The sequence below is a fragment of the Ahaetulla prasina genome, chromosome 4 (genome assembly GCF_028640845.1).
Source record: "Ahaetulla prasina isolate Xishuangbanna chromosome 4, ASM2864084v1, whole genome shotgun sequence".
Lineage (NCBI taxonomy): Eukaryota > Metazoa > Chordata > Lepidosauria > Squamata > Colubridae > Ahaetulla > Ahaetulla prasina.
In genome coordinates this window covers 142004445-142148623 of record NC_080542.1, presented here as the reverse complement: position 1 = coordinate 142148623, position 144179 = coordinate 142004445, and positions in this window count along the sequence as shown.

The window sequence follows — 144179 nt, the reverse complement described above, 5'->3', positions numbered from 1 at the left end:
TACCCTATTTTTTGCACTATAAGACATACTTCCCCCCCAAAAAGTGGGTGGAATCAGTAGAGGAGGGGGTTGATGTGGTGGCAGCATTCACTGCCGCCTGTCACTACCACGCCTGTCACCACCGCCACCTGTCACCACTGCTGCTGTTCGCTGCTGCTGGGGAATGCTGATTGGTGGTTGGACTGACCTCCCAGAATACCTCCAATCAGCTGTTCTAGGTGGCAGGTATTGCCACTGCCAATCGCTGCTGATTGCTGCTGCCATTCTCCACCACCGCTGCTGCCACCAATCACCGATGGCGAACAGTGATTGGCAGTGGCAATTGGCGCCAATAAGTGGAGGTGGAAATTCCCCACCATCTAGAACAGCTGATTGGCGGTATCCCAGGAGGCTAATCCAACCACCAATCAGCTGCTTGGCAGTGAAGGCTCCAGTGTTCCCCAGCGGCGGAAGCAGCTCAGCTCAGTTGACCAGTGATAGGCACAATGGAGTGGAGCCCTGCTGAGCACCTGCAATAATGTGGTGAAGCTGACCAGCCTGTTTTCTATTTGCTGCAAGGACACTAGCCAGATGGATGCTGGGAGGCAGAGGCAGATTTTTTATCTTGATCTCCTCCTCTAAATCTAATGTGCATCTTATGATCCGATATGTCTATAGTGTGAAAACTATGGTATATAATCAGTTTGCAGTTGGTTGTGTGCTGTCCCACTGTGCTTAGAAAGCTATAAGGTAAAGGTTCCTCTCGCACATACGTGCTAGTCGTTCCCGACTCTAGGGGGCGGTGCTCATCTCCGTTTCAAAGCCGAAGAGCCAGCGCTGTCCGAAAACATCTCCGTGGTCATGTAGCCGGCATGACTCAATGCCAAAGGCGCACATAACACTGTTACCTTCCCACTAAAGATGGTCCCTATTTTTTCTACTTGCATTTTTACGTGCTTTCAAAACTGCTAGGTTGGCAGAAGCTGGGACAAGTAACGGGAGCTCACCCCATTACATGGCAGCACTAGGGATTCGAACCGCCGAACTGCCGACCTTTCGATCGACAAACTAAACATCCTAGCCCCTGAGCCACCACGTCCCTAGTAGTAAGCTATAGTTTATCCTTTAGTACAGGGGTGTCAAACTTGCGGTGACATTGTTGTCACATGATATATCGCGACTTTCCCCCCCTTTGCTAAACCAGGGGTGGGCGTGGCCAGCCCGTGACACATCTGGGCCACAGGCCACGAGTTTAACACCCCTGCTTTAGTAAAATGCTTCTCAGCTTTGGCAATTTGAAGATATGTGGACTTAAAACTCTCAAATACTGATTAGGGGATTGTGGGAATTGGTGTCCACATATCTGCAAGTTGCCAAGATTAAGAAACTCTGCATTAGTATGTTTTGTGAACTCAGGCAACTGTGGCTTACTGGACACATGGTTAAAAAAGCTGAGACACGGAATGATAAACTCAGCTACCATTGTCTTAACTTACCTCTTTAGAAAAATGCATGAAGTCTGCACAGTGGTGGGATTCAAATAATTTAACAACTGGTTATCTACCCTAATGACCAGCTGGGTGGGCATGACCAGGGTGGGTGTGGCCAGAGGGTGTGACAGGCAGCACTCGGACTCCTGCACCCCCTGGGAGCAAAAACAGGCCGTGTGGGGAACACGCATCTCCCCCACATCTCATTTTGGGTCTAGTAAGCCTCCCTGAAGCCTCCTGGGAGTGAAAACACGCCGGAGGGGGTGCTGCACCACCTGTGCCCTGTTTTGGGCATAGTTGGCCCCCCTGCACTTACCTGGGAGTGAAAATGGGGCATGTGGGGACTCCTGGAAGGGGTGGGTAGGGGAGGGGCCACCCAGCAATTTAACTACTGGTTCACCTGAACCATCCTGAAGCAGCTGAATCCCACCACTGCTGCTGTTCGCTGCTGCTGGGGAATGCTGATTGGTGGTTGGACTGACCTCCCAGAATACCTCCAATCAGCTGTTCTAGGTGGCGGGTATTGCCACTGCCGATCGCTACTGATTGCTGCTGCCATTCTCCACCACCGCTGCTGCCACCAATCACCGGTGGCGAACAGTGATTGGCAGTGGCAATTGGCGCCAATAGGTGGAGGTGGAAATTCCCCACCACCTAGAACAGCTGATTGGCGGTATCCCAGGAGGCTAATCCAACCACCAATCAGCTGCTTGGCAGTGAAGGCTCCAGTGTTCCCCAGCGGCGGAAGCAGCTCAGCTCAGTTGACCAGTGATAGGCACAATGGAGTGGAGCCCTGCCGAGCCACCTGCAATAATGTGGTGAAGCTGACCAGCCTGTTTTCTATTTGCTGCAAGGACGCTAGCCAGATGGATGCTGGGAGGCAGAGGCAGATTTTTTATCTTGATCTCCTCCTCTAAATCTAATGTGCATCTTATGATCCGATATGTCTATAGTGTGAAAACTATGGTATATAATCAGTTTGCAGTTGGTTGTGTGCTGTCCCACTGTGCTTAGAAAGCTATAAGGTAAAGGTTCCTCTCGCACATACATGCTAGTCGTTCCCGACTCTAGGGGGAGGTGCTCATCTCCGTTTCAAAGCCGAAGAGCCAGCGCTGTCCGAAGACATCTCCGTGGTCATGTAGCCGGCATGACTCAACGCCAAAGGCGCACGTAACACTGTTACCTTCCCACCAAAGGTGGTCCCTATTTTTTCTACTTGCATTTTTACGTGCTTTCAAAACTGCTAGGTTGGCAGAAGCTGGGACAAGTAACGGGAGCTCACCCCGTTACATGGCAGCACTAGGGATTCGAACCGCCGAACTGCCGACCTTTCGATCGACAAACTCAACATCCTAGCCCCTGAGCCACCACGTCCCTAGTAGTAAGCTATAGTTTATCCTTTAGTACAGGGGTGTCAAACTTGCGGTGACATTGTTGTCACATGATGTATTGCGACTTTCCCCCCCTTTGCTAAACCAGGGGTGGGCGTGGCCAGCCCGTGACACATCTGGGCCACAGGCCACGAGTTTAACACCCCTGCTTTAGTAAAATGCTTCTCAGCTTTGGCAATTTGAAGATATGTGGACTTAAAACTCTCAAATACTGATTAGGGGATTGTGGGAATTGGTGTCCACATATCTGCAAGTTGCCAAGATTAAGAAACTCTGCATTAGTATGTTTTGTGAACTCAGGCAACTGTGGCTTACTGGACACATGGTTAAAAAAGCTGAGACACGGAATGGTAAACTCAGCTACCATTGTCTTAACTTACCTCTTTAGAAAAATGCATGAAGTCTGCACAGTGGTGGGATTCAAATAATTTAACAACTGATTATCTACCCTAATGACCAGCTGGGTGGGTGTGGCCAGGGTGGGTGTGGTCAGAGGGTGTGACAGGCAGCACTCGGACTCCTGCACCCCCTGGGAGCAAAAACAGGCCGTGTGGGGAACACGCATCTCCCCCACATCTCATTTTGGGTCTAGTAGGCCTCCCTGAAGCCTCCTGGGAGTGAAAACACGCCGGAGGGGGTGCTGCACCACCTGTGCCCTGTTTTGGGCATAGTTGGCCCCCCTGCACTTACCTGGGAGTGAAAACGGGGCATGTGGGGACTCCTGGAAGGGGTGGGGAGGGGAGGGGCCACCCAGCAATTTAACTACTGGTTCACCTGAACCATCCTGAACCAGCTGAATCCCACCACTGAGTCTGCATCTAAGCAGTGTGAGCCAAAACATGAAAGGATCCAATTTTTAATTCGTAGGATGCATGTTAAGCTTGCAAAGCCCCCAATTGGTCTCTGACATCTCCACTTAGAACAGGAAGCATTTAACCTGAGGAACGAGTTCAAATCATGCAGCAAGACAATTCCTGAGTGGCGTAAGGCAGCAATTCAGGGTTAGCAATTTGCTTTGATCAACTGCAGGACAGAGAATTTTCTCTGCTGTGTGGATAGGGTGTTTCTTTTATACTCTATACATGCTTCACAACAATGCTTTGTTGTGTTGATTCACAGGATTGTAGGCAGCAACAAAAGGACAGGGCTGGCAAACAAGGCAACATCACATAGGCAATTGATTTGAAACAGAATATGAAATTGATATTAAAAAAATATTGCCAATAAGCAGTGTAAATAATAAATATAATAAGCATAATATCCAGATTGTTGTTTTTAATGTAAAGTCCAAACAGTAGTCACTATGAAAATAACTGATCACTCTTTTTCACTTGTTCTTGCATTTTTAAAAATTTTCTTCCTACTTTAATGGAACTTAAAGGTAGTCATCACTTACTGCTTGCCTCATTCAGCAATGAATGAGTTTGGTACACATTCTAAGTAGCAAACTCATTTAAGTAACTGTATTAACTTAAAACAATTGATGTTTTAAGTTAGTACAGTGTAGCAATAGCACTTAGACTTATATACTGCTTCATAGTGCTTTACAGTCCTCCCTAAGCAGTTTACAGAGTCAGCCTATTGCCCCCCAAAATTTTTCTTTCTCTTTTTCCCCTTGCAGAGTGGAGAGATTGGAAAAGAAGGGATTACAAGAGAGTTAGCTGGCACCAATGGGGAATATATATTGAAATGCACTTGGGCCATCAGCCGTGAGCACATTTATACAAACAGCCCAGACAATTTTCCATTGTGCACCTGCTTACTCTCTTGTAATCCCTTCCTCTCCAAATGAACCTCCTTCCTCTTCCACCTCCTCTTTTATCATTTCGGATGTCAAGGGAGATACAAAATTCTGGTTCTTAACATAAATGCAAATATTAATTTTCCTCTTGCCAATTACCCCATTGCCAGGTGGTCATTCCATAGGGGAGTGGAAATGGGGAAAAAGGAAGGCCAGTTGCATTCAAGTGATTTCCTTCTTAGGGACTGCTTTGCTTAACAAAGGAGTTGCTGGTCCCAATAATTAAACCTGGTCTTTAAACAAGGACTAGCTGCACAGCCAAAGCACTTCTATTGCTTTCATAAAAATTACCCAAAAGTAGTAAAATCAGGTGCAACTCACTTAACAACCACCTTGCTTAGGAATGGAAATCCTGATTCCAAATGTGGTCATAAGTTACCTGTTAAGTTAAATTAAGTTAAGGGCCGTGAAAATATTTGCAGATCACTCGCATCCTGGACATAAACTGTTTCAACTCCTACCCTCAAAACGACGCTATAGAGCACTGCTCACCAGAACAACTAGACACAAGAACAGTTTTTTCCCGAAGGCCATCATTCTGCTAAACAAATAATTCCATCAACACTGTCAGACTATTTACTGAATCTGCACTACTATTAATCGTTTCATAGTTCCCATCGCCAATCTCTTTCCACTTATGACTGTATGACTATAACTTGTTGCTGGCAATCCTTATGATTTATATTGATATATTGACCATCAATTGTGTTGTAAATGTTGTACCTTGATGAATGTATCTTTTCTTTTATGTACACTGAGAGCATATGCACCAAGACAAATTCCTTGTGTGTCCAATCACACTTGGCCAATAAAAATTCTATTCTATTCTATTAACATGAGAAATCCTTATGATTTATATTGATATTGATTGTTTCCTGATTGCTTATTTGTACCCTATGATTATCATGAAGTGTTGTATCATTAAGTGTTAAATTTGTACCCTATGACCATCATTAAGTGTTGTAAGTGTTGTACCTTGATGAACGTATCTTTTCTTTTATGTACACTGAGAGCATATGCACCAAGACAAATTCCTTGTGTGTCCAATCACACTTGGCCAATAAAATTCTAGATTCTAGATTCTTCTAGATTCTAGATTCTAGATTCTAATTCTAATAAAGGACACTTCCATATCTCCATGGTTTTTATTCCCCAGTCTTGAGAAACCATATTAAAACTGGACTCTAATTGTCTCGTCATCTGCTGATTGAAGAACTGACAAGGAACAATTGTAACTGCTTCATTGATGCTAAAGTTGCCTTCATCCACACTTTAAGAGAGAGAGGGGGGAGGGAGGGAGGGAGGGAAAGAGAGAAAGAGAATGCAAAGAAATGTAAAAATGCTAGTCTTCTATTTTAAAAAAAACAAAGGCCTGATGCAAAGGTTCCTTTCAATGTAGAGGCAGTCTGTTTCTTCCAAGCTCTGCAAAACTGTAGTTCTTTTTGCACTGCAGCTGAATCAGAAATAAATCAATTTAGTTGCCCCAAAGAAACAACTGCATGAGATCACAGGGGCATGGAGCTAATAGGGGAGGTGCACAAAACCCTTGGATGGAAGTGCCCAGAGGCAGATGAAATATTGCACCATTTTGCCTCCCCCTTCAGTTTCCTTTTCATGACTTATGTGCTAGAAAGGACAGTGTTGATGCTCGGCTGCTCTCTTCTGTCAGTTCTAATCAATTGAACTGTGCTTAGTCCTTCCGCAAAACCCATCAGGCTTATAGTTCGTAAAGTTGTAGAGCCAGCCTGGGCTTTTTACGGCCCATGGGCCTTTGACTGTCCCGGCCCAACCCACATATGGTCAATTGGAAATTAGAAATTAAATGTAAATAAGTAAATAGACCATGCACGCAATGCAACCTCCAGCCAGCATAAGCCACCCTTATTTTGAGGGTTACTATTCTTTTTTCAAGGGACGCGGTGGCTCAGGGGCTAAGACAACTGAGCTTATCGATCGAAAGGTCGGCAGTTCGGCGGTTCGAATCCCTCGTGCTGCCGTGTAACGGGGTGAGCTCCCGTTATTAGTCCCAGCTTCTGCCAACCTAGCAGTTTCAAAAGCACGTAAAAATGCAAGTAGAAAAAATAGGGACCACCTTTGGTGGGAAGGGAACAGCGTTCTGTGCGCCTTTGGCGTTGAGTCATGCCGGCCACATGACCATGGAGACGTCTTCGGACAGCGCTGGCTCTTCGGCTTTGAAACGGAGATGAGCACCGCCCCCTAGAGTCGGGAACGACTAGCACGTATGTGCGAGGGGAACCTTTACCTTTACCTTATTCTTTTTTCAATTTGTGTATATGTGTGTGTGTGCGCGTGCGCACTTGCCTACCCACCTTCACAGCTTATTATGACAGACAGACAGATAGACAGACCTAAAAGCCAGGTAGGAAAATTCTGACGTCTCTGAGACAAGATAATCTCTCCAAAAATTTAGTGCGGAAATTAATTCTAGGAGTTAAAGGCCACATATCTTCAGGTTGCTGAGGTTGCAAAAAATCAGTACAAGTAATCCTTGACTTATGACCACAATTCAGCCCAAAATTGTATGTTGCTAAGTGAGAAATTTGCTAAGTGAGTGTTGCTCCATTACGATTTTTCCTGCCACATTTGTTAAGCAAATCACTGCAGTTGTTAAATTAGGAAAAATGGTTGTTAACCAAAACTGGCTTTCCCATTGAATTTTCTTGCCAGAAGGTCACAAAAGTCGATCCGGTTGAGACACTGATGAGACAACCTAAATATGAACCAGTTGTCAGGAGTTCGAATCTAAGTCATGTGACCATGGTGATCTTGCAACAGTCATAAGTGTAAAAAATGGTCATAAGTCACCTTTTTCAGTGCCTTTGTAACTCTGAACTGTCTCTAAATGAGCAGTTGTAAATCGAAGACTACCTGCATAGCTTATTTTTCTTGGTAAGTCTGCCATTGCCGATATGTCACTGTGCATATTTTAAGGCACATGAAGCTGTTCATATGTTTGATAGGACATGGACCAAAAGGAAGGTTCAGTAGGTATGAAAAAGGTTGCTCCTATTTGTGAGATGAGATAATTGGGCTCTTGTGAATAATAGCATTGGAATCTCTGCATTTGCTCTAATTAATGTTATTATCCTGGCCTTCTTAGCTGCAGTAAACTTCTCCTTTGAAAGATTGCAAGCATACTCTATGCCATGACATTCTTGCTTAAAAGTGCAGCCAGTTTATTGGGCTAGAGTAAAAAACCGATCAATGAATTTCGTTATAACTATGGATGTTTGAACGGTTCTGTAATTAAGATTTGATTAATCTCCAAAACTCAGTTTAACTTAGATTAAACCTGCATCGATTGTATTTCTTCACAATTTCAAACTAGGTGCAGCCAACTTCCCAGGTCATTACAGAGCTGGTAATCAGCTGCGAAGGAGGAAATAGATTAAAAGGGAATGCAACTTCACTTTTTAGAATATGCAGCTGCAAATGCAGACCAACTCAGAACAAAGAGAAAAAGCATGAAAACAGATTGCAGCTCTATTTCCGTGAACCTTGCAGTTGAACAAGCAGTACATACGTGGAGTCCTTGACTTACAACCTCTTGGTTTAATGACCTTTGGAAGCTACAATGGATCCTTAAAAAAGGACATGAACCAGTTTCAAAGTTCTGGGTCTGCCCACCCAAACCCCCCTTTTTTATTATTATTTTATTTTAAAAAATTTTTAACATTACAAACAAAAAAAAAGAAAATACATTTTTCCACCCTTGTGCTATACATAAAAAAAAAAGGAAGATTTGGGTCTTCGGATATATCCTCATGATTGCCAAAATCCACGTTCTCGAGGTACAGGTACCGAGGCGTCCAATGTTCCAAGCGCATAGTCCACGAATGGTTTCCAAGTCTTCCAGAAAATATCTTCTTTATACACACCACTTCTAATTTTAATATCACATGTCATTTTATCATTTAAGGCTAATTTCCACATTTCAGAATTCCACTCTTCTATTCTAAAAATCACATCTAATTTCCAATATCTAGCTATTATAATTCTACCTATTATAATCATAATTCTAATCAATTCTTTTTCATATTTTGTTAATTCTATTTCCTTAATTACCAACAATAATATAGTTTCCACTCTCAATATTATTACTTTCCCCATCATTTCAAATATCATTTTCTCCAATTGTTGCCAAAACTTTTTAACCTTATCACATTTATACCACATATGTTCATAAGTCCCCAATTCCATCTCACATCTCCAACATTTTTTACTCCAACATAATTTTTTTATCCATTTGTGACAATCTTACTGGAGTCAAATACCATTTCCAAACAACTTTATAATTATGCTCTTTAATCCTTATAGTCACATGACTGTATTGTGGGTGCTTGGCAATTGACACACATTTACACTGTTTGTGGTGCCCTGTGGTACATGAATGCAATTTATGATGTTTTTGCAGGAAACTGGCATTTACTTCTGGTTTCTGGCAAAAACCGCCTCATATTGAACAATGGGTTCACCTAATAATCGCCATAAAAAGGTTTTAATATTGGGTTTGGTCACACAACTGTCATGACCTACAACTGTAATTGTGAAGCTTAATTATTCAAGGACCACCTGTAATTGCAAACTTTGCCATCCAGTTGGCCTCTAGATGGCAGACAAAAAGTTCAGAAACACCAGCTCTTTGCTACCATCTTGAGGTCATTTGCAGATTTGCAGCCTAGATATAGTTCCCTAGATCAGGGGTGTCACACTGGCGGCCTGCAGACCAGATATGTCACGCGCAGGCCACGCCCCAGCCCAGCTCCACAAATGGGGAAAATGTCACAAAATGTCATGTGACGGCAACGTGGCTTCGCGAGTTTGACATCCATGGCCTAAATAAACTATACTGTACTTCCAAACCTACAAAGTCTGGCAGGCAGAGGTAGATAAATAACCAGCACTTTTATGGTTAATAATTCTTAAAAGCCATGAAGTGAACCTATCAGAATAGAACCACATGACTACTTAAGAACAACAATGTGGCACATGTCTAAGGCTTTACAGTTTCCTAAGGATTCTGGGAGTTGTTGTTTACCACCTCCAGATAGGTCACAGACTCTTTCCCCACGCCTTAAAAAAACTTCTCCCAATCTGGGCATCTTCTGAGGCAGTTTCCCAAAATTTTACTTTCATTATGTCCGTTCAAGTCCTTTCTTTAAAAGGCTGAGCCAGCCAGGAAGTGGAAGTGAGGGATGAAGTCACAAAATATAGGTGCTCCAATACTGGAGGTAATTAATAAGAAATTGGCTAGCCATTTGTCTGAAATGATATAGGGCCATGATGGCACGTGTGCTTAAAGTGGCAAGTGAGCCATGTTGCCTGGCACGTGCGGCGTCACTTGTTCCTCTTCCGGGTTTCTGGTCTGCATGCACATGTGATGATCAGCTAACCTTTGTACGTGCAGCAGTGCTGGAAACTGGAAGAGCTGGTCTTCCGTTTTCCAGCGTGAGCATGCACGCCGGACAGCTGATCGTCGCACACGCATGCGTGCCAGAAACAAAAAGACTAGCTGGCCGGCATGCATATGGAAATTCATTTTCCGGTGCGTGCATGCCCGCTGGGCAGCTCCTCTTCCGAGTTGCGTCCCAGATGAGCATGTGCAGAGCACGCTTGTGCGCGCTAGAAGGTCCCTTTGAGATACCTTCAAACTGTGTTATTCTGTTCTGTTCTGTACTGCTAGTTTAGGGTTCAAGCCAATGATTGGAATTCAGCTGGACAAAGGGCCATTGGTATACAAGTCACAGGATATAACAGAGACCATGTTATTAAGTTAGGGGCTAGCCGTGTGTGTATCTGTGTATCTGTGTGGGTGGACAAAAACCATATTTGAATGTGGATTATAGAGTGGCCAAAAACTGAAGAAGCTTCTTGGATGGGAAGCGAAATATCTTCAAGAAAAAAAACCAGGGAAGTCCAGTTGCTTCTTGAAAAAAGCACCTTTGGGACAACCATGACCTGGATGACTGAGAATCTCCATAGATAGAAAGGCCAAAAATTTGCTGAACTTTAAGCTTGTTCTTCGACACTCACCTGCCGCAATCAAACTGAAACTACCCCTAATTTTTTTAATTATTTCTAAAGCTGTGCACCAATGGAGAATCTCAGTCCACCCTGTCTGCAAACCAAGACATGCATGTTTTTTCTGAATTTCCCAAACATTTCTCAAGAGTGGAACATTCCTGTATGAGGACACTAGCTCTCTAGCTGATCGTCCTCCCAATTTTTTTTAATTTTGCATTTATATCCCGCCCTTCTCCGAAGACTCAGGGTGGCTTACACTATGTTAGCAATAGTCTTCATCCATTTGTATATTTATATACAAAGTCAACTTATTGCCCCCAACAATCTGGGTCCTCATTTTACCTACCTTATAAAGGATGGAAGGCTGAGTCAACCTTGGGCCTGGTGGGACTAGAACCCGCAGACTGGCTTAATTTATTTAAAGATGCATTTAAAAGATTTATAGGCCACTTAACTTGCCAAGATGTGAGTCCGGGCAGCATATAACCATAAAAACTAATCATAATATCCAGTGGTGGGATTCAAATAATTTAACCACCGGTTCTCTGCCCTAATGATTTCTTCCAACAACCAGTTCGCCAAACTGCTCAGAAAGTTAACAACCGGTTCTCCCGAAGTAGTGTGAACTGACTGAATCCCAACACTGATAATATCTCAATAACAACAACAAAAATCATCTGAAAGAACAAAACACTCAGTTGAAGAACAGTTCACCTGGCATCCTGGGTCCAGCCACATTGGGTTTTCTTTGGATTTAATTTGAAAGAGTGAGAAGGCAAAGAAGCAAAAGAGAAAAAGAAGTATGAAAGGAAGGACCTTTACCCATTCCTTGGTCTTCTTGTAACTAAGGGCCTGCATTTGCTAAACACAGGAAGGCTAATTACTGTTTGTGTGTCTCTGTGTTTCCATTGTTTTGTTGTAAATCCAGCCTGTGCGGTTAATTTAGAGTTCAGAGTATGTGTGAACCAAGTAAATAGTTTAATTTAGAACCCGAGTTAATTGTAGTGGATGAATGCAGGACAAGAATGAATGACTCCTTCTGAAATAACCCTTTGAAGACATTATGAAAGAAAGTTTTTCTTTTTATCAGATCAAATGGGACCTGGTAAGGGGAGAAAATGCAGGATAAATTTCCTCCCCAGCACTAATAACTTTCTTCCAATTGAAACAGAGAGAGGAGAAATTCTTAACTAATCTGCACCTAATCCTACATCATAGCAATTTACATGTACCAATTATACTGGCACTAAAACTACCCTGCCTGTAATTAATATTTTCTGTCTCCCAGGATTTAGGTTAAATTATGTAAAAGGTTTGACCTTTTTAAAGACCTTTTCTTCATCTTAAAAGAGCCTCCTAAACACTACAAGTTTTTATCCCTCTTTTGTTTAAGGAATCTTGCTTTTTTTCCCCCCAAAGAGCACAAATATTCCAAAAATGATTTTTCTGGAATTAGCCGATTAGTGCAAGCCACTATATTTTCATGCTTCTCACTCATCCCCAATTCAGACCTGAAGAAGAACTGAGCTACAACGCAATGATGCTTCCATTCTATATTTGCTGCTCTGAACTATTCTACCTATGTCTTTACCAGAATTCCTCACCTATTCAGACATCATAAAACAATCGGGGTGCAAATTAGCCAGAGGTCCTTTCAGAAAAGAGGGAGGTGGTGCTACAGGGGGGCATTGATCCAGTGTCAGACGCTTGGTAGATGTGTGTGTCAGTCTAGACAATCAGCTGTGAAGCTCAGGAGCCCCAAAGCTTTGATTTATCACATTTTTGCACACACACATACCCAAGTCTGAGCCAAATGGTCAGCAAAGCACAGTTGCTATTCCAGAGAACTAACTGCTAAGAATTTGCAAGAGCTCCTGTTCCCTCAACTCTTGAAATGGCCATCCTTTTGAGGATCATATTGCAAACAGTGGTGTTTTGCACCGTTTATAGTCCATGGCTGAGGAAGGGTAAAGGCTTTCAAAAGGACAAAAATACAATGATTTATTTTTATTTTTACAAAACACCTGAGGGCAGGACAAAAAGCAATGGGCGGAAGCTCATGGGAGGAAGATCCAAGCTGGAACTAAGGAGAAACGTTCTGACAGCAAGAACAATTAGTTAATGGAACTAATCATCTATTTTATTTTATTCTCTTATTTTCTCTTATTTTATTTAAATTATTTTATTTTATGACTTTATTATTTTATTTTTTTATTTATATCCCCTCTGTATTATGTTTACAAATAACTCAAGGTGGCAGACATAACATAACATAACATAACATAACATAACATAACATAACATAACATAACATAACATAACATAACATAACATAACATAACATAACAACAGAGTTGGAAGGGACCTTGGAGGCCTTCTAGTCCAACCCCCTGCCCAGGCAAGAAACCCTACTCCATCTCCAACACCTCTTCCTCCTCCTATTTTCCTCATACAACAACCCTGTGAGGTGGGTTGGGCTGAGATAGAGTGACTAGCCAAGGTCACCCAGCCAGCTTTCATGCCTAAGGCGGGACTAGAACTCACAGTTCTAACCTTCTGCTTTAACCACTAGACCAGGGGTCAGCAACATGCGGCTCCGGAGCCGCATGCAGCTCTTTGGGACCTCTGCTGTGGCTCCCTGTCAGGTGATCCCACCACTGACTGGCCCCGCCCCTCACCCTCCCCTCCCAGTCACTCCTCGCCTGGCCTGAGAAGGTAAGAGCGACGGCTGGGGATGGAGAAGTGGCCAGGGCAGAGACAGAGAGATACAGAGAAAGCGGGAGAGAGAGAGAGAGACATAGAGAGAAACAGAGAGAGAGGGAGGGAGGGAAGGAGGCGGGGGGGGAGAGAGAAAGATGTCAAAAGGATTTTGTGGTTCCCGGTGGTGTTTTTTAACAACTGGTTCTCTGCCCTAATGACCTGCTGGGTAGGCGTGGCTGGGGGTGTGTGTCATGTGACTGGTGGAAGTGAGTGACATCGAGTTGGCCACGCCCACCCAGGTTTTGTGGCTCCTGGTGTTTTCTTTTCTGTGGGAAATGGGTCCAAATGGCTCTTTGAGTATTTAAGGTTGCAGACCCCTGGACTAGACCAAAGTGGCTCTCTTCAAGAAAAGATTGGACAGCCATTTGTGTGGGATAGAATAAGGTGTCCTGTCCTAGGTGGGGGTGGGTGGGACTAGATGGCCTCCAAGGTCCTTTCCATCTTTATCAGTCTGTGATTCTATGACAAGAGCTTCATATCTTCTGAGTGGACATCAGTGTACTCAACTATCTCAGTAAAAGACGTTTGCACACCAACCTGGTGGACAAGGAAATGGCTTTAATTTACTAGACCTATTTATCGATTAGCTACATTTCTTTAAAATGCATTAATCTTCATCCTATTATCTCCTGGATCAATTACTTTAATCAATTAAAGTTTAATAAATGTATCTGTTTCCAAAAGGTCTCTTGGAGAGCTTTGTTTATTTTTTAAAAAGCAGCTCCATACTTATCTAATGCTATTGACAGGACTCATCCAACTACTGTAGCATTTTTTTTTAAAAAAAAATCTCAACACTGGTTGATCCTAATAAAGGCGTTGCCCAGAAATTAAATCTGGATTCCCTCCATAAATCAGCATAGTTGTATTTGCTTTTTATTTGCTTTTTAAGTTATACACTTCAGTAAAGAACACAAGGACCCATTTAGTATATTTTTGATATCATTGTTCATACTGGTTTATGCAGAATTGCTCAGAATTTTAAAATTATTTTTAAATGAATTTTATATTTTTAAAATCAAATACATATGTAAGGCATACTTTGAAACTAACGTATGTCTAGATTTCTGGTCCTGCATCTGGAGTGTAAGCTCAGGGCGAGATGTATTTCTGCACACAAACTCACATTATTTTTAAATGAATTTTATTTATGATTGATTAAATTTGCTTGCCACCCATCTTGCCATAGGGCAACTCATATTTTTAAAGTCATAAAAATCTTTCTGAAATTGTATAGGATTTTCTCCTTGAGCAGAAGGGTTGGACTAGAAGACCTCTAAGGTTCCTTCCTGCTCTGTTATTCTGTTATATATATATATTTTAAAAAATAACCTGCTTCTGCAACCTGGAGTTTGGGCTTAGATGTATTTCTATGAAACACACACACACATACACTTTTAAAATGAATTTTATACTTTTAAATTTTTTTAAAAAAAATATACCTAGTTCAGGGCTAGATGTATTTCTATATCTACATACAAACAGACTCCCATTCTTGGGTGGAGAAGGCAGAATTTCGTACAAGAAGAGGTTGTACAAGAAGAGGTTGACTTATGACCACAATGGAGCCCAAAAATTTCTGTTGCTAAGTGAAACATTTGTTAACTGAGCTTTGCTCCAGTTACAACCCTTTTTGCTACAGTTGTTAATTGAATCATTATTAGTTGTTAAGCTAATAACCCGGCTTCTCCATTGACTTTGCTTATCAGAAGTTCCCAAAAGGGGATCACATGACCCCAGGGACAATTTAATTATCATAAATATGAACCAGTTGTTAAGCATCTGAATTTTGATCTTGTGACCCATAGGGATGCTGCAGCGGTCCTAAGTATAAAAAATGATCATAAGTCACTTTTTTCGGTGGTGTGGTTAAGTTTGAAAGGTCACTAAATGAACTGTTGTACGTCGAGGACGACCTGTGTCCTTCTTACAAATACCCACAATATTACAAAGGCCAGAAAAACATCATCCCATCTCTTGATTAGTCCAGTGAAAGCTGGCGTGACTCTACTGTTGGCTGTAGATCCAACCTCTGGGGTGCTTTTGGCTCTGTGGACAGAGATTAGAGCTTTTATCCACCCCAAAATTAATCCTGAGTGAGCAATCGGACATCTCCACCCACCAATAGACCATTCTTCCTCTCTGCTTCGCTGTGATTCACAAGGGAAGCAGATAGGATTATGATGCTATCAGCAACACTGGCTTTCCTGAAAGTGATGTTCTCCAGATGTTTGAAGGGTACCATTCCCAGAAGTCTCTCAGTTGGATGTGCAGTCCCCAGCACCTTGGAGGCCATATAGTCCTTGACTTACGATCATTCATTTAATGACCGTTAGAAGTTACAACCGCACTGAAAAAGTGACTTACGATCATTTTGCAATGCTCTCTACATGGGGCTATCCCTGAAGTGCACTCGGAGGCTTCAGCTAGTCCAGAATGCAGCTGCGCGGGTGAATGAGGGAGCCACACGTTGCTCCCGGGTAACACCGCTCCTGCGCAGTTTGCACTGGCTACCTGTCGTGTCCCACTCCTCCGCTGACGGCCGGGTCAGGGAAATCCGAATCAGGCTTGCCTCTGCAGCTCTGCCCAAAGTCCTTGTAAACTCTCCTGGATGGAGAGATTTCTGATTGGAGTAACTGGACTTTTGAAGTAAATATGTCATTTATTTAGGGATGGAGCTTCCATTAGCCCGTTTTCAAGTACATAGCTCCAGGTTGGGAGACAGCACCTCTACCTTCTCTTTGCAGTCGTTTTTTCCGCTTTTTAACCAAATCCCTTCATATTTAGTATCATGCTTGCATGACATCTGATTTTTATGGTAGCACATGCCGGGTTCCTCAGCTGATTAAACTTGTTTTAATGAAAGCCACTTAGTAGTATTGGAAATCATAAAAACAGATCAACCTATTTACTAACGTTGTTTAAAAAAAGAAGAAATGTTTTATGCCTCAGTGTTTTTCTTATTCATATTTTTTAAAAAAAAAAAAACCCCGAAGAAATGTGAAAATCAGCTCAGATGCCTGGGTTTATTTTATATTCTCTCTAGTGGCAGATTTATCACAGTCCATAAAACAAGCTGCTGCATCTGGTGGTGAAAAGAACTTAAAAGTCAGAGAAAAGGAGGACGCCACGAGGAATTCCATAATTAACTCTCAGCTAACTATTTTCTGCTCATTCCTCTTCTTGTACGCTGCATTTTGATATAATTAAAGCAAAAGTTGTACATTGAGCCTAGCAGCATTGAGGAAATGCGCATACATTCAAAGTTGTTGGAAGTTTTATGGGAAGGACCTTGTGGTTTTTTCTCTATCATCTTCTCACATCCTCTTCTATTTGTGTATGGGAAGTGCTCAGTTTATAACAGTTCATTTAGTAACATGTGACTATTTTCACACTTACTACCATAGTAGCATTCCCCCCTGGTCACATGATCAAATTTAAGATGCTTGGCAGCTAATTCATATTTATGAGAGTTGTAGTGTTGCAGGCAGTGGTGGGCCGCAACCAGTTTAACAACCGGTTCTGTGAGCACCGCGCTTGCGCGCAGCGTTCAATATACATCAATTTGAGGCTCAGCTGCTTACCTTCTAAGGCCGCCCTGGTAAGTAGAACAGCGGAGGCGTGGAAATCAGCTGTACCGCGTGAATCAGCTGAGCCAGAAAGAAGCAAATATAGGGCAGGACAGGGCAGGTGCAGGTGGGCGGGGCCAGCTGATCATCGGAACTATTGGTTCGCCCGAACTGGCCCGAACCGGCAGCAGCACACCACTGGTTCCAGGGTCATGTGATCCCCTTTTGTGACCTTTTGACAAACAAAATCAAGAGGGAAGCCCGATTCACTTAGTAATCATGTTATTAGCTTAAGAACTTCAGTGATTCACTTAACAATTGTGGCAAGAAAGGTCGTAAAATGGGGCAAAATTCATTTAACAACTGTCTCACTTAGCAACATAAATTTTGGGCTAATTGTGGTCACAAGTCGAGGACTACCTGTACTTGTGACCTTTCATTTAAAGACAGTTCAAAGTTATTATAAATTTAGAAAAAGTGCTTTATGGCCTGTATTTACAACCATTGCAACACCCAAATATTCACCAATATTCTGTACCCTATGATTATCATTAAGTGTTATGATTTACCTTATGATTCTTGATGAACCTATCTTTTCTTTTATGTACACTGAGAGCGTATGCACCAAGACAAATTCCTTGTGTGTCCAATCACACTTGGCCAATAAAAAATTCTATTCTATTCTATTCTATTCTATTCTATTCTATTCTATTCTATTCTAACATTTCTGTCTGGGTAGGAAGTTCACGTTCACGTGGGACGTGAACTTCCAAAGGATACAAGCATAAGGTTGAGTGTGTCTTTTCTGCTCTCACTCCATTAGATTGGTTTTTTTGGGGCGGGATTTGTAAAAAGAAAAAGACATTACCTCGTTAGATATTGCTTATCATATTAGGGCCAAGTAGGAAGTCAAATAAATGTATATCTGGGAATGCAGTCCAAATGTATGCATCAGGAAAACAACTTTATTATCCATTTATGACATTTGGCATCCATTCAAATATGCATGTACAGATAGAAAATCAAAGGCCTCCTGGATCATCCAGCTGCTATATTTAAATTAGCCTGAGGACTTTAAAATGCATGGGCATAAGAACAACAATTATCTGTGCTTTTTAAGAAAAATGATTTCCATCAGCAAATAATAGCTATACATTGGCTAGAAACAGGCCTAAGATCAAATCCAGTTCCTTATCTGTGTATAATTTGTAGACAGAATCTTGCCATATTAAAGTTATAATCTTTTAACCTAATAGGGTAATTCCAGAACATTCTCGGGTGGATACCCGAAAATTTTGTTTTCTCTTGGATCCAGTTCAGGACTGTGCAGTCTCTTGGTTAAGGCCCTTCTGGAATGTGCTGCCTCCTTTATTTATTTGATTTTTTTTATCTCTTATAACGTACACGGTAGTCCTCGATTTACAACAGTTCATTTAGTGACTGTTCAAAGTTACAACAGCCCTGAAAAAAAGTGACTTACGGCCATTTTTCACGCTTACAACCTTTGCAGCAGCCCCACGATCAAGTGATCAAAATTCAGATGCTTGGCAATTGGTTCATACTTTTTTTTTTTTTTTTTTTATTGAAAGAGTTTTATAAAAAAACAAAAACATTTTTCCCCCTTTTTTCCCCCTCCCTCCCAAAAAAACAAAAAACAAAACACCCCTCCTCCCCACCCCCGGCTTCCCCGGTCAATCACAAGGTAAAGATATACATAAACCAAACATAGAAAAAAATTTTCCCTTCCAATCCAAACAACCACATCCAAAGCTTTTCGCCCCCCACCCCCCTCCCCATTACATAAAATAACTTTCTAATTATTCAAAGGCAATCTGATATTTCTTAATCTGATATCTGTTTTGTAAATAATCAATCCATTTTTTCCATTCAATTAAATATCTTTCCTGCGTATTGTCTTTTAAAAACGCTGAGATTTTAGCCATCTCAGCCAAATTAATAACTTTCAATATCCATTCTTCTATTGTAGGTATCTCTTCTTTCTTCCAGTATTGTCCAATCAACAGTCTTGCTGCTGTTATTAAGTTCAAAATCAATTTAGTCTCAATCCCTGTACAATCCGTTATAATTCCCAAAAGGAAAAATTGTGGCAGGAACTTTATCTTCTTCTTCAGTACATTTTGAATAATCCACCAAATTCTTATCCAAAAGACCTTAATTTTCTTGCAAGTCCACCAAATATGAAAATATGTAGCATCATCACAATCACATCTCCAACATTTCGCTTGGATATTAGGATACATACATGATAATTTTTTGGGATCTAAGTGCCATCTATAAAACATCTTATAAAAATTTTCCCTTAAATTCTGTGCTTGTGTAAACTTAACAATTAAAAGCAATTGGTTCATACTTATGACTGTTGCTGTGTCCCAAGGTCATGTGATTACCTTTTGCAACCTTCTGACAAGCAAAATCAATGGAGAAGCCAGATTCACTTAACAACCGTGTTACAAACTTATCAATTTGAGTGATTCACTTAACAACTGTGGCAAGAAAGGTACTAAAATGGGGCAAAACTCACTTAACAAATATCTCACTTAACAACAGAAATTTTGGACTCAGTTGTGGTCGTAAGTCGAGGACTCTCTGTAATAAAGTAACTCAAGATGGCAAACATATCTAATATTCCTTCCTTCTTCTATTTTTCCCACAATAACAACCCTATGAGATATGTTGGGCTGAAAGACAATGATTGATCTAAATCAACCAGCTAATTTTCACGTTTAAGGCAGAATTAGAAATCACTATCTCCCGGTATTTGTTCTAAAAATCACCCAAATGACTTTCATGCCTAAAATGGGAGCAGAACCGGTGGCGGGATTCAGCCGGTTCGGGCGAACTGGTAGTTAAATTGCTGGCTGCCCAGCCCAGCCCCTCCCCTTCCTGCCCCTTCCAAGAGTACCCACGTGCCCCATCTTGGCTCCGAGGTAAGTGCAGGGAGTAGGCCCAAAAATGTGGCACAGGAGGGTGCGGCGTGGCTCCCCGTGGCCATTTTTGCTCCCAGGGGGTGCAGAAGGCTGAATGCTGCATGTCACACCCTGGCCACGCTCACCCAGCAAGTCATTAGGGCAGAGAACCAGTTGTTAAATATTTTGAATCCCACCAGTGATCAGAACTCACCGATTTCTGGTGCTTGGCGCAAAGTCACGCAGCTAACGTTTATGCCTAAAGTGGAACTAGAACTCACAGTCTCTGATTCCTAGACCAGCACTTAAACTTGCAATTTCATATGTCGGATTCTAAAAGGAGGCAAGAAAACAAATTTCGTGTTCTTTAGATATTTTGGACAATTCCATCTATTATCTCTTCTTCTTGGCTAAACTTTTTGGATCAGATGCAAAAGCACCAGAAAGCCTCATGTTGCTTAATCTTGCCTGTCAGTAGAATTTTCCGCATATCAGATCTGTGCTCTAGGGATGCCTTTTTTATCTCAAGACAAAACGTCATGAGAAATATCATGGCTTGAAGAAAGAAGCAGGGAGGGAAAAAAGAACTAAAAGGATTAGATGGTAACTCTAACCCTAAACTCTTGTCCAATGATGAGCAAAGTCAACTATTTTGCACACTTGTGCAAATGAACAATGCCAGCTTATCAGTTTGTTGTCACTCTTGTTTTTCTCATCATTGTCAGGGTTCTTACTTGCCCGCCCTAATACTCAGAATAGAGACTGCTAAGCATTTTATCTGTTATCTCAACCAGGTGCTAAATGCGTAGCCTCGTGGCCTCAAAACTTTCCACCAGCTTCTACAATGTGTCACTTGTATTGTGTGGGAAAGTTCCTTTGGAAATTCTTGGATAGGGCTGAGGTTTTAAAAGGGATTTTCCCAGGAGAAAATTAGGTAAAGGTAAAGGTTCCCCTCGCACATACGTGCTAGTCGTTGCCGACTCTAAGGGGTGGTGCTCATCTCCATTTCAAAGCTGAAGAGCCAGTGCTGTCCGAAGACGTCTCTGTAGTCATGTGGCTAGCATGACTCAACGCCAAAGGCGCACAGAATACTGTTCCCTTCCCACCAAAGGTGGTCCCTATTTTTCTACTTGCATTTTTTACATGCTTTCAAACTGCTAGGTTGGCAGAAGCTGGGACAAGTAACGGGAGCTCACCCCGTTATGCGGCACTAGGGATTCGAACTGCTGAACTACCAACTTTTCGATCGACAAGCTCAGTGTCTTACCCACTAAGCCACCACGTTCCTTAGGAGGAAATTAGTTGGACCATAAAGAAAACAAGCCGCAAGATGGAGAATTACAAATAGAGGATTACCTTGATTATGGGACATCTATTATGGAAGAACGTCTGCAGAATGTCTACCTTAATATCTTTTCAGCACCAGGTAAAGCTGTTCCTCTTCCTAAGTATTTCTGTTGTTCTCTACTGGATTGAAGGGTATGCTTTTCAGTGTAAGAATGGATTGCATATATTTCATAGCCAGTTTGGTGTAGTGTAAAGGAGCTGGCCTAGAAACCAGGAGACAATGAGTTCTTGTCCTACCTTAAACATGAAAGCCAGCTGGGTAACTTTGGGCCAATCATAAAGCTGGCCAGGTGACCTTGGGCCAGTCATTCTCCCTCCACCCAATCTACCTCACAGGGCTGTCGTAGGGAAAAAGAGGAAGCAGAAGCAGTACTATGAATATTTGCTACCTTTATAAAATAATAATGGTGGGATAAAAATCAACCAATCAAACAAACAAACAAACAGATAAATAAGTGTCATATCTTTATTATGCAGCTAATTAACTTCAAATGATTCAGAAAAAACTAAAAGAGACAGGACATGTTAGTTCTTGATTGGGACAGTTCTATAAAATCCCATTTCTACAAGTTTGATTAGGACTGGTTTTTTTTTTCATTTGATGTCCAGAAGAAAAGATAGTTCTTTGCATCTCAGGGTCTGGTTCTGTTTTCAAATTCTTTCTTCCATTCCCCCATCTCCAGTCTCGCACAGCCATTGGAAGCATTTAAGAAGTGTTTGAAAATTTCTTAAAGTGAAAGTGTTTATTCCATCAAGGGCACTGACTGCTGGAAGTGCCTACGAGCAGTTGTTGAGAATAGGGTAGGCCTGCTTTGTCGTAAATCATATTATTACAGTAGAGGTAAGTTTAGGCTTTTATTGTGGTATTATTTTCATTGTGGTTGTAAATATCATACTGTACACATTAATTTTAGACCTGCTGTTTATTTCTTTTTTGTTGATTTTTATTGTGGGTTGGTAGGGAGCACATTATAAATAAAATATTGGTTTCTTTACAGCACCTTCTTTAGCTGAGAAGCCATGTGCTTGAAGGCACCAGATATAAGGAGTCTCTTTCGCCCTATTTATTAATTGTACAGATTTGTTTGTTTGTTTATTTATTTGTTTGTTTATATGAAAATAAAGATGTGCCATTAATTTAACCACCACTGCAGTTGGCAGTTGGCTGTGTAAGAATAGAAGTAAAATCTTTCTCTTCCTTTCACGCATTTAAGTTGACAGGTTCCAGGGATTTCCAATTCTCTTCATCTTAAGAAAAAAGATACAAGAACAGCAGAGTTGGAAGAGACCTTGGGTCTTCTAGCCCAACCCCCTGCTCAAGCAGGAGACCCTATACAATTTCAGACAAAAGGTTGTGTTGGATCAGGCAATTGAGGAGGCTCGAGACCAAGCTAGTGACAACAGTTCTTTTATTTAGTGTGGGACTTCAGCAAGGGGCACTGGCAGAAGGTGCCCCTTTTATACACACCTGGCTGAGGTACCAGCCAATGAGATTTGAACGTTTTCCTGCCGAAATTCCCACCGATAGAATTGTACACAACACTCTTCCCCTCCCAGAAGGCACTTTGCCTGGTTTTTGCATTTATTTACATATGTAATCGCGCAAGTAGGCAGGGTGTTCCCTGTGCCTACTTGACTTGCGCAGTGCAGTTTTGGTGGGGAATGTGTCGTGTCCCACTCCTCCGCTGACGGCTGGGTCCGGGAAATCCGAATCAGGCTTGCCTCTGCAGCTCTGCCCAAAGTCCTAGCAAAGTCCTCAGAGCAGGCAGGAGACCAGTAAGTGACTTCAGCAAGATAAGTTTGACTTTTGCCTGACTCAGAGACTGCCAGAAAGTAGCTCCTTTATATAGGCCATGGGGTGTGGCTCCATGACTCAGCACTCATTAAGGCCTGCCCTCCTTCCTCTGTTGCCTCCGCCTCTCCAATCTTCTGATGCGAGGGTCACTCCAATCAGCTGTTCTTGGGAGTAAACCCTCCTCAGGCTCACCTGCTGTGGAGGAGGGGGAGGGGTCTAGCTGCTCCGTTTGCCTGGGCATGGAGTCAGGGCTGGGGCCGGGAGATTCTCCTTCTTCTGCAGTTTGTGTGGGCATGGAGCCAGGACTTGGGCCGGAAGGCATACATTCCTCAGTGTTGGGGAGCAGGTAAGAAGGCCCCGGCTGCTCTGAGGGCGGGCAAGACACAACAGAATGCATGCTGGTCGGAGGCGCTTTCTGTTCCTCCCAGCTCTTCCATTGGGCCCTTTTTTGTGGATTATTTGCTGTTGGTTCTTCGCTCCCTTGTGGATTTCTTGCTGTTTGGTCGTTGCTGGGAATTATTGGCAGTTCTAAGCAGCGCTGGACACCGAAGTCTTCAGAGAAGTCCTCTGGTTCCCTCAGGCTTGAGCTAGCTATTGGAAGGATTGGATTGTAATTAGAGCCTGGCTTTTGTGGTATTTCTACTATTCGTTTGCATAGCTGGTCTATGTGTTTCCTTTCGATCCTGCTGTTGCCCATGTCAACGGTGTAGGATTTTGGTCCGGTTATCCCTGTCACCCTGCGGGACACCCATGTGGAGTCTTCGGTGAAGTTTTTTGCAAATACCAGTGCTCCTATTTGAAATCCCCTTGTGCCTTCCCCTCCCCCCTGGTACTCATCGGGGGAGTAGTTGGGGTTTAATTGATCTAGGGTGCACCGTAGCTTTTGACCCATCAAGAGTTTGGCTGGGCTTAGGCCTGTTGCCGTGCAGGGTGTCCCGTGTTGGGCTGTCAAAAATACAGCAATCTGCTCCTGCCAATCTCCCGGCCCTAGGTGTGCCAATGCTTCCTTTGTGGTTCATACAAATCTCTCTGCCAATCCATTGGTGGCCAGGTGATAGGGGACAGAGAGGGCTTGGCGGATCCCCAATTCGGCTAAGTAGCCTTCGAACTGGGTTTTGGTAAATTGGGGACCATTGTTCGACACTAGGGTGTCGGGAAGCCCCTGGGTGGAAAATAATTTCCGAAGTACCTTAATTACGGCTTCTGCTGTGGTTGACCTCATTAATATGATCTCCAGCCATTTGGAGAATGTGTGTACAATAATTAAGAATGTTTGGCCATGAAAGTTAATGTGGATACGGGACCAAGGGCCTCGGTGCTGGTCCCATTCCCGCACCAGGGTTGTGTCTGGACTTCTGGCACTGAGGGCATTGGGCTACCCAGTATTCTATATCAGTATCCATGTTTGGTCACCATACATAGCTTCTGGCCAAACCCTTCATACGAATGATATCTGGGTGACCCTCATGCAGCATTTCTAAAACCCATACATGCAAACAAGATGGTACAACAACCTGAATGCCCCATAGCAAACACCCCCCTTGTGTGGACAGCTCGTTTTGCCTTGTTTCAAATTGTCTGAACTCTCCTGCCACCCATTCCCTGGGCCAACCCCTCTGTACCCAGCCTAATACGGTTAATAGTAATGTCTCTCCGCGATGTCCTAGCCACCTCCGCTGACGTTAGGGGGCCAGAGTTTAGAGAGCCAATTAGCAGTGCTGGTCTCCCTGGTGTTGGGTCCTCTACCAGCTTTGGGAGTGAGCACCTGCTCAAAGCATCGGCATGGCTCACGTCTTTGCCGGGGCGGTGGACCAGGGTGTAATTGTAAGCTGCCAGGAATAGTGCCCATCTTGTCAACCTCGGTGACATAGCAATGGTGTCTCCGCCAATAGTCCTAGCAGTGGGCGTTGATCAGTGATGAGTTTGAATTTTCTCCCGAATAAGTATTCGTGGAACTTTTTTACGCCGGTGACTGCAGCCAGGGCTTCCCTCTCCAGTTGACTGTAGTTCCGTTCGGCACTGGACAGGGTTTGGGAGAAATAGGTGACTGGCGCTTTGGAGCCATTGGGCAGTCTGTGGCTTAGGATGGCGCCCACTCCGAAGGGGGAGGCATCGCAAACCAGGACTAGGGGGATGGTGTGGTTTTATTGAATCAAGAGGTTATCCTTTGTCAGTAGTTTCCAAAGGGGGAGGCATCGCAAACCAGGACTAGGGGGATGGTGTGGTTTTATTGAATCAAGAGGTTATCCTTTGTCAGTAGTTTCCAAAGGAGGAGGCATCGCAAACCAGGACTAGGGGGATGGTGTGGTTTTATTGAATCAAGAGGTTATCCTTTGTCAGTAGTTTCTTGACTCCTGTGAACACTGAGCTTTCCTCTTTGCCCCAGACCCAGGGGGTTTTCTTCCCCAACAGCCTATGGAGTGGCTCTGCTATGATGCCCTTTTGTTTGAGGAAGATGGCATAAAAGTTCAGCAGTCCCAAGAATGCCTGTAGCTTGATTTTGTCCCATGGGATGGGAGCTACATGGATTTTGTTTACATTTGTTTACATTTATTGCCTTGATCTTAGACTCGGTGGGGTGGATGCATGCTTGGTCAATGCAGTAGCCCAAGAATTCGACGGACAGGACTCCAATCTGGCATTTCCCAAGTTTAAGTTGCAATCCTGTGTTCCTAAAGATGGTCAGGACTTTGCGCAACCTGGTATCTGTTTTCAGCAGATACCAGGACATCATTGAAGTAAGGCACCACCCCGGGGATCCCTTGTAGTAGCCTCTCCATTAGGTTTTGGAACAATCCAGGGGCGACGCTGACCCCGAATTGAAGTCAGGTGCACTTAAAGGCCCCCTGGTGTTTGACGATGCTTTGTGCTTCTGCAGTGGCATCATCCACAGGCAACTATTGGTATGCCTGTGTTAGATCCAGTTTTGCAAAAAATTTTCCGGATCCCAGGGAATGCAGCAGATGCTGCACAATCGGCACTGGATAGGCGCTCTTCTGTAGGGCCTTATTAAGGGTCGTTTTGTAGTCCTCACAGATGTGGATGGATCCATCAGATTTAATGGGGGTCACTATGGGAGTCTCCCATCTGGCGTGGTCAATGGGAACAGGGATCCCTTGCTGGACTACTTTGTCCAGCTCTTTATCTGCTTGAGTGCAAAGGGGACCCATCCGGCTTTAAGTCTTATGGGGGCGATCCCAGGGTCAAGGTTGAAAGTGATAGGGGTCCCCAAGTACTTGCCCAGGGTTCCAGTGAAGATGTCCTGGAATTTGCACAGAAGGTCGTCCTTCATACTTCCACGGCCAGTGCGAATCTCCCTGACTCCGTAGAGACCCATCCCCAGGGCTCGGATCCAGTCCGAGCCCAGGAGGCTCCGGAGGTCTCTGCGGATGATGGTGACCGGTAGCTTCTTTTGGTAGGGTCCATACATGACGCTGACGGTGGCGATGCCTTCCACAGGGACCCTGTTTCCCTGGAAAACATGTACTCAGAGTCATTGGGGCTCCAGCTGATTTTTTCTGATGTGCGGGAGTGACTCTTGGACTGTGTTCCAGGAGAGGATCGTGATGGATGATCCAGTGTCGATCTCCATCTTGATCTGTTGTCCATCGATGCCGACCATCATGAACGTTTTGTCTTCGGGGCTTGTGTTTGCCTGGCCGATCCTGACTTGGTTTGAATTCACGCGCCTGCGCAAAGATGGCTGCTGGCTGGTTGGCTTCCATTCCGCGGGGTCTCTCTGGCAGGAAGGTTGAATCGCCCTGCATATGTGGGCCAAGTGACCATTCTTCTCACACCGGCGGCATGTGGCTTCGCGGAAACGGCAGTTTTTCCGATGATAGTCACCCCCACAACTGGGACATTCTTTTCCACTGTCACGGCTGGACTAATCTGTTCAGAAAACCGCCTCTTCTCCGATCTCCTTGTCCCCATCCTCATTTCTGGTGATCACTTGGTGGATTGGTGTTGCGATGGCTGGGGTGTTGTTCGCCCCTGGAAGCTGCATAGTTTCGGCGGCCTTGCTGGACAGTTCGTGTCCCTTGGCTTCGTCGATCGCTGCTTGCCATGTCAAGTTGCTCTTGGAGTCAGGTATCTTGTACTCCACATATAAATTGTTCGAATAGGGTGTCGTCTAAATGGTCCTGGTACTCGCAATGGGTTGCCGCTTTCCACAGAGCAGCAATGTAAGCACAAATGGGTTCTCGCTCACACTGCAGCCGCTGATGGAGCTCGAAACACTGGGCGAATTTGGATGGGGTTGGCGTGTAGTGAGCCTTGAGTGTCTCCTTCAGGACGTGCCATGGCACACTCTGCACTGGGTTGGATCAGAGAGCGATTCGGCCACGTCGAAAATGGCAGGTCCACAGTGGTGGAGAAAAACGGCTCTTTTCTGATTGTCCGGCAACCCATGGAAGTCGTTTGCTTCGAGGAAACAATCGAATCTTGCCATGAACATTCCCCATTTCTCGGTAGTTAGGTCGAAAGGCGTTAGGGAGTTGGCGGGGTTGGTCATTCTGTCAGTCCGTGCAGTCGCCAGTCTCTCATCGTCGGTTCATTTAGCTTGCTCGTGCCGGCCTCAATCCCATCCTCGTTGCCAATGTTGAATCGGGCAATTGAGGAGGCTCGAGACCAAGCTAGTGACAACAGCTCTTTTATTTAGTGTGGGACTTCAGCAAGGGGCACCGACAGAAGATGCCCCTTTTATACACACCTGGCTGAGGTACCAGCCAATGAGATTTGAATGTTTTCCCGCCATAATTCCCACCAATAGAATTGTACACAATAGGTTGTCCAATCTCTTCTTTAAAATCTCCATATTGGAGCATTCACAACTTCTGCAGGTGAGTTGTTCCACTTATTGATTGTTCTAACTGTCAGGAAATTTCTCCTTAGTTCTAAGTTGCTTCTCTCCTTGATTAGTTTCCACCCATTGCTTCTTGTCCTGCCTTCAGGTGCTTTGGAGAATAGCTTGACTCCCTCTTCCTTATAGCAGCCCCTTAGATTTTGGAACACTGCTATCATGTCACCCAGGTCATTCTTTTCATGAAATTAGACATACCCAATTCCAGCAATCGTTCTTCATATATTTTAGTCTTCAGCCCCCTAAAGCAATAGCAATAGCACTTAGACTTATATACCGCTTCACAGTGCTGAATACCATCTCTGGGTAAACTTTAACTCCTAGAGATCCCCAGCCAGCACGCTTTATATTGTGTGGATTCCCAAAATTCTCCAGCCAGCTTGATGTATAAATAAATCTTTGCACAACACTAGTATTATCTCCTTCCTCCCAAAGCTATGTACAACTTTGAGTTTAGGTCTTACTCTCAACACTATGAATTTCTGATGGTCACTTGCTGTCAGAACAAGGTGGGGCCTTCTTTGCAGTAGCCTCTGGCATTTTCTTTTTATAGGCAATTACAAACTGCTTCAGGATTTCAGCATCGGGAAGTAGTGCAATTATATTTGTAGTCCAAAGATTGTAAAACAGCCTGAAAAGCCATTCGGAGGTAACCAGTCAAGATTCTACCCAGAATAGCAGGCTCCTTTTTCAGTTGGAAAGATAGATATTTAAACAAGAAAATCCACATATTAAAAAGCTGAATATAGTGGAGTTAAGTGCCCTTTTTAATCCAATTTGTTGCTGCTCTCTATACTAATCAATTCAGAATTTTCTAAGAAGCTTCCAAACAGAACAGCTGGTCTCCATATTTCATTCTATTCCAGGGTTTCTCAACCGAACAACTGTCAGATAGGTGAACCTCAACTTCTACCATGCCACAGCCAGCATGGTCAGTACAGGTCAAACCCCTGAGAATTCTGGGATTCAAAGTCCATCCCTTTGGAAGTTGCCACATTTCTGATAGACAGTGTTTAGATATAGTTTACATCCTTGTTTGAAAGGTTGTATCATGTTGGATCAGGATACTGCTCCATAAATCTAAACCAGGACATAGAACAGGGTGATGATTTCAAAACCATATATAAGAACACATTTATCCCATCTGCTAAGAGTTTCAGACTGTTCTGTCAGACCTCTTGGAAATGTCTAGTACGGCACTGATAAAGCAATATAATCTGTTTAATTTATTCAGGTATCTAATTTATTAAATGAGTACCCTTAGGCATAGAATCCAGCTGAGTCACTTTGGACCAGTTCTCTCTTTCAATTTTAGGAGGAAGGCAATAGGAAACAAGAAAACTGCATTTGCCAGAAGTCAGGATTAACTTGAAGGCATCAGATTATCTATCTATCTATCTATCTATCTATCTATCTATCTATCTATCTATCTATCTATCTATCTATCTATCTATCTATCTATCTATCCATCTATCTATCTATCTATCTATCTATCTATCTATCTATCTATCTATCTATCTATCTATCTATCTATCCATCCATCCAACATCTATCTACCTACCTACCTATCCACCCACCTATCATCTATCATCCATCCATCCATCCATCCTTCTATCCATCTACTCACCTACCTATCATCTATCTATCCATCCAGATCTATCTATCTATCTATCTATCTATCTATCTATCTATCTATCTATCTATCTATCTATCTATCTACCCATCTACCATCCATCCAGCATCATCTACCTATCTACCTACCTATCCATCTATCTACCCATCTACCATCATCCATCCATCCATCCATCCATCTACCCATCTACCCACCTACCTATCACCTATCATATATCTATCATCCAGTATCTATCTATCTATCTATCTATCTATCTATCTATCTATCTATCTATCTATCCATTCATCCATCCATCCATCCAGCATCTATCTATCTATCTATCTATCTATCTATCTATCTATCTATCTATCTATCTATCTATCTATCTATCTATCTAATCTGTCCATCCATCCATCTATCCATCTACCCATCTACCTATCATCTATCCATCAGCATGTATCTATTATCTATCAATTCATTCATCTATCTATCTATCTATCTATCTATCTATCTATCTATCCTATCTCTCCCTCCCTCCCTCCCTCCCTCCCTCTCTCCCCCTCTATCATTATCATCAACAACAACAACAACTGAGGGGAGATCAATATTTTCATTGGGTCACCATAAGCCCAATAAGTTTTGAAAGGTTGTAAAAAAAAACCTTCTTGAAAAGGAGGGATATCGATACTAATGTATAAGTAGCATCCAAGTATACATTTAGACATGCAGTCATACAAGCAATCTTCAACTTGCAACTATTCATTCAGAGACTATCCAAAATTACAATGGCACCAAAGAAGTGACTTATGGCTGTCGCAGCATCCTTACAGTCATGTGATCAAAATGCAGGTGGTTGACATTTATTGGTGGGGTATCCTGGGGTCAGGTAGTTGCTATTATGTGACCCAGCTGGCTTCCACCAAGCAAAATCAACAGGAAACCAGATTCACCTAATGACCACATGATTCACTTAACAGCTATAGTGATTGTTTAAAAGCCATGGTAAAAAAATATATATAAAATCAGACATGACTCACTTAACAACCATTACTTGCTTAGTCATGGAAATTTTGGTCACAATTATGGTCGTAAGCCAAGGAGTACCAGTATATACATACACCAGCCTTTCACTACCCAAAACATTGATTCCAAACTTGAACAACCGAACAACCACCTGGACAGATGTAACTTATTTACATCTCCTCCTCAATACTCAATTTTCCTTCTGATTTTCATTTGTTTCCATCAGGGAGGTGGAGAATTGAATTAAAACCTAAATGAAGACAACCAACCAAGAGAGGTGGATGGGAGGAAAATGAGGTACGCCTAAAGATGAAACCCAAACTTGGGAACTGCAAAGGGAGTGATTAGAGCAGCAGGAGGAAGAGACACTGTTGTAATCAGCAGAAGAGGCCCGTCTAGTAAATAACAGAGATGAGAGATGTTCTTTACAAGCCTTTTCAACTGTCTCTTTGCACATGTGTGCAACACACACACACACACACACACACACACAGGTCTCTTCCATGCTAAGCTGAGTTATGCCCTGAAAATCAATAGAATAATAGTTACATTCCACTCATCTTCAAGCTGCCAAGCTGAGAAACACTGGCTTCCAGTGGGCTTTATGTGGACTTCAACTCCCAGAGTTCCCCAGCCAGCATTCTGGGAGTTGACGTCCACACCTTGCTGGCTAGAGAATTCTGGGCCTTGAAGTCCACCTATCTTCAAGTTGCCAAGAATGAAGCTGTGCAAAGGTCCATCTAGTCACGGCTTCCAGGAGATCAAACAAGAGGGATATCTATGATGCTCTTAATACCTGTTGTGTCTTGCCCGCCCTCAGAGCAGCCGGGGCCTTCTTACCTGCTCCCCAACACTGAGGAATGTATGCCTTCCGGCCCAAGTCCTGGCTCCATGCCCCCACAAACTGCAGAAGAAGGAGCATCTCCCTGCCCCAGCCCTGACTCCATGCCCAGGCAAACGGAGCAGCTAGACCCCTCCCCCTCATCCACAGCAGGTGAGCCTGAGGAGGGTTTACTCCCAAGAACAGCTGATTGGAGTGACCCTCGCATCAGAAGATTGGAGAGGCGGAGGCAACAGAGGGAAGGGAGGGGCAGGCCTTAATGAGTGCTGAGTCATGGAGCCACACCCCATGGCCTATATAAAGGAGCTACTTTCTGGCAGTCTCTGAGTCAGGCAAAAGTCAAACTTATCTTGCTGAAGTCACTTACTGGTCTCCTGCCTGCTCTGAGGACTTTGCTAGGACTTTGGGCAGAGCTGCAGAGGCAAGCCTGATTCGGATTTCCCGGACCCAGCCGTCAGCGGAGGAGTGGGACACGACAATACCTCTGTGTTCTCTGACATTTCTCTTAGTGCCAATCAGTTTCCTGACTCACCTAATTTTTAAAAAACATGTCTTAAAGTAAAATAGGGAAAGGTTTTTTATTATTATTATTTTTATTTCTTTTCATCACAACAGTATACACAAACATTGTCATAAATAAAACAACATATCTTGAAGAAAAAAATATATATATAAGTAAAAAAAATATGCATCAACTATATTAATTTGATATAATGAAAGGAACAATAAGACAGAAGACAATAAGACTATTGTGCTCTTATGCTTGCTGCAAAGCAAAGTCTAAAGTAGGAGTCTCCAACCTTGGCAACTTTAAGACTTGCGGACTTCAACTCCCATAATTCCTCAGGAGACCCCTGGTCTAAACCAAGGGTGTCAAACTCAAGGCTTGTTGGCTGGATCCGGCCATGGGATGCATAGATCTGGCCTTCACCTTAGATACAGTGAAGAACTGAATCATGGTGCCTCTGCCAGCAAAATTGGTCTCGGGGGGGAGGGGCATGTATGGCCCTTCCGACCTCCATTTTCGGTCATGACGGCCTCCTGCAACCCTCTGCCAGTAAAACCGGAGTGTGCCCCCCCTCCCCGAGCTCCATTTTCGCTGGCAGAGGGCTGCAGGAGACCCTCATGACACAAGTGATGTTGAGTTGGCCATGCCCACCCTGGCCACAACCCCCCCTCAGCCCCCCAAGGGCAAACACAATCCTGATGTTGCCCTCATTGAAATAGAGTTTGACACCCCTGGCCTAGACTCTAGGATCATCTTTATTTGTGCCTCTCCATTTGAGTTCCAGAGAGGGGCACCTGCAGGGAGAGGGGTTAAAAAAAATCAAGATGGCAACAGCAACTATGCAATAAAAACCCCTACTCTCTTTTAAGGTAATGTTGATCGAAAAGGGGCATGGTTTCAATGCCTTGTTGGATACCAGCGTGATAATAATGATGTAAATATGCTACAAGAGAAGGTGGGGTGGGGGAAGTTATATATCTTGAGAAGCAGAATAAGAACTGGTTAGATTTATAGAAAATGGTTACAGATATAGAAAATATTGCAGGAGAAAAAAAACAAACCACAATGAAGTTTGGCAAAAAGTCAATCCTTGCCGTAGAGAGATAATTCACTTTTCATAATTTTCACTAAATTTTGTTAAGTCTTTTTTGTCTGGTGTCGGTGTGCTGTTCTCAAAAGAGAGGGTGTGAGGCAAATTGCAATTTTAATAATGTGAGCAAAGCTAAACATGCATCACAGTCCTGAACACACGCTTCCTTTGTGAAATGGAAGAAAGGAAGAATCAGATAATAAATGAAAAAGGAGTAACTGAAGTAGGTAAACCCTTTATTTTATTTCTGGATTCCTGCCAATCTGTGTCACCGTTTGTCACCTTAAACGAGAGCTTCAAATATTAATTATAAAACTCTTCTATTTCTGTTGCTGCTAACGAAAAGAACAATGGCTCAAGGTTATTGACACATAAGCCCGATTTTTCACATTTCGGTTATATGTTTTCAACAAATTACGGAACTAATCTGACAATTTCTTTTAGCTGCTAAAATCCCGATGGGATCTGACAGGTTAGTTTGGTGGAAGCCATACTGATTGTAGCAACAGCAACAGCACTTAAGAATTAAATAGTGGTACCATGGTATTCAACTGCCTTGAAACGTATCAAACTTGGGACTCAAGGCATTTTGATGAGAAATTTTGCCCCGGTACTACTTGTTTGCTTGTTACTCAACACACAAGCTAGAACCAGTGGTGGGATTCAGCAAGTTCGCACCACTTTGGGAGAACCGGTTGTTAACTTTCTGAGCAGTTTGGCAAACTGGTTGTTGGAAGAAATCATTAGGGCAGAGAATCAGTTGTTAAATTACTTGAATCACACCCCTGGCTAGAACTTGTCATTATTCGTTGCCTTGAAACTCACTACCCTTTCCTGCCAAAACAAAGGTTGATGTGTTAGTCAAGTGGAAGTCTTGATCTCTGCACATCCTCTTATCTTATCTTCTGTGGTCATTTTGTGTGTTTGTTTTTGAGCTCCCGCCCCCATCAATACAGGCAAAGTGAAGTGTTTATTTTATTTAATCTCAGTGTTTATTATTATTTTTAGGTTTATTTCTCACCTAGACAATCCTATCTTTTTAAATATTTATTTTATTTATTTTTTTATTTTATTTATTTTGTCACAACATCATACAAAAAGATTATATAGTATATAAACATATATATGAGTAAATATTAGGAGGTATAAGCATATATATATAGGAAGAAGAAAAGAAAAACAATAGGACAGGAACGGTAGGCACGTTTGTGCGCTTATGCACGCCCCTTATGGTCCTCTTAGGAATGGGGTGAGGTCAATAGTAGAAAGTTTTTGGTTAAAGCTTTTAGGATTATGGGAAGAGACCACAGAGTCAGGTAAAGTATTCCAAGCACTGATGATTCTGTTACAGAAGTCATATTTTCTGCAATCTAGATTAAAGCGGTTAACATTAAGTTTAAATCTATTGGTTGCTCTAGTATTATTGCAATTAAAGCTGAAGTAGTCTTTAACAGGAAGGACATTACAATAGATGATTCTATGAGTTAAACTTAGGTCTTGTCGAAGGCGACGGAGTTCCAAGTTTTCTAAGCCTAGGATTTCAAGTCTGGTGGCATAAGGTATTTTGTTGTTTTCAGAGGAATGGAGAACTCTTCTTGTAAAATATTTCTGGACACGTTCAATTGTACTGATGTCAGAGATGTGGTGAGGGTTCCAAACAGGCGAGCTGTATTCTAGAATTGATCTAGCAAATGTTTTATATGCTCTGGTTAGTAGTGTAGTGTTTTTAGAAAAGAAGCTACGCAAAATTAGTTTTACAACTCTTAGAGCCTTTTTTGCTATGTAGTTACAGTGGGCTTTGGCACTTAGATCATTTGACATGAAAACTCCAAGGTCTTTAACGGGATGGGGGTCATCTGTAAGGTAATGTCCATCAAGTAATGTCCATCAAGTATCAAATGTATCAAATATTGCCTTAAAACTGTGCATTGTCTTTGATTTACATTATTCTTTATGGGAAAAAATTCATTCGGTATTCATTGCGCCTCCCGGAACCAATTAACGAATACCGAGGTTCCACTGTTTACTGCTTCCTAGTGCAATACAAGTTGCATCCCTTTCTATACAGTACATGTTGTGATGTTAAATATATCTGAAAGGGGTGGAGCTTGAGGTGAGATGATGCAATGCTGTTGTTATCATTTTGACAAGAGGAGGAGGAGCCTCTGAACTCTCAGGCGACACCATACACCTCCGATTTATCCCTACAAGTAGTTCTCGACTTATGGCTGTAATGGAACCTGCCAATTACGGTCATAAGTTGAGACAGTCATAAAATGTATCATCATGCAACCGATCTGATTTTATAATATTTTCCATGGCAGTTAAGTAAACACAGTGGTCAATAAGGGAATAACGCAGTCATTAAGCAAATGCCACTGTCGTTAAACAAACACATTCTTTGCTACGGGGCATTTTTTTCTAAAACTGGAAATCAGTACTAGTTTTTGCCAAAAATGTAGATCACAGTCACATGACCACAGGATGCTGCAAATGGCTCTAAATGCAGAGTGGTTGCCAAGCACCCCAAAATGCGGTCACGTGACCAAAGATGAGGGTCAACCATTGGAACTTTAGAACTTGGTTGTAAGTATATTTTGTAGGTATCTGTTGTACCTTTGAAAGTCTTGTTAAGTGACTATTTGTAAGTCAAGGACTACCTGTATTATATTCAAGAGAGATGCAGTTATTTAAGCACTTCAAATGCCAGAGAAATATGTAAACAAACCGAAACCTTCAATTTCCTCATTCCTCAGCACTTTATAAAACATGTTATTTCAATTATGGGAGAAACATTAAAGAAGAGACAGAGAATTGAAATAATTCTCTCTCTTCTTTAATGTTTCCCTCATGTTTAGATGAAAAAAAATAATAATGGATGTACTTCAGTAATAAATCTTCCGGATTGGAACTTATGTATTCTCCTTTATCAGTATTTAGGTGTGAGTTTTTGCTCCTGACAGTTCACGGATGCTTAAGAACCTGTTGTCACTACTGAAGTGCTTTGGAGAAAATGAAAGTGGGTTTCCTCATGTCATTTGGAGTGGTCTTAAAAAAGGGATTTCCTGCTACAGAATTTGGATTCTTTAGCCAGGTATAAATGGAGTATAGAAAGTCAAGTGCACCAATTAGACCAGGCAAAGAAATCAACAACCCACTACAATTTATCTGCTGTTTCAACTCAAGCAGTCTCTGGCCAGCGCACAGATATTAAAGTTAAAACAATTGCAAATAATAACAGTAATAATGAGATAATAACAAGACCTGGCAACTGCTAACAGCTAGAAAGTTGAAGACAGATAGAGAGGCAGATTCTGGCTGTACAATATCGAGTCTGAAGAACAAATGCATACAAAGTCAGAATTGAGAAGACAGCAACAGATAGATCATTTGGTTAGCTGCTGCAAGAGCATCGCATAGACTGACCACATACAACGGAATGACAGAATAGCAACAATGGTGCATTAGAAGATCTAAAAGAATACTCAAGCAAGAACCACAAAACAACAACAACAAAATAGAAAATGAAGAAGCTAAAGTGCTCCAGGACTTTAGAATCCAAACAGACAAGCATTTGCCACAGAACACCCCACACTTAACAACTGTCAATAAGAGAGAAAAAAAGTATGGATAATGGATATTGTAGTACCTGTAGAATTAAAGAGAGAGAGTGGGGAGTGGGAAATCACAAAAGATCTGTAAATAGAATGATTGTGGCCAAAGAAAGCAACAATAATTTTAATAGTGATCGGAGGTTCGGGGACAATCCTAAAACATCTGGAGTACAACTTGAACACCATCGGCATTGACAAACTCATCCTCCGTCAATTGCAAAAGGCAGCTTTACTGGGAGCTAGCTACATCCTGCAATGAGACCTTTAATGTTATTAAACAAGTCCCTGGGAAAGGCTTTGAAGGGGGATAAAAATATCAAATCCAGTTGTACGACCAACCATAAAAATACTGTACATAAAAAAATCCCAGATCAATTTTAGCACTACTAGTGTATTTCTATCTCTGGGCACTATCCAAAATTGTCCAGGATTTTCTGGATTTCTGGAAAGCCTACGGAAAGTAAAGTATGTTGTTATCCTTAATGGAATGAAGATCCAGAACTTCCAAATCCTGATCCTATCCAAAGCAGAATGAGACAACTTCCTGCAGCCAACTCGCTATGGCCAATTCACTGTGGGACAACTTGCTGAGGGGCAATTCAAAGATTCTATTTAATTATTTCAAATCATTTAAAAATTATTTTAATTTTTGTCATTCACATTCCATTTTCTCACCCCTTTGGTATTCTTTTTTTAATGATTCTGTTCCATCATTTCTTGATATTAATGTAACTCTTGTCCCACAGCGAGTTGGCCTGTGGCGAGATGCAGAGGTGGGTTTCAGCAGGTTCTGACCAGTTCTGGAGAAGCGGCAGCCGAAATTTTGAGTAGTTCGGAGAACCAGTAGTAAAAATTCTGACTGGCCCCGCCCCATCTATTCTCTGCCTCCCGAGTCCCAGCTGATTGGGAGGAAATGGGGATTTTGCAGTATCCACTTCTCCTGGAGTGAGGTGGGAATGGAGATTTTACAGTATCCTTTCCCTGCCACACCCACCAAGCAACACCCACAGAACCGGTAGTAAAAAAAAATTGAAATGCACCACTGGTGAGATGGCTACAATGAGTTGTCCTAGATCTTATCCAAACAGACTCTTTCTCCAAATTTCAAATGAGCAGCCCAGTCCCAGTTAAAATAGGGTTGGTGAGGTAGAAAATAGAGAAAAAATTCACAAAAGGTATACAGGTAATCCTCAACTTAGAACAGTTCATTTAGTGACCATTCAAAGATACAACAGCAATGACAAAATTGAGTTATGACCATTTTTCATACTTACGACCGTTGCAGCATCCCCATGGTCATGTGATCAAAATTAAGAATGCTTGACTCATATTTATGACGGCTGTAGTATCCCAGGGTCATGTGGTCCCCTTTTGTGACCTTTTGACAAGCAAAGTCAATAGGGAATTCAGATTCACTTAATAACCGTGCTACTAACTTATCTGCAGTTATTCACTTAAGAAAGGTAAAATTTCTATCACCCCCAACAGAAAACCATGAGAAAAGCCATCCTTCTCTATAATTCTCTATAACTGTCTGGTTTGGTTCTGCAACCCAACAAGAAAAACACAGACTTCAGAGGATAATTAGAACTGCAGAAAAAAATAATTGCTACCAACCTGCCTTCCGTTGTGGATCTGTATACTGCACAAATCAAGAAGAGGGCTGTGAAAATATTTATAGATCCCTCACATCCTGGACATAAACTGTTTCAACTCCTACCCTCAAAACGACGCTATAGAGCACTGCAACCCAAAACAACTAGACACAAGAACAGTTTTTTCCCGAAGGCCATCACTCTGCTAAACAAATAATTCCCTCAACACTGTCAAACTATTTACTGAATCTGCACTACTATTAATCTTCTCATTGTTCCCATCACCCATCTCTTTCCACTTATGACTGTATGACTGTAACTTTGTTGCTGGTAATCCTTATGATTTATATTGATATATTGACCATCATTTGTGTTGTAAATGTTGTACCTTTGATGAAGGTATTTTTTTTTCTTTTCTTTTATGTACACTGAGAGCATATGCACCAAAACAAATTCCTTGTGTGTCCAATCACACTTGGCTAGTAAATTCTATTTTATTCTATTCTTTTTTTTTATTTGATTTTGTCACAACAGTATATACAATCATCAACATAAACAATAACTCATCGTGAGTGCAAGAAGCTGGTTATGTGTAAAAGTCATCAGAGTCTGAAGAAGTGGTGGTATCCTGGTCAGTCGAGATCTTAAACGACAGTCATTGGGTAAAGTCCTTAGCAATGAAACGAAGAGATCAAAAAAGTGCATGGTGTAGACAGCATAGTCCTAGGTGGAACTAAGATGGTCCATCACCCAGGTTCTCACGAAGATTCCAGAATGGAAAGAAGAGAAGAAACATTAAGTTTAAATCTATTGGTTGCTCTAGTATTATTGCAATTAAAGCTGAAGTAGTCTTTAACAGGAAGGACATTACAATAGATGATTCTATGAGTTAAACTTAGGTCTTGTCAAAGGCGATGGAGTTCCAAGTTTTCTAAGCCTAGGATTTCAAGTCTGGTGGCATAAGGTATTTTGTTGTTTTCAGAGGAATGGAGAACTCTTCTTGTAAAATATTTCTGGACACGTTCAATTGTACTGATGTCAGAGATGTGGTGAGGGTTCCAAACAGGCGAGGGTATTCTAGAATTGGTCTAGCAAATGTTTTGTATGCTCTGGTTAGTAGTGTAGTGTTTTTAGAAAAGAAGCTACGCAAAATTAGTTTTACAACTCTTAGAGCCTTTTTTGCTATGTAGTTACAGTGGGCTTTGGCACTTAGATCATTTGACATGAAAACTCCAAGGTCTTTAACGGGATGGGGGTCATCTGTAAGGTAATGTCCATCAAGTAATGTCCATCAAGTATCAAATATATCAAATATTGCCTTAAAACTGTGCATTGTCTTTGATTTACATTATTCTTTATGGGAACAAATTCATTCGGTATTCATTGCGCCTCCCGGAACCAATTAACGAATACCGAGGTTCCACTGTTTACTGCTTCCTAGTGCAATACAAGTTGCATCCCTTTCTATACAGTACATGTTATGATGTTAAATATATCTGAAAGGGGTGGAGCTTGAGGTGAGATGATGCAATGCTGTTGTCATCATTTTGACAAGAGGAGGAGGAGCCTCTGAACTCTCAGGCGACACCATACACCTCCGATTTATTATGGCTGTAATGGAACCTGCCAATTACGGTCATAAGTTGAGACAGTCATAAAATGTGTCATCATGCGACCGATCTGATTTTATAATATTTTCCGTGGCAGTTAAGTAAACACAGTGGTCAATAAGGGAATAACGCAGTCATTAAGCAAATGCCACTGTCGTTAAACAAACACATTCTTTGCTACGGGGCATTTTTTTCTAAAACTGGAAATCAGCACTAGTTTTTGCCAAAAATGTAGATCACAGTCACATGACCACAGGATGCTGCAAATGGCTCTAAATGCAGAATGGTTGCCAAGCACCCCAAAATGCGGTCACGTGACCAAAGATGAGGGTCAACCATTGGAACTTTAGAACTTGGTTGTAAGTATATTTTGTAGGTATCTGTTGTACCTTTGAAAGTCTTGTTAAGTGACTATTTGTAAGTCAAGGACTACCTGTATTATATTCAAGAGAGATGCAGTTATTTAAGCACTTCAAATGCCAGAGAAATATGTAAACAAACCGAAGCCTTCAATTTCCTCATTCCTCAGCACTTTATAAAACATGTTATTTCAATTATGGGAGAAACATTAAAGAAGAGACAGAGAATTGAAATAATTCTCTCTCTTCTTTAATGTTTCCCTCATGTTTAGATGAAAAAAAATAATAATGGATGTACTTCAGTAATAAATCTTCCGGATTGGAACTTATGTATTCTCCTTTATCAGTATTTAGGTGTGAGTTTTTGCTCCTGACAGTTCACGGATGCTTAAGAACCTGTTGTCACTACTGAAGTGCTTTGGAGAAAATGAAAGTGGGTTTCCTCATGTCATTTGGAGTGGTCTTAAAAAAGGGATTTCCTGCTACAGAATTTGGATTCTTTAGCCAGGTATAAATGGAGTATAGAAAGTCAAGTGCACCAATTAGACCAGGCAAAGAAATCAACAACCCACTACAATTTATCTGCTGTTTCAACTCAAGCAGTCTCTGGCCAGCGCACAGATATTAAAGTTAAAACAATTGCAAATAATAACAGTAATAATGAGATAATAACAAGACCTGGCAACTGCTAACAGCTAGAAAGTTGAAGACAGATAGAGAGGCAGATTCTGGCTGTACAATATCGAGTCTGAAGAACAAATGCATACAAAGTCAGAATTGAGAAGACAGCAACAGATAGATCATTTGGTTAGCTGCTGCAAGAGCATCGCATAGACTGACCACATACAACGGCATGACAGAATAGCAACAATGGTGCATTAGAAGATCTAAAAGAATACTCAAGCAAGAACCACAAAACAACAACAACAAAATAGAAAATGAAGAAGCTAAAGTGCTCCAGAACTTTAGAATCCAAACAGACAAGCATTTGCCACAGAACACCCCACACTTAACAACTGTCAATAAGAGAGAAAAAAAGTATGGATAATGGATATTGTAGTACCTGTAGAATTAAAGAGAGAGAGTGGGGAGTGGGAAATCACAAAAGATCTGTAAATAGAATGATTGTGGCCAAAGAAAGCAACAATAGTTTTAATAGTGATCGGAGGTTCGGGGACAATCCTAAAACATCTGGAGTACAACTTGAACACTATCGGCATTGACAAACTCATCCTCCGTCAATTGCAAAAGGCAGCTTTACTGGGAGCTAGCTACATCCTGCAATGAGACCTTTAATGTTATTAAACAAGTCCCTGGGAAAGGCTTTGAAGGGGGATAAAAATATCAAATCCAGTTGTACGACCAACCATAAAAATACTGTAAATAAAAAAATCCCAGATCAATTTTAGCACTAATAGTGTATTTCTATCTCTGGGCACTATCCAGAATTGTCCAGGATTTTCTGGATTTCTGGAAAGCCTACGGAAAGTAAAGTATGTTGTTATCCTTAATGGAATGAAGATCCAGAACTTCCAAATCCTGATCCTATCCAAAGCAGAATGAGACAACTTCCTGCAGCCAACTCGCTGTGGCCAATTCACTGCGGGACAACTTGCTGAGGGGCAATTCAAAGATTCTATTTAATTATTTCAAATCATTTAAAAATTATTTTAATTTTTGTCATTCACATTCCATTTTCTCACCCCTTTGGTATTCTTTTTTTAATGATTCTGTTCCATCATTTCTTGATATTAATGTAACTCTTGTCCCACAGCGAGTTGGCCTGTGGCGAGATGCAGAGGTGGGTTTCAGCAGGTTCTGACCAGTTCTGGAGAAGCGGCAGCCGAAATTTTGAGTAGTTCGGAGAACCAGTAGTAAAAATTCTGACTGGCCCCGCCCCATCTATTCTCTGCCTCCCGAGTCCCAGCTGATTGGGAGGAAATGGGGATTTTGCAGTATCCACTTCTCCTGGAGTGAGGTGGGAATGGAGATTTTACAGTATCCTTCCCCTGTCACACCCACCAAGCAACACCCACAGAACCGGTAGTAAAAAAAAATTGAAATGCACCACTGGTGAGATGGCTACAATGAGTTGTCCTAGATTTTATCCAAACAGACTCTTTCTCCAAATGTCAAATGAGCAGCCCAGTCCCAGTTAAAATAGGGTTGGTGAGGTAGAAAATAGAGAAAAAATTCACAAAAGGTACAGGTAATCCTCAACTTAGAACAGTTCATTTAGTGACCATTCAAAGATACAACAGCAATGACAAAATTGAGTTATGACCATTTTTCATACTTACGACCGTTGCAGCATCCCCATGGTCATGTGATCAAAATTAAGAATGCTTGACTCATATTTATGACGGCTGTAGTATCCCAGGGTCATGTGGTCCCCTTTTGTGACCTTTTGACAAGCAAAGTCAATAGGGAATTCAGATTCACTTAATAACCGTGCTACTAACTTATCTGCAGTTATTCACTTAAGAAAGGTAAAATTTCTATCACCCCCAACAGAAAACCATGAGAAAAGCCATCCTTCTCTATAATTCTCTATAACTGTCTGGTTCGGTTCTGCAACCCAACAAGAAAAACACAGACTTCAGAGGATAATTAGAACTGCAGAAAAAAATAATTACTACCAACCTGCCTTCCATTGAGGACCTGTATATTGCACAAGTCAAAAAGAGGGCTGTGAAAATATCTACAGACCCCTCGCATCCTGAACATAAACTGTTTCAACTCCTACCCTCAAAACGACGCTATAGAGCACTGCACATCAGAACAACTAGACACAAGAACAGTTTTTTCCCGAAGGCCATCACTCTGCTAAACAAATAATACCCTCAACACTGTCAGACTATTTACTAAATCTGCACTACTATTAATCTTCTCATTGTTCCCATCACCCATCTCTTTCCACTTATGACTGTATGACTGTAACTTTGTTGCTGGCAATCCTTATGATTTATATTGATATATTGACCATCATTTGTGTTGTAAATGTTGTACCTTTGATGAAGGTAGTTTTTTTTCTTTTCTTTTATGTACACTGAGAGCATATGCACCAAAACAAATTCCTTGTGTGTCCAATCACACTTGGCTAGTAAATTCTATTCTATTCTATTCTTTTTTTTTATTTGATTTTGTCACAACAGTATATACAATCATCAACATAAACAATAACTCATCATGAGAGAAAAATTATATATAAGTAAAAGTATGCAACAACTATGTTAATTTGATATAATGAAGGGAACAATAGGACAGGAAAGATAGGCACTTTTGCGATCTTATTCTTCTTAGGAATAGGGTGAGGTCAATAGTAGACAGTTTTTGGTTGAAGATTCTAATGCAAAGATTCATGCAAGATTCATAAAATGCAAAATTCATAAAAAATGATACAATATGCCTCCATTCAAACATTTTTGTTTCAATTTTTTAAAAAAAATCATATTTTCCAAATTGCTTGCAAGCTTCTACGAAAAAGCTAAACTTTTAATGCAGGGAGACCCAGGGCCTGAACATCCCTGTTCAAACCAATATCAAAGGTTCCAAGTTAGAGGGAAAACAAACAAACAAACGAAAAACCATTGGAAGCAAATGGGATGCAATTTTAATGGGACGAGAAGTGAAGCTTTTTTTATGGAGGAGGCTGTCTGGTAAACGTCCAGACATCAATTTAGTACCTGTAAGGATTTTGTAAGGGAAACATCATGTAGCATGAGCAAAACTTACCAAAGGACTATGTAAAACATATTCCAGTGACAATAGAATGTACTTTCGAAAAATCTATATTTCATGGTTTAAAACATTCTGTTTTTGTCTTCCATTAAAAAAAAATGTTCCTTGATCTCTTGCTAATGTCTTTGGGAAAGAGAAAATTTGAAGATGATACTCCTTACAGATTTTTGACTTACAGGCATTTGTTTAGCGACTGTTCAAAGTTATGATGCCACTGAAAAGACAGGTCCTTGCACTTAGGACCATTGCAGCATCTTTCAATCAATCGATCAGAACAGAATTCTATTCCTGAGAATAGAACTGGAAGGGAACTTGTTCTTCTACATCCTGTTCAAACAGGAAACCCTATAAAAATGAGATGTTTGTCCAATCTCTTCTTAGAAACCTCCAGTGATAAAGCACCCACAACTTCTGGAGGCAAGCTGTTCCACTGGTTAATTGTTCTAACTATTAGGAAGTTTCTCCTTAATTTCAGGGTTTTTTTCTCTCCTTGATGACTTTCCATCCATTGGTTCTTGTCTTGCCTCCTGGTGCTTTGGAAAACAAGTTGACCCTCTCTTTCTTGTGGCAGCCGCTCAAATACTGGAATACTGCTATCATGTCATCCTTAATTCTTACTTTCTTTTAGACTAGCCAAACCCAAATCCTGCAACCGTTCTTCATGTTTTTTGTCTCCAGGCCTTTGATCATCTCAGTTGCTCTTCTTTGAACTCTTTCCAGAGTCTCAACATCTTTTTTGTAATCTGGTGATCAATCTGGATGCCGTATTCTAGGTGTGTTCTTACTAAAGATTAACTAATTAATAAGTACTAATTACTAAAGATTTAAGGATCTGTATGGTTTCATGATCAAAAGACTGCCCTATATCAACATGGTGGCTCTGAACCACTCTCCAGTTCTGAGGCTAATACAGGGGTTAATTCCTAGGCCACTTAAACTTGTAATAAACACCTATTAATCTGGATGAAAGGGGTTGCAGAGGAGACCCCCATGAAATAAATTCTGTCTGTTGTATGTTATTACACTTTCAGTGGGATTTTCAGAAAGCACCCCAGGTCTTGGTGCGCAGAACGGTGAAGTAAAAAAAAAGCCATTTTATGAGTTTTAGGAAAATACATTTATCCCTATTCACTCCTAAAAGAGGGGTATCAAGTGGTTTAGGCCAAGGGTCCTCAGTACCTGACCTGTGGTCCACTATCGGGCCTTGAGCCATTTGGAAGTGGGCTGCGGAAGTGGTGGGCAAGTTCACGCAGACATCCCCATTTGTGTGAGCAGTTACACGCCACTGGCGCAAACCATACCAGGGGTGAAATCCAGCAGGTTCTGGAGAACTGGTAGCAGAAATTTTGAGTAGTTCGGAGAACCAGCAAGTACCACCTCTGGCTGGCCCCAGAGTGGGGTGGGAATGGAGATTTTGCAATATCCTTCCCCCAGGAGTGGGGAGGGAATGGGGATTTTGCAGTATTCTTCCTCTGCCACGCCCACCAAGCCACACCCACAGAACCGGTAGTAAAAAAAGAAAGAATCCTACCACTGAACCATCCCCTCACCCACAATCCACAGGGTTGCAAAACTGGAAGAGTTGGAGAACTCTGGTTTAGGATATATTTGTACTCTTATGGATCACCTTTGTCTGGAGGCATCTCCAATTTTCTTTCCGTTCTTTTCTGTTTTTTAACTGTGAGCCAGGAAGAGTGGGGGATTTTTTTTTAGTTGTGTAGTCTCGACATCTAAATATTAATTACAATAACCATTTCGTTTTTATATATTAGGTCCAGCCCAGGGAGAATAAACTCTATAGGGAGTTTTGCTCACTAGCTGGTGCTTTTCTTGATGTCTCTTGAGGGGAGGTTCAGCTCTATAAGTGTGCTTAATTATACTCAGTCCAAGTTTTAAAAGATAAACAGAGATGTCCACAAGGGAAGTTCTTCTGGGCAAATTAATTGGAGAAATCCTGACGTAGTCCAACCTTGCTATTTAAGTGAGTGATTATTAGTAAGAGAATTCACCAGAGAAAGAAATAGCTTGTTGACCTTAGACCAGTCTGCCACTCAAATTTGAGTAATTGAAAGAAGAATAAACTTTTGACTTTGGATTTTGAAGATCAGATCGGACTTTTTGGATTAACCCGAAAAGTACTGTAGTTTTTTTTAAAAACGATAGCTTATAGGTAGTCCTCGACTTAGACCATAACTGAGCTAAAAATTTATGTTGCTAGGTGAGACATTTGTCAAGTGAGTTTTGCCCCATTTTACAACCTTTGTTGTCCCAGTTGTTAAGTGAACCATTGCAGTTGTTAAGTTAGTGACACGATTGTTAAGTGAATCTGGCTTCCCCATTGACTTTGCTTACCGGAAAGCTGCAAAATGACCTGCCATAAATATGAAGCGTCCGAATGGCCAAGCGTCCAAATTTTGATCAAGTTAGCCTGAAGATGCTTGCAACAGTTGTGTGAAAAGCTGTCATAAGTCACTTTTTTCAATGCCCTTTTAAATTTGAATGGTTACTAAACCAACCATTGTAAGTCAAGGGCTACCAGTATTTACATTTGATATCGACTACTGCAATGCTCTCTACATGGGGCTCCCCTTGAAGAGCACCCGGAGACTTCAGCTAGTCCAGAATGCGGCTGCGCGGGTTATTGAGGGAGCGGTTCAGAGCTCCCACGTAACACCTATCCTGCGCAGACTGCACTGGCTACCTGCCGTTTTCTGGGTGCGCTTCAAGGTATTGGTTACCACCTTTAAAGCGCTCCATGGCTTAGGACCGGGCTACTTACGGGACCGCCTACTGCCGGCCTCTATCTCCCAGCGTCTGGTGCGTTCCCACAGAGAGGGACTCCTCAGGGTGCCGTCAGCCAAACAATGTCGACTGGCGGCCCCCAGGGGAAGGGCCTTCTCTGTGGGGGCTCCGACCCTGTGGAACGAACTTCCCCTCGGGCTTCAACAACTATGACCTTAGGACCTTTCGCCGCGAACTTAAAACCTATTTATTTCGTATGGCTGGACTGGCCTGATTTTAAATTTTAAATTTTAATTGTGGGTTTTAAATTGTTGTAATTTGTATGGGGTGTAATGTTATTTTAAATTTCTGGCATACTTGAATCAGTTTTTTAAGGGTTGTTTTAATTATGGTGTATGTTTCTGTTTGTATTTTATTTGCCTGTTCACCTTGAGTCCTTCGGGAGAAGGGCGGTATACAAATTAAAACATTATTATTATTATTATTATTATTATTATTATTATTATTATTATTATTATTATTATTATTATTATTATTATTATCATTATCTTACAATCGCTTAGATGAAATTAAGAGAAGAACATTTAATGAAGACTGGTTTTTAGTCTGTAGAGCAGGGATGTCAAACTGGCAGCTCGTGGGCCGGATGTGTCATGCATGGGCCACGCCCATACCAGCTCCACGAAGGGGTAAAAGGTCGTGAAACTTCACGAGGCACCGCGAGTTTGACACCTGTGATGTAGATTATGAATATTTTAGGATATTTTATAAATGTTGTTTCTTTAAACTTAGAGAGAGGTGGCTGCCTTGGTAATATCTCTGTATTTAAAAAAAATGGAGGTCACTTTTATTATATTTGTTTGTGGGTTTTTTTGTCATTTTAATTTGTTTTGTCATTCTCTTTCCCTTTTAGATTAGTTTGTATTTTGGTTATGATGTCGAAACTTGAATATATTAAAAAACATAGTTGAATAGTTGAGAATTTCTCCCTAAAAAATTTTTTTTTTGCAAGAAATTAAGTGGTGGGATGGGGCTGGAGTCAGCAGAGAAAGCAATTCATAGCTAGTGAATTGTAGAGATTCCCTCCAAAGTTTTTTTTTTTTTTTTTTGGTCTATGAATGGAAAAGACTATGCAGAAAGTACAGTCTAAATCCAAATTTAGTTGGATGAAATTTATTTAATTTCTCACAAAGCCTAGAAGAAATCCGGGACTCCTCCTAATTCAATGTGGCTTCACCTACTCTATCTATCATCTATCTATCTATCTATCTATCTATCTATCTATCTATATCTATCTATCTATCTATCTATCTATCTATTTTATTATACGCTTTTATTAATATGTTTTCAAACATCTTTGCCCCATTTGTTGGGGATGTCATTGTTACTGCAATCACTGAGTAAGGCTTCCCACTTCCCAAAACTTGCCCTTTCTCTTCTTATTAATCCTGTATTTATTAATTTTTCACATGAGACCCAACCTACTGATTTGCAAAATCTGCGGCCATTTGGTATGAGCAAAAAACAATGCAACACACATTTTTTAAAAAAATGGAGGTCACTTTTATTATATTTGTTTGTGGGGTTTTTTGTCATTTTAATTTGTTTTGTCATTCTCTTTCCCTTTTAGATTAGTTTGTATTTTGGTTATGATGTCGAAACTTGAATATATTAAAAAACATAGTTGAATAGTTGAGAATTTCTCCCTAAAAAATTTTTTTTTTGCAAGAAATTAAGTGGTGGGATGGGGCTGGAGTCAGCAGAGAAAGCAATTCATAGCTAGTGAATTGTAGAGATTCCCTCCAAAGTTTTTTTTTTTTTTTTTTTTGGTCTATGAATGGAAAAGACTATGCAGAAAGTACAGTCTAAATCCAAATTTAGTTGGATGAAATTTATTTAATTTCTCACAAAGCCTAGAAGAAATCCGGGACTCCTCCTAATTCAATGTGGCTTCACCTACTCTATCTATCATCTATCTATCTATCTATCTATCTATCTATCTATCTATCTATCTATCTATCTATCTATCTATCTATCTATCTATCTATCTATTTTATTATACGCTTTTATTAATATGTTTTCAAACATCTTTGCCCCATTTGTTGGGGATGTCATTGTTACTGCAATCACCGAGTAAGGCTTCCCACTTCCCAAAACTTGCCCTTTCTCTTCTTATTAATCCTGTATTTATTAATTTTTCACATGAGACCCAACCTACTGATTTGCAAAATCTGCGGCCATTTGGTATGAGCAAAAAACAATGCAACACACATTTTTTTTAAAAAAAAATTAAAACAATGCTTTTCCTTCCTATCCTAACATACCTTCCCTAAAAGAGGTTTTATTATTATTGATATACTCGTCCTCTGTCCTTGCCTGCTGAATTTGGGCATTTAACTTGGAAAAGGCTAAAATGGATAATGAGTTTTTTTCAGTCAATTGTTTCTGAATGTCGATACAAAGCCAGCATCGCCAACTCACAATATCATTATGCAATCAATAGCAATTAGAATCTCATCAAGCCCTGGATTTTAATCATTCACACCAAAATACCCGTTGTTGCATTGTTGTATGTAAATATCTGAAAGAACTGGCTGGTTGACAGAATTAAGGGCTGTTTTGTTCGAAGAAGCGGGAAGGCCCTGTTGCTTACAAAGAACCTGCAAAAAGAATTGTCGACTTACAACAATTCATTTAGTGACCATTTGAAGTTATAACAGCACTGAAAAAAGTGATTTATGACCACTGTTTTCATACCTACCACCATTGCAGCAACCCCATGGCCATGTGATAAAAATTCAGGTACTTGGCAACTGAGACATGTTTGTTTATTTATTTATTTATTTATTTATTTATTTATTTATTTATTTATTTTTTAATTTTGTCACAACTTTATATACAGGAACATATATTGAAAGGAAACAATAGGACAGGAACGGTAGGCACTTTTGTGCACTTATGCACGCCCCTTATAGTCCTCTTAGGAATGGGGTGAGGTCAATGGTAGACAGTTTTTGGTTAAAGCTTTTAGGAGTTGGAGAGGAGACCACTGAGTCAGGTAGTGTATTCCAAGCATTAACAACTCTGTTACTGAAGTCATATTTTCTGCAATCAAGATTGAAGCGGTTGACATTAAGTTTGAATCTGTTGTTTGCTCTTGTATTATTGCTATTGAAGCTGAAAAAGTCTTTAACAGGAAGGACATTGCAATAGATGATTCTGTGTGTTAAACACAGGTCTTGTCCGAATCAATGTTTATGATAGTTGTTGCAGTGTCCCAGGGTCACATGATCATCTTTAGTGATACTCTGACAGCAAAGTTAATTGGGAAGCCAGATTCACTTAACAATCGTGTTGCTAACTTAACAACTGCAGTGATTCACTTAATAACTGTGGCAAGAGAGGTCATAAAATGATACAAAACAAACTTAATACCTGTCTCATTTCGTAACAGACATTTTAGACTCAATTCTAGTCATAAGTCGAGGATTATCTGCATATGTAGCTCAGGGCTGAACTATGGTGTCCTTGGTGGTCCCTAAGCTTGGTTGTTTGCTGATATTACTGAGCGAGAATCTGAAATGTCTGCATGCAAATAACCAAACTCAAAGAGCACCAATGACTCCAAAGATACTTCTCACTCAAAGTATTAATGACCAGGCTTCTAATATTGTGGTTTGGATACTTCATATGGAGACTCAATTCCCATGAGAATCCATAATACTTGGAAAAGTTGGTTGAGAAAGGATTCAGCTTTAATGGATTTGATTACAACAGTAATTAAGGCACCATGCAGAACCCTGAAAGACCAAACCGAAGGCAAATCTTTCTGGAGAGAAGTTATCCAGGTGTCATTAAGAGTTCCCACTGACTTGATGACAATCAATCAATCAATCAATCAATCAATCAATCAGAGATTCAAATTATTATTAATTCAACACAAATGATTATTTTACATCAATTGGATATCTATTTAGTTTTTGAGAGAGAAGTTATTCCTGTATTAATTTTGACCTAGAAGACTTATTGATTTTTGTAGATACACATATTCTTTTGAACAGTCTGCTAATGGTTGGGACATTAATAGGAGGACAATGGAAATGAACACTGTGTACTTCAGAAAAACACTGTTATTATGCATTTAGAAGGATAGCCATTTGCCGTCAATTATACAGTAGCCTACGTTATCGGTCTCCAAGCTGAGATACACATAGTGGAGTATAGAGAGCATATTACAAAATTTTAGTATGCCTATACATTAATTGTCACACTCGATCGAAGTCTCTTCTTTACACATCCGTGGTCGTTCCACCAATTAAGGAGGTTTCAGAGTTCAAAGATCAAAATCACATTTTCTGTGGATCTCCAATGACCAAAAACATCACCAAGAAAATTTCATAGGAATTCTCAAACATGGCAGGAATAAGATAGAAAAACAGGAGCTTCTTCCATTGGAGAACTCTTTCCGAGAGTTTTTTCAGGTCAGGGAATGGGGGAGGGGCACCGAAACACTCTTCTCCATCCTTTCCAACCAAAACATCAGCTCAAAAATGCCCCCAAGAGAATTTGAAAAGGGTTGTCAAAACCCTGAGAACAAGAAGCAGGCCTGTTTTTTTAGGGGACACAAATCTGTAACGCTACAAGTAGTCCTCAGCTTATAACTACAACTGAGCCCAAAATTTCTGCTGCTAAGCAAGGCAGTTATTAAATGAGTTTTGCCTAACGTTACGACATTTCCTGCCACAGTTGTTAAGTGAACCTCTGCACTTGTTAACTTAGTAACACGGTTGTTAAGTGAATCTGGCTTCCTCGTTGACTTTGCTTATCAGAAGGTCACAAAAGTGAGTCACATGACCCTGGGAGGATTCTGCAGCCGTCATAAGTATGAGTCAGTTGCCAAGAGTCTGAATTTTGATCATGTGACCATGGGTGTGTTGCATTAGTGTGAAAACCGATCGTAAGTCACTACTTTCATTGCAGTTTTAACTTCAAAAGATCACTAAACAAACATTTTGTAAATCGGGGACTACTTGTACAAGGCAGATTTCCGCAGTCTGAATCTGAACATTGAAAAAAAAATGGAAAGAAATAGAAATTGCTCTTGCAAATAACAATGATCTCCCAAGCCTTTTAATTCAATCTTTGCTCCCAGTGTTTCAACATATGGCCAGGCTCTTTTATCTGCTAATGGATTCAACAGCGGCACTAAATCTAAGGCCTAAATCTCTCCTGCAAGACATTTGCTGAATTATGGGACTGACACCTGTGTGGCTTAATGCTACCCTCAATTCCACCGGGCAGGAAATGCAAGGCATTTCTGGCGAAGAAGGAAATGCAAAGAGAATCTTCGTGTAACAGGTTAAGAGTGTAACGTCATGTAAGGGAATGCGTTTTTAGTCTGAAAACTTTGAGGGCTCTAGCAAAAGCTTTGTGCAAGAGATAAAGTTTTATTGGCTTTTAATGTTTGTATAAGCCACCCAGAGTGCCTTTGAAGTGAGGTGAGTGACAAGCAAATCTAATAAATTATGTGTGTGTGTGTGTGTGTGTAGGTCTTTGGTTATACAAACACACGCGAAAGTCTCAGAAAACATATATATATCTATATATGTTTATAAACATATATATATATAAAACATACATACATACATATATATATATATATATATATATATATATATATATATATATATATATATATATATATATATATATATAGGTCTTTGGTTGTTCGGGTTTTCTCCCGTGTAAAATTGGAAGTGTCTTGGCGACGTTTCGACGAAGTCTCATTCGTCATCTTCAGGCTTCAGCTTCGTGCTTCTGGGAGCAATGTGTGATCGCAGCTGTTTCTTCCTTTTAACATATATATATTTGTTTTCTGAGGTTTTCACGGGTGTTTGTATATAGGTCTTTGGTTGTTCGGGTTTTCTCCCATTGCTCCCAGAAGCACGAAGCTGAAGCCTGAAGATGAATGAGACTATATATATATATATATATATATGTGTCTTTGGTTATTCGGGTTTTCTCCGCGTAAAATTGGAGGTGTCTTGGCGACATTTCTCCTAGAAGCACGAAGCTGTAAACACCTAGCCTGAAGATGAAGAATGGAATTTCGTCGTAACGTCGCCAAGACACCTCCAATTTTACACGGGAGAAAACCCGAATAACCAAACCATACACACATACACACACACACACACATATATAAACATATATATATGTATATGTATATGTGTGCATATATATGTGTGTGTGTGTGTGTGTGTGTGTGTGTGTGTTTTCGTAGGTTTTCACGGGTAGGTATGTAGGTCTTGGCATATTCGGGTCTTTTCCCGTGTAAGGTCGAGAGTATCTTGGCGACAGATGGTAAGTAGGAACAAGTTGTGTTAATATCTGTTTGGGCATCCACTAGCCTGCATTAACAGCCTCAGCTAGTCCTTGACTTATAACCACAATTGAGCCCAAAATTTCTACTGCTAAGCAAGGCAGTTATTAAATGAGTTTTGCCTAACGTTACGACATTTCCTGCCACAGTTGTTAAGTGAACCTCTGCACTTGTTAACTTAGTAACACGGTTGTTAAGTGAATCTGGCTTCCTCGTTGACTTTGCTTATCAGAAGGTCGCAAAAGTGAGTCACATGACCCTGGGAGGACTGTGCAGCTGTCATAAGTATAACTCAGTTGCCAAGAGTCTGAATTTTGATCATGTGACCATGGGTGTGTTGCATTAGTGTGAAAACCGATCGTAAGTCACTACTTTCATTGCAGTTTTAACTTCAAAAGATCACTAAACAAACAGTTTGTAAATCGGGGATTACTTGTACAAGGCAGATTTCCGCAGTCTGAATCTGAACATTGAAAAAAAAAATGGAAAGAAATAGAAATTGCTCTTGCAAATAACAATGATCTCCCAAGCCTTTTAATTCAATCTTTGCTCCCAGTGTTTCAACATATGGCCAGGCTCTTTTATCTGCTAATGGATTCAACAGCGGCACTAAATCTAAGGCCTAAATCTCTCCTGCAAGACATTTGCTGAATTATGGGACTGACACCTGTGTGGCTTAATGCTACCCTCAATTCCACCGGGCAGGAAATGCAAGGCATTTCTGGCGAAGAAGGAAATGCAAAGAGAATCTTCGTGTAACAGGTTAAGAGTGTAACGTCATGTAAGGGAATGCGTTTTTAGTCTGAAAACTTTGAGGGCTCTAGCAAAAGCTTTGTGCAAGAGATAAAGTTTTATTGGCTTTTAATGTTTGTATAAGCCACCCAGAGTGCCTTTGAAGTGAGGTGAGTGACAAGCAAATCTAATAAATTATGTGTGTGTGTGTGTGTGTGTGTAGGTCTTTGGTTATTCAGGTTTTCTCCCGCGTAATACATACAAACACACGCGAAAGTCTCAGAAAACATATATATATATCTATATATGTTTATAAACATATATGTTTATAAACATATAAACATATATATATGTTTATATATATATAAACATACATATATATATATATATATATATATATATATATATATATATATATATATATATATATAGGTCTTTGGTTATTCGGGTTTTCTCCGTGTAAAATTGGAAGTGTCTTGGCGACGTTTCGACGAAGTCTCATTCGTCATCTTCAGGCTTCAGCCGCAGCTGTTTCTTCCTTTTAACATATATATATTTGTTTTCTGAGGTTTTCACGGGTGTTTGTATATAGGTCTTTGGTTGTTCGGGTTTGCTCCCATTGCTCCCAGAAGCACGAAGCTGAAGCCTGAAGATGACGAATGAGACTTTGCCAAGACACTTCCAATTTACGGAAATATATATATATATATATATATATATATATATATATATATATGTGTCTTTGGTTATTCGGGTTTTCTCCGCGTAAAATTGGAGGTGTCTTGGCGACATTTCTCCTAGAAGCACGAAGCTGTAAACACCTAGCCTGAAGATGAAGAATGGAATTTCGTCGTAACGTCGCCAAGACACTTCCAATTTTACGCGGGAGAAAACCCAAATAACCAAACCATACACACATACACACACACACACATATATATAAACATATATATATGTATATGTATATGTGTGCATATATATATGTGTGTGTGTGTGTGTGTGTGTGTGTGTGTGTGTGTGTGTGTGTGTGTTTTTGTAGGTTTTCACGGGTAGGTATGTAGGTCTTGGCATATTCGGGTCTTTTCCCATGTAAGGTCGAGAGTATCTTGGCGACAGATGGTAAGTAGGAACAAGTTGTGTTAATATCTGTTTGGGCATCCACTAGCCTGCATTAACAGCCTCAGCTAGTCCTTGACTTACAACTGTTCATTTACTGACCAAAGTTACAAAGGCACTGAAAAAAGTGACAAGAGTTTTTCACACTTAACGAGCATTTCTGTGGTCATGGTTTTTTTTTTAATTTACATTTATATCCCGCCCTTCTCCGAAGACTCAGGGCTGCTTACAGTGTGTAAGGCAATAGTCTCATTCTATTTGTATATTTACAAAGTCAACTTATTGCCCCCCCAACAATCTGGGTCCTCATTTTACCTACCTTATAAAGGATGGAAGGTTGAGTCAACCTTGGGCCTGGTGGAGCTTGAACCTGCAGTAATTGCAGGCTACTGTGTTCTAATAACAGGCTCCTTACACCTGAGCCACCACGGCCCCACCACGGCCCACCACGGCCCCTGAAGTTTAATGTGCTTGGCAACTGACTCATATTTATGATGGTTGCACATGTCCCTTGGGATCATATGATCTGCTTCTGCGACCTTCTGACAAACAAAGTCAATGGGGGAAGCCAGATTCACTCCACAACCATGTCACTAACTTAACAACTGCAGTGATTCACTTAACAACCATTGCACGAAAGGTTGTAAAATGGGGTAAAACTCACTTAACAAATGTTTCACTTAGCAGCACAAATGTTGGGCCCATTTGTGGTCATAAGTCATGGAATATTTGCGGGGTCTTGTAGTCAGATGACTGTCATTTAGAACATTTTTGTCTAAAACTAATTTAATGCCAGTTTTTGACAAAAACACGCCATAGCAACTATAGGTTCGCTTAATGACCGTGCCATTTGCTTGACAACTGTGCGTTCACTTGAAGACCATGGTGACTCGTTTAATAGCTATGATTAAAAAAAGCTAAAATCGGTCATGTGATGACCTGCTTTATGACTGTCATGACCAGTGATGGAATTCAAATTTTTTTACTACTGGTTCGGTGAGTGCGTGCTTCAGACTGAAAATGGAGCATTTAGAAGCTCAGCTGCTTACTTTCCACATCAGCAACAGCGTAAGTAGAACAGTGGTGGTGGTGGGATCAGCTGTGCCGCACGATTGAGATGAGCTAGAAAGCAGAAAATAAAGGACAGGATAGGTGCAGGTGCAGGGTGCAGGGTGCAGGTGCAGTGGTGGGATTCAGCCAGTTCGCACCACTTCTGGTGGCTCAGACTGCTAAGACAGTCTGTTATTAACAGCAGCTGCTTGCAATTACTGCAGGTTCAAGTCCCACCAGGCTCAAGGTTGACTCAGCCTTCCATCCTTTATAAGGTAGGTAAAATGAGGACCCAGATTGTTGGGGGCAATAAAAGTTGACTTTGTATATAAATATACAAATAGGATGAAGACTATTGCTAACATAGTGTAAGCCGCCCTGAGTCTTCGGAGAAGGGCGGGATATAAATGCAAAAAAAAAAAAAAAAAAAGAGGACTACCTCTTCTTGTGCATTCACGTCACTAGAAAATGCTCAGTTCCTTTTAAAAGAAGCCCCAGGCCCAGGTTCTCCCCTTCTATAAAATCCCATCTCTTCTCCAATGCTTGACAATCCCATTGCTTCATGTGGACATTTGGCAATTGGCATATATTTATGAAGGTTGCAGTGTCCTGTGGTTATATGATCACCTTTGGTAACATTCTGACAAGAAAATCAATGGGGAAGCCATTTAACAAGTGACAAGTAAGAACTGTATTACTAACTTTACAAAATTATAAAATTCGCTTAACAGCCGTCATTTAGCAACAAATGAGGACCCAGATTGTTGGGGGGGGGCAATAAGTTGACTTTGTAAAAATATACAAATAGAATGAGACTATTGCCTTATACACTGTAAGCCGCCCTGAGTCTTCGGAGAAGGGCGGGGTATAAATGTAAACAAACAAAAAAAAAAGTTGGGCTTCAATTGAGGTCATGACTTACGAGCATAATGGGCAGGCTTCACCAATTATTTCTTCTGTAATCCTTCAAAGTTAACTTAAATCAAGGACTAATCCCAGGTACATGACTGTAGGATGCTGCAGGTAGCCACAAATGTTACCAAGCAGTCACGTGACCATGGGGTGGGGGATGGAAGGGCAGATGTTCAAACTTTGAATTGAGGTTGTCAATTCGGGATCCATCATAACTTTGAACAGTCACTAAGCAACCAGTTGTAAATTGAGGACAAACTTATCGATCTGAAGGAAAGCAGAACGCAAACTTGAAGATCAACAAAGAGAAATATACTTTTCTATTCCTGTATCCTTGTGTTCAAAGTAAATCCTGAGCTCAGCAAAGAATCAGGGAAGCATTTTGTAACATTGGTGGAGATCCTGTTTCTACATCTTGATTTCTGTTGGTAGCTGGTGAGCCAAGAAGTGAAGATTTTTTTTAAAAAAAAAATTGGCTATGAAATTTTCTTCATAATTACTCTCTGTTTTGGTAGCAGCTTAGGGATTTTGTTAAATGGAGCAGTTACTTTAAGAGCCCTGTGTTGGAGGAAAAATCCAGTCCAGTTCCAAGCCGGGAGAATTTTTTTAAAAAAATTAGTGGAAACTGGCTACAAGGAAAGAAGGTCTCTGTTTATTTGGTTTTCAGAAACTTCAGTGACAGCAGTATTTTTTTGGAGTGGCAGATGAAATGGTTGAGTGAGTGGATGGCTCTTTATAGGGTTTGGTGATTGAGATGCTCCAGAGGGTTGTGCAATGTAGCGAGCCTTGCATCTTTTGCTATTCTAATAGTGGTGGGTAAATACCATTATGCCCTAAATGTCCTGTCCTGTTCTGAGAATTTGAGTGGAGGAATGTAGATTTTAGGAGTCTTTGTTTTTCTACTGGTTTTTTAACCCCATCAGCTCAGCCTTTGGTGGGAGTTTGTGGCTGAAGGCGTTTTGTTTATGAATACATTGGCCCAGTCTTTCTGAATGGATACAAAATCTCCATTCTTAAAGACCAGTCTCTTCTGGCAACAAGACTGGGGCTGCTTTCTGCCATTAAGAACATGTTTCTCCATTTCTCCTTTGGGAAAATATAATATTCTGCCTCTTTTAATATCCCCCCCAAATATTTCATTCTTGCGATGGGGGGGGGGGAGCTTCCTAGTTCCTGGTTGTGTCTGATTGTACTGGGAAGACCGATGGAATCTTGTACAGAGAGACTTCGGTACTCAACTGCTTTGGAACTCATCAAATTTGGTACTCAATGGATTTTGATTAGAAAATTTTGTCCCAATATTTGTCTTTTGTTTAGTATGCGTAAGCTAAAGTTGCTGATTGCCTTGTGAACTTGCTACCTTTCCAGCTGAAACAAAAGATTGACATATTAGTCACTCAGTAACTCTTGCCCTGTGCACATCCCCTTGTAGTCTTATTTTAGTTATCTTATTCTGTTGTGTATTTTTGTGCTTTTTTAAAATCAGTACCCGTAAAGCAAAGATTTCATTTTATTTAATCTAAATAAATAATCTAAAAATTAATTTTTAGGTTTATTTCTCACGTAAAGTAATGATACATAACCCTGTCTTTTTATGTATTGCCTTAAAAATGTGCATTGTCTTTGGTTTGGGAATGCATTAAATTTATTGACATTATTCCTTATGGGAAAAAATTGTTAGGTGCTCGTTGTTTTGGGTGCTTACTGAGCAGTGGTGGGATTCAAATAATTTAACAACCGGTTCTCTGCCCTAATGATTTTTTTCCAACAACCAGTTTGCCAAACTGCTCAGAAACTTAACACCCGGTTCTCCCGAAGTGGTGCAAACTGGCTAAATCCCACCACTGTCACTGAGCCCCCTGGAACCAATTCATGATGAGTCCTGAGGTTGCATTGCAAACGGTTGTGAATGAAGATGCTCAACCAGAGAAATGGGGGGGGGGGAGCGGAAATTGCAGTCGTGTGAGTTGGATTGATTATTGTGATTTATTTTGCTGACTGATCAATTCCATTTTTAAATTATCGGGAATTGCTATTAAATTATAACTCTAGGAATATCGTATTTGCAATTTCATAATAATATCAGTAAAGAAATATGGATAAGTTGCTCTGTATTATCAGAAAGGAGTTGAGGGCTGGCTTTTTAAACATTACTTTACTTGATCTTCAGCATGTCTGAAAATTCCTTCCAAATTTCTTTTGGTCAACTGGAAGGAGCAGTTGATTCAGAACAAAGACATTTTTAATTTCTTTTAGGGCTGGTGCCCTGTTTTAAAAGAAAAACATCAGAAACAAACATGCCGACATTCTGCACAAGTAGTCCTCAACTTAGAACCATTCATTTAGTGACTGTTTGAACTTAGACAGCATTGAAAAAATGGCATTAGTAGAGTTAACTTAAGGGATGTGGTGGCTTAGAGACGCTGAGCTTGTCGATTGAAAAGTTGGCAGTTCAGCAGTTTGAATCCCTAGTGCCGCGTAATGGGGTGAGCTCCTGTTCCTTGTCCCAGCTTCTGCCAACCTAGTAGTTTGAAAGCACGTAAAAAATGACAGTAGAAAAATAGGGACCACTTTTGGTGGGAAGGGAACAGCATTCCCTGCGCCTTTGGCGTTTAGTCATGCTGGCCACATGACCACAGAGACCTCTTCGGACAGCGCTGGCTCTTCGGCTTTGAAACGGAGATGAGCACCGCCCCCTAGAGTCGGGAATGACTAGCACACATGTGTGAGGGGAACCTTTACCTTTAGGGTTAACTTGCTCACTGCCAGGAGTTCAATCCTGACCAGCTCAAGGTTGACTCAGCCTTCCATCCTTCCGAGGTGGGTAAAATGAAGACCCAGATTGTTGTGGGCAATAGGCTGACTCTGTAAACCGTTTAGAGAGGGTTCTGAAGGTCTGTGAAGTGGTATACAAGTCTAAGTGCTATTGCTGTGGCTATTGTTTTGCACACTTACAACTAGTGTCGCATCCCCGTGGTCACATGAATAAAATTCTGGCATTTGGCAACTGGTATGTATATTTGACTCTTGTGATCTCATCGTATCATGTGATCCCTTTTTGCGACCTTCTGAAAAGTAAAGTCAACGGGAAAGCCACTTAACAAGTGTGTTACTAACTTAACAACTGCAGTGATTCACTTATGGCCAGAAAGGTCATGAAATGGGGCAAAACTCGCTTAACAACTGTCTTGCTTAGCAACAGAAATGTTGGGCTCAACTGTGGTCGTAAGACAAGGACTAGAAGTCTTCTACTGTATCTGAATTCTCTTGAGAGAACAGACCTTGTGCCAAAGTTTCAGCCATATCTGGCCCACCTCTTACTATCGCAAGCAGCCCATGAGAATTCTCCATCCAGGATGGCAGGAAGGAACATGAATACACATCTATGATGATATGATCACACGTACATCCGAGGGCTGGGTGTCATGACGCCAGTATGGAATTTGCAGTGGTTTTGTGTTAATTTTGCCAGACGAGTGTCATTGTCTTAATGTCATTAGTTGTAATGTCATGGGGGGGAAACTTTGGGAGACAGAGAGAAGAGACTTCCGCTGACTTTCTGGTTTTTCTTTGAGGACGTTTCGCTTCTCATCCAAGAAGCATCTTCAGAAGGATTTCCATTCCCTACCATCCAGTCAGAGTTGAAGAAGCTTCTTGGATGAGAAGCAAAATGTCTTCAAAGAAAGTCCTGGGGGGGGGGGAAAATAGGACCTTTGGGATGAGATGCTGCCTAGGAACGGTCAGAGAAGAATCAAAATAGCCCGCAGCTATATCATGGATGGGGAAATAGCCTCAGAAGAGGCCCACCCATGTCTCTTGGACTGTAAAGGAGACAGCTGGAGAATGGTCCTTTCACACTTTCAAGACTCAAGCAATGCTGTCACTGCCCTCTCACAGAGCTTGGAGGATGTGGAGCAAGGGTCTGAATGGGAGACGCAGGCTTTGCCCGAACACTGACTAAACGGCTTTGGGTGGAAGGAACTTCAAGATCCGGGACTTTGAAGTTTTTAGTTCCATATGGTGTTGTGCTATCCCAGACAGACCAGGTTTGCAATTTGGGGTTTTCCTGGATTTGAGACTCTTGTTCGAAAAGCAAGTGGTACTTCATATGCGAGGAATGTATTTGCAGGAGCTCCATCAGGTGAGAACTTCTGGATAAACGTGGAGACAGCAGCAAATGACCAACAAATTCAGTGGCATTCAGTGACCTCTTCTAATGAAGGGATGGTGAGATTGTCTGGGTATATGTCTGTGTGTTTGTATGTCTGTATCTCTCTCTCTTCCTTCCCTCTCCCTCTCCTCTCTTTCTCCCCCTCTCTCTCCCCTCTCTCTCCCCCTCTCTCTCCCTCCCTCTCTCCCTCTCCCTCTCTTTCTCCTTCTCTCTCTCTCCCTCTCTCTCTCCCTCCCACTCTTCCTCTCTCCCCCCCTCTCCCTCTCCCTCTCTCCCTCTCTCCCTCTCCTCTCTTTCTCCCCCTCTCTCTCCCTCCCTCCCTTTTTCCCTCTCTCCCCCTCTCTCTCCCCTCCCCCTCCCCCTGTTCCCCTCTCTCTCTGTGTGAGAGAAAGAGGGGAGAAAGAGAGACTTATCAACCTTTGCAACACTACCCAGAATCACTCTGTGAGGTAGAGGGGCGGTTTCTGAATATGAAGTATAAATAAAATAAAATAAACATCTGAAGCAGCAACATTGGTGTCTCCCTGTCTTTGACTGGCTGGAGTCCCATAGCGATAAATGCAGATAGAATAAGAGTTTTTAAAGAAAACCTTTGGAGTCAAGAGACAAGCTATTTCTCTAAGCAGAGCAAACCAGAAATGGATCGAGTTGGGTTGTTGTTTTTTAACAGCTGATTGAAATGGATCCATGCGGAATGGAAGGAGAACCCAACCCACAGACAGGGATTTAGCTGTCCACTGTAGGAGCTCATTCAGAATTCCTGAATTGCTGGAAACAGATAGAAAGAATATTATGCCAGCTGGGCAGGGCAGAAACAGCCAGACAGCCAGAGTCAAAGGGAGAGATGGAAACAGCAATATTTGAATAAGATGGACTACTTTCAGACAAAGGTGGTCACGCTAATACAATGTCACAAATGAGCGAGAGAGAATTGTTAAAGTAGTCCATGGTCAATTGGGCAGCGAGACACTTAAAGGACTGGTTATTTTCTCGCTAGTTGCCTTCTGATTGTTGCTTTAAAAAAACTGCGGATAGAGAGGAAGCCAAGAAAGGGCCGCTGAAGTGCATCCTTTGGAACAACACCTGTTACAAACATTGTTCATGATACCTGAAGATCCCTCTCTTAGATAGGGCTACTATTTTGAATCCAGGTGGAATACCTTAGAAAGCACCATTTTTAATTACAGATAGTCCTTGATTTATGATCACAAGTGGGACCAGAATTTCTCTTGCTAAGCGAGAGGCTCCCTTGTTAAGTGTGTCATGCCCAATTTTATGACCTCTTTTTGACATTGTCGTTAAGTGAATCATGCAGTTGTTAAATAAATCTCGCTTCCCCTCCCCCCACTTTGCTTTTGCTTGTGGTAAGCTGGTTGGGAAGGTCACAAGTGGTGATCGCATGACCCTGGGATGGTGCAACTGTCATAAATACAAGCCAGTTGCCAAATTCTGATCATGTGACCCTGGAGGTGGTGCGATAGTATGTAAATGCAAGGACCAGTATAAGTCACTTCTTTTCAGTTCTGTTGTAACTTTTTTTTTTATTTGATTTTGTCACAACAGTATATACAATCATCAACATAAACAATAATTCATCATGAGAGAAAAATTATATATAAGTAAAAGTATGCAATAATTATGTTAATTTGATATAATGAAGGGAACAATAGGACAGGAACAGTAGGCACTTTTGTGCTCTTATGCACGCCCCTTATAGTCCCCTTAGGAATGGGGTGAAGTCAATAGTAGACAGTTTTTGGTTGAAGCTTTGGGGATTTTGGGAAGAGATCACAGAGTCAGGTAGTGAGTTCCAAGCGTTAACAACTCTGTTACAGAAGTCGTATTTTCTGCAATCAAGTCTGAAACGGTTGATGAATGGTTGTAAGATGGAGACTACCTAACCTAAAAATGCAGACTAATCACATCACAGATATTTATAACTTTTGCACAGCAAACTGGGGACTGCCTACCCTTAAAGTGGGAGCTGTGGGTTGTAGTCTGCCTCAAACAGGGAAGCCAGCTGATGAACTTTGGGCCAATCACCAGGGAACAGGGAGTTCTAATCCTGCCTTAGACATGAAAATCGGCTGGCTGACTTTGGACCAATCACTCTCCCACCTCAAAGGTGTTGGAAGAAATATTCATCTGGTTCAGTTCCAAGCAGGGAGAAAGACACTGCAAACATGGAGGCTGATTGGAAAGATGGTTTATCGATGGATAGGACTACATGGGTTTGAAGTCCTGGGCAGTTGCCCACATGGAGTTGAGAGTGAAGGTTATTTATACACCTTCAAAGTAATATATACCTTATACAAAGTAATAATCAAAAGCCAAAATGGGTTTGTCAAAAACAGATCATGCCAGACTAATCTTATTGCATTCTTTGACAAAGTGACAAAATTAGTGGACCAGAGGAATGCTGTCGATATAATTTATTTGGACTTCAGTAAAGCATTTGATAAAGTAGACCATAACCTACTACTAGATAAAGTAGAAAAATGTGGGTTAGATAGCACCACCACCAGATGGATTCGTAACTGGCTGACCAACTGCACTCAACGTGTAGTCCTCAACGGAACTACATCCACATGGAGGGAAGTATGCAGTGGAGTACCCCAAGGCTCTGTTTTAGGCCCAGTACTCTTCAACATCTTCATCAATGACTTGGACGAGGGGATAGATGGGGAACTCATCAAATTTGCAGATGACACCCATTTAGATATGAGCCAGCAGTGTGCAGCAGTTGCCAAAAAAAGCCAAAACAGTTCTGGGCTGCATAAACAGAGGGATAGAATCAAGATCATGTGAAGTGTTAATACCACTTTATAATGCCTTGGTAAGGCCACACTTGGAATATTGCATTCAATTTTGGTCGCCACGATGTAAAAAAGATGTTGAGACTCTAGAAAGAGTGCAGAGAAGAGCAACAAAGATGATGAGGGGACTGGAGGCTAAAACATATGAAGAATGGTTGCAGGAACTGGGTATGTCTAGTTTAATGAAAAGAAGGACTAGGGGAGACATGATAGGAGTCTTCCAATATCTCAGGGTCTGCCACAAAGAAGAGGAAGTCAAACTATTTTCCAAAGCACCTGAGGGTAGAACAAGAAGCAATGGGTGGAAACTAATCAAGGAGAGAAGCAACTTAGAACTAAGTAGAAATTTCCTGACAGTTAGAACAACCAATAAGTGGAACAACTTATTGATTGTTAATTTTTTTATTAAATTATTATTAAGCCTTAAGTCTCTACTCAAAATCCCAAAATCTTCAACCAAAAACTGTCTACTATTGACCCCACCCCATTCCTAAGAGGACTATAAGGGGCGTGCATAAGAGCACAAAAGTGCCTACCGTTCCTGTCCTATTGTTCCCTTCATTATATCAAATTAATATAGCTGATGCATATTTTTTTACATAATATATATATATATTCTTCAAGATATGTTTTTTTATCTATGACAATTGTTTGTGTATACTGTTGTGACAAAAAGAAATAATAATAATAATAATATAAACTTGCCTGCAGAAGTTGTGAATGCACCAACACTGGAAATTTTTAAGAAAATGTTGGATAGCCGTTTGTCTAAAATGGTATAGGGTTTCCTGCCTGGGCAGGAGGTTGGACTAGAAGACCTCCAAGGTCCCTTCCAACTCTGTTATTATGTTATGTCATACCCTCTCTGGGCTTTGAACTTGAGCTTCCTGTTCCTGTGGCAAAAGCATGTATTCTATTGGTTGCTGTCAAACTCCCATGGACCTATGCAGGGGTCATAGCAGATTTTGTCAGTTATCTGACTCAAGCTTGGTTGAAGCTTGGGCTGATGCAATGAAGGGGCTTGTTGTGCAGTTCCTATTGTGGCTGACTGGCTTTTCCCTGAAGGATAATCCCATCATCCTGGAGCTGAAGGTCTTTTGTTTTGTAGATAGGCTGGCCCAGTCTTTCTTAATGGGCACTAAATATCTGCTGGGGGCAAAGAGCAGAAGCTCTGAGTTTCTCTCTCCCTTAAGATTTCTATTTCTCATCTAGGGAAAATATAATATTCTGCCTTTTTAATATTTCTCAAAATATTTCATTCTTCTAGGAGGGGTGACTTCCCTCATTGGGTTGTTGTTATGGGGAAAATAGTAGGAGGAAGGTATGTTTGCCAGTTTGAGTTATTTGTAAAAATAATAAAGGTGGGAAAGAAAGAAAGAAAGAAAGAAAGAAAGAAAGAAAGAAAGAAAGAAAGAAAGAAAGAAAGAAAGAAATAGGGCAGGGCAGGGAAGTGGGTGGCATGAGGTGAAGACGAAAAATAGGTGCCATTGAGTTGAAATATTGTTTAACAGGAAGCAAAACCAGCCTCTGGTTATTCAGACATACTCTTATAAAAATTGCAATTTTGTCCTACTAAACCAGAAAAAGGAGATGTGATGGCAACTTCTGGAGGGTGACTGGAAGACTCCACTCCGTAATTTGTGGGGGCTACAAGCTAAGACCTCTGTTCTAGTGAGCTCTGATCCAGAAATGGAGCCACAGCGTAGAGTTTATATTTCAGTAAGAGTTGCTAATCCTCGTTTCTTGACAAGATTCCTTCATGAAAATGTTGATTATGATAATGATGAGAATGATATTTCCGAGTGTTCAGAGGCCTCCTTAAAGTTCCGTAAATCTTGCAATAACCATTTGTAAGATGATGTGTTATTATTCTGATTACACTACAAAGGAGAGTTTAAGACTGAGAGATAATAGCTAGCCTAAGGCTATATAATGTGTTTGCTGATAATAAGGTCTTTCATCTAGGTGCCCAAGCTAGATGATTTTATGGCGCTGTTCATGCTGCACCCTGTTTCCAGAAGAGGCCACATATTCCTCTAGGACGCTGAGATATTGGGCATATAAGGCATAATTTGTGGTTCCTTCACAATACCTGGTATTTAAAACTATATTTCCCCTATTTCCGAAAATTCCATGATTTTTTTTCCTCCTCCAAGTCATAATTTGCTCTGGTCCTTACATATAACACCTATAGTCCTAGACACCTGATTGAATTCCAGCATTCAGGTGATGTCCATCTATGAATATCTCTGCTTGATCTTTTTTTTTTAATGAAAATATTTTTAGTGAAAATATTTGCAGATCCCTCGCATCCTGGACATAAACTGTTTCAACTCCTACCCTCAAAACGACGCTATAGAGCACTGCACACCAGAACAACTAGACACAAGGACAGTTTTTTCCCCGAAGGTCATCACTCTGCTAAACAAATAATTCCATCAACACCGTCAAACTATTTACTGAATCTGCACTACTATTAATCTTCTCATAGTTCCCATCACCAATCTCTTTCCATTTATGACTGTATGACTATAACTTGTTGCTGGCAATCCTTATGATTTATATTGATATATTGACCATCAATTGAGTTGTAAATGTTGTACCTTGATGAAGGTATCTTTTCTTTTATGTACACTGAGAGCATCTGCACCAAGACAAATTCCTTGTGTGTCCAATCACACTTGGCCAATAAAAAATTCTATTCTATTCTATATTCTATTCTATTCTATTCTATTCTATTCTATTCTATTCTATTCTAATGAAGATTAGGAAGTTGGCCCTAGCTGTCATTTTAATTCCCCCCAAAGTAGCACAGCTTTAGGATAGAATCACAGAGTTGGAAGGGACTTTGGAGGTCTTCAAGTCTGCCCAGGCAGGAAACCCTAAACCATTTCAGACAAGTGGTTGTCCAATCTCTTCTTAAAAATGTCCAATGTTGGAGCAACTACAACTTCTGGAGGGAAGCTGTTCCACCGACTAATCGTTCTCACTGTCAGGAAATTTCTCCTTAGTTCTAAGTTGCTTCTCTCCTTGATTAGTTTCCATCCATTGCTTCTTGTCCTGTTCTCAGATGCTTTGGAAAATAGGTTGACCCCCTTTTCTTTGTGGCAACCCCTCAGATATTGGAACACTTCTGTCATGTCACCCCAGTTCTTCTTTTCATGAAACTAGACATACCCAATTCCAGCAACTGTTCTTTATATGGTTTAGCCTCCAGTCCCCTAATGGTGTAATTCAGCCAGTTTGTACCGGTTCAGGTGAACCAGTAGTGGCCATTGCAGGTGGGTGGCACAATATAACTGGCAACAGCCCCTACAGAAATTCATTATGGAAGGGCTGAGCATATATTTTAACAGTTTGAATTGTTACTGTTTTATTTTTAAGATTGGAGGGTTTTTTTGTTTTTTTTTAAAGGTTCTTGGAATTTTGCCCACCCTTCCTCTACATCAGAAGTCTCCAAACTGGGCAACTTTAAGCCTTGTGGAGTTCCAGCTCCCAGAATTCCCCAGTGAGGAATGCCATGAGGAATGGAGAACTTGGGGAACTTATTATCAGCCATGAGGCTGGCTCAGGAATTCTGGGAGTTGAAGTCCACAAGTCTTAGAGTTGCCACATTTGGAGACCCTGCTCTAGAGAACTCCATAATGAGTGCAGTCGGGCGGGCGGGGGGCGGGGGGAACAGAGGATATGGTGGTCCTTATTTTACCCACTAACTCTGTCCTTACAGAATTGCAATTTCAGTGTTTTGCTGTAAAAATTGCCAGAAAACTGAAAACATAAATATAGCAACATAATATTAAGTATAAGCAATATAGTACCAAAAATGCAGCAGGTAACAATTACAGTATTTTACAAAGATTCCCCTTCCCAGCGATGGCTAATGCTGCTTTTCCAGGTTTATTTATTTATTAAATTTATATGCCACCCATCTTACTATCCAAAGCAACTCTGGGTTGCTTTTGCTATCTCACATGGTCTTTGGTGCATCCTCTTCTTGGACATCATCAGGGCTGGGTTTCACATATTGTTGCCACCTTCTGCGCATGTGGCTGGCCTCGAAAACGTGGCTAAATAGGATGGCAGTACCATATTTTTCGGTGTATAAGACGCACCTTTTTAGCCGCAAAAAGAGGGTGAAAATCTGGGTGCATCTTATACACCGAATGTAGCCCCACCCACCTGCCGCCGCCCCCCACCCTTTTGAGGCTGTCGGCCTCTTTGCATTGCACAGCCGCGCATCCTCATGAAAACGGTCTTGCATCTGCCGCGGCACTTCAAAGGGCCGCACTACAGCTGATCAGCGCTGTAGGCGGCTAGTAGACCGGTGCCTCTATTTTCAAAGAAGGTAGACTGGTGCGCTCCCAAAAAAGGCAATGAGTAGACCAGTGCCTCTATTCTTAAAGAAGGTAGACTGGTGCACTCTAAAAAAAGGCAAGTAGACTGGTATGGCTCTACTAGGCAGAATTCTTTTTTTCTTGTTTTCCTCTCCCAAAATTAAGGTGTGTCTTATACTCAGGTGCGCCTTATACACCAAAAAATATGGTATGCCTGGGCAGGTGGGCATGCTGAAGTCCCTGCTACTGGTTCACCTGAACCAATCTGAACCAGCTGAATATCACCTCTGGACACAATGCACTAATTCTTCTGTCTTAAGGACTAGAAACTTCAATTTTTCAAAAATACACACTAAGATCTTCTAGCTACTGAATTTTATTAGCCAGGAAATGCATTTCTGCATGGGTTTTCTCTTATATAAATATGCATCTCTCTCTCTCCCCCCCCCCTCTCTCTGTTCAATTTTGCTGCATTATTGTCATAAAGTTGAAATTTACAACTGCAGCAGCAGAATTCACCATGATAATGTTGATTGACGGGTCTTCTTGCGTTAAAAGGGGAATTGGTGGACGTACAACAAAACCCACATCCTCAACGCAAGGCAGGCAAACAGCATTTGCTTCAACCGGCACATTAACACAGTAAAAACTCCTTCTATCTTTTGGTGATGGGTGAGAGCAAAGCTTTTACTTATTGGCTCCCTTGTGTGATATAAACCATCATTACAAGATACATTTTCTTTCCATTATACCGTAAGAAAAACCTTCCACCTTCTGACCTAAATATACATTCCCTCCAGGGCATCCTATTTGGTAAAGAACATGGTAGAAATCTAATCTCCTTTTAATCAATAAAACACCAAATGATGTTTCTATTTAATGCAAACTTTGCTCCTTGCCATGTAATGAACCTGTTTCTATTAAGGATACAACCATTAATGGAATAAGTAATGGGTCCCTGCTTAAGTTTCTAATGCCACATGCTTCTAATTTCGCTTCGCAGTTTGGTTGTAAAGCTTAGGCAAAGCACTCTAGCTAAGGAAATGCACAGGGAGCTGCCTTTCGGATCATAAAATATCCATTTCCTGCCTCTGATGAAGATAAAGATGGTGGTGGCGATGATGATGATGACTTTCAGGTCTCTGATAGCAATTCATTCCTGATAAGTGGCTGTTATGATGACATATTACTGGAACGTCGAGAGCCTGCATACAGAAATACCGCTTATACTTAATATTGTTAATGTATTCCACGGTACTTCATGCAGTGCCAGCTGCAGTTCTAACAGAACTTTCAGAAGGGAGCTTGGACTTTCTGCTTTCCTCCTCCAGCCCCAGGACTTGTTCCTTCTGTGCTCTGACCCCTAGGTTGTAAGTCTGAGAAATGGGACTTCTGTCCCCACTGCTGCAACCTGCGAGCTGCTTTGATGTCTAAGAGGGGGGTTGGGGAGGCTAGAATTCAGGGTTTAACCTGGTGCTTTTAACTACTACAAGTTAAAATTGAGTTGTCTATGGAGAGTCTCAATCATCCAGGTCATGGTTGCTTTTTCAAGAGGCAACTGGATTTTCTGAGTTTTTCTTTCTTTCTTTCTTTCTTTAATCATATTTATATACCGCCCTATCTCCCGAAGGACTCAGGGCGGTTTCTTTGAATTCAAAGAAACACCAGAAAGTCCAGGTTGCCCCTTGAAAAAGAACCCCTTGGGTTAAAACTGACTTACGACCACAGTTTTATATTGCTAAGCGAGACAGTTGTTAAGTGAGTTTTATCCGATCTTACCACCATTCTTGCCACAGTTCTTAAGTGAATCACCGGCTGTTGTTACGATGAATCTGATTGCCCCATTGACTTTGCTCATCAGGAGATCGCAGAAGGTGATTACATGATTCCCCAGACATTGTGACCGTCATAAATATGAATTCAGCAACTGAATTTTGGTCATGTGACTACAGGGATGGTGCAACGGTCACAAGGGTGAAAAATGGCCGTAAGTCACTTTTTTGGGGCCATTCTAATTTTGGTCACTAAATGAATGGTTGTAAGTCAAGGACTACCTGTGCATCAAAGTGAGATTTCAAGAGTCATTACATGAATCTGTAATGAAAAAAAAAAGCCAACATAGTTCTGGGCTGCATAAACAGAGGGATAGAATCAAGATCACGTGAAGTGTTAATACCACTTTATAGTGCCTTGGTAAGGCCACACGTGGAATATTTCATTCAGTTTTGGTCGCCGCGATTTAAAAAAGATGCTGAGACTCTAGAAAGAGTGCAGAGAAGAGCAACAAAGATGATTAGGGGACTGGAGGCTAAAACATATGAAGAAGGGTTGCAAGAATTCGGTATGCCTAGTTTAATAAAAAGAAGGACTAGGGGAGACATGATAGCAGTGTTCCAATATCTCAGGGGTTGCCACAAAGAAGAGGGAGTCAAACTAATCTCCAAAGCACCTGAAGGCAGGACAAGAAGCAATGGGTGGAAACTAGTCAAGGAGAGAAGCAACTTAGAACTAAGGAGAAATTTCCTGACAGTTAGAACAATTAACCAGTGGAACAACTTGCCTACAGAAGTTGTGAATGCTCCAACACTAGATATTTTTAAGAAAATGTTGGATAGCCATTTGTCTGAAATGGTGTAGGGTTTCCTGCCTGGGCAGGGGGTTGGACTAGAAGACCTCCAAGGTCCCTTCCAACTCTTTTATTATGTTATGTTATCTCCATAGGTAATAGATGCAATCTACATAGACCTCTGCAAAGCTTTTGACTCAGTAGTACATGATAAACTTCTCCTAAAACTAAAATCCTATGGCATTTCAGGACCCTTTCACAATTGGATATCTGCTTTTCTGTCTAACAGACAACAAGTGGTTAAAATTGGCAATGCTCCATCAAATCCTGTTCCTTTCAAGAGTGGTGTTCCTCAAGGTAGCATTCTTGGACGAACACTCTTTATACTATACATAAACGATCTTTGTGACCATATCTCAAGTAACTGTATTCTCTTTGCTGATGATGTCAAACTATTTAACATCACCAACAATACATCTACCATTCAAAAAGACCTTGATCATCTAACCGCTTGGTCTAAAACTTGGCAACTCCAAATGTCAATCAGCAAATGCTCAGTCTTACATATTGGAAAAAAGAACCTAAACACTAAGTACTTGCTTGATGGACATTACCTTACAGACGACCCCCATCCTGTCAAAGACCTTGGAGTTTTTATATCTAATGATCTAAGTGCCAAAGCCCACTGCAACTACATAGCAAAAAAAGGCTCTAAGAGTTGTAAACCTAATCTTGCGTAGCTTCTTTTCCAAAAACACCACACTACTGACCAGAGCATATAAAACATTTGCTAGGCCAATTCTTGATTACAGTTCACCTGTCTGGAACCCATATCACATTTCTGACATCAATACAATTGAACGTGTCCAGAAATATTTTACAAGAAGAGTTCTCCACTCCTCTGAAAACAACAAAATACCTTATCCCACCAGACTTAAAATCCTAGGTTTAGAAAGCTTGGAACTCCATCGCCTTTGACAGGACCTGGGTTTAACTCATAGAATCATCTATTGTAATGTCCTTCCTGTTAAAGACTACTTCAGCTTCAACTGCAATAATACAAGAGCAACCAATAGATTTAAACTTAATGTCAACCGCTCCAATTTGGATTGCAGAAAATATGACTTCTGTAACAGAGTTATCTGTCCTTGGAACGCATTACCTGATTCTGTAGTCTCTTCTCATAATCCCAAAAGCTTTAACCAAAAACTATCTACTGTTGACCTCACCCCATTCCTAAGAGGACTTTAAGGGGCGTGCATAAGAGCACAAACGTGCCTACCGTTCCTGTCCTATTGTTTCTTTTTCTTATATATATATATGCTTATACTTCCTTGTTTCTCCTCATATATATGTTTATATACTATATAATCTTTTTGTGTGATGCTTGTGTATATTGTTATGACAAAATAAAATAAATAAATAAATAAAATCCTGGTGCCATAAAAACTTCGGCAAAATCTTTTGAAACGTTTAGTCATCTTAAAGAGGGAAGTGAACCAGGGTCCAAGGGGGGGGAAAAAGAGAGAATGCCATGGAATATATCTGAATTTTACTATGCATGTTGATTCTGCCTCTCCCATCTTGCCCAAAGAGAAGAGAAGCAGAAGGGGAGTTTGGATATTGCCAAGAACAGGGGTAGAGAAAAAGATGAAAAATGCCTCTGTGATTTGCAATCTGACAATCTTGTTCCATTTTGAGTCCCTTTTTAAAATGTATAGGTGCTGTTTCAGTGTTAACAAATGGCCCTTTGGGGCGATAAAGCATGCAAATTGGCCTGCCGAGTATTTTAGAGGCAAGAGATTTCCCTGTTCAAATATCATAAATATCTCCATGTAGGAGCTGTGCTAACAATGAGCGGGGCCTCTCTGAGCGTTAACTAATTCTCACAGAAGTGCCTCTTGCAGCAGGAAGATTTTTCATATGTCATCTATCAATTCTTTGTTTTTAAAGATGGAGGCAGTTTGAGACACAGCCTCACCTGACATAAATCAAAAATGGCATTTTCTGCTAGCAAGAGTTTAGGATCTTGTTGCGGCTGTTAAGAGAGTGTGCATTTATGTTGGTGCAAATGCACATAAGAAACTGGACTAGGCCATCTGTTATGAATAGGAGAAAAACTGTGACCAGTAAGGGAAGGTGGGGTTTGGATTTGGGGAGTGTGTCCCTCACAATTGATTGAGAGGACGAAGAGGAGGACTTATGCTCATTTGGAGAGAAAAGGATTACAAGAGAGTAAGCAGGCACATAATGGAGAATAGTCTGGGCTGATTGTTTAATTGTGCTCAGAGCTGATGAATCTAGTACATTTCAATATGTATCCCCCAATATGTATTCCCGATTCTGTGCCAGTTTACTCTCTTGTAATCCCTTCTTCTTCAATCTCTCCACTCTGCAAGGGGGGCGGGGGGAGAAAAAACTCAGGCATAGGATAATATATTAATGGTAATGATTATCACATGACAGTAATACTGTAATGGTTAGGGTTAGGCATTATCAGCCCAATCCATTGCAAGAGGCACGGATTCCCTTTGAAGGGATCCTAGCTTGCAAATGCTCATCTTTGTTGGCTCCTGGCTTAATGTTGGCCTACCTAGAAAGAAAGCAACCCTCCACAAAATACTGTAAGTCAGCCTCCCCCCCCCCACCCCCCGTTAGGTAGTGATTAACTTTTGGGGATATCGAGATCTCTGCTGCAGTTCCTCCTTGTTCAACAGTTGAAAGTCAGGGTGACACCAGCCACCTATAAACATAATGTGGTCGCAGTTTGGCTTCTTATTCTTTTGTTTGTTTGTTTTTTAAGTTCTATTTTCTGACCCATTACTGCATCAGAAATGAAGATCAATTGAATTTGATCCCGGCACAATTGCATTATGCAGCCAAGAGCTCTTTTATTCCAAATTGGATAGGAAAGCTTGCTTCGTACGTAAGTTCTTTTACACCCTCCTCCTCTACATTCGTACTCATGCATTTGCAAAATGCAATGCAGATAGTCCTCGACTTACGACCACAATTGAACCCAAAATTTCTGTTGCTAAGTGAGATGCCGCCTCATTTTACGACCTTTCTTGCCCCAGTTGTTTTTTGGTTTTAATTTGCATTTATATCCCGCCCTTCTCCGAAGACTCAGGGCGGCTTACATTGTGTTAAGCAATAGTCTTCATCCATTTGTATATTATATACAAAGTCAACTTTTTATTGCCCCCCAACAATCTGGGTCCTCATTTTACCTCCCTTATAAAGGATGGAAGGCTGAGTCAACCTTGGGCCTAGTGGGACTTGAACCTGCAGTAATTGCAAGCAGCTGCTGTTAATAATAGGCTGCATTAGCCTGTTGCGCCACCAGAGGCCCTGGTATGGCCTTGTTAAGCAAATGACTGCAGTTGTTCAATTAGTAACACAATTGTTAACTGAATTTGTCTTCCCCATTGACTTGTCTGAAGGTCACAAAAGGTGACCACATGACCCCGGGACACTGCAATCGTCATAAATGTGAGTCAGTTGCCAAGTGCCTAAATTCTGATCACATGACCACACGGATGCTGCCCAATGTTCATGAGTGAGAAAAAAGGGTCATGTCACTTTTTTTCAGTGCCATTGTAACTTTGAACGGTCACTAAATGAACTGTTGTAAGTCGAGGACTCCCCCCCATGTATGGGATGGAAAGTGAGGGTAGCTCAATTCTGTATCTGTACCTTATGTTTCCAACAATGTTACAGGATCATGTCTCCCCAATGGGGTCTACGCATCCTGTTAATAGGATAGGACAGGACAGGACAGGACAGGACAAGATTAGAGTAGAATAGAATAGAATAGAATAGAATAGAATAGAATAGAATAGAATAGAATAGAATAGAATAGAATAGAATAGAATAACAGAGTTGGAAGGGACCTTGGAGGTCTTCTAGTCCAAATTCCTGCTCAGGCAGGAAAATCTATATCATTCCAGACAAATCTCTACTTAAAAACCTTTAGCAACATGAGGACAAACATCTGAGGTGCATTTTGGGTATGTTCTGGTTTAATGAAAAGAAGGACTAGGGGAGACATGATAGCAGTGTTCCAATATCTCAGGGGCTGCCACAAAGAAGAGGGAGTCAAGCTCTTCTCCAAAGCACCTGAAGGCAGGACAAGAAGCAACGGGTAGAAACTAATCTAACTAACTTGGAATATTGCATCCAGTTTTGGATGCCACGATGTAAAAAAGATGTGGAGACTCTAGAAAGAGTGCAGAGAAGAGCAACAAAGATGATTAGGAGACTGGAGGCTAAAACATGAAGAACGGTTGCAGGAACTGGGTATGTCTAGTTTAACAAAAAGAAGGACTAGGGGAGACATGATAGCAGTGTTCCAATATCTCAGGGGCTGCCACAAAGAAGAGGGAGTCAAGCTATTCTCCAAAGCACCTGAAGGCAGGACAAGAAGCAATGGGTGGAAACTAATCAAGGAGAGAAGCAACCTAGAACTAAGGAGAAATTTCCTGACAGTTAGAACAATTAATAAGTGGAACGACTTGCCTGCAGAAGTTGTGAATGCTCCAACACTGGAAATTTTTAAGAAAATGCTGGCTAACCATCTGACTGAGATGGTGTAGGGTTTCCTGCCTGGGCAGGGGATTGGACTAGAAGGCCTCCAAGGTCCCTTCCAACTCTGTTGTTATATTGTATTATTATTAATCAAGGAGAGAAGCAACTTAGAACTAAGGAGAAATTTCCTGACAGTTAGAACAATCAATAAATGGAACCATTTGCCTCCAGAAGTTGTGAATGCTCCAACGCTGGAAGTTTTTAAGAAGAGATTGGACAACCATTTATCTGAAATGGTGTAGGGTTTCCTGCCTGGGCAGAGGGTTGGACTAGAAGATCTCCAAGGTCCCTTCCAACTGTTCTCTTCTCTTCTCTTCTGCCCACACCTTCCTTTCCTGAAAGACCAGCAGCATTCAGGCTCAGGAAAGGCTGGCTTGTAGTATCATGGTCTGCTGGCCAAGTGGAGAATTGTTACTTTAAATCCACCGTCCTCCGTTTTATCTGGTTTGAGCTGGGATGTAAAGTGAGGACTCGGGAGATTTCCTTTAAAGCCAAGATAAATGATGTGTGTCAGTATTTTCTGAGAAATAGTGACCAACCTCATTTTTCCCTGTGTAACCTCAGCAAGAGTGATATCCACATCTCGTAAAGTGAAGTGAAATGGTTATTTGTGTGAAACCTTGACCCCCACTGACATTGCTTGCCTGGCGCAATGAAGCTGTCACAGCTCAAGAAGGCTTTCAGCTGAATTCGGGAAAGCTAATAACCCCTTTTCCGTTCAGCTCTTTTTGCAGAGGGGCAGCAAATAATAACTTATAATGTGTTTCTTTGCTAATTATCCATCTGCATACTTTTATGGGAGGGAAGAGAGAGAAGGAAGGGAAGGAGGGAGGGAGGGAAGGAGGGAGGAAAGAAAAAAGAAAGGAAGGAAGGAAAGAAGGAAGGAAGAAGGAAGGAAGGATGGAAGGGAGGGAGGGAGGGAGGGAGGAAAAAGGGAAGGAAGGAGGGTGGGAGAAAGGAAGAAAGAAAAGAGAAAGAAAAAAGAAAGGAAGGAGGAAGGAAGAAAGGAAGAAAGAAAAGAGAAAGGAAGAGAAAAAAGAAAAAAGAAAGAAAGAAAAAGAAAGAAAGAAAGGAGAAAGGAAGGAAAGGGAAAGGGAAGGAAGGAGGAAAGAGGAGAAGGAAGGAGGGAGGAGAGAGGGAGGAAGGAGGAGGAAGGAAGGAAGGAAGGAAGGAAGGAAGAAAGAAAGAAAAACAAAGAAAGAAAGAAGGAAGGAGGAGAAGGAAGGAGGAGGAGAAAGGAAGAAAAGGAGGAGGAGAAAGGAATAAAGAAAAGGAAGGAAGGAAGGAAGGAAGGAAGGAAGGAAGGAAGGAAGGAAGGAAGGAGAAAGGGAAGAAAGGGGGGAAGAGGGAGAAGGAAGGGAGAGAGGGAGAGAGGAAAGAAAGGAAGAAAGAAAAAAGAAAGAAAGAAAGAAGAAAGGAAGGAAGGAAGGAAGGAAGGAAGGAGAAAGAGAGGGAAAAGGGAAGGAAGGAAGGAGGGAGAAGGAAGGAAGGAAAGAAGAGGGATGGAGGAAGAAGGGAAGAAAAGGAGAGAGGGAGGGAAGGAAGGAAGGAAATACAGAAAGGAATACTGCAAAGTTTAATCAAATCCCAGCAGATAGTCTGTGTTCCAGCCCTCAAAGCAAAAGTCTGATATTTCCAATCCAGGGACAACTGAGGAGATCAAAATCTCTGCCCTGATTATATGTCTGTTGGCACAAGAAAAAAAAAGAGGCAGGAATACAACTCTCATTGGAGACTAAAGATCCCATCATTGGAAACTGCCTCAATACAATGAGATATGGTACAGTCCTTAGTTGTAAATTTCCACGTATAAACTATCACTCCTTTGAGGTGGGCTACTTTAAAAAAAGAGGCATGACAGGGTCCCAAAACGGTCTTCTGTGGTATAACATAATTTTGAAAGCCTCTCCAAATTTGTCTCTGTCCCGTCATATACTAAACAAGATTACCGTTTATTATTTGCTCATTCACTCCTTTTCAAAGTTGGAGCCATATTCCTTCTCCATGAATGAGAATTCAGGCGTTCCTTGAGTCACAACCGTAATGGAGCCTGACCATCGTGGTCATAAGGGCCTCTGGTGGCTCAGCAGACTAAGTCTGTCTGTTATTAACACAGCTGCTTGCAGTTACTGCAGGTTCAAGTCCCACCAGGCCCAAGATTGACTCAGCCTTCCATCCTTTATAAGGTAGGTAAAATGAGGACCCAGATTGTTGGGGGCAATAAGTTGACTTTGTATATAATATAGAAACGGATGAAGACTATTGCTTAACACAATGTAAGCCGCCCTGAGTCTTCGGAGAAGGGCGGGATATAAATTCAAAAAAAAAAAGCTGTGGCAATCATAAAATAGTTACGTGATTTTACAGACAATTTTACAACCTTTTTTTTGTGTGTGTGGCAGACATTAAACGAAGACCGCTGTCCTTAACTAATAGCTAGCTATGGGTCCAGTTTTGCTGAAAATTGTAAATACTATTTTTTGGCAGAACCACCATAAAATGAAATCATGTGACTACAAGGAGAGGGCCTTCTGTATGTAAAGGTTGTAAAAATTAGCTCTGTTCCTTTTATGTCTCTCCTCCTGACCATTTCCTGATATTTTGGGTGATGTCTAAGGGCCATCCTAATCGCTGTCCACATTCAGAGCACACGGGCTCGAAAAATTGGATGCATTCTCGATAATGAACTTCAGTTACACAATAAAGCTGTGACGCTAGGCAGCATATTCCCACGTATATCTCTGTGATATCCTGCAGTTTGTCAGTTAATTGATGAAAGTGAATATTAATACTTCTGTGAACAGAGGAGACTTTGTTTATGCATTTATATATAAAATGCTATTTGAGGTAATAACATAAAACATGCAACAGTAAAATATCAATAAAACATAATAAAAATGTCAATAAAAACCATCCAAGCTAATAGCAGAGGCAGGGAGGGAAGCATGCATCTCCAATTCAAAAGGGTATATGTAGATCCCCTGAACTTGGTCGCTTGTCTGGTGTTAATCCCTATTTATCTGGGTGATGGCTGCTGCAGAGGATATGTTCTGCTCTTTTATTGTCCCTTTTGAATTGTTGGAAGAAATGTCCATCTGGGTTCGGTTCCAGGTGGGTAGAAAGATGCTGGAAACATGGAAACTGCTTGAAAAGATGGAGAGAGAGAGAGAGAGAGAGAAAACTGAAGTAAATCCTTGTTTTTATTGTCCTGTACCGTCTGCCAGATGGTAATAGTTCAAAAAAAGGGTGCCCAGGATGAGATGGATCCTTAAGATTGGTGGACTTCAACTCCCAGAATTCCTCAACTAAGGAACATTGATGTTCTAGGATATTTTTGTACCTCTCCAATGTAGTCAACCATTCCAGAATTCTTAAATGGTTCCCCCATTCAAAAAATGACCAAGGCCAACTCTACTTAGCATCTGAGATCAGCCATGCTCAGTTAAGTACTGCCCCTGCTGAATATATCAGGACTGCATTTCTGTTTTTGTATTTTCTACTTCAAATTGATGGCAAACCATGCCTTTGGTTTTTTTTTTTAACAACTGAAACTATAGCTGTCCAATTTTGCCCTGTTTATATTTACTACCAGCTATAGCTACACTAACTCCAGTGACCAACTTCCTTCCTTCTACACTCACAATAAATAATTACTGGTTTTAGCAAAATCTACTTTTCCTTCAATATCTCAAACCAGCATCCCAAGAGAACTCTGGGTTATTCATAATTAGTAGTTGGTTGATTGATTGTTTATTAATCATTGCTTTATTAATTGAATAACCAGTTAAAAGGCATGTCATTAATCAAAAAACACGTTTGCCTAGAAGGTGTATCATCTTTTTTTCATCACTCCAGGTCTGGCTTCATTTCCTTCGTGGACCCCAGAGAAATGCTGGGTGAATTGTAAAGTAATTAAGAATATATTCTTTTTTTCTTTCATATCCCTTAGAGAGCACCCAACGTTTAGTGCCTGGAAATAACAATTAATTAGTCAATGTTTGCATCACATTTTTGAAGGTGTGAAGTGCTCGAGCGGTATTGCCAAGTATTTTTGTTAATTGTTATTAGCAGGAACCAAGGAGCCAAGAAAATAAGCACGCAGATATATCTATATCTAGATGGTCAAATAGATGATATAGAAAAGGATATATATGATATAGATATAGATGATGATAGCAATATAGATATGATATACAGATATAGATGATATATAGATATAGATGAGGTAGATAGAAGATATATAGATAGATAACGATATATATATTCCCCCAAAATAAGACATTCCCTGATAATAAGCCCAATTGGGCTTTTGAACGTATGTCAATAAGGCCAAGCACTTATTTCTGGTACTGGAAATCGGCAAGCAGGCTGTTTCTGGCCTCCAGAGGGCCTCCGGGTGTGTGTGTGAGAAAGGCTGTTTTCACCCTCCCCAGACTCCTAGAAAGGCTCTGGAGGCTGAGGAGAGAGAAAAACAGGCCTTCCCCACCACCCCCAGAGGCCCTCCAGAGGCAGGAAACAGGTTGTTTCCCTACTTCTGGTAGGCTCAGAAGGCCCGAAAATCAGCTGGCCGCCGCACGCATGCGCACAGGAGCTGAGCTCATGTACCCACCGATATGGCTACTCATGCCACCTGTGGCTCACGTGCCATAGGTTCGCCCTCACAGATATAGATAATATACAATATATTTTTTATTTATTTATTTTATTTGTCACAACAACAACAACAACAACAACAACAACAACAACAACAACAATAATAATAATAATAATAATAATAATAATAATAATAATAATAATAATAATAATAATAATAATAATTTAATTTGTATACCGCCCTTCTCCCGGAGGACTCAGGGCAGTGAACAGGCAGATAAAATAAAAACAATACATTTCAATAAAAACAATATTTAAAAAACTTATTCCAATAGCCTAAATTTAAAATACAATACGAAATATAAAATAAACCCCAATAAAATCCATATTTAAAACCCTATTAAGCCAGTCCTGCTCGAAAGAATAGATATGTTTTAAGCTCGCGACGAAAGGTCCGGAGGTCTGGAAGTTGTCGAAGTCCTGGGGGAAGCTCATTCCAGAGGGTAGGTGCCCCCACAGAGAAGGCTCTCCCCCTGGGGGTCGCCAGCCTGCACTGTCTGGCTGACGGCACCCTGAGGAGGCCCTCTCTATGAGAGCGTACCGGTCGGTGGGAGGCATGTGGTAACAGAAGGCGGTCCCGAAGATATCCCGGTCCTATGCCATGGAGCGCTTTAAAGGTGGTAACCAACACCTTGAAGTGCACTCGGAAAACCACAGGTAGCCAGTGCAGCCTTCGCAGGATCGGTGTTATATGGGAGCCACGAGTGGCTCCCTCTATCCTGTGGCTGCATTCTGAACTAACTGAAGTCTCCGGTGCACCTCAAGGGAGCCCCATGTAGAGAGCGTTACAGTAGCCCAGGCGAGAAGTGACGAGGGCATGAGTGACCGTGCATAAGGCATCCCGGTCTAGAAAGGGGCAACTGGCGGACCAGGCGAACCTGGTAAAAAGCTCTCCTGGAGACGGTCGCCAAATGATCTTCAAAGGACAACCGTCCATCCAGGAGAACCCCAAATTGCGCACCTCTCCATTGGGGCCAATGATTCGCCCCAACAGTCAGCAGGGGTTGCAGCTGACTGTACGGGGATGCCGGCAGCCACAGCCACTCAGTCTTGGAGGGGTTGAGCTTGAGCCTGTTTCTCCCCATCCAGACCCGCACGGCCTCCAGACACCGAGACAACACTTCGACAGCTTCATTGGGGTGGTCAGGGGTGGAAATGTACAGCTGGGTGTCATCCGCGACAGTTGATAACTCACCCCAAAACCACTGATGACCTCGCCCAGCGGCTTCATGTAGATGTTGAACAGGAGGCGAGAGAACCGACCCTGTGGCACCCCACAAAGGAGGCGCCGAGGTCGACCTCTGCCCCCCTGCCAACACCGTCTGCGATTGGTCGGAGAGATAGGATGAGAACCACCGAAATACGGTGCCTCCCACACCCAATCCCTCCAACCGTCGCAGCAGGATACCATGGTCGATGGTATCAAAAGCCGCTGAGAGATCAAGGAGAACCAGGGCAGAGGAATAACCTCTATCCCGGGCCCTCCAGAGGTCATCCACCAATGCGACCAAAGCTGTCTCCGTGCTGTACCCGGGTCGGAAATCGGACTGGAACGGGTCTAGATAGACAGATTCATCCAGGTACTGGGGTAACTGGTGTGCCACCACACTCTCAACAACCTTCGCCACAAAGCGAAGGTTGGAGACTGGACGATAGTTACTCAAAACAGCTGGGTCCAGGGAAGGCTTCTTGAGGAGGGGTCTCACCACCGCCTCTTTCAAGGCGGTGGGAACAACACCCTCCCTCAGAGAAGCGTTAACAATCCCCTGGAGCCAGCCTCGTGTAACCTCCCGGGTGGCCAGCACCAACCAGGAGGGACACGGGTCCAATAAACATGTGGTGGCATTCAGCCGCCCCAGCAACCTGTCCATGTCCTCGGGAGCCACAGGGTCAAACTCCTCCCAGATGGTCTCAACAAGACTAGCCTCCATCACCTCGCCCGAAACTACCCAGTTTTGGTCCAGACCGTCCCGAAGCTGAGCGATTTTGTCAAACAGATACCTGCTGAAATCCTCAGCACAACCCTGTAAGGGGTCATCGCAACCCTCCTGGTTAAGGAGGGAGCGAGTCACCCTAAACAGGGCGGCTGGGCGGTTCTCTGCTGACGCAATGAGGGTAGAGACATAGGCCCGCTTGGCCTCCCTCAATGCCACTAGATAGGTCTGAATAAAAGACCTAACTAGTATTCGGTCAGCTTCGGAACGGCCGGACCTCCACGCGCTCTCTAGGCGTCTTCTCCGGCGTTTCATCTCCCTCAGCTCCTCGGAGAACCAAGGAGCTGGTTGAGATCTACACCGGGTCAGACGCCGCAAAGGCACGACACGGTCCAAGGCGCCCACCGCGGCCTGTTCCCAGGCCGCAACAAGCATCACACAAAAAGATTATATAGTGTATAAACATATATATGAGGAAATATAAGGAGGTATAAGCATATATATATGACACCAGACCCACACTCACGAGGTCCACACAGGATGTCACCACCACACATCCAGCCAGAAAGCAGACCCAAACCCACACTGATCAGGAAGCATGACCAAGGACCAGAAGCCAGACCGCAGCTGCAACATTAGCCATTTCAAACCCCTCCAATCCATACATGCAGCAGACTGACACCCACTACGAAGATGTAGCATGACCACGACCACGAAGCCAAACAGCAGCAGTGCAGCTCACCAGCTCAAATCCCCCTGCAACTCAGACTAATCTGAGCACAACCAAACCCCCACCCAAACAGGACACACCCCCAGCCAATCAGAGCACAAAAAACCCCATCCAATCAGAGCACAGCCAAGCTCCCACCCAATCAGTTCAAACCCCCACTAGCAGTTAAAAAGGAAGAGACAGCTGCAATCACACATTGCTCCCAGAAGCACGAAGCTGAAGCACGAAGATGACGAATGAGACTTCGTTGAAACGTCGCCAAGACACTTCCAATTTTATATGAAGAAAAAAGAAAAACAATAGGACAGGAACGGTAGGCACGTATGTGCTCTTATGCACGCCCCTTAATAATAATAATAATAATAATAATAATAATAATAATAATAATAATAATAATAATAATAATAATAATAATAATTATTATTATTATTATTATTATTATTATTATTATTATTATTATTTAATTTTTATACCGCCCTTCTCCTGAAGAACTCAGAGCGGTTAACAGCCAGATAAAATACGATACAATAAAATCACTATTAAAAAACTTATTCAATATGGCCAATAAAATTAAATTATAAAATACATATTATAAAATAAAACCCCATTTAAAATCCAATTTAAAAACCCCTTTTTTATGCCAGTCCTGCTCGGAAGAATAAATATGTCTTCAGCTCGCGGCAAAAGGTCCGGAGGTCAGGAAGTTGTCGAAGTCCTGGGGGAAGCTCATTCCAGAGGGTAGGTGCCCCCACAAAGAAGGCTCTCCCCCTGGGGGTCGCCAGCCGACACTGTTTGGCTGACGGCACCCTGAGGAGACCCTCTCTATGGGAGCGCACCGGGCGGTGGGAGGCATGTGGTAACAGAAGGCGGTCCCGAAGATATCCCAGTCCTAAGCCATGGAGCGCTTTAAAGGTGGTAACCAGCACCTTGAAGTGCACCCGGAAGACCACAGGCAGCCAGTGCAGCCTGCGCAGGATAGGTGTTATATGAGAGCCATGAGTGGCTCCCTCTATCACCCGCGCAGCTGCATCCTTATGGTCCTCTTAGGAATGGGGTGAGGTCAATAGTAGAAAGTTTTTGGTTAAAGCTTTTAGGATTGTGGGAAGAGACCACAGAGTCAGGTAAAGTGTTCCAAGCACTGATGATTCTGTTGCAGAAGTCACATTTCCTGCAATCTAGATTAAAGCAGTTAACATTAAGTTTAAATCTATTGGTTGCTCTTGTATTATTGCAATTAAAGCTGAAGTAGTCTTTAACAGGAATATAGATGAAGATATAGATATAAATGATAAAATAGATATAGATACAAATACAGATACACTCTCACACATGCATATAACATACACATAGATGAAGAATTTATTTTAACAATGCCAGTTTCTTCCAAAATTAACACACTAAAGGAAAAGTTGGAAAACTGAGTGGATCGTGGCCTCTGAATATATACAAAATGTCATTCATACGAAACTGGCAGGTTGTTCAAAAACTTAAATATTGAATCTCATAGATATGGCAAGAATATTCATAGAAAACCTCTAGCCAACTTCTAAGTGGGGTATCCACAGCCTGTCAATATGGTGGCCACGAGTATGCCATCATCATAGCCCCGCCCAGAGGACATAAAAAGACATTGTGGCTGCCAAACTGAGTTTTTTTTCCACTAACCCCTGAATAAATCCTTTGATCTGGTTTGCTCTAAAAAGAAAATGGGGTGAGATATATGGCACTCGTTCTAATGGTCTTTGGACCCTCGGGACGCTTACACCCCAGTCTTTTGGGTTATATAAATACTTTGGACTGCAACCATCTTTAATGTCACAGGACGTTTTCTGTACTTGGCACTTTATTTAATGCAAATAAGGAAAAAGCACCCCTAAAGATGGCAGCCGGGAATGGAGTGGGGAGAAGTAGAAAGAGATATTGAAGAGGTATTTTCTTGTGGGATGTTCTTTTTCCTTTTGCAAATAAGGGAGAAAAAGCTTTGAAGTTGTGGTGGTTCCTCAGGATGGTTCCTCAATCAGTGGATGGGCAAATTAACTCAACCTTCTTCAGGCTGGTATCCTCCTATAGTGTGGAAATTGGAACATCTAACGAAATAAGTAATGATGCTGGCTAGGAATGCTGGGAGATGTAATCTGAATTGCAAAGAATTGAGGAAGGAATGTGAAGTCCTTGCTGCTCTTTGGGCTTGGTGGCTGTTTGCAACATTTTATTACCCAATTAAATAACATCATCAGTGTTAATGGGTGTGGGGTTTGTTCCTTGTTTATATACAGTACTTGGTGCAGGTACCGTGTTTTCCCGAAAGTAAGTCTCTGTCTTATATTTCTTTGAACCCTGAAATAAGTGCTTGGCCTTATTATTGGGGGGGGGGAGTGTTATTATTTTGGGGGTGCAGGAGCGGCGAGCTGCTGTGTTGCACTGCTGTGGCAGCACAACACAGTCGTTCGTCAACTGTTCACTGGGGCAACCAAAGATGGGAATCTCCCCGGTGTTCTTGGTACTCACCTGCCTCCCATCCATCCATCCATCCATCCACCCATCCATCCATCCATCTATCCATCCATCCATCCATCCATCCCCCTCGCCTGCAAATTCCTGCCCTGCTCCTGCCTCTCCGCCGGGCGACCCCTGGCAGCCCCAGATGCCCAAAGCCTGCTCCCACCTTGCTCCCTTTTCCACAGCACTGGCTCGCTCCTCTTGCCGTCTCTTCTCCCCCCCTCACCAGGGGCCAGAGAGACACAAAACGGTGTCTTACCTGCCTTGTACCTCCATTGTGTGTCTTGCTGTTGTCTGCAGGCAAACACATCGTAGGGTAAAACCAAACTTTTTGCGAGTTCGTTTTTTTACCCTACAACGTGTTTGCCTGCAGACAACAGCGAGACACACGACGGAGCTACAAGGCAGGTAGGACACATCTCGCATCTACCCAGCTCCACCCCTCCCCATCTGCCACCCCCAAATTGCATCCAATTTGGGCAGGGGCAGGAAGCCCTGCCATGCCCAGAGAGAGGGGGAGAAGAGATGGGAAGAGGAGCGAGCCCTGTCTCGCTCCATGCTTCTTGCTTCTCCTCCATCCCACCTGAGCCAGACACTGTGGAAAAGGGAGCCAAGTGGGCACGGGTTTGGGCGTCTGGGGCTGCTGGGACTCCACCCAGTGGAGAGGCGGGAGCAGGGCAGGCGTTTTCAAGCAATCGCTTCCCCTTTGCCTTCTCTCCCAAAAGCGCTCCTTGGCTGTAGCCACTTCTGCAGCAGGAGACTCGCATCTTGCTCCGGCCTTTCCGAAAGGTAGCAGCAGCTATCCACAATTTTTTAACCCTTATTTCATCCCGACCCACGTGGTCCAGTACAGTCAGGACAAAATAAGGGTAAAAAATTGTGGATAGCTGCTGCTAGAAGCTATAGAAGCTTTGGAAGGCCGGCTCTAGGAATATGGGGTGCATCGCTTGGCCTCCTGCTGCAGAAGTGGCTGCAATCGATGGCAAAGGTGGCAACGCTTGCTAGAGGCACTAGCTGGAGTGGCACCGTGAATCAGCTCTGAATGGCAGCCTGAGCGGCTCAGCTGATCAAATTAAGGGGCTGAGAAGCCCTGAGGTGACCAGGGAAGGGAAGGGCTGCCTCCTGTGCTAGCCATGCCCACCCCGTCACTAGGGCTTATTTTTTGGGGAAGGTGTATATTTACGCCCACCCCAAAAATCAGGGTTGGGCTTATTTTCGGGACAGGTCCTATTTTCGGGGAAACACAGTATGTTTTTCTCCTTGGTAGTTCCTAAATTAAAGTACAGTTTCCCAGTTGAAACTAGATAGAGCATGTCAGAAGACATGCTGAAAATTCCTTAATCTCACAACAGATGGACAGACTCAACCATGGTCTCAACTGGAAAGTTGCGAGCATCCTAGACCAAGAAAATCCAAAAAAAGCTAGGGAATTTATGGAAGCTTGGCATTCAGACAAACCAGCCATCAATGGACACAAAGAAATAAACTACATTTACACACCGTTCAAAGGAGACAATTAAAAAAAAAGGCTTAGGTAGAAAACCAAACCACTCCAGCAGAACAACATCCATATAAGCAGAAATTAACACCAGACAAACAATCAAGCAGAAAACAATACCCTAATCAAGGAACCAGCAAGAACATTTTCACCAACAATGGTAGGTGTTGCATATAAACTGAATGTAAACAGGGAGCAAGTTCCACATTCACTATCGCTGATGATGTTACCTAGATGGGTAATGAAATTTCTGCAACCAAATAACCAAGTTCAGAAAGCATTCCAAAGTTCAATCCTGAACCACATATATTCTCTTCTAGGAAGAAGATTTTTTTTTCTTTTTCTAATCCATGCTACTGCCCTTATAGCACCTCCTTCCAATTCAACATTGATGCATAAACCTGTTTTTTCGTGGCACCATCCTTTTATGAAAAATTCTAATTAAATGTGTCATTGTTATTATCCTTTCTCATGAAATCCCCCTTTATAAATGCATCGTAATGTACCTTCTGACTGTAATCAGATATTATGCTTCCCAAGATTCTTGTACATTTTTTCTAAGCTGAGATGTGCATTACAAAATTAAGAAGAGTGAAATCTGGAGGTCAATTTTCTCTTCATCTAGACATTAGTACAGGCTGAGATCAGGTTAGTTCATATTGAAATTCAAGTGACTCAGATTGCTCCATCAAGCCCGTTTTCCTAAAGTTCTATCTTTTGCATTGCTGCTTCTACTAGTGGGAAATTGGAGAGCTTTCAGTTGAAGGAGCTGCTGGTTAGAATTAACTCTCTGTGCTAAAGAGACTCTGAGCTAAAAGGTTCAAAAGTAGAACGGAACGGAACGGAACAGAAAAACAGAACAGAATTCTTTATTGACCAAGTGTGAGTGGACACACAAGGAATTTGTCTCTGGTGCATCAGCTTTCAGTATACATACAAGCAACGAAGTAATAAGTCATAGGTCATAAATCATAAGATACAATCATAAATCATGAGATACAACCAACAAAGTGATAGTCAGAATGTACGAATAGGAGTAGGTAATACAAAAGATGAAGAAGATAATAGTAATACAGCCCTACAAAGATGGTTAAATATCCTTAGGCATAAGACAGTGCTGTGGGAATTAGTTGTTTAGCAGAGTGATGGCACGGATGGGGGGGGGGTGAAATTATTTCCCTGTCTAATTGTTTTGGCATGCAATGCCCTATAGAGCAGTGGTTTTCAACCTTTATAGTGCTGCGACCCCTTTAATACGATTCCCCACGATGTGGCGACCCCTTTAATACAATTCCCCACGGTGTGGCGACCCCAACCATAAAATTATTTTCATTTTGAATTTATCACGCCTGAAGCCGTATTGGCTAGCGATCTGAACTGCTTGCGATTGCCTTGAGGACGGAGGCATTAAAGCAGAGACTCCTCCCCTATTAAGTTTATCGCGCCTGAAGCCAGATTAGGCTAGCAATTGGGAGTGATTGCAGCTGGCTTGAGAGGGAGACATCAGAGCAAAGATTTCTCTCTTTTTTAATTCATTGCGCCTGAAGCCAAATTCGGCTAGCGATTTGAAGAGCCTGCAGCTGGCTTGTGGAGTCAACCACTGGAGCGCGATTCTTCGACTCGCAAGTATACTTCCCATATTTCCGATGGTCTTAGGCGACCCCTGGCAAATCGTCATAAGACCCCCAATGGGGTCCTGACCCACAGGTTGAGAACCACTGCTATAGAGGCATTCTGAAGGGAGGAGTTGAAACAGTTTATGTCCAGGATGTGAGGGATCTGTAAATATTTTCACAGCCCTCTTTTTGATTTGTGCAATATACAGGTCCTCAGTGGAAGGCAGTTTAGTAGCCATTGTTTTTTCTGCAGTTCTGCAGGAAACTAATCAAGGAGAGAAGCAATCTTGAACTAAGGAGAAATTTCCCAACGGTGAGAAAAATTAACCAGTGGGACAGAAGTTGCCTCCAGAAGTTGTCACTGGAGGTTTTCAAGAAGAGACTGGACAATCATTTGTCTGAAATGATATAGAATCTCCCGTCTGAGCAGAAGACCTCCAAGGTCCCTTCCAACTCTATTATTCTGTTAGATGAGGAAAAACCGTAATAAAAAAAAAATATCGCAGGATACTGCAGATGGCTGTAAATGCCGAATAACTGATTGCACAGGGTGACCCGACAGTCAGAACTTTGAATCCAGTTTGTAAGTCCCCTTTTTACAAATCTGTCGTAACTTTGAATGATCGCTAAGCAATCTGTTGTAAATCGAGAATTACTCTACAGCAGGGGTCTCCAACCTTGGCAACTTTAAGCCTGGAGGACTTCAACTCCCAGAATACCCCAGCCAGCAAAGCTCCCAAATTCTGGGAGTTGAAGTCCTCCAGGCTTAAAGTTGCCAAGGTTGGAGACCCCTGCTCTATAGCACTAGACTGCCCAGAGCAACCTTCTGTGAGATGAGTGCCTATATAAACACGGTGAAATCAATCAATCAATAGTAAATGCTACTTCAGAGAAAGATACACACCTGGCCAAGCCATCACAATGACCTGAACTGAAGTCACGATATGTCACAAAGATTGATAATGCATTTTAAAAGGTGCTTCTCTGTCAAATTTCATTCTTCCCCACTGAGGAATTTCTTTGGGCAATGCTCAGCTCCCCGGGGGTGGGGTGGGGGGGGGCTGAAGCCATTTCTGCAATTCCCAGAGCCCCTGATATTGCGGCTGTTAAAATTTTTGCAGCTGCTTCCCTCCTTTCTGAGAGGAAAAAAAAAAATACACAAAATTTAGCCCATGGGTTCAAAGCTTAACTCAGTTTCAAGCATCAAAGGAAATCCTAACTCCCAAAGGAGAGGCAGCTGGAGTCATCGGATGTTACTGTCCACTCACTGAAGCTTTGGGCCGTCAGAGGTTTCCTGCCCTGGTGGATAAACCTCCAGGAGCCCCTTGCCTTGGGTGGGAAACAAGGCATCAAGCAAGGATGAGCAGAGAATAATAAGCAACAGCTACCAGCCTCGTGGTCAGGATTGTTATATCGTTATATCCAATTAATATAGTTATTACATACTCATATATATGCTTATATATTGCATAGTTATTTCATGCTCATGCTTATATATATATATACTGTGTGACAAAATAAAATAAATAAAAATAAATAAATAAAATTGCGAGGCAGGATGCTGTTTAAGGCTTTTAATCCCCTGCCAAACCTAAGGAGGGCAACTTTTGTGACATCAGCCTCCGATCCACCACGAGACCACCAAGAGTAAACTCCAGGGTCATTTAGATCAGTGGCCCCCAATCTTTCTGGCTCCATGGACTGGCAGCAGCAGAGGCATTGGCGGCGGCAGGGGAGGGAGGGGATGGTTTCGCGCATGCAACCGAGTTCCTGTGCATGCACAAATGAAGTATTGCACGCTCGCCTGCCACTTGCCTGGACAGGTTCCTAATGGCCACAGACTGGTAACTGGTGCTCAAACACACCGGGGGATGGAGACAGCTGGTTTAGATCCTATCTCACCAGTTTGGAGGTCTCTCTACATGTGATATCACGGCACAGTCTTTTCTTTTCTTTTTTCTTTTCTTTCTCTCTCTCTCTCTCTCTTTCTTTTCATTGCTCCCTTCCTTCCTTCCTCCCTTCCCTTCCCTTCCTTATTTATTTATTTATTTATTTATTTATTTATTTCCCTCCCTCCCTCCTCATCCCTCCTCCTCTTCCTCCTATTTATTTTCCTTCCTTCCTTCCTTCCTTCTGCCCATGTCAACCTTAAAGGGGCCCTGTGAGATGCACAAGCAATATTTCTCCTCCTGTTGATCTCCTTTGACACTGATCCCATTTCATCCCCAGCCAATGAGAGAGGCAGGCTTAAATCTATTTTCTTTTTTTTAAAATTTGAATTTATATCCCTCCCTTCTCCGAAGACTCAGGGCGGCTTACACAGTGTTAAGCAATAGTCTTCATCCATTTGTATATTATATACAAAGTCAACTTTTATTGCCCCCAACAATCTGGGTCCTCATTTTACCTACCTTATAAAGGATGGAAGGCTGAGTCAACCTTGGGCCTGGTGGGACTTGAACCTGCAGTAATTGCAGGCAGCTGTGTTAATAACAGACAGACTTAGTCTGCTGAGCCACCAGAGCCCCCTAAATCACCTTTAGCTGCACCTGAACTCAAGTCACCTCCCACTTCCCCCCTTGCACAGACGCCATGCAAGGGCAACCCTAAGATACTGAAAATGCATTAGGGTTTGTCACCCTAAGATAAGTCCATGAGATGATTAGCAGAGAGGAGGCAAGAGAAGGGCCCACATGGAGAGCAAATACATAGCAGGCTGGCCTATTTTTCTGACGATTGAAGGAAAGATGGAAAACTCTCTTACATAGACAGGGCTCTATCTTGCAAAGAGGTGGTTCAAATGGTCCCTGAGTTCTGGACTAAAGGTAGTCCTTGAATTGTGACCATGGATTTAATGACATTTTGACGTTACAACTGTGCTGAAAGTAATGGCTTACAGGTGGCCCTTGCACTTAAGGACTGCCCCATGGTCACCTGATCAAAATTTGGATGCTTGGCATTGGGCACGTATGTACGATGGCGGAAGGGTCACGTGTTCTTGCCATTTGCGACCTTCCTGGGGGATTTTTTTTTTTTAATTTGAATTTATATCCCGCCCTTCTCCGAAGACTCAGGGCGGCTTACACTATGTCAAGCAATAGTCTTCATCCGTTTGTATATTATATACAAAGTCAACTTTTATTGCCCCCAACAATCTGGGTCCTCATTTTACCTACCTTATAAAGGATGGAAGGCTGAGTCAACCTTGGGCCTGGTGGGACTTGAACCTGCAATAATTGCAAGCAGCTGTGTTAATAACAGACAGACTTAGTCTGCTGAGCCACCAGAGCCCCCTAAATCACCTTTAGCTGCACCTGAACTCAAGTCACCTCCCACTTCCCCCCTTGCACAGACGCCATGCAAGGGCAACCCTAAGATACTGAAAATGCATTAGGGTTTGTCACCCTAAGATAAGTCCATGAGATGATTAGCAGAGAGGAGGCAAGAGAAGGGCCCACATGGAGAGCAAATACATAGCAGGCTGGCCTATTTTTCTGACGATTGAAGGAAAGATGGAAAACTCTCTTACATAGACAGGGCTCTATCTTGCAAAGAGGTGGTTCAAATGGTCCCTGAGTTCTGGACTACAGGTATTCCTTGAATTGTGACCATGGATTTAATGACATTTTGACGTTACAACTGTGCTGAAAGTAATGGCTTACGGGTGGCCCTTGCACTTAAGGACTGCCCCATGGTCACCTGATCAAAATTTGGATGCTTGGCATTGGGCACGTATGTACGATGGCGGAAGGGTCACGTGTTCTTGCCATTTGCGACCTTCCTGGGGGATTTTTTTTTTTGACAGGCAAAATCAAAGTGCAAGTGGATTCACTTAATAACTATGGTGATTTGCTTAACAACCACGAATCAAGAAGAGGGCTATGAAAATATTTACAGATCCCTCACATCCTGGACATAAACTGTTTCAACTCCTACCCTCAAAACGACGCTATAGAGCACTGCACACCAGAACAACTAGACACAAGAACAGTTTTTTCCCGAAGGCCATCACTCTGCTAAACAAATAATTCCCTCAACACTGTCAAACTATTTACTGAATCTGCACTACTGTTAATCTTCTCATCGTTCCCATCACCAATCTCTTTCCACTTATGACTGTATGTCTGTAACTTTGTTGCTGGCAATCCTTATGATTTATATTGATATTGATTGTTCCTGATTGCTTATTTGTACCCTATGACTATCATTAATTGTTGTATCATTAAGTGTTAATTTTGTACCCTATGACCATCATTTGTGTTGTAAATGTTGTACCTCGATGAAGGTATCTTTTCTTTTATGTACACTGAGAGCATCTGCACCAAGACAAATTCCTTGTGTGTCCAATCACACTTGGCCAATAAAAAAATTCTATTCTATTCTATTCTATTCTATTCTATTCTATTCTATTCTATTCTATTCTATTCTATTCTATTCTAACCGTGGCAATAAAGGGCGTAAAACCAGGTGCAAGTCACTTAGTGACTGCATCACTTCGCGACTGACATTCCGGTCCTAAATGTGGTCATAAGTCGAGGACTGCCTGTACCCCAAAACCAAAACACCAATGTGTTCCGGGAAGAAAGTTTTCCTGCCACTCTTCTGGAATGCAATTAAACCTCCATTAACCCGTCTTGGTCCAGAGTCAGGAAGTTAGCCAGGCCGCAGCAAATGGTATCCAGCCCCTGTGCCTCCGCCTCCCCCCCCCCAGCGCCACCACCCATTTCCACCCCTCACTCCTGCTTAATGCAATCAGCTTAGCAGCAGAAAGGGTCTTTTGAGTCAGGCCTTGCTTGAATGTAGCACAAGGGCCTCCTTAATTTAATACAGCTCAGAGAAGAGAAATAGGCAGGGACAGATGTTCAAATACTTTCACCTTGGCAACCGGGGAACGCAAGCATGCCAAAGACATGGAAGGGCCAAAGGTTGTCGTGGGCGGGTGGAGGGGGGGTGGGCTGAAAGGGGGAAGAGGAAGAGAGGAAAAACTTTCTTAGCAGCGGCCGTCGCTTCAGGACAACCGGTTCCAGACGGAGGAAAGAGCAAAACAGGAGATGGGTTTTGTTGTTGTTGTTGTTTTTAAAATGCCCCAAAAACTGAATAAGGAACTCAAGGCAGTTTTGCACACAGTGGAAAGAGCTTAACTCTGAAGCAATCGTATTTAAACCTGTCACCATAACACCAGAAGTTCAAGGCTAACAGATTCCTCATGCCAGGTGCCGATTTCTGGTTTCTTCTGCTGCACCCCCTTTCTCCCCCACCCACCCCCACCCCTGTTTTTACACCCACACACCCACACACACGCCAGGAGCAAATTACAAAATTCCAACGTCCAGCCAGATGGTGGAGGGGGGAAATAAATCTGACCCAGGAGGGGTCTGTCCTCCCTTCGTCCCTTCCCCTAAAGGCCAGGGGCTCCCTCTAATGTTTTGCAATGGGTGGGGTGGGCGAGGGGCACGCAGCTGCCTTCCTGGTTGGGGAGGGACCAAGCCAACCCGCAAATCAGGACAACGGGAGATATTCCTCCAGATTCACTCCAAAATAGAACAACGTTTCTGCTCAGCATCTGGGCTGGGTTGAATAATGCAAGGGGGAGCAACTCGACCCCTCGGGCCCCCCCTGGGGGGGAGGGGGAATGGGTGGGGGGTCCTGGCTAGTGACAGAAATTCACACATGCAGGCTATTTTAAGAAGTTGTCACTGTTCGAAGTATTTGCACACCCCCCACACACACCTGCATCTTTCAGCATCTGTTGCACAAGCGTGTCACAAACAGGGATGATAGTTACCATTAAAAAGGGCAGGGGGAGCCAACCATGGGTGACCCAAAATATGATGTGGGTAAAATGGGGGAGGGGCAAGGGAATGATGTTAGCTTGTATTTCCCAGGACTGTTTTATTTTATTTTATCTTTAAAAAAACAAAGCAGGAAGCTAGAAAACTGGACACTCTTGAGTTCTTGTCCCGCCTCAGGTATGAAAGCCAGCTGGGTGGCTTTAGGCCAATAACTAGGAGACTGGGAGTTCTTGTCCCGCCTCAGTTATGAAAGCCAGCTGGGTGGCTTTAGGCCAATAACTAGGAGACTGGGAGTTCTTGTCCCGCCTCAGGTATGAAATCCAGCTGGGTGGCTTTAGGCCAATAACTAGGAGACTGGGAGTTCTTGTCCCGCCTCAGGTATGAAAGCCAGCTGGGTGGCTTTAGGCCAATAACTAGGAGACTGGGAGTTCTTGTCCCGCCTCAGGTATGAAAGCCAGCTGGGTGACTTTAGGCCAATCACCAGGACACTGGGAGTTCTGGTCCCTCTTTAGGCATGAAAGCCAGCTGGGTGACTTTAGGACAATCACTAGGAGCCTGGGAGTCCTGCCTTAGGTGACTGAAAGTCAATTAGATGGTTTTCACCAGTCCTCTTCTCTTTCCAAAACCCATCTTACAAGATTTCTGTGGGGAAAATAAGAAGGAGAAACATTATGTACCTTGATTTACAGGTACAACATAGAATAACAGAGTTGGAAGGAACCTTGCAGGTCTTCTAGTCCAACCCCCTGCACCTCAACTTATGTCCACAACTGGGCCCAAAATTTCTGTTGTTATGCAAGATTTGTTAATTGACATTTGCCCCGTGTTATGACTTTCCTTGCCACAACTGTTTCTAAGTTAGAAACAAGCTTGTTTAGTGGATCGGCTTCCCCACTGACTTTGCTTGTCAGAAGGTCACAAAACGGGATCACATGACCCCAGGACACTGCGACCGTCATAAATATGAACTAGCTGCCAAGTGTCTGAATTTTGATCACGTGACCATGGGGATGCTGCAATGGTTGTAAGTGTGAAAAACTCATAAGTCACTTTTTTCAGTACCTCTGTAACTTGGAACGGGCACTCCATAAACTGTTGCAAGTTGAGGCGTACCTGTACTTACCAAGGAATAAAGGCTGAATTTTAAAAATCTAATAAATTAATGATCTGTCTGCCTCTCTCTCTCTCGTCAACTTCCATAGATACTTACATCACACACGAATATAATGCACCATGTCAGAAGAACCAGATACAACTGCTACATGTTTTCTGCAATTAATTTTTTTTAAAAAATCCAACCTTTCAGCATTTATTAATTTGTTCCTTCAATTTTCATAACTCCAAATCCATCAAGGCTGTTTTCAGCCATGCATGGAGATTTCTCAAACCTCCCTCAAGGTTTCAAGCCACATGGCTGGCATGCAGCACCTTTTTCTAAGAAATCAGCAAACTTTTTTTTTTAAAAAAATGTGATTTATGAAAGGTTGAGGTCTCAGGAGCAAGGGAAGAGATAGAGGGATGCCCGCATATCAGCAAAGCTGCATTTTTAAATTTTATCGTGGATTGCGGCAAGGCTAAAGTAAAACAGATGTGTTAAAGTTATTGAAGGCTTCACCCCCTTTATTTTATGATTTTATTTTAATTATTTTTTTCTTTTGTTATTTTATTTTAATTATTTTTTCTTTTGTTGTTTTAATTAAGTTATTTTTTTATTTGACTTTAGTTATTTTTTATTTTGTTGTTTTATTTTAAGTTGTCTTATTTTATTTGGTCAAACATTGCAAAGACTACGCCATAGAGTTGTTGTTGTTGTTGTTGTTGTTGTTTTTGGAGGGCCGCAGAAATGGCACTGGAGAGCGAATCTTGCCTGTCCTGGCTTTACGGAATTCACTAAAAAGATACCTTTAAAATTATCTATTCCCCTCCAGGGGAATTTTACGGTGGAGAAAGTGAGGGAGTTCAGGTTTTCCTGTGGCTAGCACGATCTTTTGCACAGATGTAAGGCAGGTTGTTTGTATTCCCTTGCTTTTAATTTAATTGAGACGGCCTCCCACTCAACACATGACTCCGAGGGGTTGCCCAGTGAAAAATCACAAACAACCACCAGAAAGGATGAAATATAATAAAAACATATTGCAGAAACTGTGCAACCAGAAACAAAGACAAACCAAGATGGGGAGACAATCCTGGTTTCCAGAGCCGCTTGAAAGACAGGCCAGGATGGGGAGACCTGGAACTCAGGGGATGCTATTTTGCTAGGCAGGGGCTACGATGGAGAAGCCGCAGCTCCTGGATTCCGCCAGGTGACACGATGGGACTCACGGCATGTCAGCTTTGTCATATCTTACAGGATGAGAAGAAGTAATCAGAGACAAGCCAACTCACCACAGCCAACTCACCACAGCCATCTCATCCCTCAAGGACCAACCTTCTCAGTTTCCCCCAGTCAGTGACGGGATTCAAATAATTTAACAACCGGTTCTCGGCCATAATGACCGGCTTGGTGGGCATGGCCAGGGGATGTGACAAGCAGCACTAGGCCTCCTGCAACCCCCCAGGAACAAAAACAGGCCACGGGGGGGGATGCACCGCCCCCCCCCCCCCCGCATCCCATTTTGGGCCTAGTAGGCCTCCCTACAGCCTCCTGATGTTATAGAAAACTTACGTCTTAAAGTGAGGAGACAAGACCACGAAGGATTTGAGAAACAAGAATTAATTTATTATTTGCACAAATAGGAAACAGACCCCCCACTCACGTGGAAAACAAAGGTCTGAGCCTCGAGCAAAGCTCAAGCATAATCTTTTATACCTTTGGTTACAGATATCACATAAGAAAAAGAAGAAGTTATCCTAATTGGTTGAATTAGACAAAAGCCCATATATGGACTACCATTATCATACACCATCCGGATACATATGTTGATAGTTACTGGAACAGGTTACAAAGAAGAGCATGTAGAAATATTCCTGTGCTTTACAGAAAGCTTGCAACACCACACCTCTGCCAAGCAATATATTTCCGCTTTTATGTCACACGTCGACTTCTATCTCTAATACATCTTGTTATAATCCTAACAAATAAACATAAATCACTTGTATTATAAAGCATTGGGGTCCAATCTTCACTGGGAGCAAAAATGGGCCATGGGTCTTGGTCCCTTGGACTTTTTGGGCCTAGGAGACCTCTCTACGCTTACCTGGGAGGCAAAATGGGGCACGTGGGGATTCCTGGAAGGGCTGGGGAGGGGGGATTGCGGAGCCAGCCAGCAATTTAACTATCGGTTCGCCCAATGGTGGGATTCAAATAAATTAACAACCGGTTCTCTTGCCCTAATGATTTCTTCCAACAAGCAGTTCACCAAACTGCTCAGAAAGTTAACAACCGTTCTCCCGAAGTGTTGCAAACTGGCTGAATCCCACCACTGGGTTCGCTCGAACCGATTGAATCCCACCACTGTCTCCAGTCTGGAAAAAAAACACACCACCCAGCAGAGTCCCTCTGAAACATCTGTTTAACCTTCCTATTTCTAGTCCTGCTTTAGCCATGGAAACGTCTGGAGGATTTCTGGGGCCTCTGATTCTTTCCTGGAGTTGATACTTCTGGAAAAATGAATAAATAAATAGGAGAGAGCGTCATACGCTGAGCCCTTGACAGAAGATCAGGTGTGAAATCAAATGAACGAAAAACATCCTGTGGGTTTTAATTGCGGGTAGGGATTATATTCGCCCTTGATAATCCACTCTCTTGTAAGCCTTCTGCTTCACAGAAGGGCAGAAAGGAGAGAGAGAAAAAAATCAGATTTAGAGGCTTACCTGTGCCTGGCTATCTTGCTAGGGGAATACCAGTTGGGGAATTCTGGGAGGTGAAGCCAGCTACCAACCTTGAGAAAGACTGTTCTAGCTATCCCAGGTTTTTCCACAGGAAGACTCATGCAAGGTAGATTTCATGTTGGACTCATTTTATTTAGATCTCAAAACTCTGGCTCACCTCAACAGAGATTTTATTATAACAGAAAGAAAGCAGATTTGCCCGGCTACGGAGAATAAAAGGGTTCCCTATCACCAGTTTTCCATTTGAATTAAAAAAACACCTTCCCTTTTCATGAACCTATGATCTTTTAATCTGCCTTCTGAATAAATGGATGTTTGCTTACAGCCACTAAGGAATGTGGCAATATCTAAGTGGCAATATCTAGAGGACCACTAAGTCAGGCGTCTCCAACCTTGGTCCCTTTAAGACTTGTGGACTTCAACTCCCAGAGTCCCTCAGCCAGCAAAGCTGGCTGAGGAACTCTGGGAGTTGAAGTCCACAAGTCTTAAAGGGACCAAGGTTGGAGACCCCTGCACTAAGTAATGGTCAGAAGATGGAGGGGGGGGGGAAGAATGTGTTTGGGGCAGAGGTCTCCAACCTTGGCCGCTTTAAGGTTGGAGACCTCTGGTCTATGGCACTGTTGAGCCCTGGTATGACTTTTACCTGCCCAACTATATTAGCCCTGGTTTTCATTTAGGCAGCCATCTATTTTATTTTTTTATTTTCTGCTCTATCCAATCCATCAATGACCCTACCAGGAAGATTTGCAATTAGGATCAAAACCTGTAAGATAATGGCCACAATGTCACAATGTATTTATTTATTTGTTTATTCCTTCCTTCCTTCCTTCCTTCCTTCCTTCCTTCCTTCCTTCCTTCCTTCCTTCCTTCCTTCATTCATTCATTCATTCATTCATTGAATTTATAGGCCACCCATTTTATCTCAAGGTAACTCTGGGGTAAAAACCCCACCCTTTTTGTGCATGCAGGACTTGGGTCAAAATGCTGTCTCCACCTTCTTGCAGATATTGGTTTCCTTTGCGTCCAGCCAGCCAGGAAATCATCAACTGGACGTTAACAGAGGCTCATGCAAGAATTTATCAATGAACCACATGTTTTTAAAGACCTGCCTACAGAATGTAAAGGGATTGGTGGCGGCTTTCCCAGAAGGAACAAGAACACAGGAAAATTCACCAATGAGGAGCTATGAGCATCACCCAGAGTGACCCCTGGTGGTGCAGTGGTTAAAGTGCAGCATTAAAGGCAAACTCTGCCTACAGCCAAGATTTCAATCCCAACCAGCTCAATGTCGACTTAGCTTTTCATCCTCTGAGGTTGGTAAAATGAGGACCCCAGATTGTTGGGGGCAATATGGCTTTGTTGGGAGCCTCTGTGGCTCAGACTGGTAAGACAGTCTGTTTATAACACAGCTGCTTGCAATTACTGCAGGTTCTAGTCCCACCAGGCCCAAGATTGACTCAGCCTTCCATCCTTTAAGGTAGGTAAAATGAGGACCCAGATTGTTGGGGGCAATAAGTTGACTTTGTATATAAATATACAAATAGGATGAAGACTAGTGCTAACATAGTGTAAGCCGCCCTGAGTCTTCGGAGAAGGGCGGGATATAAATGCAAATTTAAAAAAAATGCTGACTCTGTAAAGCGCTTAGAGAGGGCTGTAAAGAACTGTGAAGCTGTACATAAGTCCGAGTGCTATTGCTATCACCAGCCAACTGCCAACAAGAATATCTAGACAGGTGAATAACTAATTGAAATCTTGACAACAATTTGAAAGCCAGCATTAATTTTAAATGATTTCAGTACTGGAGACAAATAAGTTTGGTTTCTGAGACTACTTTGTTTATTTATTAAATTTATAGGCTGTCCCAGTGGTAAAATCCATTTTTTTTACTACCGCTTCTGTGGGCATGGCTTGGTGAGTGTGGCTTGGTGGACATGGCAGGGGAAGGATACTGAAAAATCTCCATTCCCACTCCACTCTGTGACCAGCCAGAGGTGGTATTTGCCTGTTCTCCGAACTACTCAAAATTTCTGCTACCAGTTCTCCAGAACCTGTCAGAACCTTCTGGGTTTCACTCCTGGGCTGCCCATCTCACTGTCGAGCAATTCCAGGCAGTTTACTATGCCATAAAACACAAAATAAAATGATCATTAGAGCATTAGAAACATTTCACATTCAAATTAAAATATTGAAATTGACCAAAAGCTGAATACCTAAATGTGGTGAAGGTAGGAATCTTCTCCTTATCTATTAACTAGATCTATCAGGGCCCCAGATAGAATGAACCTGAAAATTTAACATTTTCTCTGATTCTGGAGTTCACTCTAGATTTTTTCTGTTTCAGAAAACTCTTTTCTAGTTGGGAACAGTCTAAATTAATTCAAATGGCAACACTAAACGTGTTTTGAACACACACACACACACACACACACATACCGCTAAGCCTGGGCTGTTGAACCCCACTGGCTCTAATTTATTAGAGCAAATCAATACTAATTATTTTAGTGTAAAAGCCTTCAGAGTGTTTCTTTCAAAGTTGTAATGATGATCTTCTACTAGCTACTTGTAACTTTACTGTATCATCCTTCATTGCAACACATAGGGCTAAAAACAGTGAGCGGAATAAACCGCTTTAGGCAGAATGACGCTAGGCGAAGACTTGGCAGAAATATAGATTTTTAATGGGAGAACACCCTTGAATGTCCTACTGGCAGCCAAACAAAGAGAATGGATGTCTTGAAAATAAATAATAAGAGGAGAATAAGTAGGGAAAGCATCCAATCCAAGGTGGAATTAATGTTAAATTCCTTTTACATAGATCCCAAAATCTTGATTCACATCAAGAGAGATGTTATTATAATAGGAAGTGCCAGGTTCAAACTGGTAATTCAGATATGAATAAAATCAATAATATATAAATGATCCCAACAGTACATGCAGTTAGCCAACTCTTGACAAGATATTTTACCTTCTCGGTGAGCAATGATTAAATTCTTGGGATTGGGTAAGTGGACATCAGATGGACTATTGTGTTTCTCCCAAGGAGACAAATTTATTTATTCATTAGATTATATTATAATATATTAGAGCAGGAGTCTCTAAATTTGGCAACTTTAAGACTTGTGGACTTCAACTCCCAGGAATTCTGGGAGTTGAAGTCCACAAGTCTTAAAGTTGCCAAGTTTGGAGACCCTTGTGTTAGAGGATCGCTGCTGTAATACAGTATTTTCTTGTTTATCAAGACACATTCCTCTATTTGTTGCACAATAATAATAGCTGTCTTGATTAGAAGATATTTATTTTATTTATTTATTTATTTATTTATTTATTTATTTATTTATTTATTTAATTAGATTTTTATACCGCCCTTCTCCCGAAGGACTCAGGGCAGTGTACATCCAAATATTAAAAAACACACAATATACACATTAAAAACAGAATTAAAACAAGCATATTACAAATGGCCGAAATATAAAACAATTTAAGATCATAAAATTATAAATAGCCCCAATTAAAATTTAGTAAAACTTTTAAGACTTTTAAGCCAGTCCCGCTTGAATAAATAGGTGTGTTTTCAGCTCACGGCGAAAAGTCCGAAGATCAGGCACTTGACGTAAACCAGGGGGAAGTTCGTTCCAAAGCGTGGGAGCTCCAACAGAGAAGGCTCTACCCCTGGGCGCCGCCAGCCGACATTGTTTGGCGGACGGCACTCTGAGAAGGCCCCCTCTGTGTGAGCGTACGGGTCGGTGGGAGACATCAGGTAACAGCAGGCGGTCCCATAAGTACCCGGGCCCTAAGCCATGGAGCGCTTTAAAGGTGGTAACCAAAATCTTAAAACGCACCCGAAAGACCACAGGAAGCCAGTGCAGACTGCGCAGGATTGGTGTTACATGGGAGCAACGAGTGGCTCCCATTACTACCCGCACAGCTGCATTCTGGACTAGCTGCAGCCTCCAGGTGCACTTCAGGGGCAGCCCCATGTAGAGAGCATTGCAATAATCCAAACGGGAAGTGACAAGAGCATGAGTGACCGTGCATAAGGCATCCCGGTCAAGGAAGGGGCACAACTGGCGAACCAAGAGTACTTGGTGAAAGGCCCTCCTGGAGACGGCCGCCATGGTGGCCCAATGGTTAGAATGCAGTACTGCAGGCTACTTCTGCTGTCTGTTGGCTGACTGCAATTTGACAGTTCGAATCTCACCAGGCTCAAGGTTGGACTCAGCCTTCCATCCTTCCGAGGTGGGTAAAATGAGGACACAGATTGTTGGGGGCCATAGGCTGACTCTGTAAACCACTTAGAGAGGGCTGTAAAAGCACTGTGAAGCAGTATGTAAGTCTAAGTGCTACGGCTGTTGCTATCCTGAAGAACCAGATAGGGATGTTGGTCTTGAAAGCCAAAGTAGTTACCCCAAATGAAACTGTTCTCCATCTACCTTCTCCGTCTCTTTCTTCCCTACCAACTCCGTTCTCCATGAAAAAAATACTTCAGACTACTTGCACTCACCAACAGAAAACTACCCATCTTTAACCTAATGCTATAGGGCAGGGGTCTGCAAACTTGGCTCTTTTAAGACTTGTGGACTTCAACTCCCTGTGGGAGTTGAAATCCACAAGTCTTAAAAGACCCAAGTTTGCAGATCCCTGCTATAGGGTCTCCTGCTTGGGCAGGGGTGGGTGGGTGTTGGATTAGATGACCCACAAGGTCCTTCCATCTGTTAATCTACTGATTTTAGCTTCCGCTTAAGTAACCATCAGCCATCACGGATACATAAAGCAAATGCATGACGCTAGGATGAATCTTACTCAATAGCTAAAATGCTAACAAAGGTCCCTTCCCTTCTGAATCCTTTGCATGTTTTTAACTGCAGGTAGTCCTCGACTTACGACAGTTTGTTTAGTGACTGTTCAAAGTTACAACGGCATTGGAAAAAAGTAACTTATGACTAGTTTTCACATTTGCAACCGTTGCAACATCCCCACACTTGGCAACTAACTCACATTTATGACGGTTGCAGTGTCCCAGGGTTATGTGATCACCTTTGGTGACCTTCTGACAAGCAAAGTCAATGGGGAAGCCAGATTCACTTAACAACCAGCTTACAAACTTAACTGCAGTGATTCGCTTAACAGCTGTAACAACTGTGACACTTAACAAAGGTCTCACTTAGCAATAGAAATTTGGGGTTCAATTCAGTGGTGAGTTTAATTTTTTTTACTACCAGCTCTGTGGGGATGGCATGGGAAGGATACTGTAAAATCTCCATTCCCTCCCCACTCCAGGGGAAAGTTACTGCAAAATCCCCATTTCCTCCTGATCAGCTGGCTCTCGGGAAGCAGAGAATAGATGGGGGCAGGGCCAGTTAGAATTTTTACTACCGTTTCTCCGAACTACTCAAAATTTCTGCTACCAGTTTTCCAGAACTGGTCAGAACCTGCTGAAACCCACCTCTGGTTCAATTTTGGTGGTAAATCAAGAACTACCTTTTTACTACTCCTTGTGTGCAGTAAAATTAGTCCTCCTCATTCTCTATCACCCCATTTTGAACCTATTTAACTTAATTCCCCACCCCCAAAATAGTTAGCCAAAATTCATTTCTTAAACAAAATCTTTCTAGATGGGGAAGAATAAATACCTAATATCCTATTTAAAGGAACTCAGGTTTAATGCACATCAAAAGGACAACGGGAGAAGCTCAAACCAAGTAAAATCCAGATCAGATACCAATAGCAATAGCACTTAAGACTTATATACTACTTCGGACTGTGCTTGACAGTCCTCATTAAGCGGTTTACAGAGTCAGCCTATGGCCCCCAACAATCTGGGTCCACATTTTACCAACCTTGGAAGGATGGAAGGCTGCGTCAACCTTGAGCCTGGTGAGATTAGAATTGCAGTACTGCACGCTAACCATTGGGCCACCTCAGCTCTTTGTGTAGAAATGCATTTGTCCTCTAGGTGGAGCAAAATGACACAGAGAAATTTCCATTGTATACTGGCATCTAGTGGCCACCTGGATAACTGCACTCCAGTCATAGTACCTATGCAAATTGCTGGCTCTTCTCCATTTGTGCAGGAGTATCTTGAGCAACTGCCACCATTGACAGCAACATACACATGTGAGCCCTCAGCATCACAACAGTCCTTTATTTCTCAGATATTTATTTCATTTTATGGTAGTAAATTCATAGTAATTATCCCTATTCTCTTGGTAACAGCTGATCTGATAATAGGCCTTTCTGAGAAGCTGCCAACGGCTTCTAAATTCAGATGGTAGCGACTCTTGACAATTGGGGAACGTTTGCTGATTTTGCACAGCAAGTTTGCGTTACCAAAACAGCACAAACTGAACTATCAAAGTTCAATTTGACACCAAGCTGTAAAAGGCATTGTAGAAAGTGAGCACCCACCCCCTCGCCTAAAAGATTGGAATATATTTTGAGAAATATTTAAAAAGGCAGGATAAAATATTTCCCCTAAAATAGAAATAAAAATCTTAAGGGAAATGGAAACTCAGAGCCCCAGCTCCCTTTCACCAGCAGATATTTTGTGCCCATTGAGAAAGATTGGGCCAGCCTCACTACAAAACAAAAGACCTTCAGCTCCAGGATGATGGGATTAAAACATGAGCCTTCAAGACATAATAGGATTAACCCTCTACCATCTAGCAGCTGTTGTGACCCAGGCCCACGTAGGTAGTAATAAACTTAGTCTGTGGAAAAATAAACTTTATTCGAACAGCTGGGAATTACTTCATTCCTGGCGTCGTTCAACTCAAAGTAAAACAAATGCCTCCCAACACAAATTCCTCAGTTATCTCACAAACCTTAGTCCAATTAGGCAAACTGCCAAAGGCCCTTCCTGGCAAACGTCCAGAAGCCACAAAAGCAAAAATGTACACAAAGCAGAGGACAAAGCAGAAGATGCAGCTACAATGTTGTTTTCCAGCAAAGCTGAAATGACGGTGCTGTTTGTTTTAAGCCTTATGGGAGGGGCCAATCATTTCTTGGCCCTACTTCTGAGTCGTCCTCTCTGCTTGAGCTGCACTTGCCTTCTGGCAGCTCTTCTTATGCGTGCATTAGGAACAGGCTCCTCCTGTTCCTCTGCCTCACTACTATCAGTGTCTGGAGGCTCTGGAGTCCGCACCTCACTTCCCGATGGCCTTGGCCTCACCTCAGCCTAACCGCTGTCCGATTCCGTTGCCAGCTTGGTAGGCTGCTGATGGACTGCAACAGCAGCAAAGCTCACTATATTGCACACTCTCCTAAGGACATGGTGTCACTCTCCAAACTTTAACCAAACGTAGCTCAGACAACTAACAGAGCCAGCTATGACCCCTACAACAGCCAACAGAATACATGTTCTTGCACAGGAACAGGAAGCTCAAGGGCAAAGCCCAAGAGAAGGTATAAACCCCCCACCACACTCCACTCTCAACTCCATGTGGTCATCTGCCCAGAATCACACATGGTTGGTGGTTCTGCTTCATCAATAAATGGATCCTCTTTCCAATCAGCCTCCAGCCTCCATTTTGTCTCCAGTGCCTTTCTCCTGACTTGGAACTGAACCAGATGGATTTTTCTTCCCACAGGCAGCAGGCCTAAATTAAATATTTCTGCCCAGTGTATATAACCATTATGAAGGAAAAAGTTGATTGATAGGAGAGCAACAGAGATGCATAACAATATGAGGGAACAGTATTGGGGGAATTCCCGTGCTATCTTGGGAATCCTTATCCACGAATCCAAAATCTGTTTCATTTCCTTCCTTCTTTCAATAAATTTATTAAAGTTTTGAACAAGAAAGATTAAAACCTAACAGAAACTAATAATTAATATGAGAAAAAGGGGAGGAGAGGAGAAGGGGAGGGGAGGATGAAGGAAGGATAAAATACAGAAGAAAAGGAAGAAAAAAGAAATATTAAAAAATGACTTCTGATCAGTATGTATTAGTGTTGCTTTTTAATTCTAACTCGCAGGTGACAGAATGGGAACGCGAAGACCATAGAAAAAAATCAGAGTCCATGTGTCCAGAGTGGTATAGTATCTTCTGTTTGAGCAGGGGGTTGGACTAGAAAATCTCCAAGGTCCCTTTCAACCCTAATATTCTATGTTCTATGCTTGCCTAATAGTGGGTAGCCCTGGTGTTGATCCTATCATCTCCTGCTCCTTCTGGCTTAGTTTTTATTTGCAAACCCAAATCAGAGGCCATTTGTTGTAAGTCTGTAAGCCTAATTCACACACAGTAAATCTGTGTGTGAATTAGGTGGCCATATCAATTTGTTTAATAAATAAATACATGATACTAAAAAAGGATGGGATGAATCCATCCAATACCTGGCTCGCAGCATGTCTAAAGGTAGGAAATTGTACTGATCAAGTAGTAGTAATAATAAGAAGAAGAAGGCAACTATCATTTGACTGCATCTCCAGTCTACAAGTGAGATTTCCAAGAACATAGAAAATAGAATAGTAGGGCTGGAAGGGACCTTGGAGGTCTTCTAGTCCTACCCCCTGCTGAGGCAGGAGACCCTATACCATTCTGGAGGAATGGCTGTTCAATCTTTTCTTAAAAACCTCCAGTGATTCAGGATGGAAGTCCTCCCACTGATGAATTGTTCCCACTGTCAGGAAATTTCTCCTTAATTCTAAGTTGATTCTCTTTAATGATCTTCCACCTGTTTCTTCTTGTCCTGTTCTCAGGTGCTTTGGAGAATAAGTTGACCCTTTCTTTTCTGTGACAGCCCCTCAAGTACTGGAAGACAATTATCATATCATAGCATCTCTAGTCCTTCTCTTTGTTAGACTAGCAAACCCAGCTCCCTCAACCATCAGTCTTATGGTTTAGCCTCCAGATGCCTTGTTTTCTTTGTTGCTCTTCCCTGCACTCTTTCTAGGGTCTCAACATCTTGACCAGTTGAGCAGTACTGGATGCAATATTCCAAGTCTGGCCTTACCAGTGGCATATAAAATGGTATTATCAGTTGACGTGATCTTGAAACTATCCCTCTGTTGATGCAACCTAGGACTCATTAGAAGAAGGAATAATCTTTCCCAGATCTTCTTCCAGCTTGTGTCATGTCCCACTCCTCCTCTGACGGCCGGGTCTGGAAAGTCTGTCTCAAACGTGGCCACGAAGCCTCTGCAGCTTTGCCAAAGTCCTGTCAGGGCAGGCAGGAATCCAAGGTGTGACTTCAGCAACCAGATTAGACTTTGCCTGACTCAAAGAATGCCAGAAAGCAGATCCTTTATATAGGCCATGGGGTGTGGCTCCATGACTCAGCACTTATCCAGGCCTGCCCCTCCCTTCCTTTTGCTGACGTCGCCTCTCCATTCTCCAGAAGCGTGGATCTGTCCACCCTCCAGCTGCCGGCAATTCTAGCTCGTGACTGGCTTCATGTTCATCATGCTCACATGCTGTGGGGGGGAGGCTTATTTGCTCAGTCTGTCCGGGCATGGTGCCAGGACTGGGGGCTGGAGGCATGCCAGGCCCTTCATCTGCACTATCAGTCTCTGGTTGAGATAAACGGAGGTGAGAGGGGCCCGGCTGCAGAGAGGGGGGCGGGCGAGGCACAACAGCTTGGATGTCCTACCATCCATTGGGGAACTGTTGATGTTTTGAAGACATAGCTCACAACTACCTCTTTTCAAATTCTCAAGAATCCTGGCGTCCGCTCCAACTTCCTTCTTTGCCCTTCTTAATCCTTCTGTTTTAGAAAATGACCATTACTCCTCCTCTCCTGCTACAAATATTATTTTGTTTTCTAAAAGGGCAGAGATTTCGTCAATTAGAAATGCGGAAGAGATCAGTCAATATGCAGGCTGCCACTATGTGGAGGGATAGCTTGACCAAGCAGGAATTACCAAGGGGAATTTCTGATTAAATAAGGCAGAATTCTGTCACTTTCTAAATCATGAAATATTGATGAAGCAGTGCTCCATGGTGTTGATCTTTGCTCTCTACTCGGTATGTATGTGTGTGTGTGTGTTTAGGATGATGGTGACAAAGTTCTGCAGGACCAGCTTTGCTCACCCTCGGATGCATTGGACTACACATGCCATAATTAATACACTAGCCATGGTCCTGATTGAAGTGTGGTAGCATATGGTTATTTGTTTCAGAGGTGGTGCTTACATTAAATGACTACAGGTAGTCCTCGACTTACAATGGTTTGTTTAGTGACTGTTCAAAGTTACAACGGCACTGGAAAAAGTGACTTATGACCATTTTTCACTTTTATTACTGTTGCAACTTCCCCATGTGATTTACATTCAGTTGCTTGGCAACTGATTCATATTTATGACGGTTGCAATGTCCCGGGGTCATGTGATCACATTTTGTGACCTCCTGACAAGCAAAGCCAATGGGGAAGCCAGATTCACTTAACAACTGGCTTACTAAATTAACAACTGCAGTGATTCACTTAACAGCTGTGGCAAGAAAAGTTGTAAAATGGGGAAAAGCTCACTTAACAAATGTCTCATTTAACAATAGAAATTTTGTAATCGTAAGTCAAGGTCTCCCTGTATAAAACATCTGCACCACCAATCCTGAACAGCTGATGCAGCTGAAAAACAATTTTAAAAACCACTACAGGTTATCCTCGAGTTATGACTGTAATGGAGTCTCCTGTAGGTTGCAACCATTATAAGATGCATCCGTTGCACGACTGATGCATTTGGATGATCGTTTTTGAAGTGATGGTTAAGCAAATGCAATGGTCATAAAGTAAACATCGCGGTCATTAAGTGAACACAGTGGTGGTCATGGCACAGTTTTACAAAAAACCCAAACGTGCCGGTTTTTGGAAAAATGGTCATGGTCACATGATCAGGGGATGCTGCAAACAGCCATAAATGAGGCCAGGTGGCTGAGCATCTGAAGACCAGCTATGTGATTGCAGAGGGTTTGGCGGGGGGGGGGGCAACCATTGGAACTTCAGATCTGGGTCATAAGTCCCCATTTTCAGGTCGGTTGTAACTTTGAGTGGTATTTGAATGGTGAATTTGCTAAGTGAATCATAAATTTTCTTAATAAAGACATAAATAACAAATTATGTCTTCTCCTAATGCACAAAGACCTGTTATTCAGTACAGATTACAGATGATTTCTCCAGATCAGTAGTTGGGCACCCATGAACCAGGGTGTTCAACCGATCAGATTTATTCCTTCTCATTTGCTCTTGGGCAACTCCATAAGTAAGTAAGTATCCCTTAACTCTCAATCAGCATGTATTGGAGAAATGAGTTAAGTAGGGGTAACTTCAGTGGTGGGATTCAAATAATTTAACAACCAGTTCTTTGCCTTAATGACAGGCTGGGTAGGTGTCGCCATGGTGGCCATGGCCAGGGGGTGTGATAGGCAGCACTTGGCCTCCTGCACCCTCCTGGGAGCAAAAATGGGCCACGGAGGGGACGCACTGCCCCCTGCCCCCTGTTTTGGGCCTAGTAGGCCTCCCTGAAGCCTCCTGGGAGCAAAAATGGGCCACAGAGGGGCACTGCCCTCCCCTGTGCTCCGTTTTGGACCTAGGAGGCCTTCCTACACTTACCTGGGAGCCAAAATGGGATACATGGGGACTCCTTTAAGGGGCGGGGAGAGGCGGGGCCAACCAGTAATTTAACTACCGGTTCGCCTGAACCAGCTCGAACTGGCTGAATCCCACCACTGGATAACTTCAAGAAGTAGGGAATTTTATCTTGATTTATCTCCCTGAGTTTGGAAAGTTTTCCCAGTTGGTGTCAACAGTTATATTCTTTTCAGCATCAGTCTAATGAAAAGAAGGACCAGAGGAGTCATGATAACAGTGTTCCAATATTTGAGGGGCTGTCACAAAGAGGAGAGGGTCAACCTGCTTCCCAAAGCACCTGGAGGCCAGACAAGGAATAGTGAATGGAAACTGATCAAGGAGAGATTCAACCTAGAAATAAGGAGGAATTTTCTGACAGTGAGAGCAATCAACCAATGGAACAGAAGTTGCCTTCAGAAGTTGTGGGAGCTTCATCACTGGAAGCTTCCAAGACTGGACTGCAATCTGTTTGAAATGGTGTAGGGTCTCCTGCTTGGGTGAGGGGTTGGATTAAATGATTTATAAGGTCCCTTCCAATGTTAATCTGTTATCTAAAAATGCTAAACAAGGACTTAGAATAACAGCTCTGGAAGGGACTTTTGAGGTCTTCTACCTGTTCAAGCAACAGATCCTATTTCACTCCAGGCAAATGGCTGTCCAGACTCTTCTTGAAAACCTTTAGTGATGGAGCACCAACTTTTAGACTTAAGCCATTCCATTGATTAATTGTTCTCACTGATAGGAATTTTTTCCTTAGTTCTAGGTTGATCTCTCTTTAATCATCTTCTGTCTGTTATTTCATGTCTTGTTCTCAGGTGCTTTGGAGAATAGGTTGATCCCTCTTCTGGGTAACAAGTGCCTCAGATATTGGAAGATTGTTATCATGTCATTTCTCTTTGTTAGACTAAACATACCCAAGTCATTCAATCAGTCATCATTAGTTTTAACTTCCAGATCCCTTATCATCTTTGTTGCTCTTCTCTGCACTCTTTCTAGGGTCTCAATGGTGGGTTTCTTTTTAATATTATTGAGACAAGAAGTGGACATGGTACTCCAAGCGTGGTCTCACCAGTGTAATATAAAGCAGTATTGTCACATCACATGATCTTGAAATTATACATCAGTTGATGCATCCTAGGGCTGCAGTAGCTTTTATGGCTTTTGTAGCACACTGCTGGCTGCAGTGGTGGGTTTCAAAAATTTTTACTACCGGTTCTGTGGGTATGGCTTGGTGGGCATGGCAGGGGAAGGATACTGTAAAATCTCCATTCCCACTCCACTCCTCCACTCCACTCTTTGCAGGATACTGCAAAATCCACATTTCCTCCCGATCAGCTGGGACTTGGGAGGCAAAGAATTGATGGTGGAGGGGCCAGTCAGAATTTTTACTACCAGTTCTCCGAACTACTCAAAATTTCCGCTACCAGTTCTCCGGAACTGGTCAGAATCTGCTGAAACCCACCTCTGCACCTCACCGCAGGCCAACTCGCTGTGGGATGTCAATAATGTGCTGTTGTTTTTTTCAATACTGATATAATTCAAACTAAATCCATGTTAGATTGCTTATTTTATTAGCTCGTTTTATGGTTGTCTCATTTTTATTACTCAGTTATATTATTTGATCATTGTGTACAATGGTCCTGGGTTTGCCAAGTTAATGAGCTGCTGCCCTCTTTATTTGCTATCATCTAGCGACCTTAGAATTAATAAAATTAATAAATGGTGGCATTCCTATTGGGGTGCTCCAGGGAAGCAAACGGAGAACAGAATTATTTTCCATTGTCTCTTCCTGTAACTCTCTCTTCCTGCCTTCAGGTCTTGACATCTTATATTATTTTACTTTGCTGTCATATTGTTCTGTGTTGCAATAGTAAAAGTACATTATAAAAGCAACCAATATTAAACTAATTTTATCACCGAACTGGTAATAAAGTTTAACGCCAACTGTAATGTTGTTGCAGCACAGAAATATTACGAAAGGCCAGTAATATCCTGTTAAAGTCATTTTTCTAGAGAACACTCTGAAATCTGCTAAGAGATCTTTTGAAGATGAATAAACGAATGTGGATAGGTGTGATAGAAGTGGGGGGAGGGGGGAAGAATGTACTGTACACACCCAGTTCTGGGGTTTTTTTTTTTAGTTGGTTTGGTAACTTAGAAGCATTTATAATTTCAATAGAATCTTTGATCACCACTATAGATGGGGTGGGTTTTCGAGGAAGAGATCAGAGAGAGAAATCGATACAGCAAATTGGCACAGAGTGTAAATAAAAGGGTAGGAAGATGGATGGATTTTTTCCGCCATTGTGCTGAGTCCAGAAGAAAATTACCTTAAAACAGCAAGAAAAGCATATTGATCTATATTTGCCCCCCAGAAATTCTAGCAAGTCATAACTCCACAGCTTTTCAGAATCCAGGTTTTCCCAAATTTCTCCAAAGAGGAGGAAGAAAGAGATTTTCAGCCATCCAGATTATAGTTGTCTCAAAGGTGTTTTTTTAAAAGGCAATTGTCTTTTTCTTTGGAGGAGGAGGAGGAGAAGGAGAAGGAGAAGGAGAAGAAGAAGAAGAAGAAGAAGAAGAAGAAGAAGAAGAAGAAGAAGAAGAAGAGGAAGAGGAAGAGGAAGAGGAAGAGGAAGAGGAAGAGGAAGAAGAAGAAGAAGAAGTTGTTTCGCTTCTCATCCAAGAAGCTTCATGAGTTCTGGTGATGAATAATCCAGAACCAGTTAAGCTTTTTAGGATGATAATTAAACCTCTTCTCCTTCCTCAAGGAAAAAGACAGCCCAGTTGCCTTTTGAAAAATCTTCTTTGTGAGGCAGAAAGAAGAAAACACCTCATACAATTATCAAAGACAGGAGATCCCCTTGGTGGTGGTAGAATTAAAGGTCTACTCAACAGATTAAAGGACTGCTGAGTTTTCATTGAAAGTTGAGGGATCAGAAGGACCTCAAAGTTTCAGAGAAACTTCTATAATGAAAAAATAACACATGCACAGTCCTCTGGTGATTACGTTGCTAAACAACCACAAGAAAACATGTTCCACTGATGCTGATTTCTTCAGGATTCTTCATTTTGAAAGAATTTCTAAAGTAAATTCCCTTTCACGAAACTGAGCATACTTGGGTAAAAAAAACAGAAAAAGAAATTCTTTTGTAGCATCAACTTTTATGGTGTTAGAGATGATGAAAACACAGCATGTCTTTAAACACAGTTTGATTCTCACTTTTTAAAAAACTTTGTTATAAAACTCTCTGTAGCCTGAATTACTCACCCTGAATTTTCAGAGGGATTTCAACTAATGTTGCTAAAAGATTGGCTAAACAACTAGAATAAAAATCCTTAGGTATATTGGACAATCTGGGATTTTGTTGTTGTAGCAGGATCCAATTTGAATCAGTCACCAAGATGAAAACTTTATTCTTCCAAATTACTGGGCTACTGCTGGAGCCTATAATTAGGAGCCTCTCTCTCTCCAGAATGTGTGCACGGGGCACACATATTTGTTCTTGTACATGCTGACTGCTGCAATAATGCTTTATGTGCGAACAATGGAAAGATACATTAATTTCCACCATGGAAGAACTATTATTGTTGTGTTGTTGTTGTTATCTCTTTTATTCAATAAACATGAAACTCAGTCAACTGAAGATTTAAAAATGTATCACAAATACCATTGACTGGCGCTGATGGTTGATACAGGTTTCTGCCAGCGTCCTAGGTATCAACCAAGTATCTTCTTAAAATATATGATGTTCCGAGTAGCGCTAGTTTTCTGCAGTTCCGCTGGTGTTATTGCAGGAAGCTGCCATTTCTTGATATGTTTTGTAAAATTCTTGGACATGGTATTAAGTGCCCTGATGACAATGGGTATCACTGTTACATGTTTCATCCATAATTGCATAGTTTCGATGGCCAGGTTGCGATATTTCATGATTTTTTCCAGTTCTTTTTCTTTGACTCTGGCATCTCCTGGTACCACAATATCAATAAATTGTACGTTTCAGTTTTCAACAAGTGTGATATCTGGCGTGTTGTGTTCCAGGTTTCAGTCTGTCTGTATTTGAAAGTCCCACAAGATGATGATGATGATGATGATGATGATGATGATGATGATGATGATGATGATGATGATATTATTATTAATTATTATTATTATTGTTATTGTTATTGTTATTACAATCAGGATAGCAAATCCCCCCCTTTTTTTTTGAAGAATGGCTGGAAAAATTGATGGAGCTAGCAGAGATGGACAAATTAACTGCTTTAATCAAAGAAAATATACGCAAGTTTGTTTCTACTTTAAAACTGCATTATTGTATGTAATATTAACTTTTCACATCTTTTGCACTTATGTCCCGCCTAACATCTAAAGATATTGGAAGCTTCAATTTATTGTTGAATAGGAAGACAGATGAAAGAAAGAAAGAAAGAAAGAAAGCCTGGGATTTTCCATTTTTCTTTGCGATGCCATTTTTCAAGAGAAGTGACATATTTATTTGCCCAGTACTCAACTTCTACGAGGTCAGACTGGACTTCAAGTTTCACTTTGATTGATAAGGAAGTGCCCAACAGTTGAACTGATCAATAGCTTCTTATTTGGGTCAATGGCCATGATTCACCAGGCAGAACAGTGGCTCCCAGCATGTAGTGTCCTTCCCTGGAGCAGGCACCAAACACCTGCACAAATCCTAGTCATGTATAGGTAATCCTTGGCTTACAACCGTTTGAAAAGTGACTTATGACCAGTCCTTGTGCTTATGAGTATGGCAGCACCCTCAGAGATATGTAATCAAAATACAAGTGCTTGACAACAAGCATGTATGTATGATGTAATTACCAACTGCAACTTTCCTGTCTTGCTTCTGGCAACAAATTTCAATGGGGAAATCTTTGTTTAATGATTGTGTGATTCACTTAATGACTGCCATGATTCATGACAAGAAAGATTATAAAATTGGACTTGACTGCCTTACAACCCCCTTACTTAGCAATGCAAATTCTAGCACTAACTGTAGTTGTAAGTCAACGACCATCTCTATTGGAATTAAAATTTATTTATTTATTTATTTATTTATCTTATTAGATTTTTATATCGCCCTTCTCTCGAAGGACTCAGGGCGGTGTACAGCCAAATAATAAAAACCCCACAATATACACATTAAAACAAAAACTTAAAACCAAGCATATTACATAAATGGCCGAAATTTAAAACAATTTAAAACCCTAAAATTCATAAATAACCCCAATTAAAATTTAATAAAACTTTTAAGCCAGTCCCGCTTAATGGGTTTTGGCTTGATCCAGGAGAGTTAGCTATTTATGTGTTTGTTTATTTAAATATATTTGTGCACTGCCACAACAAAAATGGTTCTTGATAGCTCACAAAAATATAATATAAAACAAGCCCTTTAAAAATATTCTTATGTGAAGGGTCTTTCGTGGTTTAAACATCTGATTTATTAACAATCTTGAAGTAGCACCCAGAGTTGTTGTTTGTTTTGGTCTTTTGGACAGAATTGCCCTTTTTATTATAAATATTGGATTTTTGGAATAGCAATTTTTTTGCGGAGAAATTTAGTGTAGGGAATCTAAAAAACTTCTATCAGAATGAGTGGATATCTTCCAAATAGAACTTTGAAATCATACTGGCATAGAATATGTCCAGAACTGAGATTTAGAGATTTCAGAGACAGGTGAATAAGATTTTAATCTATTTTTGGAGGATCGAAGAGAATGTCTCAAAATCTTAATCTCCAGACCACCTCTGAGATTGACAATCCTGCCAAACCAAGGTTGCAAATCTATGTTTCTCTGCTCAAAATGGATCTACAGCCCAGCACCCAGAATCCGCAGGTAAATTGTTAGTTCTCATATCTCATGAAGGTCCTTTTTCTGCCTTATCAACTAGAGATGAGCAATATGTTTTCACGGGTCTCAACACCCAACATACCTTCTGAATTTAAGCCAGACAAAAAACAGTCAATGTTGAGTTATCAGAAGGGATTAATTATAAAACAGTGCAGAATATTGAGCTTTTTCAATCTTACAAAGTTTTGCAAATCGTCAACTATGAGAATGAAGAAACCCAACTGGGGTTTCATTAAACTGCTTGAAGGCCTACTTAGTAGCCTTTTTCTTCTCAATTGGGCAATTCTCTTCTTCCAAGCTTCCAAACCATGATAGATGTCTTTTCTGAAGATGTCTATTCTGGAAGGAGTGGGGGGAGACCCTCCAGATGTCTACTGGGAGAGGGAGAGAAGGAGGAAGAAGATGGGGAAAGGGAGCGGAAGAATGAAGGAAGAGAATATGGGGAAGGAGGAGGAAGACAAGGAGACAGAGAGGGAAAAAGAAGGAAGAAGGAAGAGAAAAAGGGGAGGGGGAAAGGAAGAGGAAGGGGGAGGAGGAGGAGGAGGAGGAGGAGGAGGAGGAGGAGGAGGAGGAGGAGAAGAAGAAAGAAGAGGAGAAGAAGGAGAAGATGAAGAAGAAAAAGAAGAGGAGGAGGAGGAGGAGGGAGGAAGAAGAAATGTCTTAAAAAGCAGGGCATGGATTTGTAAATGAACCTCAACACAGAGTAATTACACATCGTCATTGATGTCTCAGTGTTATAATTGCACCATACACTCTGCAAGGTGACTAAAGGGTGAGAAAATCACATATTTACTTCACATAGTAATGCACTGTATACAGTAATTACTCTGCCTTTCCTTGGCACTTAAGTTATCAGTGAATGTCCCCCAATTATCACATTTCTAAAGGAGTCCTACATGACGGTGATCCATGGCCAGGAATTTAAAGCTTTAGAAGCTGCAGTCCTTTAATAGTTTTACACATAAGTTGTTGTTATTGACAAGTGTGTGTTGCCGAAAGAACATTGAGAAACAGCATCAGGGCACATTGTTGCGGGTGGCCTTTATATTGCTAATTGTTTGCAACTCACCTTCAGAATCCTGGATTTTATTATTTATTTATTTATTCGAATTTTTATACCGTCCTATCTCCCGAAGGACTCAGGGCGGTGTACAGCCATATAAAAGCATAAGAATAATACAAATAAAAACAACAATTAAAAAACTTATTAATTAGGCCAAAATTAAAATATCACTAAAATAGTATAAAACCCCATTAAAACTAAATTTAAAACTAAAAACCCTAGGCTAGCCCTGCACAAATAAATAGATGTGTCTTAAGCTCGCGGCGGAAGATTCGGAGGTCGGGAAGTTGGCGCAGCCCTGGGGGAAGCTCGTTCCAGAGGGTGGGAGCCGCCACAGAGAAAGCCCTTCCTCTGGGTGTCACCAGTTGGATCTCTTCCATGGGGCCCAGGAGGACTGCAGGAAGTGTCAAAAAAGGCAATATGGAGGCTGTGATAATCCAGTTGTGGTTGTCGTCACATTTTTTAACTCCACCCTTTTGCGGAAGGCCCTGGTGTGACCCTTTTACATAGAGGTTTAAAGGGAGTTTAGAAGTAGAGGTAGAACTTGGCTTACAACAGTCTGTCCGAGGTTACAATGCCGCTGAAAAAAGTGACTTATTATGACCATTATGGTCACATGATCAAAGTATTTATGACGGTTGCAATGTCCCAGAGTCATCTGCAACCTTCTGACAAGCAAAGTCACTGGGGAAGCCAAATTCACTTAACAACCGTGCTACTAACTCGAGAACTGCACTTAACAAATGTGGCAAGAAATTAGGGCAGAAATAATTGAACAACTGTCTCACTTAGCAATAGAAATTTTGGGCTCGATTGTGGTCGTAAGTCGAGGACCGCCTGTAACAAGACAGAAAAGGCTTTTAAATAATTTAATCTGAGATTTCTTTCCACCCGAGGCAGTCAATGATGTTTTAAACAAACTAATATTGTACATAATGACTCTTTGCAAATTGAAATTCTTTGGAATCATGCCACTGAATTAAAAGAAAAGGGGTCAGAGAAAATAAAGAATGCTGTTTCTACTGTGGTAGTTTTATTGATCGGATGGGAAGCTGTCGTAAACCACCGGGTGCCCTTATGGAGTTGGGTGTACATAAACTTATAACAGATAAATGAAAACAAAGACAGGGCGGAAGTGGAGAAAATCTTCCTAGCACAAAATGCATGGACAAAATTAGGAAAAAAAGGAGTGGCCCTACATTGAGTGGGGGAGGGGGAAATGCCCCCACCAAAAAAATTAACCTGGGATCTTCTTCATACAGCACTGCATGGGGGCAAGAATGCAGATCTCATTTTATTTATTTACATCTCATCTTTATTCTTTTCTTTTGTAAACAACCTAAGGTGATGAACATAGCTTCCTCTTCCTATTTTCCCCACAACAACCCTAGAAGGTATGCTGGACAGATAGAGAAGGACTGTCTCTAAGTGAACCCATTGGTTTTTGTGCCTAAAGTGGGACTAGAATTCACAGACTAGTGGCGATTGGCCCAAAGTAACTCAGCTGACTTTCGTGACTAAGGCGGGACTAGAACTCACCGTCTCCTGGTGATTGGACCAAAATCTCCCAGTCCCAGCTGACTTTCATGCCTAAGGCAGGACTAGAACTCCTGGTGATTGGTCCAAAGTCACTCGGCCTGCATTTAAGGCAAGACTAAAACTCACTGTCTCCTGGTTTTTAGCCTGGTGTGAACCAGTAGTCCAAACTGGTCTTCATACATGCATACATACATACAATTTAGAGGCTACCGATAAGCAGTAACTTTTGGAGGCTTACGAGGAAAGAGTGAGAAAAAAATAGCAAAATGGAACAAAAGCACAATGGAATAGAAGGAAGAGACATTTAATCTTTGGGTCTTTCCTGCCCATTTTTGGTGCAGAGGCTGGAGGAGCATACCTTAGCGCCTTACATTCATCCATTCATTCATTCATTTAGTATTAGACTTCTGCACTGCTCATCTCATCAAGACAACTCTTTCTCTGGTTATTATCAGAACTTGTCCAATTACATTCCTATTGCACTGCCTTTTTATAAAAGAAACATGCATGCCATCACAGACAAATGGGAGCATTCTGCGGAGATTAAAAAATAGAATAGAATAGAATAGAATAGAATAGAATAGAATAGAATAGAATAGAATAGAATAGAATAGAATAGAATAGAATAGAATAGAATTTTATTGGCCAAGTGTGATTGGACACACAAGGAATTTGTCTCGGTGCAGATGCTCTCAGTGTTCATCAAGGTACAACATTTACAACACAAATGATGGTCAATATATCAATATAAATCATAAGGATTGCCAGCAACAAACTTACAGTCATACAGTCATCAGTGGAAAGAGATTGGTGATGGGAACTATGGGAACTATACTATTAAAAAATAAAAATCAAGGCAGCCCCCAGCATTCATGTGGTTGAAACTGTACCCCCTTTTGGATGCGTAAAAAGGGATAGGTCTTCAATCACACGGGTGCCACCTTGAATTTTTTGACCTAGTTGCCCAAAGGATTGGTCCCACCAGCCTCATGTTATCAATTTCCTTTCTAAAGGCCTCCAGTGGAGTAAATTTAACAGGATTCTCATCCTTTCGCCATTGCTTTATGCGATGCTTTCTAGTACTCCTGTTTGTTTTTGTCCTTTTTCTGGGCAAATGGCCATGCTTTCCAGCAAAGGCCTACTTTTATTTTCATTGTCCAAGAAAGTGTTGGGGTTGGTGAGGCATTCTTGGAAATGAAAGAGAATCTCAGTGGCTGTCACATAATCGCTCTGGAGAAAGTTTAGTTTTAGTTTAGTTTATTTATTTTTTGTCACAACAGTATATATAAGCATAAGCATGAAATAACTATACAATATATAAGCATATATATAAGCATAAGTATATAATAACTATATTAATTGGATATAATGAAAGGAAACAAAAGGACAGGAACGGTAGGCACGTTTGTGCTCTTATGCACGCCCCTTACAGACCTCTTAGGAATGGGGTGAGGTCGATAGTAGATAGTTTTTGGTTGAAGCTTTGGGGATTTTGGGAAGAGACCACAGAGTCAGGTAGTTTATTCCAGGCATTAGCAACTCTGTTACTGAAGTCATATTTTCTGCAATCAAGATTGGAGCGGTTCACTTTAAGTTTAAATCTATTGTGTGCTCCTGTATTGTTGTGATTGAAGCTGAAGTAGTCTTTGACAAGAAGGACATTGTAATAGATAATTCTATGAGTTAAACTCAGGTCATGTCGAAGGTGATGTAGTTCTACATTTTCTAAACCCAGGATTTCAAGTCTGGTGGCATAAGGTATTTTGTTGTATTCAGAGGAGTGGAGAACTCTTCTTGTAAAGTGGAATCCTATGAGAGGGTCTCCAGCCTTTGGAAGAAGTCAGAGAGGAAGAAAGCCAGCAGAGATCAGAGTGGCATGGTGCATTAGCAGGACCTTCCCAGAATTCCAAAAAGACAGTGCTGATAGATAAACCTGGGCCTGAGGCAGGGCAGGGATGCCATCGGGTCACGAAGAGACTCTGCAAATAAACGAAGGTCTTGTTTTTTAACTAATAATAATAAAGTGTTTTGTCAAGTAGGATGAGAGGGAGATGGCTGTAGGTGCAATGGGACCTCAGATTTAGAGGGAGGCTTTTGCCTCCCACCGACCCGTACGCTCACACAGAGGGGGCCTTCTCAGGGTGCCGTCCGCCAAGCAATGTCGGTTGGCGGCCCCCAGGAGAAGGGCCTTCTCTGTTGGAGCCCCTACCCTTTGGAACGAATTTCCCCCTGGTTTACGTCAAGTGTCTGATCTTCGGACTTTTCGACGTGAGCTGAAAACGCACCTATTTATTCAAGCGGGACTGGCTTAAAATTTAATTGGGGTTATTTATATTTTAAGATTTTAAATTGTTTTAAATTTTCGGCCACATTATAATATGTTCTTTTTTAATCTCTTTTAATGTGTATATAGTGTATTTTTACTTGGCTGTACACCGCCCTGAGTCCTTCGGGAGAAGGGCGGTATAAAAATCGAAATAAATAAATAAATAAATAAATAAATAAAGGAGGGAGGAAGGGAGGGAAGGTGGGGAAAAGGAAGGAAGAGAAAAGAAGGAAGGGATGGGGTTAAAGGAAGGAAGGAGAGAAAGGAGAAAGAAAGGTAAGGAAAAGGAAGGAAGAGAGAGGGAGCGGAAAGTGAGGGACAGATAAAAGAAGGAAGAGAGAGGGAGGGAAGGAAGGAATGGAGAGAAGGAAAGAAAGAAAGAAAGAATGAAGGAAGGAAGGAAGGAAGGAAAAGAGAGAGGAAGGGAAGAAAAAGGAAGGAAGGAAAAGAGAGAGGAAGGGAAGAAAAAGGAAGGACAAGAGGAAGTGGGAAGTGAGGGAGAGAAAAGGAGGAGGAAGGGATGGGGTAAAGGAAGAAAAGAGAGAAAGGAGAAAAAAGAGAAGGAAAAGGAAGAAAAAGAGAGGGAGTGGAAAGTGAGGAAGAGATAAAAGAAGGAAGAGAGAGGGAGGGAAGGAATGGAGAGAAGGAAGGAAGGAAGGAAAAGAGAGAGGAAGGGAAGGAAAAGGAAGGACGAGAGAGGAAGTGGGAAGTGAGGGAGAGATAGAGGAAGGAAGAGATAAGGAGAAGGAAGGGATGGGGTAAAGGAAGGAAGAGAAAGGAGAACAAAGTGAAGGAAAAGAAAAGGAAAAGAGAGGAAGGAAAAGAGAGGAAGGAAGAGAAAGGAAGGAAGAAAAGAGAGAAGGAAAGAAAAGGAAAAGAGAGGAAGGAAGGAAGGAAAAGAGAGGAAGGAAGGAAAAGGAAGGACGAGAGAGGAAGTGGGAAGTGAGGGAGAGATAGAGGAAGGAAGAGATAAGGAGAAGGAAGGGATGGGGTAAAGGAAGGAAAGAGAGAAAGGAGAACAAAGTGAAGGAAAAGAAAGAAAAAGAGAGGGAGTGGAAAGTGAGGAAGAGAAAAAAGTAGGAAGAGAGAGGGAGGGAAGGAATGGAGAGAAGGAAGGAAAAGAGAGAGGAAGGGAAGAAAAAGGAAGGACAAGAGGAAGTGGGAAGTGAGGGAGAGAAAGAGAAAGGAAGAGAAAAGGAGAAGGAAGGGATGGGGTAAAGGAAGGAAAGAGAGAAAGGAGAACAAAGTGAAGGAAAAGAAAGGAAAAGAGAGGGAATGGAAAGTGAGGAAGAGATAAAAGTAGGAAGAGAGAGGGAGGGAAGGAATGGAGAGAAGGAAGGAAGGAAGGAAAAGAGAGAGGAAGGGAAGGAAAAGGAAGGACGAGAGAGGAAGTGGGAAGTGAGGGAGAGATAGAGGAAGGAAGAGATAAGGAGAAGGAAGGGATGGGGTAAAGGAAGGAAAGAGAGAAAGGAGAACAAAGTGAAGGAAAAGAAAGAAAAAGAGAGGGAGTGAAAAGTGAGGAAGAGATAAAAGTAGGAAGAGAGAGGGAGGGAAGGAATGGAGAGAAGGAAGGAAGGAAAAGAGAGAGGAAGGGAAGAAAAAGGAAGGACAAGAGGAAGTGGGAAGTGAGGGAGAGAAAGAGAAAGGAAGAGAAAAGGAAGGGGTGGGATGGGATGGGGGGAAGGAGGGAAGGAAGGAAGGAAGGAAGGAAGGAAGGAATTTTCATGTAGTAGATCAGCTATTTGTGAGTAAAAGAAGAAAGCAATAAATACGTTGAGAAGATGGGAGCTGCCGCCTGGAATGCAAATGGCCTTCTATGACAAGCCATCCCTCGAAGCTGTCTGTCAGATGACTAAGGGATGGAAGGAGCAAGAGCAAAGCTGTCTTGGAATACAAAGCAAACTCGCCTGCTGATAATTAATGTAATAACGACAGACACTCTTTGAAACAGGGAGGTGGCCTGAAGGTCACCCTGCCCAACGAGAAAAGCAGCTAAGAGGCAATTATTCAAATGAATGGGAAGCTGGATCCCACTCCCCCAGGGGCTCCTCGCTGGAGGCCCAAGTAGCATGCAAACTTTTTCTTCTTCTTCTTCTTTTTTGCAACAGTTTGAGGAATAACTGATGGTGTTTCCCTGCACAGTTATTTATGATTTGTTTTTGATTGCACTGCGGATACCCGAGTGTAATTAAACAGCCGTGGCCTCTTTGCACAGTGCCTCCGCCTAATTTTTTTCAGAGATAGATTTCAATTCAGTTGAGCTTCCTTCTGTCCAAAGGAGATGATCAAGTAAGTACTACAACCCACTTAGCGGTGAAATCCATTTTTTTTTTTACTACCGGTTCTATGGGCGTGGCTTGGTGGGCGTGGTGTGGCTTGGTGGGCGTGGCTTGGTAGGCATGGCAGGTGAAGGATATTGCAAAATCTCCATTCCCACCCCACTCCAGGGGAAGGATACTGCAAAATCCCCATTCCCTCCCCACTCCTGAGGGAAGGATATTGCAAAATCTCCATTCCCATCCCACTCTGGGACCAGCCAGAGGTGGTATTTGCTGATTCTCCAAACTGCTCAAAATTTCCGCCACCGGTTCTCCAGAACCTGCTGGATTTCACCCCTGAACCCACCTCCCCCCAACCCCCCCGGCTCCAAATTTCCACACAATTCCAATCACTTAATGTAATTTTTAAAAGAAAATCTCGATCTGTTCAGATCCTCAACTTACAACCATGATTGCTGTAAAGCCCAAAATTTATGTTCTGGAGACAATTATTAGGTGAGTTTTCCCCCATTTTATGACCTTCCTTTCCACTGAATCACTGCAATTGATCGGTTATTAACGTGGTTGTTAAGTGAAACTGGCTTTCCCATTGTCTTTGCTTGTCAAAAGGCTGCAAATGGTGATCACACGACACACCCACCCCAACACACTGCAAACATTCGTAAATATCAGCCAGTTCTGACCAGTTCTGGAGAACCGGTGGAAGAAAATTTGAGTAGTTTGGAGAACCGATAGTAAAGATTCTGACTGGCCCCACCCCTATCTATTCTCTGCCTCCCAAGTCCCAGCTGATCGGAAGGAAATGGGGATTTTACAGTATCCTTCCCCAGGAGTGGGGTGGGAATGGAGATTTTACAGTATCTTTCCTCTGCCATGCCCACCAAGCCACATCCACAGAACCGGTAGTAAAAAAATTTGAAACCCACCAGTGTGTTGTAGCAGTCATAAAGTGACACTAAAGTCACCTTTTTCAGTGCTGTTGCAACTTCAAACGGTCACTAACTGAATGTAAGTTGAGGGCTACCTGTAGTTGAAGCAGAGGCTAATTTGAGAACACGACACAGAACAGAGTCTGCCCACTAGGAATTATTGGGAACTGCAATTAGCCGGATGGCCTAAAGAAGGCGCTCCACTTTGCTGAGCTTGTGATCGTTTCCACTTCCATTTTAAAAGGCTCAGTGGTGGGATTCAAATAATTTAACAACCGGTTCTCTGCCCTAATGACAGGCTGGGTGGGCGTGGCCATGGTGGGCGTGGCCAGGGAGTGTGAGAGGCAGCACTTGGTCTCCTGCATCCCATTAGGAGCAAAAACAGGCCATGAGGGGGGACTGTGCAACACCCACCCATCCCGGTGCCCCATTTTGGGCCTAGGAGGCCTCCCTGAAGGCTCCTGGGAATGAAAATGGGGAATTTGGAGACTCCGGGAAGGGGCAGGGCGAGAAAGGGCGGAGCCAGCCAGCAACTTAACTACCGGTTCGCCCGAATCAGCTCGAACTGGCTGAATCCCACCACTGAAGTGGCTTCCTGCTTAATTAACTTTGCAGATAGAAGTGGCCGTCACATGGAAAGGATCTTCAGCATCTTAAGGAACCAGCAATAACACTCCTACCAACACAGGCAGGGTGAGCTGCTGTATATAAACAGAGAGCCAACCCCACTCCCTTCTCTCACTGATGAGATTACCTAGTTGGGTAATGAAATGTCTACAACAAAACAAGCTCAGGGAGCACCAATGACCCCACAAAGATTTTTTTGTTTATTAATGGGTAGAATCTCTGGGATCTTGAAAGGAATGTTTAAATCAGCAATCCCCACCCAGCCTTTCGGACTTGACAGCCTGGCAGGGGTGGGAGAGGAGAAACGGCCCACCACTCGCACAAGTTTTTATTTATTTTATTTTGTTGAGTGCATATTAGATAATATATATAAGCATGAAAAGGGCCTCTGGTGGCTCAACAGACTAATGCAGTCTGTTATTAACACAGCTGCTTGCAATTACTGCAAGTTCAAGTCCCACCAGGCCCAAGGTTGACTCAGCCTTCCATCCTTTATAAGGTAGGTAAATTGAGGATTCAGATTGTTGGGGGCAATAAAAAGTTGACTGTATATAAATATACAAATGGATGAAGACTATTGCTTAACACAATGTAAGCCGCCCTGAGTCTTCGAAGAAGGGCGGGATATAAATTCAACTTAAAAAAAAATGAATTGAATACATAAAGTGAATACAACTAAAGGGAACATTAGGACAGGGACAGTAGGCATGCTGGTGCTCTTACGCACGCCCCTTACAGACCTCTTAGGAATGGGGTGAGGTCAACAGTAGACAGTCTTAGGTTAAAGCTTTGGGGATTTTGGGATGAGACCACAGAGTCAGTTTGAACCGCTCTAAACTTTCACAAGTTTGCATCTATTGTGTGCTGGTGTATTGTTGTGGTTGAAGCCGAAGTAGTCATTGACAGGTAGGACATTGTAGCAGATGATTTTATGAGTTATGCTCAGGTCATACCGAAGGCGGTGTAGTTCTAAATTTTCTAAACCCAGAATTTTAAGTCTGGTGGAATAAGGTATTTTGTTGCGAGTGGAGGAGTGGAGGAACTTGTGAACTATTTCTGGATGCGCTTGATGATATTAATGTCCGATATGCAGTGTGGGTTCCAGACAGATAAGCTGTATTCGAGAATTGGTCTAGCAAATGTTTTGTATGCTCTAGTTAGTAGTGTAATAATACTGGAGAAGAAACTACGCAAGATTAGGTTTACAACCCTTAATGTCTTTTTGGCGATGTTGTTACAGTGGGCTTTATTGAGCTGTGTGTGCACATACATGTACCAGCCACTTACATGGCCTGGTTCCCAACAGGCCATGGTCCAGGAGTTGGGAACCCCGGTTTAAATTGCCATCTCTGGTCAATTTCAGCCACTTTGTCAATTTTATTATCATATGTTTTAGTGTAATTTCTTCCCTTTTGCTCTAGAAATGGCTGCAAGGTTGGGATGGGAGGAACAAAAGAAATCTGAACGACAGGGAAAGTTTGAGTTCCTTCCCAGGTACTTCAGGAGTACCAACTATATCTAATTAATTTAATGGTAATGAAATGTGCAGATGTACTCCATTAAATAAAATATGGTGGTTTAAGTCGAGTGCATCCCCCTTCATCCAGGCCCAGCAAACCACAAGATTGTTATTGTGAGGAAAACAGGAAGAAGAGGGCACTGTCTTGAGTCTTGAGTTATAATAAAGGCAGAGTGAAAGAAATCAAATAAATAAATTAAATTCCCACCAGACTTCAAAAGACCTGGCAAATGCAGAAAACTGGGTTACGAAAGGGTATTTTGATACTCCATAATGTGAAATGTCAATAGCAAACCAGTAGGAAGTCGATAAAGGTTTAGCCAACAGCTGGATAAACTGGATTTTACTTTAAATTTTGCAGCCTTGTGCAGGTAATCCTTGATTTATGACCACAACTGAGCTCAACATTTCTGTTGCTAAGCGGAAACATTTGTTAAGTGAATTTTACCCCAGATCTTTCTTCCCGCATTTGTTAAGTGAATCAGTGCAGTTGCTAACCTAGTAACTTGGTTGTTAAGTAAATCTTTGACTTTGCTTGTCAAAAAAGATCACAAAAGGTAACCCGGGGACATTGCAACCGTCATAAATATGAGTCAGTCTCCAAGCATCTGAATTTTGATCACATGATCACAGAGATGCTGCAATGCTCAGAAGTGTGAAAAACAGTCATAAGTCACCTTTTTCAGCACTCTTGTAACTTTGAATGGTCACTAGATGAACTGTTCTAAGCAGAGGACTACCTGTATTTTTGTTTTTGCTGTTTTTTTTTCCTCCTTATGCAATGAAATACACCACGAGGTAAAAAAGATGTTAATACTCTGAAACTGCACAGAGAAGAGCAACCAAGATGATTAGGGAGCTGGCAGCTAAAGAACATATGGTTGTAGGATATGGGTATGCCTAGTTTAATGAAGAAAAAGACCAGGGGAGACATGATAGCAGCCTTCCAATATCTCAGGGGTTGCCACAAAGAAGAGGGAGTCAAACTATTCTCCAAAGCACCTGAGGGTAGAGCAAGAAACAATGGGTGGAAACTAATCAAGGAGAGAAGCAACCTAGAACTAAGGAGAAATTTCCTGACAGTTAGAACAATTAACCAGTGGAACGACTTGCCTCCAGAAGTTGTGAATGCTCCAACACTGGAAGTTTTAAAGATGAGATTGGAGAACCATTTGTCTGAAATGATAAAGGGTTACCTGCCTGAGCAGGGGGTTGGACTAGAAGGTCCCTTCCAACTCTGTAATTCTATTCTATTCTAAATACGTGGCACAACTCAGAAACAAATGAATTTTAAAGGTGCAGCTCAGATTCACAGGGCCCACCGTCTCCAAAAAGGCTGTATTTCCCATTTCTTTCTTCCTCCCTCCCAACCTCTCCTTGCTAACTGCAGTAATGCTATCCTTCCCATCCAGCCAAGCTTGACGATAAAGAAAGATGGAAGAGTGGGAGGAACAGGTCACAGAAATGGCTGTGCCACAGGTCTCATGCTTTAAATCACACTTTGCACCTGTAAAATAAATGGCCGGGCTCGGGAAGAGCAGAGGGGGGAGATAGGGGATGAGGCAGAAACGATCCCCCGCCGGGAATCGATACAATGCATTTAGTAAGCAGGGTGACAGAGACAAAAACGCATGTCAGTCGGGGTGTGCATTCATTCTGCGTCCCCTCCCCCCCCGGGGTAATAATTCTCCAGCTAACAGGTAGCCATTCTCAGCTGAATGATCCTGTCTTTAAGGAGAAGCTGCTGGCAGCGCTATTCCTTACGTCCGGAACTAAAGAATTTCCCACCAGGTTTGCAAAGAGATGTACAGGTTGCAAAGAGGGTGCATGGCTCGTCTCTTGAACCAGCCTTTTTGTCGTGTCCCCCTATTCCTCCCCCCCAAAAAAATCTGACTGACGTGGGGAAAAACGGTGCCTATAACAGAAAGGAGGAAGGTTGAGATTAGGGCCTGGATAGGAACTGAAAGAGAGAGCTGCACTTCCTACCAAAGATAACACCCACCCAGAGCGATTGAAGGATAAATTGCTTATCATTTAGTAGGCAGGTTTGCAAGGAGAAGCTCTTTTTTTTTTTTTTTTTAAGGGTCAGGATGATAGCTGCAATGGTACCATGGAAACTTTGCCTGTTTTTCAATGCCAGTGGCAGCTGCCATATGGACATCTAGCAAAGTTGAAACCTTGGGTTTTTTGTTTTTTTTCCCTCTCCCTTTTTTTCCTCAGGTCTTGTCTATTTTATTGTGAATCTAAGGGCAGGGATTATATAACTCCTAATGCTTTTAATCAGCTTTTGATTAAGCAGTGGGCTTAACATGTCCATACATCCTCTCTCTCTCCCTCCCTCCCTCCCTCTCTCATACACACACATCTTTTGTTAGCTAACTTTTCTCTTTCTTGAGTGTTTAAATTCAATCAGAATACAGCTGGGAAGGGAATTTGGAGGTTTAACAGATTAACAGAGTTGGAAGGGACCTTGGAGGTCTTCTAGCCCAACCCCCTGCTCAAGCAGGAGACCTTATACAATTTAGACAAGTGGCTGTCCAGTCTTCTCTTAAAAACCTCCAGTGATGAAGCACCAACAACATCTGAAGGGTTCTGTAATTCTAATTCTCTAATTCTCATTCTCTAATTATAATTAATAATTCTAATTTTCTAATTCTGGCTTCTTTAATTCTATCTCACAATTTTCTTTTTCTTTCTTTCTTTCTTTCTTTCTTTCTTTCTTTCTTTCTTTCTTTCTTTCTTTCCTTCCTTCCTTCTCTTTCCTTCGTTCCTTCGTTCCTTCCTTCCTTCCTTCCTTCCTTCCCTCCTCCCCCCCCCCTCTTAAAATACCCTTAGCAAAGAAATTATGTATATGTATGTATTGTATATGGATTTATATGCATGATTTATGGGTGAAATAGCACATTTTGACTGTACATCTTTGAAAAAAATATTTCCATTTTTTATTTAATGGCTCATTTCCTTAGTAAAATCTGCCATTGGATTGAGAAAGCATCCATTCCCTTGAAGCGTGATTTTTTTGGTTTAATATCCGACTGCTGAACTCAGTGATCACGACACCTCGGATTAAGGTCGTCACTCATGGCAGTCATTAAGCGAGTCATCACGTGATCTGATTTTACAATCTTTTTTTGCAGATTTCATTTTCATCAGTGATACTTTTTGCTGGAAACCAGAAGTAAAGCTTGACACCAGCAAAAAATGCTGAAAATCATGCAAGACGCTGCAAACAGCTGCAACTGTGAGCTGGTTGCCATGTTACCCCAAATACAATCCCATGACTGTAGAATGTGTTGTGTGCACAGCCAGAACTGGGTTTTAAGTAGCTCTAGGAAGTCTATCATAACTTTGAAGGATCACTAAGGAAAAAATAAAAAGAGTCCCTGAAGATTTTACTCCACTAGTCATTGCAGACTCTAGGGGCAGAGCTCTGTTTTAAGGCCATTGAGCCTGTATTGTCTGTTTCTGCAGTCATGTAGCCAGCATGATGTCGCAGACTACTAATAGCACTTAGACTTATATTCTGCCTCCTAGTGCTTTACAGCCTTCTCTAAGCCTATTTACAGAGTCAGCCTATTGCCCCCAACAATCTGGGTCCTCATTTTACCCACCTCGGAAGGATGGAAGGCTGAGTCAACCTTGAGCTGGTAAGTCGAACTACCGAACTGCTGGCAGCAGGCAGTCAGCAGAAATAGCCTGCAGTACTGCATTCTAACCACTGTGCCACCATGACTCTTAGGTTGTTTCATCCCCACTGAAGTGGTACCTATTTATCTACTGGCATATGCTTGCTTTCGAGCTGCTAGGTGTGCAGGAACTGGGGTGAGGACGGGAGCTCACCCTGTCACATGGCGCTTGGGTTTCAAACCTGGACTGCCAGCTTTCCAGCCGACGAACTCAGCATCTTAACTGCTGAGCCACCATGGCTCCCTAAATGACTGGTCTTTAAGTGAGGAATTCCTGTATATTGGAAGTTCTAGTCCAAACCCCTGCTCATGCAGGACACCTATACTATTTCTTGAATGATTATATTTTAAAATCTGAAGAAAGATTATATTGTAAAATCTGCCTGGCCAATACTAAGCCCACTCTGGAAATTACCAACGGCAATGTGTCATGGGCCATGACTCATATATTTTTCTATGGCTTCTACTAAAGCTGACTTTTTGCAGTGGCCTTCAGGGATTAGAAACCCTTTCTGATTGTTATCTTTTTGGGATTGGATGTTTGCCTTTAGTATCATTGGCATTTGGTAATTATCACAGTCATGGTCATCTAATTATCCTTTCAAGGTTTACGCCTTCAAAAGGAACCTTAAGAGCATTTCAAATTAAATCAAATGGAATATTTGCGTTTTCCTGAAAACAGACAGATTAAAAATGAACAATGAACCATTTAATGGCACGTTAGTGGAATTCTGCAAATCTTTTTTGGGGTTTCCAGATCTTGTGCTTGACAACATCATTGGGATTACATAAAAACTCCTGCAGCACAAAACTTTGAAACTCCTGCACCTACACTTGAAATCAGAAATTTTTCTTCTAGAACTAGACATATCTACTGATCACAGTAACAATTATATATGCTCAAAAATTAAAGTGACCGAATTTCAGCGATGGCAAAGCGGGACACCATTGACCGGGGGGGAGGGGGGAGGGGGGCTGCACATGCGCGCTGAGTCTCGCCACCTGGCTGAAGGAGGAGGAGCGGCTGCTGCTTCTCAGCTCTTCCAGGCAGGCTCGGCTCTCCTCGGCTCTCCTCTCGGCTCTTCCAGGCAGCAGGTGATCTCGCGCCCCCTTCTCCGCCTCCTCCTCCTCCTCTTGTGTTGCCGCCTCCCATTTTCAGAATGGGAGTGGGGGGAAAAATCGGGAGTTTTTTGAAATGCCGCGGGACGCGGGACAAATTATTAAAAAGCGGGACTGTCCCGCCAAAAGCGGGATGTCTGGTCACTATATCAAAAATGTAAAGAAGCACCAACTTTTACAATAGAAGAATGGAAAAGCTAATGCAATTGTCAGAGATGGCAAAGTTAACTATTTTAATTAGAGAAAAGAATATAACTTTTGCTCCTCTTGGAAATTGCTTTTTGAGTTTTTGCTCACAAGAAATAAAATGATTTTTTGATTTGGAGTTTTAAACAGGTTGCTGTAGAAATGGCTAGCATTTATTATCTTTATATAAGTAAAAAGTTGAGGTCATAATTTTATTATGTAACTTTACTGTCATGGAAAAAGTTAGAAGCCACTGTGTTTTTTTTCCTTTCTGTCTCTTTCTTATTTTATTTCCCTTTCTTTTTCTCCTTGCCCATTTCCCCATGTTTTTATTTTTGTTTATATTTTATATTAAGAAAATAACGAATTACTAAAAAAGAAGAAACTCCTGTACCAACGATGTTATTTCATAGAATAATGAAAATATTTCAGTGTAGACCTACAATCTGACTTTCCTAGAATTTTCTTCATTTCATTTCATTAGTTCTATTATTTCCAATTTGGTTCTAGCAGAAAGCTCTATATGTCTTTCAACTGCAGGCTTGGAAAATTGTCGACGAGGATCTGGATTTTTTCAGTAATTCTCATATACAATAACAAGCAATTGCAGATGCTGTCCAAACCTGGCCCATTCATATTGATGTAATTTTAAGATGCATAAAATGCATATATCTGTCCTTTCTAGTTCTGGGCTATACAATTTAACCTCTCAAAATTTTATTAAACCACGCAGTATTGAGTGGAAATTACAGGGAGGCATAAGGCCAGCTTCTCAGATGGAAAACTATTCAGCTCGCAAAAGAATACATCATTATATAATCCATAATAACTTCAAAATTGCAATTCCAAATGCCACAAGGTTGTTTTTTTGATGATAGATGAAAGGTTCCCTCTAAAAATCATCCATATTTCAAAATTGTTCAGATGCAGTTTTATTATGGTTTTTATGGCTAGATGCCTTTCTACCAGTCTCATCATTTCAATGAAAAAAACAATCATTTTTTGTTGTTGTTGTTATTGTTAAAATTTCTTTCAATAGAGAAGAGAATTTTAATGCTCTCAGGAAGGGAAGGTACATTATACCCAAAATAACAAAATTGTCCTCTGAAGAGGAAGAAACACTAGTGGGTCAACGACATCTAGATCAGGGGTCTCCAATCTTGGCAACTTTAAGCCTGGAGGACTTCAACTCCCAGAATTCCCTAGCCACCAAAGCTGGCTGGGCAATTCTGGGAGTTGAAGTCCACCAGGCTTAAAGTTGCCAAGGTTGGAGACCCCTGATCTAGAGGACATTGGGGTGGTATGCACCTCCCTGGGTTGAAGGTGACATTGGTGGGACATCCTTCACCAGTATGGATGTCATCCCAGCAAATATGCAGGCTAGATTGTCCAGCCTACCACTCAGCCTTGGTAGAAAGATGAAGTTTTATGAAAAAAATGAAGACAAATATTACATCTAACAGCCTAGCAAGAGCAGCTGAGGCAGACCTTCAGAGCTTTATCAGCCTAGCCAAATAGATCATTAAACTGAGTTGTCACAGCCTCCCAATTGTTGCAAGCAACTTTGGCATCTATCTCTCACCATCTTCTCCTGGTTTAGATCAACTGCAGGTTATTCCAGATAACCTGTTATGATGAAGAATATAGATGTATCTCCATGCTCCCTTTAATTTTCAGGATCATTTCCAGAATAACAGAATTGGAAGGGGCTTTGGAGGTCTTCTAATCTAACCCTTTGCGCTGGCAGGAAACTCTATACCATTTCAGACAAATGGTTGTCCAATCTCTTCTTAAAAGCATCCAGTGATGGAGCACCCAGGACTTCTGGAGGCAAGCTGTTCCACTAATAAATTCTTCTCAATGTCAAGAAATTTCCCCTTACTTCTAAGTTACTTCTCTCCTTGATTAGTTTCCATCCATTGCTTTTCATCCTGCCTTCAGGTGCTTTGGAAAATTGGTTGATCCCCTCTTCTTTGTAGGAGACCCTCAAATATTAGAAGTCTGCTATCATGTCATCCCTTGTCCTTCTTTTCATTAAACAAGACATACCCAATTCCAGCAACTGTTCTTCATTTGTTTTAGCCTCCAGTCTCCTAATCGTCTTTGTTGTTCTTCTCTGTACTCTTTCTAGAGTACTACTATGCCACCTTCGACATGACCTGAATTTAACTCATAGAATCATCTATTACAAGGTCCTTCCTGTCAAAGACTACTTCAGTTTCAATTGCAACAATACACGATATAACAGATTTAAGCTTAATGTTAACCGCTCCAATCTTGATTGCAGAAAATATGACTTCAGTAACAGAGTTGTTAATGCCTGGAATAAACTACCTGACTCTGTGGTCTCTTCCCAAAATCCCAAAAGCTTCAACCAAAAACTGTCTACTATTGACCTCACCCCATTTCTAAGAAGTCTGTAAGAGGCGTGCATAAGAGCAAAAGCGTGCCTATTGTTCCTGTCCTATTGTTTCCTTTCGTTATATCCAATTAATATAGTTATTACATACTCATACTTATATATATGCTTATATACTGTATAATTATTTCATACTTATGCTTATATATACTGTGTGACAAAATAAATAAAATTTTAAAAAAGTATCAACATTTTTTTTTACATTGTGGTGACTAAAACTATATACAATATTCCAAGTGTGGCCTTACCAAGGCATTATAAAGAGGTATTAAACTTCTTGTGGTCTTTTGTTTCCACATGGAAACCGCTTCTGAACTTCATGCTTTATGCGGGAAAGAATGAAACTATGATTTTGGGTTTTACAGATTAGATTGATAGATCTTTATAGAAATGTCATACTATTATGGAAAAGCAAAAAGTTTTTATTTGATGTTAATGCCTTATTTTACTGTAACAGAGACAGTTGGAAGTCAATGCTTCTTTTTCTTTCTTTTTCTTTTTTAATTTTTAATTTACATTTATATCCCACCCTTCTTCGAAGACTCAGGGCAGCTTACAGTGTATAAGGCAATAGTCTCATTGTATATTTACAAATATACAAAGATTTTCCTTATCTTTCCTCACTCCCCCCTTTCCCCTCCCCCCTCATTGCTCTTCTATTTACCATATTTTTCAGACCATAAGACTATAAGAAACAGAGGTTGCCTCTGCTGCCTGTTCACCACTGTTGCAGCCCATTCGTCACCATGGCCCATTCAATTCTGTGGCCTGTTTGACGTGACCCATTCACTGTAGCCCATTCGCCTAGAACAAGCTGGCTGGTGCCACACAGGGGTGAAATCTACTTACCTTCTTTACCAGTTCAGAAGTGTACGCGTTGTGTCACATGTGCATGCACAACATCTGTGCATGCACAAAATCTTTCTGCGCATGTGCAGAGGGTACAAAACACATTACTTCCTGGTTAAATGCTATAGAGCACTGCACACCAGAACAATTAGACACAAGAACAGTTTTTTCCCGAAGGCCATCACTCTGCTAAACAAATAATTCCCTCAACACTGTCAAACTATTTACTAAATCTGCACTATTATTAATCTTCTCATCGTTCCCGTCACCAATCTCTTTCCACTTATGACTGTATGACTGTAACTTTTGTTGCTATCATTAAGGGTTAAATTGCAACCTATGACCATCATTTGTGTTGTAAATGTTGTACCTTTGATGAAGGTTTTTTTTTTCTTTTCCTTTTATGTACACTGAGAGCATATGCACCAAAACAAATTCCTTGTGTGTCCAATCACACTTGGCCAATAAATTCTATTCTATTCTATTCTATTCTATTCTATTCTATTCTATTCTATTCTATTCTATTCTATTCTATTAAAACCAGGAAGTAATGACAGCCGGGCAGGTGGATGGAGCCTCACACCACAAATGCTACCAGTTCTCCGAACCACCAGCCATGATCACTACCAGATTGGGCGATCCAGTCCAAACTGGGAGCATTTTATCCCTGGCACCACAACAACCCCTCATCCCCCCACACGCTGCCATATTCGCTGTATAAGATGCATAAACATTTCCACTCACTTTTGGGGTGGAAAAAAGTGTGTCTTATACCCCCCAAAAAATATGGTACTTTTGTATTTTATAATACTCTATAACTTAATTTTTTTAAAAAAGTTTTAAAAACAAATCATTGATGAAGACATTGAAGATTGCTGGGCCTAAGACAGAACTTTAGGGTACCCTACTGCATGCTTTTCCAGTGAGAATAGCAATAAATAAAAAAATTAATAAATAAAAATAAAAAATCTATGATCTATACTGGTAGTCCTCAACTTACAACAATAATGGAGCCTGCCCGTCACAGTCGTGACAGTCATATATATGACCAACCTGATTTGATAACACATTTTCTTACAGTATTCATTTAAAAAAAAAAACTTGGCAGTTGTTAAGGGAACCAGCTGTTTGCTATGGGTATAGTTCTGCAAAAATTAAAAGTATCGGTTTTTAGCAAAACCACGGTAAAACAGAATCACATGACCACGGAACACATCAAAGAGCCATAAATGTGATTGGCTGGAATTTGGTCATATGACAACAGGGGGAGTTATCACATTTTTGAATCCGGGTTGAAAGTACTCACAAGATACGTCCATAATTTCGAACGGTTGCTAAGCAACTCTTAAAAGTGAGGACCTCTGGAGAGAGGTGCTTAAAAAAACCCTCAAGATGGTGGCCCTGGCTGTATGACTGAAGCCCCCTCCCCTTTTTATATGTGTGATAAATGTCAAAAAGAATGGGGTTTTGATCGTGGGGTCAAAGCTGCCCTGCTTGAATTTTTGGACAATGCTTCCTGCCCTGGTAGGTGGGGTCAGCCATGTTCAGGAACGACACCATAAAGCTGAGATCGCTTTGCTCTAAGTCGAGAGAGATGGCATATTTGTGGCGTTTCTACATCAGGGTGAAGCCAAATCAAGCTGATTTATATCCGATTAAGGATCTCTCTGCTTTGGGGGTGATCTTGGGAGCATTAACCTGACATCTCGGTTCAAAGGCAGAAATGGAACAGCTGCTCTCCAAGGGGGCCATATTATATAGCTGAAAAGGTCAGGTTTGGGCAGACTGAAAAGGCCACACAGCAAATAAATAGACCGACTACATCTCAGGCTCATTTCATATGTGCCTCCGATGCTCCAGCCAACAGCCGTGACCACAGCTGGGGCATTATTTTTTTTCTCTCTCTCCCATTGACCTTATACATCATCATTTACCAAGCATTAGTCTCAGAAACTATTGTCACAAGAGGAGAGTGAGGGAAGACAGCCCACTCATAAGCACCACTACCCCACATTTCAGCACAGAGTCATCAAGTCCTTATACTTATAATAATAATAACAACAGAGTTGGAAGGGACCTTGGAGGTCTTCTAGTCCAACCCCCTGCCAGGCAGGAAACCCTACACCATTTCAGACAAATGGTTATCCAACATTTTCTTAAAAATGTTGGAGCATTTACAGCTTCTGCAGGCAAGTTGTTCCACTTATTAATTGTTCTAACTGTCAGGAAATTTCTCCTTAGTTCTAGAATAGAATAGAATAGAATTTTTTTATTGGCCAAGTGTGATTGGACACACAAGGAATTTGTCTTGGTGCATATGCTCTCAGTGTATATAAAAGAAAAGATACGTTCATCAAGGTACAACATTTACAACACAATTGACGGTCAATATATCAATATAAATCATAAGGATTGCCAGCAACAAGTTATAGTCATACAGTCATAAATGGAAAGAGATTGGTGATGGGAACTATGAGAAGATTAATAGTAGTGCAGATTCAGTAAATAGTTTGACAGTGTTGAGGGAATTATTTGTTTAGCAGAGTGATGGCCTTCGGGAAAAAACTATTCTTGTGTCTAGTTGTTCTGGTGTGCAGTGCTCTATAGCGTCGTTTTGAGGGTAGGAGTTGAAACAGTTTATGTCCAGGATGCGAGGGGTCTGTAAATATTTTCACGGCCCTCTTCTTGATTCGGGCAGTATACAGGTCCTCAATGGAAGGCAGGTTGGTAGCAATTATTTTTTCTGCAGTTCTAATTATCCTCTGAAGTCTGTGTTTTTCTTGTTGGGTTGCAGAACCGAACCAGACAGTTATAGAGGTGCAAATGACAGACTCAATAATTCCTCTAAGTTGCTTCTCTCCTTGATCAGTTTCCACCCATTGCTTCTTGTTCTACCCTCAGGTGCTTTGGAGAATAGGTTGACTCCCTCTTCTTTGTGGCAACCCCTGAGATATTGGAACACTGCTATCATGTCTCCCTTAGTCCTACTTTTCATTAAACTAGACATACCGAGTTCCTGCAACCGTTCTTCATATGTTTTAGCCTCCAGTCCCCTAATCATCTTTGTTGCTCTTCTCTTCTGCAACATGGATTTCTGCAACTTCTGCAACATGGATGAAGAAGACCTATTGATGTGGTCTATTGGGCCAGAAGGTACCTCATCCTCTTAACGACAGGTGGCCCTCCTCGACTTATGACCACATTGGAGCCCAAAATTTCTCTTGCTGAGTGCAACATTTGTTAAGCAAATTTTGCCCCATTTTACGACCTTTCTTACCCCGCTTGTTAAGTCAGTCACAGGAATTGTTGTGTTAACAACACGGCCGTGTAGTAAATCTGGCTTCCCCATTGGCTTCGCTCGTCAGAAGGTTGCAAAAGGTGATTGGAAAACCCCAGGATTCTGCAATCGTCATAAATATGAGTTGCCAAGCAGAATTTGATTACGCGACCACGGGGATGCTGCAGTGGTTGTAAGTGTGAAAAATCAGTCCTAAGTCACTTTTTTCAGTAACTTTGAACGGTCAGTAAATGAACTGCTGTAAGTGGAGGTACAGCAATGGAGGTAGTGAAATCTTCATCTCACAAAGCTTCTAAGAAGACGTTTGACAGCCATTTATTATCAAGGATGATTTAATTGGTTTTCCTACATATCAGACTAGATCATGTGATCCTTCAAATCCTAGAATTCCACAGATAACTATGCTGGGGTCTGATGTTCATTTGAAGTCCATACATCTTCCAGTGCCAAGACTCAGGAACATTGGCTGAGATGATTCTTATGGTCTCTTGAAATTCCGTAATCCTACGATTCTGTAATAATTGTGCTTCCTTTAGCAAAGAGATCAGTAGCTTTATTTAAGAAAGACATTCAATGTCTCAGGTAGCATATAATGAACTACGAGAAGAAACAGAAAACATTGATCCCAATTGAATCTATTTAGGTATTTTTTTTAAAAAAAAATGTGGGGTGTGCCCCAAGGAATTACTAAATAACATTAGAAGGACATCTTTACTTGATTTGTCGAAGTAAATTGCTGATATGAATTGCTTGTCAACATTTGAGTTAGCATTTTTTGATAAAGGGCAAGGAATAAAATCGTTGAGTGATGATTAAATATTTCAGAGTTCTGAAATAGAAAAGTGTAAATTTCCCGACCTGTCCTTTTCTTCCCTTGTTTTCTTCCCATTAATTTTAAAATAAAATAAAATTTACTGGGAGGGGAAAAAAACCCCAAAAGGTAGTGTTGCGTTGGAAACATTCACACATGCAAGGAAACAGATATATACAAATATCACAGGGGCTATAATTTAAATGACCGGCCAGGCTGCCAACATGGCATCACTCTGGGGCATTGCGAGAAACATAAAAGTAGCTTGAGTTTGGGGATTTGGGGCCGGGGTTTTATTTTTAGTACTGTCTGTTATTACTGCAAAGGATTTTTATTTCTTTCTTTCTTTATTGCTGTAATTTATGTGCATCTCAGCTTGGGGAAAGGGTGGTTTTAATGCAAGAAATAGCAAGATTAACTAAAAGCTGCAAAAACCAAAATAGTGATAATAATTTTTTCCATCGATTAACATGCAAGGAAAAGGGGACCAACAGCAACTAACTGCAACATTATGAGATGGGAGGGGCATATAAACATTATGAGATGGGAGGGGTTGTAGTCCTCAACTTACAACCATTTATTTCGTGATGCTTTGAAGTTACCACGGAATTTACGAGCACTCCATTTACCTACGACTACCATTGCATTCCCATGGTCACATGATCAGAATTCTGGCGCTTGGCAACAGGCATGTATTTACCATGGTTACAGTATCCAAGGCAGGGGTGAAATCCAGCAGGTTCTGACAGGTTCTGGAGAACTGGCAGTGGAAATTTTGAGTAGTTCAGAGAACCGGCAAATACCACCTCTGGCTGGCCCCAGTGTGGGGTGGGAATGGAGATTTTGCAGTATCCTTCCCCTGCCACGCCTACCAAGCCACGGCCACAGAACCAGTAGTAAAAAAAATTGGATTTCATCACTGATCCAAGGGTCACATGATCTCCATTTGCATCATCCCCATTGTCGTGTCCCACTCCTCCGCTGACGGCCGGGTCAGGGAAATCCAAATCAGGTGTGCCTCTGCAGCTCTGCCAAAGTCCTAGCAAAGTCCTCAGGGCAGGCAGGAGACCAGAAAGTGACTTCAGCAAGATATGTTTAGACTTTATTTATTTATTTATTTATTTATTTATTTTATTTGATTTTTATACCGCCCTTCTCCCGAAGGACTCAGGGCGGTGTACAGGCAAGATAAAACCAGCAATACAAATCTACAAGTTAAAATGTCATTTAAAAAACTTATTTAAAAATTAGCCTGAAATTAAAATTACCATAAACTAAAAACCCCGTTTAAAAATTAATAAAATTTCCTATTAAAAATCCAATTTAGGCCAGCCCCGCGCGAATAAAGAGATGAGTCTTGAGTTCGCGACGGAATGTCCGAAGGTCAGGTATTTGGCGTAAACCCGGGGGAAGCTCGTTCCAGAGTGTGGGAGCCCCCACAGAGAAGGCCCTTCCCCTGGGGGCCGCCAGCCGACATTGTTTGGCGGACGGCACCCTGAGAAGTCCCTCTCTATGGGAGCGTACGGGTCGGTGGGAGGCATGTGGTAACAGCAGGCGGTCCCGTAAGTACCCAGGCCCTAAGCCATGGAGCGCTTTAAAGGTCGTAACCAACACCTTAAAGTGCACTCGGAAGGCCACAGGTAGCCAGTGCAGTCTGCGCAGGAGCGGTGTTACATGGGAGCTACGAGTAGCTCCCTCTATCACCCGCGCAGCTGCATTCTGGACTAACTGGAGCCTCCGAGTGCACTTCAAGGGGAGCCCCATGACTTTGCCTGACTCAGAGAATGCCAGAAAGCAGATCCTTTATATAGGCCATGGGGTGTGGCTCCATGACTCAGCACTTATCCAGGCCTGCCCCTCCCTTCCTTCTGTTGCCTCCTCCTATCAAGTCTTCTGACGCGAGGGTCACTCCAGTCGGCAGCTGTTGGTAATAGACCTTCCTCAGGCTCACATAATGTGGAGGAGGGGGAGGGGTCTAGTTGCTCCGTTTGCCTGGGCATGGAGCCAGAGCTGGGGGCTGGAGGTTTTTCTTCCTCTTCAGCCTGTCTGGGCATGGAGCCAGGGCTGGAGCCGGGAGGCATACTAGGACATTCTTCAGCATTCGGAAGCAGATAAGAAGACCCCGGCTGCGGTGAGAGCAGGCAAGACACAACACCCATACAGCTTCCAATAAACAAAGTCAATGTGGGAAGCCGGATTCAACTAATCACCATGTGATTTGCTTATGGAATTCCTTGATCCAGTTGTGCTCATAAGTCGAAAACTACAGATAGAGGTATAGGTAGTCCTCTACTTATAACAGTTCACTTAGTGACTGTTCAAGATTACAACAGCACCGAAAAAGTGATTTTGATTGTTTTTCACATTTACAACCCTTGGCCACGTGATCACGTAATAGCTCAGGCTGTTAGAAGCCTGTTATTAGAACACAGCAGCCTGCAATTACTGCAGGTTCGAGCCCGGCCCGAGGTTGACTCAGCCTTCCATCCTTTATAAGGTAGGTAAAATGAGGACCCAGATTGTTGGGGGGGGGGCAATAAGTTGACTTTGTAAATATACAAATAGAATGAGACTATTGCCTTATACACTGTAAGCCGCCCTGAGTCTTCGGAGAAGGGCAGGATATAAATGTAAATAAATAAAATAAAAATAAATACATAATAAATAATCAAAATTCAGAGGCTTGGCAACTGACTCATATTTATGACAATTGAAATGTCTTGGGGTCCTGTAATTAGCCTTTGTGACCGTCTGACAAGCAAAGTCAGTGGGGAAGCTACATTCACATAACAACCGTGTTACTCACTTAACAACTGCAGTGATTCACTTAACAATGGTGGCAAGAAAGGTCACAAAATGGGGCAAAATTGTCTTAACAGCTACTGTTGCTTAGCAACAGAAATCTTGGGCTGAGCTGCTGTTGTACATCATTACTTCCTATACCTATATTACTTAAATTTATTTATATAACTACCGTAAATAAAATATTTACTTCCGGGAACAGGGGAGTCAGAGAGGTCAAAACTCCAGTTGCATATAACTAATCCTTGACTTACGACCACCACAGTTAAGCCCGAAATTTCCATTATTAGGCAAGACAGTTGTTAAGTGAGTTTTGCCCCATTTTATGACCTTTCTTGCCACAGTTGTTAAGCGAATCACTACAATTGTAACTTAGTAACATGATTGTTAAGTGAATCTAGCTTCCCCATTAACATTTCTCGTCAGAAGGTGGCAAAAGTTGATCACATGACAGACACCAGGACATGGCAACCTTCATAAATACATGCCAATTGCCAAATAATAATAATAATAATAATAATAATAATAATAATAATAATAATAATAATAATAATAATAATAATAATAATATCAGAGTTGGAAGGGACCTTGGAGGTCTTCTAGTCCAACCCCCTGCCCAAGCAGGAAACCCTACACCATTTCAGACAAATGGCTATCCAACATTTTCTTAAAAATTTCCAGTGTTGGAGCATTCACAACTTCTGCAGGCAAGTTGTTCCACTGATTAATTGTTCTAATTGTCAGGAAATTTCTCCTTAGTTCTAAGTTGCTTCTTTCCTTGATTAGTTTCCATCCATTGCTTTTTGTCCTGCCCTCAGGTGCTTTGGAGAACAGCTTGACTCCCTCTTCTTTATAGCAGCCCCTGAGATATTGGAACACAGCTATCATGTCTCCCCTAGTCCTTCTTTTCATTAAACTAGACATACCCAGTTCCTGCAACCGTTCTTCATATGTTTTAGCCTCCAATCCCCTAATCATCTTTGTTGCTCTTGTCTGAATGTCTGAATTTTCATCATGTGACTCAGTGGTGGGATTCAAATTTTTTTTTACTACTGGTTCTATGGGTGTGGCTTGGTGGGCGTGGCATGGCTTGGTGGATGTGGCAAAGGAAGGATACTGTAAAAACTCCATTCCCACTCCACTCTAGGGGAAGGTTACTGCAAAATCCCCATTTCCTTCCAATCAGCTGGGACTCGGGAGGCAGAAAATAGAAGGGGGCAGGGCCAGTCAGAGATGGTATTTACCGGTTCTCTGAACTACTCAAAATTTCCGCTACCAGTTCTCCAGAACTGGTCAGAACCTGCTGAATACCACCTCTGATGTGAATGCTGCAACAGTCATAAATGTGAAAAGTGATCAAAAGTCCCCTTTTAAAATGCTGTTGTAAGTCAGAATGGTCATTAAACAAATAGTTGTAAGTAGAGGACTACTATACTAGTGGTCCCGGTCATGACTTCTTCTTTTTTGACACCTCTTCCCTTTGTAGAAATCTTCCATTTTTTGCCAACATGTATAAACCAAACTAGGTCATGAGATAACCTGATTCAGCTCATAAATTGGTCATTTGTTCACTTCGTAGCATTAAAAAAAAAAGAGGGGGGGATTCCGCATTCTTTTCTTCCGCCGGCCTGTTTATGTAACCACTGGTGCATTATTTGGCTGTGAGGCAAAGAAATACTTTAATAACTACCAGGCTAAATTTGCTGTAGCCTCCCTATCAATTATTCCTTGGATTAATGATTGCTTTGAAAAGAATGACAAGGGCTTTTATTGATGAAGTCCAACGATTATTACAGAAAGATGGATGGATAGAAAAGGCCGTGCTTCTGGGAGATTGATCACCAGAGAAAGAATTAAAACTGGCCCGCCAACAAGATGCTCTTATTTTTAAAATAGAGAGGGGAATTTGAGAAAGATTAACCGTTTTGGCTGTAATCCCTCACTTGGTGACAACAACCACCTCCTTAGATCTTTGCGCTAGTTCAATCACTTTTTAGGTAAGATTTAGCCGGGCGATGAATGCAATGAACTCAGATATGGATCATGAGCTGAATTTGAGACCACAAATATTAACGCAGCTTTAATGGTAGCCGTGAAATCACTAAATGAAGGAAAATAATAATTCCGTTGCATTTTGTTGGACAGATGTCCCAATTCAAAGACTATGTGTCTATGGAGATTCTCTGTCATCCAGGTCATGGTTGTCCCAAAGGCACTTTTTTTAAAGATGCAACTGGACCTCCTTTGTTTTTCCTTGAAGACATTTCGCTTCTCATCTTCAAGGAAAAAAACAAAGAAAATCCAGTTTTGCTTCTTTTTTTCCCCTTGAAAATGTTTAATTTATTCAAAGATTAAAATACAAAACACCAAAATGTTAAAAAACAAAAACAAAATAGAAATAAAAGGGCCTCTGTGGCTCAGACTGCTAAGACAGTCTGTTATTAACACAGCTGCTTGCAATTACTGCAGGTTCTAGTCCCACCAGGCCCAAGATTGACTCAGCCTTCCATCCTTTATAAGGTAGGTAAAATGAGGACCCAGATTGTTGGGGGCAATAAATTGACTTTGTATATAAATATACAAATAGGATGAAGACTAGTGCTAACATAGTGTAAGCCGCCCTGAGTCTTCGGAGAAGGGCGGGATATAAATGCAAATTTTAAAAAAAACAATAACACAAAAGACACTGACAAAAAAATGTCTTTAAAAAAACCACATATAGACATAATACCCTCCCTAGTTGAATTCTGATTAATATAATACAGCAGTGTTGGTTTCCGCGAAACAGGCCAGAAGAATTTTAAACTGTTGAACTACTAAATCTACTTACAAATTGTTAGCCTGTCATTTATCAACTATATTAATAACAATCCAGCTTTGCTTCTGACTGAACTGAAGAAGCCTCTTGGGTGCGAAGCTAAATGTCTTCAAAGAAAAACAAAGAGAGTCCAGTTGCCTCTTGAAAAAACATCTTTGGATTAAAGACCCCTGAGACTGTGGACAATAAAACCATCCAGACAATCTGCGACAGGGCAACGAAAGGCATCAAGGCTAATCTAAGAACTAGAAACTAAGCTCTACAATTGCTAAATAGAGATTAGGAGAATTAAGAGGTATTCTTAATCCTCAGAAAAGACAAGTGAGGCCAGATCTGATCATCCTCTTCAAGTATCTCAAGAAGGGGCGTGGGCGTCAGGGGGGCTTCATCCGACAGTGTAGGACTCATAGAAAGAGATTTTCAAATTCAGCAGAGCAGGTTCCCACTGAATTTTTTTACACGTATATTCACAACAGATGCATAATACAGGTAGTCCTCGATTTACAACCTCAATTGAGCCCAACATTTCTGCTGCTGAGTAAGACATTGGTCGAGTAAGTT